Source organism: Oncorhynchus tshawytscha, linkage group LG08, assembly GCF_018296145.1.
Source record: "Oncorhynchus tshawytscha isolate Ot180627B linkage group LG08, Otsh_v2.0, whole genome shotgun sequence".
Lineage (NCBI taxonomy): Eukaryota > Metazoa > Chordata > Actinopteri > Salmoniformes > Salmonidae > Oncorhynchus > Oncorhynchus tshawytscha.
Window position 1 is genome coordinate 39598559 of NC_056436.1, and position 144179 is coordinate 39742737.

At 42.9% G+C, this 144179-nt stretch overlaps 4 protein-coding genes across 4 annotated transcripts; 1 reads left to right on the plus strand and 3 right to left on the minus strand.

Annotated features, from left to right (window-relative positions):
* Positions 1-12696: 12696 nt before the first annotated feature.
* rnf144aa (ring finger protein 144aa) lies at positions 12697-62066 on the minus strand. Its single transcript, XM_024429804.2, has 9 exons — positions 61656-62066; positions 61324-61515; positions 31122-31272; positions 25468-25572; positions 21822-21882; positions 19556-19775; positions 16426-16573; positions 15707-15796; positions 12697-13717 (listed from the first exon to the last, which is right to left on the minus strand). The coding sequence occupies exons 3-9, from the start codon at positions 31254-31256 to the stop codon at positions 13586-13588; spliced, it is 891 nt and encodes a 296-aa protein (XP_024285572.1). The 5' UTR covers positions 31257-31272; positions 61324-61515; positions 61656-62066; the 3' UTR covers positions 12697-13585.
* A 3758-nt stretch (positions 62067-65824) lies between these two features.
* Positions 65825-68454, minus strand: rsad2 (radical S-adenosyl methionine domain containing 2). The gene is made up of 6 exons (XM_024429803.2): positions 68148-68454; positions 67837-67998; positions 67176-67405; positions 66898-67047; positions 66563-66595; positions 65825-66071 (listed from the first exon to the last, which is right to left on the minus strand). The coding sequence occupies exons 1-6, from the start codon at positions 68452-68454 to the stop codon at positions 65907-65909; spliced, it is 1047 nt and encodes a 348-aa protein (XP_024285571.1). The 3' UTR covers positions 65825-65906.
* An 8639-nt stretch (positions 68455-77093) lies between these two features.
* Positions 77094-79079, minus strand: LOC112255730 (radical S-adenosyl methionine domain-containing protein 2-like). Its single transcript, XM_024428583.2, has 5 exons — positions 79060-79079; positions 78365-78617; positions 78099-78236; positions 77774-77806; positions 77094-77354 (listed from the first exon to the last, which is right to left on the minus strand). Exons 1-5 carry the CDS (start codon positions 79077-79079, stop codon positions 77190-77192), a joined length of 609 nt encoding a protein of 202 aa, XP_024284351.1. The 3' UTR covers positions 77094-77189.
* Positions 79080-80158: 1079 nt separating this feature from the next.
* On the plus strand, positions 80159-92546 carry cmpk2 (cytidine monophosphate (UMP-CMP) kinase 2, mitochondrial). The gene is made up of 5 exons (XM_024429802.2): positions 80159-80858; positions 88660-88774; positions 88960-89161; positions 89949-90182; positions 91774-92546. Exons 1-5 carry the CDS (start codon positions 80271-80273, stop codon positions 91892-91894), a joined length of 1260 nt encoding a protein of 419 aa, XP_024285570.1. The 5' UTR covers positions 80159-80270; the 3' UTR covers positions 91895-92546.
* Positions 92547-144179: the final 51633 nt, after the last annotated feature.

Genomic DNA, 144179 nt, shown 5'->3' on the forward strand with positions numbered 1-144179 from the left:
TATTGTGGAGTTTAGGGAAAGTGGAAGGCAGATAAATCCAATAATCTTTTTTGTGCCTATGAACCTCAATATGTAATTGAGCTCTAAACTGTCATTTGACACCTATAAAAGGAAAACTATGCAAAGAACGAGAACTTAAGTCACATAAAATTCTCATCATTTCAGTCATTTCCCTTATGACACATCCCGTCTCGTGTCCGTGTTCTTACATGATCAATCTTCCCAAGACAGAGATACGTGTGTTTGCAGATTGACTCGGTGATCTCCATGTCAAACATGTTTGTGCATCTGCATTTGCCTGCATTCACCAACAACAAATTCCTCTGGCATGCTCCGATCTGAGGGCACGTACAGAACAGACACAGAGAAAACAGGGCTTTTTGCCCGTGCGGCAGGGAACAACATTTCCATGGAAGCTGGCAGAAATGTCAAAAGAGAGAGAGAACGGCTGAGAAGTCTCAGGTGAATGACTGCAGGCGGCCTCAGAGGGAGGAGGAGGAGGGTGGAGCCCTGACGGAGAAGAGACATGTCAACACTATTGGCAGTTCTTACATAACAGCTTCTACTGTACTGTAGGTCCTACCTTTGGTATCATAACATTCACTGGAATGGTTCATCAATAAACACACCGTAGAACAATACCTACCTGTATGTTGATATGAGGTTATCTGGGTGATTCGCTGCAATACACTCTTAGCAAAAAGGGTTCCAAAAGGGTTATGCGGCTGAGAACCCTTTTCGGAGTCAGGTAGAACCCTTTCTGTTTCCAGCTCTTTTGGGTTCCCTCTGTGGATAGGGTTCTACATTGAACCCAAAAGAGTTCTTATGTGGAACCAAAAGGAGTTATTCAAAGGTTTCTCCTATGGGGACAGAGTATACATAAAGCAATGACTTGGAATGAAATGTATTCTGCCCTGGCATCCGAATGTTTATGGTCATCAATCAATCAAATGTATTTATAAAGCCCTTCTCACATCAGCTGATGTCACAAAGTGCTGTAAAAGAAACTCCGCCTAAAACCCCAAAACAGCAAGCAATGCAGGTGTAGAAGCACAGTGGCTAGGAAAATCTACCTAGAAAGGCCAGAACCTAGGAAGAAACCTAGAGAGGAACCAGGCTGTGAGGGGTGGCCAGTCCTCTTCTGGCTGTGCCGTCAGGAATATGGCGAGTTTAGAATTACTTCCATCTGTCAGAATTACTTCCATAGGAGTACGATGGTAATTTGCCTTATGCTATTCATTGATCTCAGAATGGATTTTATTGCCTCCCATATGTGTGACATCATGGGCAGAAAATCTTGTCAAAGGCACGAGAAGACCTTTGGAAAGCCACCAATAAGGCTATCCTTTGTTGGTTGGAGGCCAACAAGCCTTTTCTTCTTCTGCTAATGTCACACAGCGCGAGAGGACCAAGGCCACGCCGAACCACAGGAAGTTAATAGGTGTCATGGGTGACATGGACAAAGAGCAGCACTGTAGCATGCTGGGAGAAAACTGATCAACATGTCATCTGATGGCAGTCACATGGCCTCCGGTCACAGCTTGAGTCACATCACCCTGCTCATTATTAACCGTTGACCTTTCGGGGGCGTGCCCAATGGCAACCTGTGTTTACTCCATTCATCTGTGTGTGGGAAACAAACAACCCCTGTCAACAGATCATAGCAGGCATGTGTGCCTTCACTGACCTCACAACAATCAACACTGTCAGCTATGGATATGATGCAATATATGGGCTACATTCAGGAAGGTTGAAGCGTTACATAATGTTTAAGAAAAAAGAGGAATATGGAATAGAAAAGACAGCCCTCTGTCATGCAACCTATACGTTCCTGGTCCATATGCAACACTACATGTTGTTAAACTCTACTAAATAATTCACTTGAAGCACAACTTGTCATCATGCTGTGGCCAGAAGGTGACATACTCTAGGTTAGGTTAGCTCTATATTCAGGTTATCAGTCACATAATGTGTGTGTGCGTGTGTGTGTGGGGTGGGGGGGGGGCATGCCGTCTGTGTTGTAGATGTTAGCACTCTAGTTCCCTCTTCTGGCAAACTGATCTATAGCATTCACCTTGGCATTCTACATGGCATCCCTTACACTGCTCATATCCCTTGAATTAAGCCCCCCAAAGATCATAGAAGCAAAGACATTCGCAAACATAAAAAAAAAGTACAGTATTTACTGACTTAGTTAACATCCTCGCACATTTATGAGGACCAGTGAGTTAAAGGAAATAACAGGAGATTAATATCGCACATTTAAATCCAGGTAGATAAAAACAACCAGGTCACTGGGCCAGTAAAAATGTGAAATTCAACACCATACATTTTACAGATGATTGCGCGACACAGTTGATCAACAGGAAGTGATAATCATATTCTATTCATATTGTATGCATTCCTTACAAATCCCTGCTATGAATCTAATGTGTTGTAGGTGGTGGTAAAGAAGAACAGATACATGCTAACTGAAGCAAATTAGTTAGTGATAATGATACTATTCAAAGTTAAATACTTTAACTAAAAGGACTTTTAATTGCCACAGTGCTGCACTCCTTCCATGTTTTTAAGTGAAAGTAGGAAGGACCAAAATAACCGCTTGCTACGTGTTAATCATATTATCATCTCAATTCAACACACATTATTGACAATTAACAAAAACTAAGAGCCAAAAATGGAACACCACCGACACCTTAAAAAGTTTGAACTTTTCAATATTGGCTAATTCATCTAACCATATGTGCCGTGTATATGAGGTGTGTGAAATGATTAACTACTTACATTGCAAAAGGTTAAGTCGAGCTTTACTGACACTGAAACAGAAACCATTACATGAAGTTAAGGCATGAGTAAGTAATGAACCAATACACTGTGTTCTGTGTCACTCATCACTGAAATACATTGTGTGACACTGGGTTGAACTGGCATTTGTCGATATCAATGCCACACCCTTATCTCAAGTTCCAACACAACTCCACCACTGATGGACCAATAGGAGCTCTTCGCTTGCAGCATTATCAAAGCAAAGATGTGCATTAACACATAACGCGAATCAACGAAGCCCCGTTCATTTTCAATGGAGGGGGGCGAGAGAGCGTGAACAGAGCAGGACCAAACTTGGGAAAAGCTGAACTTTATGCAAGTACACAGCAATATCGCGACGCTACTGACCAGTCGAAGCTCACTATAGCTCACTGGATTAGCTGTTGATACCGAGCCCTCCCTAGACTGCTTGCTATCTCGCTAGCACCCACATGAGGGAAAAGGTGCGTGGCTATCCAAATTATTGTGTTATGTGGATAGGATCGGTCCAATACCGGCTGGGCCGCACCTGGGGCCTATTTTACAGTACCAAAATCGCTTTGAGACATTTTATGGGCTATCCATCAAGTTGCCACTTAGAGATGATGAGAAATTCCAACCACATACCATCACCAGTCCAGTCCAGCCCAGTCTCTCCACAGCCAAGTTTACAGCTGCCTCCTAGCTCCTAGCAGCTTGTTACAAACCACAGAGACAGGAAGAGGACCTCTGAAAGAACAGGCAGGGTCTGCAGATATAGAACAGAGCAGAGTCCTATCTAAGGTAATATATAATTGTGACATTTTATATCCAGTACCAGTCTAAAGTTTGGACACACCTACTCATTTCAGGGTTTTTCTTTATTTAAAAAAACAAACCATTTTTCTACATTGTAGAATAATACTGAAGACATCAAAACTATGAGATAACCCATGGTATCGTGTAACCAAAAAAGTGATCAACAAATTCAAATATATTTTATGTTCTTCAACGTAGCCACCCTTCGCCTTGATGACAGCGTTGCACACTGGCATTTCAATTAACAGGTGTGCCTTGATACTTTGTGGAATTTCTTTCCTTCTTAAAGCATTTGAGCCAATCAGTTGTGTTGTGACAAAGTAGGGTTGGTATACAGAAGATATCCCTATTTGGTAAGAGACCAACTCCATATTATGGCAAGAACAGCTCAAATAATCAAAGCGAAATGACAGTCCATTATTACTTTAAGACATGAAGGTCAGTCAATACGGAAAATGTCAAGCACTTTGAAAGTTTCTTCAAGTGCAGTCGCAAAAACCATCAAGCGCTATGATGAAACTGGCTCTCATGAGGACCGCCACAGGACAGGAAGATCCAGACCTCTGCTGCAGAGGATGCAGAGGATAAGTTCCTTATCCTCTGGACCTCAGATTGCAGCCCAAATAAATGCTTCACAGAGATCAAGTAACAGACACATCTCAACATCAACTGTTCAGAGGAGACAACGTGAAGCAGGCCTTCAGGGTCGAATTGCTGCAAAGAAACCACGACTAAAGGACACCAATAATAATAAGAGACTTGCTTGGGCCAAGAAACACGAGCAATTGACATTAGGCTGGTGGAAATCTGTCCTTTGGTCTAATGAGTCCAAATTTGAGATTTTTGGTTCCAACCGCCAACCGGTGAACGGATGATCTCTACATGTGTGGTTCCCACGTGAAGCATGGAGGAGGAGGTGTGATGGTGCTTTGCTGGTGACACTGATTTATTTAGAATTCAAGGCACACTTAACCAGCATGGTTACCACAGCATTCTGCAGTGATACTCCATCCCATCTGGTTTGCACTTAGTGAGACTATCATTTGTTTTTCAACAGGACAATGACCCCAAAACACACCTCCAGGCTGTGTAAGGGCTATTTGACCAAGAAGGAGAGTAATGGAGTGCTGTATCAGATGACCTGGCCTCCTCAATCAGTCAACCTCAACACAATTGAGACGGTTTGGGATGAGTTGGAACGTAGAGTGAAGGAAAAGCAGACAACAAATGCTCAGCATATATGGAAACTCCTTCAAGACTCTTGGAAAAGCATTCCTCATGAAGCTGGTTGAGAGAATGCCAAGAGTGTGCAAAGCTGTCACCAAGGCAAAGGGTGGCTACTTTGAAGAAACTCAAATATATTTTGATGTTTAACACTTTTTTGTTTAATACATGATTCCGTGTTATTTCATAGTTTTAATGTCTTCACTATTATTGTACATTGTAGAAAATAGTACAAAATAAGGAAAAACCCTTGAATGAGTAGGTGTGTCCAAACTTTTGACTGTATATCATGCGTATGAAGAGGGTGTGTTTGGGTAAGTACAGATAGAACTAAATCATGTGTGTACACGAAATATCAACCTAAAAGAAATGATCACCTACTCACGAACCTGTATATTTGCACAATCCAATTACTATGCAGGTCCACTCTAGAGACAGTACAGCAATTAGTGTGTGTAACATTTCACAAAAATACACCCTGGAAGACACAAGGAGAAAGAAGTAACCAAAGTATAAAGTACACTCTTTACCCCAATGGGTAAAGTACACGAGAGAGCAAAGGAAGGATTTGGCAGAGCAGTGAGTAAACCCAGCCCTGCGGCCGGGCACCCACACACGTGTGATTTCAGGACTTTGTGTACCCTACAGTGCAGGTGTGAGGGCCTGGTGCTGGCTTCCTATCCACTCTCCTTGCTTAATTCGCTCCAGATAACCCATCAGCCTCAGCACCCGCAACCCTGTCGCCATGGCGCCCACAGATGGCGCTTTCTGCGGCCGGGCCCTGCGATTGGTGGGGGCCTTCCAAACAGAGAACAGCTGCTGGGGGATGATATATCACGGAGTTGTTATTTGGCGTTAGCAATTGCATTTCAGGCTCGTCTGCTTGACACTTCCAGACCCACATCTGGCAGGAAATAGAAGCACAATGAAAGAAAGAGGGAGAGAAAAGAGAGCATGATTAACAAAGGGCTGAAGAGCAGGTGTTGGTTTGACAGGGCCACACAGGACTACAATGTATGAGGAGAAATGGAGGTTGCTCACAGAAGGCTTTTCAATAGCTTTAGTGAACATGTATTCTATAGCTTCTTGATACTCAAGAATTACTAGAGCTGCACCAGAGAGCACCCTGAACGGTTGCATCACCGCCTGGTATGGCAACTGCTCGGCATCTGACCAGAAGGCGCTACAGAGGGTGGTGCGTATGGCCCAGTACATCACTGGGGCCAAGCTTCCTACCATCCAGGACCTATATACTAGGCGGTGTCAGAGGAAGGCCCAAAACATTGTCAAAGACTCCAGTCACCCAAGTCAAAGACTGTTCTCTCTGCTACCACACGGGAAGCGGTACCAGAGCACCAAGTCTAGGACCAAAAGACTCCTTAACAGCTTCTACCTACAAGCCATAAAACTGCTGAACAATTAATCAAATGCCCCCTTTGTTTTTACACTGCTGCTACTCATTGTTTATTATCTACAGTGAGGGGGAAAAGTATTTGATTTTGTATGTTTGCCCACTGACAAAGAAATTAACAGTCTATAATTTTAAATGGTAGGTTTATTTGAACAGTGAGAGACAGAATAACAAAAAAATCCAGAAAAACGCATGTCAAAAATGTTATAAATTGATTTGCATTTTAATGAGGGAAATAAGTATTTGACCTCTCTGCAAAACATGACTTAGTGCTTGATGGCAAAACCCTTGTTGGCAATCACAGAGGTCAGACGTTTCTTGTAGTTGGCCACCAGGTTTGCACACATCTCAGGAGGGATTTTGTCCCACTCCTCTTTGCAGATCTTCTCCAAGTCATTAAGGTATCGAGGCTGACGTTTGGCAACTCGAACCTTCAGCTCCCTCCACAGATTTTATATGTGAATAAGGTCTGGAGACTGGCTAGGCCACTCCAGGACCTTAATGTGCTTCTTCTTGAGCTACTCCTTTGATGCCTTGGCTGTGTGTTTTGGGTCATTGTCATGCTGGAATACACATAACGACCCATTTTCAATGCCCTGGCTGAGGGAAGGAGGTTCTCACTCAAGATTTGACGGTACATGGCCCCGTCCATCGTCCCTTTGATGCGGTGAAGTTGTCCTGTCCCCTTAGCAGAAAAACACCCCCAAAGCATAATGTTTCCACCTCCATGTTTGACGGTGGGGATGGTGTTCATAGGCAGCATTCCTCCTCCTCCAAACACGGCGAGTTGAGTTGATGCCAAAGAGCTCCATTTTGGTCTCATCTGACCACAACACTTTCACCCAGTTGTCCTCTGAATCATTCAGATGTTCATTGGCAAACTTCAGACGGGCATGTATATGTGCTTTCTTGAGCAGGGGGAGCAGGATTTCAGTCCTTCAAGGCGTAGTGTGTTACCAATAGTTTTCTTGGTGACTATGGTCTCAGCTGCCTTGAGATCACTGACAAGATCCTCTCGTGTAGTTCTGGGCTGATTCCTCACCGTTCTCATGATCATTGCAACTCCACGAGGTGAGATCTTGCATGGAGCCCAGGCCGAGGGAGAGTGATGGTTCTTTTGTGTTTCTTTCATTTGCAAAAGACTCCTTAACAGCTTCTACCCCCAAGCCATAAAACTGCTGAACAATTAATCAAATGCCCCCCCCCCCCTTTGTTTTTACACTGCTGCTACTCCCTGTTTAAGAGTGTGCTCCTAATCTCAGCTCGTTACCTGCATAAAAAGACACCTGGGAGCCATACAAAGTATTAACTTAAGGGGCCTGAATAATTTTGCACGCCCAATTTTTCAGTTTTTGATTTGTTAAAAAAAGTTTGAAATATCCAATAAATGTCATTCCACTTCATGATTGTGTCCCACTTGTTGTTGATTCTTCACAAAAAAATACAGTTTTATATCTTTATGTTTGAAGCCTGAAATGTGGCAAAAGGTCGCAAAGTTCAAGGGGGCCGAATACTATCGCAAGGCACTGTATATATTGGCCTTTTAACGCTACATCGGTACCGGCCAATAACTCCACTGATAACCGATATTCCAAAAATAGGAGGGGAGAAAAAAAGGGAATTATTCTCATGGTGTCATTGTCACAATGTAGGAAATCAACATTTGAAGCAACTTATGAGAATTAAGTGTGGAAAAATGTCACTTTAGCGATTTCCCTTCTGTAAAACGTCAGACCCCCCCAAAAAACATATTGGTAGGCATGCCTTCAAATAAGACAAGTACATTGATGGCTCTTGCTCACCTACTCAAAACAAATCTATATTCAGTGGCCTTTACATGACCCGAGCGCTGACTGGAAAGACAATGTCCCATCAAGTGTTGGCTGAGATATGAACATACCATCTTCCAACACCAGAGGGCACACTTGAACACGAGACTGCCAATGTGTTTGGAACTGATGACGGGGACCAGTGAGACCTGTATTCCCTTATTCACGCCATACGGCCAAAACAGAGCCAAGCTGTACTGGTCTGGTTACACATCCACCATAGTTGCTGGGAAACGTGCCGTAGAGGACAAAGCGAAAAGAAAACCTGCGCCAGCACGGTACGATTCAGCTCGACCTATAGCGTGAACTAATGTCAATATGCTTGCAGCGTTTATGTCCAGAGGAGAGGCAAGTCACAAAAAAACAACCACATTTATTCCATTTCGCAGTGTCAGTGGAACAGTAGACACATGGGAGAAGCATAATGTGTTTATCCAATGCTGTCCACACATGCCCATTTACAAGGTTACATCTTTTGAAAAGTTGGAAATATGAATCCTTCCACAGTTAACACAAATACAAGTCATTACAGTTTGCTTTACGGCGTCAACGCCAACAGAACAAGTATAACACAAAGGCAAGTACGGTACGTGTGACAGTCAAACTTAAAATCCAGGATAAAGGGTACGTCATGACCGAAACCGTTGAACGTTCTGTGTACACAATGTTGTTTCGGACTCCCTAAAATTAAGAGGCAGAGTTTGACCTCTTTAAATATATATATATATATATATAGCAAATGGTAGAGAGCAGAACATGCAATGTTAAAAACAAGAGCAGTGTCATCATCTGATATAACAGGTTGAAATATAGTTTAGAAGCCCAAAAGTGTGAACGAAGAGCAAAATAGGTTTGAAGCCATAGAATATAATTGTGCAACAGGCTTTGGTCTCACCTCGAGGTGAATGTGATTTATTCAATGTTTTGTGTCCCTTTGCTGCATAATGCCGAAAGAAACCAGATGATAACACCAATGACTGTACGAGTCATCGGCGTTTGATTGGAATACTGGAAAAATCAGTTGAGTCAAAGGACTTTGTGACAAGCCTTCAAGATTCTCTCAGCTCAAAGCCCCCTCTAAACCAAATGGATGACGAGAACTTGTTTCCACTTCTCTTGAATGTACATTTCCCTATAGTTACGCAATGCCATCCTCCCAAGTCTCGGAGTTATGAGGAAGCCTGAAAATATAGAGGCTACATTTCTTAACATTACAATCCGCGAACGAACCCCTTTAATAAAAGGACAACAAAAAGTGTCTGTGACAGCTTTACACATTTCTAGAGAGAACGGCAATATTTAATGAACATACTGCATCTTGAAAACAAAAACAATAGTACACCGTCATACTGTACAGTATTCAAAAACTTCCAACATTAACATCTCCCTGCCATCGGCAGGGACGGCTCTAGCCTTTTGGGGCCCTAAACGAGATTTGGTTGAGGGACCAAATCCACCTATTGGAAAAAACAAACATTTTAGTGGCCCCTATCTTGACGATGGGGAATTTCCTGCAGTTCTATACATTTTTCCAAGGGGTGTAGAATTTCCCAGTGCAGTCCAAAAAAAAAATCCTCTCTGCATGCAGCTTTGAGCAACAATTGAAGGAAAACGTACAGAAAGTTGAACTATACACACATCCCCAGGCGTTTTTCTTTGAGATAACAGTTATTCTAGTTATGCTAATGTTAGCTAGCAAGCCGATTAATCACAATTCATTATTTTCATTGTTTGACAGACCTAATTTCCACACTATGGAGGTTAGAATAATACTGTGAAATTGTGAACATGATAATTCCCTTTTAGTGTTTAAGCTGTTTGAAAAGACTGACTGAAATTTCCTCCTGTTTTCATGGAATGTTGTTTTGGCCTTCCATGGTGACAACACCATGCGCTAAATGAGTTAATAGACCAACAAGAAAGAGAGTTCCAAACCTTTTTTTGCCAATAACAGCTACTTTTCAGTTTCCCCCTCCCCACTCAGACCACTCCCTAACAAAAGTGTTGCCTGAGAAATTGCTCTTAGCTAAGCCATCTTTGTTTATTTTTTACCATTTTAAATTTCAAACAAATCACAGAAATTATTTGATATCGAGATAAAAATGGCTGCATTGGACCTTTAAAGCATGTTATTTTCCTGCAATTCTACATACTTTGCCATGAGGTGGAGAGAAAACATTTCAGTTTTACAGCCAATTTACTGCAATTCTACACATTTTCTAATGACTTATGCCATGTTTATATGATATCGGAGTGAGAATGACCATCGAAATCAAAAACGGGGGCCCCCCGGAGGTCAGGGCCCCTGGGCACGTGCCATGCATGCCCGGTCGGTATGCGGCCATGAACACTACGAGTTCAGATAGATGGCTAGACTAACTACCACTCTGAAAATTGTTAACTGACATCGCTAATTGACTGTCAGTGAGTGACATAAAGAGGAAAACTGCACAACCAAATTCCAAAATGGCACCTTGGTGTACTCTACTATTCTTACTCTCAATAGTAAGTTGAGACGCTGATTGGATTATGCCTGCAACTGGCACTGGCCATACAGACATAAGATCTCCACTTTTACTTTTACAAACCTTAAAATGCTTGAAAAACTAGTCACTTACTCTCTAATCGCCACCCACAAGACTTGCTTGGCATGATTGTCACACAAAGACACGGTCAGCTCAGTGGTCCACATGTTCAGTTGGGACCTTCGTATTCCCTACTGCCAGAACATGAGGGTAAATTAAGCTCAACTTTTTTTTTTTTGGAACTCGAGTCTTTGACAACTTGCATGCATCAAGGGTTAGCAGAAAAGGATGAGGCTAAAAGGTACGAGGTACTTACAAGTTAAGGCTAATGTTTTTTTTGTGTGTGGTGGCTACCATGAGCTAGAGGTGAATGGCTAATGCTAGTTCCAGTAACTGCCATAACCACTCTTTGAATGCTACGTGGAGCCCAATATGGAAGAGCATCTCAGTATTCTGTATGTAGTCTACAGTAGTCCCGGTTTTGTTTGTGCTTTCCCCTAATCCATTGTCAAGACAGTTTTGCATGACAATTTCATACGGACTTGGCAAGAGTGCAGAAACAGACTGGCACCCAGGATTTCCTGTATGTGTTCCAAAGTGGCTTATTGATGGCGGAACGCCAATGACTGATCTCTTGAGTTTAAATGCGTTTCAGAGTGAGAAATGGTGTAGCTACAGTAAATGCCCCCTCACCACAAGTTCTGAGGGAACAACTTAAGGGAAAATAATGATAGATTAAATTATTATATTTTTTTTTAAATCACACAAAAAAAAAGAAACTATCAGTACGTCTGATGTAAGTCAACCACCCTTTTGTGAAATTCTACTGTGTGACGTGATAATGGCACATGGAATCTGGTATAACATACTGGACCACTTGATATGACCACACTGTTAGCAAGACTAAGATACTAAGATAGGAAATGTACAAACTTGCATAGATACAGTCATGTGTAGAGCAGTCTTCAGATGTGTCTAAAACAGTCCAGTGAAGTTCTTGACATTTTATATCCCTGCAAAGGTTGCAGTAGCTGCATGTAGTGAGAGCTCTCGACTTGCTCCCAACAAAAACGCTGACAACAATACTACTAACATTATGCAAAGTTTGCCACGGACTCACACCATTAAAAAAACAAACATTGTATAGGATTATTGTTCATTACAGAGGTTGGATATATGACCAACATCAGTGTAATATAGATCATATGAAGGGACATCTTTGTATCAGAGAGACAATTTCATTTCCTATGTTCCACCTGAAAATAGACAGGTTTTAATGAATGACTGACGCATTGAACAAATTCATTATTTAAGTGTGCTTTCACGAGGACGGAATTGGACAATGGCCATGTGTTTTTGTAAGACAGTTTTTTCCCCCCCTTCATCAGAATACTGGGAGGTGGCTTTTTTGGCTTTGTTTCTTATTCATTTAAGGCCATTTGTTGCTATGGGGCTAAATATGATTCTTATTTGAGTTGAGAGGAACTCAGAATGAACCCCATGACATCTATATTAAAGTATTCCATTCGACAACACAAGTCAGAACCAGTTCCAGACGGTTTGCTCACGTCTGTGTGGATGGGGAGACGAATGTTCAGGGCCCATGTTCACAAAGTGTCTTGAAGGAGGAGTACTGATATAGGATCAGTTTTGTCTTGCCTAGATGAGCACTCCTACTCTGAGACTCTTTGTAAACACAGGACCAGGAGTCCTCTTTTTGGGCTGTGAGAAGGAGTTTGGGACACCCTCTCAAAAAGACACGTAGACCTCCCGGGTGACACAGTGGTCTAAGGTCACCAGAGACTGTGGGTTCGAGCCCAGGCTCTGTCGCAGCAGGCCGCGACTGGGAGGTCCATCGGGTTAGGGAGTGTTTGGTCGGTAGGGATATCCTTGTCTCATCGTGCCGTAGCGACTCCTGTGGCGGGCCGGGCACAGTGCACACTGATCAGGTCGCTAGGTGTACGGTGTTTCCTCCGACACATTGGTGCGGCTGGCTTCCGGGTCGGATGCGCGCTGTGTTAAAGAAGCAGTGCGGCTTGGTTGAGTTGTGTTTCGGAGGACGCATGGCTCTCGACCTTCGTCTCTCCCGAGTCCGTACGGGAGTTGTAGCGATGAGACAAGACAGTAACTACTAACAATTGGATACTACGAAATTGGGGAGTAAAAGGGGGTAAGAATATATCTATATATATATTTTCTTTAAAGACACAAATAGGAGTTAAAATCCATTTTGTAAAAACAATAACTTCTTGCTGATAGTGGGAACAGAGCAAAAGATGACAGAAACACAGACATCACCAAGAGAACGTGCTGTACAGGGGAGTGAGAGACGGAAAACCTCCCGACTCCAGCCCCGGTTCTTAAAGCGACAAACGGAGTGTCTTAAATGTGCAAACAGAGTAAACACAAAACGTTTGTAAAAACGGAACTCCAGTGGTATTTCCTGTATGTTGAGAGATAAAAAGCGAGAGTAGAGGGGTGGGGGGAAAGCTTTGTGTTTGACAAACCAACAAAAACAAGAAACTCGACTGAAACGAGTTAAGGTGAAGGTCCTCCGATAGTAGCAGCTCCTGCATGAAACTGTCTCCAACAAGAGGATCCAGACATCACGTCTTTATCCCTCTTCTCTTGATAAAACATCCTCTTCGGTTCTGTACTACACCACTGCCTGTAGCTCACCTCAAGGCCTCAGCGTGGCCCTGCTACAGTAAACGGACACATGGCCCCCAAGCCCACAGAGAGGCGCGTCGTTGTCGTCCACAAAGTCTGACCTCTGTGAACCCATCTTCCACCAGGCCAGGGAGCACAGGGTCAACACAACTCCTCCTCTCCCACCATGACACTGCGAGCAAGATGGATCGTGACGCGGCTGGGCCGAGACGGTGCAGCTCGGCCCCAGACCCGTTAAATGAAGCACCGCCAGAAGCGTGGAGGGAGAAAACGGAAGAAAGGGACGAAAAATAAATATGGCCGCCTGCTTAGCGAGGCGGGGTTTAGGTGGGCAGGGGGTCGTCGTCCCCTTTGCTGCACTTGCACTTACAGCAGAGGACAAAGGGCGTGGCCAGGAGGAGAAAGGGAGAGGCCACCAGCAGGAGAAGGCCGAAGCCAGCGAAGATCCCCACCACCTTGGAGAAAGAGAGAGAGGAGAGAAAGTAAGAGACTGCAAACAAGGCAGAGGCACCAGCAAATAAGACACAGTTTGTTTAGCTACACTGCAAAAATATATCAGGAAGAACACAATTGGCACTATATAGAAAATACTTTAAAAAAAAAACAGGACTAGCGTATGAGAGATCCCTTAACAAGATAATACACACCAAATCATTTCCACTTCCCTTCTCAAAACTTGCTCTCTTGTTTGACGTGGTCATAACCCACCATGCAAGTTATTTTCAATCTTTGTAGTGCAAGTCTCCCATCTCACCACATGGGGGCATCAGATACGAGCAGAAACATCTCCTCAGCTACAAAACGGCCTTCGAAAGTAGCAATTACACGCAAACCTGCCTTCTTAGAATAACCTAATGGACTTCTGCCGGTGTCAGAGTAGGAGAGTCATTTTGAGGATCACCCAGGGCGGGCCAATGAAGGACAAGACAGCAGAGAGTGGCACCCTATGACAAAGAACTTTCGATAAAATAGCTCCATGCATGTATATACATTGCTGTTGCGATCCCTTCTCGTGTATTTCTGTCCACCTCCCTCTTTTCGGAGGTCTCCGTAATCACATTATTTACCCAGACGAGCACCCCATGAACCTTTAGTTGCAACGGCATACCGGTGTTAACATGATATCCTATTCGCTCAGATCAACCAAACCCTTGACAAAGCTACCGTATACAATAGACCATGTCTGGTCTGAGAACAGTAAGCGTCGAGAGAGGTGACCTTCATTCCTTCTATGGCGTCCCTAGCGGATGCAACACCCTCAGCTCAATTCTCAAAACGGATTTGAAAATCAGATACAGAGGCGAAAACAGAAAACAGAGAGGCTGAGCTTTCTTTATAAAAAGGCAGGATATATTAGGGCCTTAATTCGGAAAATGTCTGAGTAGGAGTGCTGATCTAGGATCTGTTTTTGCCATAATGAATAAGATGACATTGACAGGGAGGACCTCATCCTAGATCAGCACTTCTTTTGTGAATAAGGGCCCCGGGGTCCTTTCTGTATGTGTTACGCGTTCATGAGGAGCTAAAGGGAGAGACTGGGCTTGGGGAGCAGTGAGGTTGCATGGGCTGGGTAAAGGAGGTGCAGTACCACAAGCTGTAATCATGCTCAAATGACTCAGCCTGTCCTACTGGGCAACAGATGTCAGTGTGTGCGCTAGCGTTCACAACGCTCTGTTAAACCCGGGAAATGTGCTCGTCTATGACTAGATATGTGCTGGATGACAGCGAGAGCTGAACAACGACTGGGTGGACAGGAAAATACAGAAGGTCTACTCAATATTCTCATTCGATATTAGAATCAGAATTCTAAAAAGGATGTGCTGACTTTTATTTCATAATGTGTGGCAAGCATTATGTATGTTGTAACTGAACAGCTTAACAGTACCATCAAATAATATTGAGCAACCAGTGTTACATTTTACCAGGGGCGCATTCTTTATCCAGTCAACTCGGAGGCGTCCGCATGGTCCTAAAGCACACCGTTGCCTCGTTTTGGATCACATCCCAATGATAAAAGTGTGTGGGGGGGGGGATTAAATTTCAGAATGTGCAGTGAAAGTTGCGCCCCTGCTTTTTACTTTAGAGACTGTGCCAGAGTAAAAGCATTACTCTAACCCATAAGTGACGTGCAAATGTCCACATATTATACACAGAAAAAAGAATCTACTGTAAGAAAGCAATGCTGGAGACATGTTGACACAAACAACAACGGGCCAACACACAGAGCACAACGACCAAGCTGTGCTCTCCTACCAACTAGTGTTTTCACAGAGCACCATCCATGATTATTCACGTTAAACATGTGTGCGCATGGAAGTGTTTGTGTGAGGGGGAAAAGTGTGTTGCATGTGCCCTGCCACATGCTGCAGACATAGGGGAAGTCCAGTGTGTGTGCGAGACAGAGAGAGACAAAGGAGGAAAGTGGGCGCACTAACTTTACTCACCTGTGTTCTGTGCCAGATGACAGACGCCCTGGAGTGGCCCAGTTTGTTTCGACAGGGCCCTTTGTCATAGTGGATCAGGAGGAAGTCATCCTGTGTGTCACACACACACACACACACACACACACACACACACACACACACACACAGAGAGAAAGAGGAGAAAAGAATGATCTATCATTAGTACTGAGAGGTAGGGGCAGCTGCTTGGAGAAAATTGCTTTTAAATTACCAGTGTGGTGCAAAATCGCCTGTGGTCTGCAATTAGAATTGTCTTAAGCCACTGCCAGTAAAGCCTCCTACAAGCCCAGATAAAATCCCTCCATTTCAGTTCCATTGTCTTGTATCAAACGTCATAAAAACGGGTTTTGGATTTGGAAATCCATCCGCCTGCAGCCTTATCACACCTCCTGCAGTGCTGTTATTCCCTGATAACACATTGGATCACTGCTCACACCAGACATGCGAAATATACACAGAGTGAATTCTATGCACATTTCAGACTGCTGTATTGAAGTCAGGACCAACATGCTGAAAGGGGAAATTAAAACTCATTTGCAAAGATGCGTGTGTATTATTCTATACGAACATGTTGCAGCAGCACAGATGTGGGGAGGTGTTTTGGGGAAACATTGGGACAAGGTTCTACTCATATCCAGAGGCTCCAGAAAGTACCACTAGAAAGGGGTGTGTGTTTGCATGCGACAAGGTTCTCTACTCACGTCCAGTGACTCCAGGCAGTACCAGCAGAAGGCGTGTTTGCAGTTCTTGCACATCATCTGGGCACAGCCCTCGTCCCTCTCGATGTACACCTTACACTTGGGACAGCGCTTGATGGGACCATCGTCATCGTCACTCTTGTAGAAGGAGCTGAGGAGACGCGTTGAGAGCGCGCGCGCGCGAGAGAGAGAGCAATGTTCAGTGTGTTACGTTTCTTAAACAAATGTTGGTTGAAACAATTGTTTTTGCTGAATGACGCTAAAGAACAAAGACCATGATACATCAGAGATCCAGAATGCCACGAGAGATTACCCACTCATACAGTTTATCATGCCACAGATCTTGAACAGCCTTTGTTAATGTACAACAGATCTAAGCTTGCAATAAATAAACAGAATTTTCTCCTAACACCTGAAATGCAAACGAAATGAGAGAATGTAAAGTGTGCTCGTCTCAGCCTTTCTTTCTCCCACTCCTTTCAGGCTTTTCTTTCTTCTATTCATCTTAAAAGCAGGTCTTTTGTGTCCTTTTCCCACCTGAGTGCTGCTGACACACAGAAGGCAAGAAGGCCTTGAAGGCCAGAAAGGAGAGCAGGTGATGCTGTCGGCTGTCCTCTCAAGTGTCAGAGAGGCGGATAGGGAACAAGCACATTCATTTTTCTGAGCCAATTCTCCGGCTATTGATCGCATCTGGCCAGAGTGAATTAATGCACACCTTTCATGTCCTACCTCATTTGACACCCTGGCAGTCATTTTGTAACTAATCAGGACTTTCGGATTCTAGCTTTTACTCTGGAAGGAACGGGATTCCATTCCTGAATGTAAATGGAATACAGGCTAAAGATCGGAAGGTAAAATACCTGGATCAGTGTGAGGATTAAGGAGAGAGTGTCCTTCTCCTGAATGCTAGCTGTTATGTCAGAGGAATGTCATGGGAGAAATGTAAAAAAAAAAAAAAAATGTATCAGCAAAAGGCAGCAAGATCCAGGCAAAATGGGAAAGGTCCACAGAGTAATACATTTGCCCTTTGCGGTAATTGCTGCATATGTCAGCTGGGTGCAGATCGGGCTAATAGTGTACGTGGAGTCCATTTGAATTAGGACACTAATTTCCCACACTCTTGAAAGGCGAGAGAGGAGAAGAACGTACTCCAGAGCTCATTGTTTAGATAAGTGCAGTATGTACAGTAATCACAGTAAGAGCCATACAAGCCATACTTGGAGTCCTGACAGGGGGTAGAGAGAGAGAGAGGAGGCAGCAGAGTTTAAAGGGGAAGTTCAGGATTTTACAACTTGATGTTAGATGGTTCCGCAAGCTAAAAGTAGTCTATGGGCCTGGAAAAACTAATCCATGGCTCAAGTTAGATGAAGTTTGTTGGGGCTGTTTAGAGAAAACAACTATGGATTACAGTTTCTTCTGGCCCATAGACTTCTTTTTCAGGGTGAGGAACCATCTAACATTAAGTTGTAAAGTCCCAAACGTTCCCTTTAAACCACTGTGGCCTTTCGTGACATCTGAGGACAACTCCACAACCCTCTCTCTCGCTTTATTTTTAGATATACTATATATACACACGCAAAAATGTGTGTACACCCCTTCAAATTAGTGGATTCGGCTATTTCAGCCACACCCGTTGCTGACAGGTGTATACAATTGAGCACAAAGTCATGCAATCTCCATAGACAAACACTGACAGTAGAATGGCCTTATACTGAAGAGCTCAGGGACTTTCAACGTGGCACCGTCACAGGATGCCTCCTTTCCAACAAGTCAGTTTGTCAAACTTCTGCTGTTATTGTGAAGTGGAAACGTCTCGGAGCAACAACAGCTCAGCCACCAAGTGGTAGGCCATTCACAGAACACAGAACGGAACTGCGGAGTGCTAAAGCGCATGGCGCATAAAAACAGTCTGTCCTCGGTTGCAACACTCACTACCATTCCAAATTGCCTCTGGAAGCAACGTCAGCACAATAACTGTTCATCTGGAGCTTCATGAAATGGGTTTCCGTGGCCGAGCAGCCGCACACTAGCCTAAGATCGCCATGCGCAATGCCAAACGTCTGCTGGAGTGGTGTTAAAGCTCGGCGCCATTGGACTCTGGAGTCGACAGACAAATCTCGGTTTGACTCGTGGCTAAATGGAAGCCAGTCCCCGCAGCAATGTTTCAACATCTAGTGGAAAGTCTTCCCAGAAGAGTGGAGGCTGTTATAGCAGCAGAGCCCATGATTTATGAATGAGACGTTCAACGAGCAGATGTCCACATACTTTTGGTCATGTAGTGTAGCTTTGCCACTGGGCCACCACATTCTAGAGTTTTAAGTAGACGAATAGCCCAAATGCAGGTTGGCTAAGAGTTACGGCCTTGACTCCTTATATTGACACATTATGACTTCCTCTGTGACCTTGGTCAACCCCGGCTAGCCTTATCGGAGCCCATGGGTCCCAGCACTATCACCAGGCAACCTGCTCCAGCCAATACACTCAGTCATATTAAATATGCACTAGAAGGCACTAGATGACTAGCGCCTGGATGGTTATGCATGAGAGCAGCTGGCTTCATGGAGACATCAACACAGCGGTAGCTAGGCTGGTATCCAGGGTGGTAAATACAGGTTCCCACGGGGACCAGAGGCTGTGTCCTCACAGTGTCCTCAGTAGAGGGGTGAGAGCAGGTGAGGGCAGATCATCAACCACATTAGGAGAAAACAACTACGAGCCGTTTGTGTGTGTGTCGGCGCGCGAGCGTGTGAGTTTACGTGTGTGTGGATAATGGGACCAGGGTTTCCCGGGATAAGGACATTATTCCTGTCAAACGTACGACTTTACGGTCTCAACAACGCAGTGTTTACAGTGTGGCTCATTACGGAAAGCCAGTTACAATGACTGATAGGTTCTCATTCTATGCTTCTTGGGACGAAATGTCATTCAACGGTCACGGAGTCTAACCTCTGTCAACTAGCCCGAGGAGGTGATGGGGAGGAGAGTGCGATTGAGATGGTGAAGACAAGAGGAGGAAGAAGAGGAAAAACTCCAGCTCCATCTATACCTGGTCTCTACTGATATCAAAGAATTGATGAGGTGGAGAGGAAGTGATTGATATGATGAAGGAAGAGGAGACGGTTCAGTTCTATACCTGGTCTCTCCGGGTAGGAAAGCGGTGATGGGCAGGTTGTTCTCCTGGGGTGGGCAGACCTGCCCGGGGTGCCAGTTAGCCTTGCAGGCCGAGCAGAACTCCAGGGTGCACACGGCACACTTCACCAGCTGGGGCTGCGCCACCTCCATCTCCTTTAGCTGGCACACTGCCTGGCACGACGACGATGGGCACCACGTCCGGCACGGGTCCAGAAGCACCTCTGTGGTGGCACAAAACCAGGTGTCACCACCAACAGTACTGTATACAGTGACTGCTTCCAAAGAATGGTGGTGACAGGTCATGAGGAGACAGGAGGTCACGAGGTGATTGTCTCTGTGTTCACACACACACACTTTCAGATGGATATCCATCTGTAATCTGTGCAAAAAGCCATTGCAAATCAGAAAGTGTGTGTGTGTGTGTGTTAACACAGAGACATAGGTGCTATGTGCCAGACGTGGTTTACTACTTTACTGTTGATTGTTGTCTTGTTTCGTGTCTATGAATAAAACATATTTTTATTTCATGTTTTTGACCTATGCACAAGTACATAGTCCCGCAAGCACAAGTGTCATTTGACATATGCACACACAGATCAGTTGGTGCTCCCTTAACACAGCAGCTAAATCAACATCTATTTTTAGCATTTAAATGTGCTTCTACCAAACTAAAACAAAGTTGGCAGACGCTCAATATTTGGTCTGTGGCTACAAAACAAGTCCAACCATCCAGTCCCAATGACTAACACACACTGCTTGCCATCACATGGCTCTGTTCTGTTGACTCTCGCATGTTCCTCAGTCTGTTGCTTTTGAACCAAAATGGCAGCCCCCTGCCCTCCTGTCTGTGCGACTCTCCATCCCTGTGTGTTCACAATGTGTGTCTGTGTTTGTGCCTTTGGGTGGGTGGAGTACCTTCGAGGCATATGCCATATAGTGTGGGTGTGCAAGTCTGGCTGAGGTTAGCGTGGGAACCCCATGTCACAGATTAGCACATATAAACATTTTTGATGGTATTTGAGGTTTGTTCATAATAAAAGTTACAAATGTGCTTTATGAGTAGCGTACGTCCCTAGGGTGGCAACACATACATTCTAAGTGTTGTTGTTGTTTTTTTAAATGGGGCTTTGTCCATTCTGATTGTTTTATACTCTTCAATGAAACTTCAAACAAAAGTTGGAATATAATAGGCACTTTGAATAGTGAAAAAAAAACAAGGCTATTGGGACAGGGAAGGAACCGAAGTGTTGGTCAGTGTTTCCCAGTGGACCATAATGAATGCTACATAAAATAAATGGTATCTTACTGTTGCTTTGATGTAGCTAAAATGTCCATGCTTTGCCTATTCCTCTCTTATTTAGAATATACCATTGTGCAAACATGCTGATGTAGGCCTACAACAGCACTGGTATCATTGCTCTGACTAAGTATATTTAGCTAGCTGACTAGCCAGATCTGCAGCATTGACCATGTGACTCGTGGTAGCGCAAAAACTGCTCTCCTTGAATGACAGGGGGCGGGGAATGGTGTGTGTGGAAGGAAAGAGACGGCTCAAGTAGCAAACGGGGGAAACAACAAAAACGGACATTATTTCACCATCGAAGACCCGGGCGTTAACACATTTAACAAACCAAACATTGAAATATCGTTATACAAGGTAAAGTAAAAACACAAACCGGTTCGTGCATCAATACCGGTCTACAGTGCATTTAGGTATACCGCCCAGCCATACGCCATTCACAGCAGAAAGGCACCCCCTAACACTCCTCAGTGAGACTTTTACGACCTTATTAAATATACCGACAGACAACCACAGATGATGAATTCATAACCGAATACAGGGACTAAATATTAAAGGCTTTGAATTAGGACATTTAGACAGACATACTGTATAGATATACATTCCCCAGCCAGACACAGTGTAGGTCATGATATAGCACTACCTATCCAATTAACATCACTTTAAATGTACCTGAAAAGGCTTTCCCCTCATGCATGTTTGATGTTGGCCGTGTTAAACTTTGATACAGAATGTAGGCTAAATCAGAACACAATAAGAAAAGGTAGAGGGCTGTCATTGTCCTCCAGGTCAAATTGATATTGGACTCCAGGAAGAGTAGTTTCTGCCTTGGCAGCAGCTAATGGGGATCCCTAATAAATACTAAATGGTGTGGGGAGACAAGGGAGCCAGGTGGGAGCTCAATTACCTACACGCCCCACACGTCTATGAGCAGTGATGCAGTCAGTGCGGTTACTCTCCCACTTACCCCTCTCAAACTGCAGCTTCTTGTATCTCTGCATAATCGCTGTAGCCACTATGCACTCAATCTGCAGGAGAAAGAAGAGGGAGAGTTAGGAACATAAATGCCCTTGTGATAGCTTACCAAACGAATACAGGACATGATGCTTTCAGCCACACTACAGTCTGAAGATGATCAATTACAAAACCCCACTCAATTTCAGCATAATTAGGACTAGCCCACCGGTTTTATTCACATGTTCCGTGAGAGGTATATTTGCATACTGGCTACATATACTAAAAGGTTAAATGTAGTCATAATGCAATAATGAAAATAACATTCGGGGGGGGTGAGTGTGAGAACAGTCAATTATGAGTCAAAGACTTATCTGTCACAGCGGCTGGATGAGAGACGCCTCGTCTCTGACTGGTGTGACAAGCCGGGTCCCAGTAAAAGGCCAGTGACTTTGATTGATTGGAAACATACGGCCATGCCGCCGGCCTCCGAAACAGAGAGTGAGAGGTGAGGCGCAGTGACCTCGGATTGACCTCAAAATCGGGGAAGGACACAGACGAGCGGGGCCCATCCACTCTGTATAAAACACGCCGACACGTCTCGAAGGTGGGCCAGAGCTGAGACGGAGCTAAGCCAGACTGGTTTGTGCAGGTGGTTTTGGAAAAGACGGAGAGCGGTATTCACAGAGGGCTAATGTCTGCTCGGCAAGGGACCCCAATTAAAAACACGGTCCTTCTGCAGCCTCAGAGGCCTCTGGAATGGATGTGGAGGTCTTTGAGGCCGTGTTAGGAGATTTCTTTCATCTAAATAAAGCACATACATTACCTATATGTTCATAGTCATTGAACATGTTCAAAAGGTCTAAATATCAATAAAAAGTAAATAAGTATATTGGGCCAGGAAAGACACTAATCCCTGATATATTTTTTTATGTCTTTCAAATCCACGACGGCCACTTGAAATTCATTGGTTTTGGTCATCAATGCTAAGATTAGCAGTTGATAGCAGCGGCTTAGTAAATAAATCTGAAGAGTGAATTAATCTAAATTAATCTTGGTCCATACAAGTTTAAAGGTAAGGAGACTAACTATTTCTGTAACTATCCCTTTAAATTGGAACTTTCCACTTCCCCCGCATGTGTAAATAACTACCGTACTAACTGTAAATATGGAGGAAAAGAAAATACTTAAATATGTATTCTTTTTACTTAAAGTACATTCTGAGAGTATTCAGACCCCTTGACTTTTTCCCCCATTATATAACGTTACAGCTGTATTCTAAAACAAATCAAATGTAAAAACAATATATCAATCAACACACGATACCTCTTAATGACAGTGAAAAAAATTTTTTTTTTAGAAATGTTTGCAAATGTATTAATTTTTAAACAGAAATACCTTATTGACATAGGTATTCAAACTCTTTGCTATGAGACTGAAACTTGAGCTCCGGTGTATCCTGTTTCCATTGATCATCCTTGAGATGTTTCTACAACATGATTGGAGTCCACCTGTGGTAAATTCAATTGATGATTTGGAAAGGCACACACCTGCCTATACAATGTCCCATAGTTGACAGCGCATGTCAGGGAAAAAAACAAGGTCGAAGGAATTGTCTGTAGAGCTGGCTGCAGGTCCCCAAGAATACAGGGGCCTCCATCATTCTTAAATAGAAGAAGTATGCAACCACCAAGACTATTCCTAGAGCTGGCCGCCCAGCCAAACTGAGCAATCGGGGGAGAAGGGCATTGGTCAGGGAAGTGACCAAGAACCCAAATGGTCACTCAGACAGAGCTCCAGAGTTCCTCTGTTGAGATGGGAGAACCTTCCAGAAGAACCATCTCTGCAGCACCAATCAGGCCTTTATGGTAGAGTGGCCAGACGGAAGCCACTCCTCAGTAAAAGGCAAGACAGAGCTTGAGATGATCTGCAGAGAAGACTGGGAGAAATTCCCCAAACACAGGTGTGCCAAGCTTGTAACGTCATACCCAAGACGACTCAAGGCTGTAATCTCTGCCAAAGGTGCTTCAACAACGTAGTAGTAAAGGGTCTGAGTACATATGCAAATGTGATATTAAAATTGGACTTTTTCTAAAATAACAGTTTTTGCTTTGTCATTATGGGGTATTGTCTGTAGATTGAAGAGGATCATCTGTCTGTGCTGAACAAAGGGGGAGCCCCATACGCACTGAGCCTGGCCAACCATCTAAGGAGAGCAGTCTTATCAGTCTGCTGAGGCTTTCCTCAGTGAAAGCAAGAAGTACTACGGCGCCGAGTTGGAGGCCCAGTGCAGAGGCTGCAAAGGGGGGGATACGTATAAAGCTGGGTGGAGAAATAGAGTGTAAAATGAATTACCTGACAGGAGGGGACTTTCAACTATTTAACAAAACTAGAGTTGGTGACTGCAATCTACTTCAAGGGCAAGTGGAGAGAGGCATTTGAGGAGTCCATTGACAGAGAAGATCAGGTTCAAAGTGAGCAAGTTTTAGAAACTGCCATGTGGAAAATATGAAAATGACAATCAATGTCCACTTTCAGATTCTGGAGATGCCCTATGAAGGAACTAAGGTGAGCATGCTCATTATGCTCCCTGACGAGGGCTGGAGAAGCTGGACTTCACCACTGGGCTGGAGAAGCAGCTCACATGAGAGAACTTTGCGACGGGGCCAGTGAGGATCCAGTACATGGAGGCACGAGCGTAACATCCACAATGTAAGTTGGATGAGACCTACAACCTGAATGACATTTTGTCTAAGACGGGCATAGTTGACACCTTAGACTGGTCTAGCGACTTCTCAGGCACGTCGCCCGATGACGACCTGCAGTTGGCTGGAGTGGTGAAAAAGGCCTTTGTAGACATGAACGAGCAGTGCAGAAAGGCCGGCTGCCATCACCACTAGCTTGTTTGAATAATATGACTTATTGTTTTCTTTTTGGAAACCTAAAGTACACACCTTCAAAGCTGACCGCACCTTTTTGTTCTTCATCCGCCACAACGACACACAGAAAATCCTCTTCTGCGGCGACTAGTGTTCCCTTAAGGCTTTACCAAAGAATGGTGAAGTTGAGGGGCTTTGGTCACATGGTTTTCCTTGATGATCTGATGGTATACATGCAATGCATTGTGCCTCACTATGAAATAGTCAGAGCCAGGTCCCGGATCTGTTTGTTCTTGCCAGCTCCATTGCTCAATGTCAAGCCGATCAATGGCATGACAATGATTGACAAGAAGTTGATGTGATAGCACAAACCAGACTGGCCCTCAGGCTAGTTTCCCCATCCTCTATCATGACTGTTGTGTTGTGTCTGTGTAACCTCCCTGTTGTCGTCTTGATACGAACACATTTTATGAAAGAAACGTCTGTCAATTCTGCATGGATTCTGTTTTGTTGCTGTAAAATGCAAGCATCAAGTCCAGTAAAATCATATGCAATTATCCTCCAACTTGCCACAACTTTGTGTATTGTGATCATGAATTCACTCAAATGAATTATGAAGATGTGTATGTGCGTGTTCTGATGTAAGAAAGGTTTTACTACAATTAAGCAACTGTTCACTGGAAATAAGTGTGTTTCTCGTTCAATGTATCAATATCATAATTATATCTTCCCCTCAAATCAAAGGATTAACAGTAAAATAGAAATAGTTGGAAATAATACCTCATTTTCCAACAAGTGTCCTCGTTTTGGACAGGCAGAGTCTGGACAGCTAATTGCAGTTTCAAGGCCCTCTTTGATCAGGAGTTCCACATACTGCTTCAGGCACTGAAAGAAAAAGGGGGGAGCATAACATTGACCTCATTCTATGGCCACGCAGTCAATCAGAAAATGTGTAGGCATATTGTGTGGTGCGATGACAAACTCCACTGTGCCTCTCCCTCTCTGAAACCCGTAGTAGATGTTCTCTGCTTTTGGCATTGACTATTCATTCTGCTATCCATTTATTTATGTACAGTGTCTGCTTAGCTGAAGAGAAGCATGCTAACCACATAACATCCTAATGAAAGTATTTTTTTTAAATGAATGAGATAACGATAGAGGGACTTCTAAACTAAGGCTCCTCTCAGCTACAAGATGTACGCTTGCATTGTGGTACAAATCCTGTCCATTCCCTATAAGCAACTGCAGTGAACATTAGTTTACTCCCAAACTAAAAAGCCATTGCTCTTTTCATAGCTATGATTGAGCTCCAGTGAACAGGAACGGTATAATCAGAATGTGTTAATGGAGCGATGCATCACTGTTTCAAATAGGCCATTGTCGTAAAACAAGTACAGCACACCTGATATTTATCACTGAGTTATTGACTTTTTATGCCTCATTATTTTTATGGTTCGGGAAAACAAATGGTTTTTCATGTTTTGTATTTCTCCCACCCTCCAAACACTGAGTGGTGAGAAAAATAGCATGATTCATATTAAGGCGGAGGGATAAGAGGGGCTGAGTTTTCAATCATGTTTAGACATTTCCCATGCTGGCAGAGTCATGGCTGTGGTACCAGCTTGCTTGTCAGGTCAAATGTCCATTTGCCTCTCTGAATTCATGCAACCGGACATCAGTCCAGATTGACTGCAGGAGAAATGGTAGTTCAGTGTAGTTTAATGACATGTAAACACTGGAAGATACAAGTTATATTTCTGTCCATGCAATGCAAACAAAATAGCAAGATCAGGAAGTCGAGAAGGGATTTAAAGTTGCAGTGAGATTTCAGATTTACCCTGGTAGGCGGACCATGCACTTACGTGTGTAGGAGTTGCTCACTCCCAATAGGTCCTAGATCAAAGTATTAACTAAGTATGTGAGGTACAGTGGGGTCCGGAATGATTGGATCCCTTGATAAAGATGAGCAAAAAAAGACTGCATAAAATAAATAATACTAATACTGAGATGCATTGTATTGTATGCACATTATTTTATATTAATACAATTTCTCAGAGAAAGAGATTGTTTAAAAAGTATTATCAAAATTATTGGATTGCCTGTTTCTAATACTCCAGCAGCCTCACCCTGTGAGGATAAAGACTCTGAGCCTTGAATATATTTTATATGACACACATGATTTTTGTTAACTAGTAAATAGTAGCCTACAGCAAAGTGTGTTTAAATCATTTCTAACTTGTTAACAATGTCTGCTAATTATTTTTTGCTACCATGTGGGTTTTAGCTTGCTTGAGCCTGCTAACTGAGGAGTGTTAATTGGACCTGTTTCCATACATGTTTTTTTTCCTAACATGAAAATGCCACGGGCACCATCTGATGTGTGGAGACATTTCACTGCAGCTAATGTAGAAGGAAAAGCTTTGTACATTTGCAAATACTGTGCCAAATCATGTGAAGAATGGAACAAAGCTGCAGAATCATCTGGCCAAGTGCATAAAGTTGCCTCAGCGGTCACAACTCGCAACCTCTGACAAAAGTCCCTCCACTTCTATTCAAGGTAAAAAGGATGAATCAGAGACCTTATCGACAGCAACAGCTCAAGGTCCTCCTGGAATCAGAAGTTATTTTGACTCAATGGAGGAACGCAGTCAGAGAAATTCTGATGAATGTCTTACTCGAGCTGTGTATGCAACTGGTTCACCTCTGATGCTCACAGGCAATGTGTATTGGAAGAGATTTCTGAATGTTCTTCGCCCAGCATACACCCCTCCAGCCAGACATGCTTTATCTTCTCATTTGCTGGATGCAGAGTTCAAGTGAAGGTCAAGAAAATCATAGAGAAAGTAGACTATTGCAGTCATCTTTGATGGGTGGGCAAGGAATAATTAACTACATAATTTCCATCCCTCAACCAGTATTCTACAAGAGCACAGTCACAAGGGACAACAGACACACCAGTCTCTACATTGCAGATGAGCTGAAGGCAGTCATCAATGACCTTGGACCACAGAAGGTATTTGTACTGGTGACAGACAATGCTGCGAACATGAAGGCTGCTTGGTCTCAAGTGGAAGAGTCCTACCCTCACATCACACCCATTGGCTGTGCTGTTCATGCATTGAATCTGCTCCTCAGGGACAGTATGGCAATGAAAACAATGGCTACACTCTACAAGAGAGCCAAGGAAATGGTTAGGTATGTGAAGGGTCATCAAGTTATAGCAGCAATCTACCCCACCAAGCAAAGTGAGAAGAATAAGAGCACCACATTGAAGCTGCCCAGCAACACCTGTTGGGGTGGTGTTGTCATCATGTTTGACAGTCTCCTGGAGGGGAAGGAGTCTCTCGAAGAAATGACCATATCACAGTCTGCCGATATGGACAGCCCCATCAAGAGGGTCCTCCTGGATGATGTATTATGGGAGAGAGTGGTAAGCAGCCTTAAACTCCTGAAACCTATAGCAGTAGCCATTGCATGGAGACAATGCTATCCTGTCTGATGTTCAGACTCTGCTTGCAGATGTAAGAGAAGAAATCCATACTGCCCTGCCCACTTCACTGTTGCTCCAAGCAGAGTACACCGCAGTTCTGAAATACATCAAAAAGCGTGAAGACTTCTGCCTGAAGCCCATATAAGCCACAATGTACATGTTGGACCCCAAGTATGCAGGCAAGAGCATCCTGTCTGGTGCAGAGATCAACAAGGTCTATGGTGTCATCACTACCGTGTCTCGCCACCTTGGCCTGGATGAGGGCAAGGTTCTTGGCAGTCTGGCGAAGTACACTTCCAAGCAAGGGCTTTGGGATGGAGATGTAATATGGCAGTCGTGCCAAAATATCTCATCAGCCACCTGGTGGAAGGGACTTTGTGGATCTGAGGCTCTTTCCCCTGTTGCCTCCATCATTCTCCAAATCCCACCAACGTCAGCCACCTCAGAGCGCAACTGGTCCTTGTTTGGGAACACACACACCAAAGCACGCAACAGGTTGACAACAAGGTTTAAAAATTGGTGGCCATCCGGGCAAATTTTTGGCTTTTTGAGCCTGACAACGAGCCATCCTCAACTAGGTTGGAAAGTGACAGTGAAGATGAGGCCTCATAGTCTGATGTCCAAGAGGTGGACATTGAGGAGGTCCAGGGAGAAGACATGGAAGCCTGAGAGGAAGACAACCAAAGCTTTAATTTCTTGAGTATCATTTTACAGATGTATGTTGAAAACTTTTTGGGGAGATGCGACGGATCTTTGGGGATCATTCAATATACGCTTTCTTTTGTTTTTCAGTGAAATCATCTCATGAGAAGGGTCAACTAATTGAATTAAAGTTCAATTTGTAACTAAATCGTTAAAAAAATATATATTGGAAGATTTTAATCATTTGCAATTATGTCTACTTAAGATAAGGTAAAAGGTTTATGTCTCCATATGATATGGTAAACATATCTAATGCAAAAACATAATATTTACTAACTTAATATTAATTTGCATATATTTCCATAGAAAGTTTACACCTCTGAATATTCCCCCAAATATTCAACCTGAGCTGCATGTGGGACATAACTCCACCAGTCATATTTATGATATAAATTATGAAGATTAAACCTGTTTTTTTTTTCTTTCTTTTTTTGTTTTTCTTTCAATTAGTACATTTGAGTTTAACCACAATATTTATTGTATTATTTGTTCGGTCCTTTCTCGTGGATTAAATTGAAATCTCAACAAACTGTCTATGGCTTGTTTTAAAAATAGCGATATTTGGGAGATTATTTCCTTTTCAAATAACTGAAAGTGACAGGTTGTAATCTGAATAAAGGGGAAAAGGCCATTCTTGAACATGGGGTGAGACATTCTTACTAATTTGCTATACAGAATCTTTCCAGATCCTTGATATCCTTCATCTGTGTTAATGGAGTACCCTCTTCAACATTTTTTATTTTAAAAACAGGTTTTCAATGGGGTTCAAGTCCAGAGACTGATTTTGTGGTCAATTAACCATTTCTTTGTGGATTTTGATGTGTGCTTTGAGTTAATGTCTTGCGGCCAAGCTTCAGCCCACCCACCCACCCACACAGTGCATTGGGAAAGTATTCAGACCCCTTGATTTTTTCCACATTTCTTTTTACGTTACAGACTTATTCTAAAATATATAAAATTATGATTTTTTTTCCTTCAATCTACACACAATACCCCATAATGAAAAAAGCAAAAACAGGTTTTTAGAAATACCTAGTATTCAGACCCTTTGCTATGAGACTTGAAATTGAGCTCAGATGCATCCTGTTTCCATTGATTGGAGTCCACCTATGGTAAACTCAATTGATTGGACATGACTTGGAAAGACACACCTGTCTATGTAAGGTCCCACAGTTGACAGTGCATGTCAGAGAAAAAACCAAGCCATGAGGTTGATGGAATTGTCCGTTGAGCTCTGAGACAGGATTGTGTCAAGGCACAGATCTGCAGAAGGGTACCAAAAAATGTATGCAGCACTGAAGGTTCCCAAGAACAATGATTGTTCCCAAGAATAATCATTCTTAAATGGAAAAAGTTTAGAAACGCCAAAACTTGTCCTAAAGCTGGCTGCCCGGCCAAACTGAGCAATCGGGGGAGAAAGGCCTTGGTCAGGGAGGTGACCAAGAACCCAATGGTCACTCTGAATTCCTCTGTGGAGATGAGAACCTTCCAGAAGGACAACCATCTCTGCAGCACTCCACCAAATCAGGCCTTAGTAGAGTGGCCAGACAGAAGCCACTCCTCAGTAAAAGACAAATGACAGCCAGCTTGGAGTTTGCCAAAAGGCATGTAGAGGACTCTCAAACCATGGAAAACAAGATTCTCTGGTCTGATGAAACCAAGATTGAACTCTTTGGCCTGAATGCCAAGCGTCACATTTGGTGGAAACCTGGCACCAGCCCTATGGTGAAGCATGGTGGTGGCAGTATCATGCTGTGGGGATGTTTTTCAGCGGCAAATAAACTCCCCAAATATAGGTGCGCCAAGCATCAAGTAGCATCTTACCAAAGAAGATTTGAGGCTGTAATTGCTGCCAAAGGTGCTTCAACAAAGTACTGAGTAGAGGGTCTGAATACTTGTGTAAATGTGATCAGTTTTTATTTTTAATACATTTGCAAAATTTTCTAAAAACCTGTTTTTGCTTTGTGACTAGTTAACTGACTAGTTTTGCTACTCTGCATCCTTATTTGAGTTGATAGATGTAAACCAGGCTCACTTTATTTACTCCGTTTGTTGACTTGAATATGAATTTGATTAAAAACTTTATTACATTTTGTAATCCATAAAAACGGTTATGCCGATTATTTAATTTTGATGAAGGTCTTCATCCATAAATCGGCAGTTACACGATTACTGAGCCAGCCCTAATGCATACAGAGGACATTTTGACAAGATGGGTAAAAGACGATGAAAGGGCACTCACTAGTGTACAGAAGACACACTGGCACTGAGTAATGGTGGTCATCTGCTCCAGCGGGAACTCTCCAAGGCAGAGTTTGCAGGAGACCAGCGGGTCCAGTGCCAGGTCCCAGGTGGGCCGATACCTGGCTGTGGTCATCTTGCCTGGCACAGAGCTGACAGAGAGAGAGAATGAGGGGAGTTAAAGATGTAGGTTGGCTAATGTTTGTTGTTTCACAGACTACAAAAAGGACACAGACATGATATTCACGAGGTGTGAATGAAGCTAGCTCAATATGAGCATGTATACATGATCTGTCCCTAATCCAAGGCATGCACATATTTTGCTCTGATAATATGCATTGGCCAAAAAGGCTTACTGAGTTGTGTCCAAGTGAGGACACATTAGAGACACAGGCCAATGCAGAGTGACACCAGCTCTTTGCCTAAATGTCCCTGGTCAGTAACTATCATTTCCATTCTGTTCTGGTTGCTCACAGACAGAGAATCCATTTAGGGCCCTTTAAAATGTGTGATGCGGAGAATACGGACAGAATCACGGAATCCAGACATTAAAACGGAATTCAACAATAGCATTGAACTTAGTAGGGAATCAACTAAATGCATTGAAAATGTAGGGAAACGGGGATACCTAGTCAGTTGTACAACGGAACGCATTCAACTGAAATGTGTTTCCGCAAAAATGTATTACATTTGCCCAAGCTTATCATAAAATATGAACAGTGATTCAAATTTCCTGCAACTTTCTGAAGAGGCAACGAGAATCCCCCCGGGCTGTGTATGTAAGAGCGCACATCTACCACTTTGTGTAGCCGTTAGCGATGATGCTAATGAAAATTCTTCTGGTAGATGGAAAGGCTTTCCCAAAAAACCTTCTCAATTGACTGTTAACTATGAAGTAGCCTATGTCTACCTGGCAGAATAATACCATGATTATTTGCCTCAATCCAATGGGTATTTTGTTTTGAAAAGTCTACCATCACATACAAAACATCAAAACAACAGCCCCTTGCTAGGGAATTAAAGGGTAACTACACCCAAAACTCTACATTTCTCAGTTCTCCTAGACCTCAAAAGTGTTCTCCTGAAGTGGTTTAAGCTTGGTTGTAGACTTAGAACATCCAATTTAATCGATTTTCTATGAACAATTGTGATTTTCAGAAAACAGAAACCTGGGAAAACGAAACGGAGAAATTTGAATTTTGTGAAAAAACTAAACGGAATCAGTAAAAAAAAAAAAAAAAGCAGAATTTTACAGAGCCCTTTATAAATACATCTCAAAACAAACAGTCCTGCAGCAAGCGTCTTGTTCCACCATACGATAAAAGCATTCATATTAAAATAACACTTTCCCTTTCCAGTCATGTCTATTTGGAGAAAGGGGTTTATTTTGGGCCACCTCAACTCTGACTCCCACTGCCTTTCTTCCACCGTGGATGAGAGCGGAGGCGGCGAGATAGAGAGACACAGAAAGAGAGAGAGAGAGCGAGCACAGAGTGGCTTAATGTCTCTGAGTGTTTACAGGAAGTGCCCCCATGCAGGCAACGTCAACACTGTCAAACTCTCCCATTGCTGCTAGGCAACTGGGGGGGAGAGAGACGAGGGAGATTAGGAGGGGCCGACCAAATAAATAGTAGTTACTGCTTAGGCAAGTGAACGCTAACAGAATAGTGTCCCTCTCAGAAACCTAAAAGGGGAAGGAGGTGGAGGAGGAGGGAAAGGGGGAGGGGCTGCTGTGGGGGATAGGAATGAGTAAAGCCAGCCCAACGCTGTCTACATGTGCTGCGGGGAGATAACTTGTCCTGACCTGTGCTAGGGGCTGACTGACAACACACTGGCCAGTGGTGTGAGTTGCCCACAGGAACAGTGTGCTGGTATTGTAGGTGTGTGCCAACAAGGTCAACACGCTGCATGGGAAGTCACCAAAACCACCCTGTGTCTACTAGGCAAAAACATGGAGACAACACAGACAAGATGAAGAGTTGTGGGAATCATTATGTGATAAATTATCATTACTCATGATATAGCAAGCAACTGAAATGGGCACTTCCTAATTAAAAAGTGATTCCCCTTGATTTGTGGACTCTGGTCTTCCCTTCAGCTCAGTGGAGGCAACCAGGTTGTGTGTGTGTGTGTGAGAGAGAGTGTGAGTGTGTGAGAGAGTGCGAGTGTGTGAGAGGGAAAGAGAGCTTGAGGAGAGCCTCCCCTCTATCCATTAGTGTAGTACACTGGGCCTGCTTTCATCAGGACGGGCAGCGAGGCTAGCCAGGAGCTCTAAAAGCCAGTACTCTACACGGAATCAGACCGGCGGTGTCAAGAGAAGACCCACTGGCTGCTCAGTGAATACCTGCCAGGGCCAGCTGAGACGGCAGCAAGTGGGAGCGGAATCCCATTAGCACTATAGATAGCCATATCATTGCCGAAATGCTACGTGCATTATACGGCAGTCTTTACAGCAAAAGCCTCACTGAAGAGGTTGTGTGGGTCTGTTACGGTAATACCAGGTAGATGGACGGGCCATAATACAGTACCATAAAGCTTCCTCCTCCTTTGTTTCCACCACCGTCTCTGTATTGCTTAGGCTAAGGTTCACAATGAGAGTCAAGAAGGACAAAGGAGCGTTTCCTAAGGCGAGCCAGACGAGTGGGAAAAGAGCAGAATTGTCTTGACAAAAAGGTGGTGCAATGCGAAAGGGAGCACTCCCACCACTGCATTATTTATAAGGAGGTCCATTATCGCTCAGTGAGAAAAGAAAACACACACACACACACACACACCAAAATGCATGATCTCGGCTCCCTGCTTTATGAAACGCATGTCTGGCAGGTCACATGTCGGCACCAAATCAATACGCAGGGTGCCGTAAGTGAACATGGTGAACCACTGCTAGACGAGGAAGTTACCAGTCTTATCATATAGATGAACTAAACGGAGTGGGAGTGAAGAGTCTGGTGTAGCAGTCTAAGCTTCCAACCACATCTGCCCCCTGGCAACAGAGGTTAGCGCCTGCAAAAAAATAACACTAATATATAAGGGGGGGGAGGGTCAGAATTCTGACAACAGAGTGTGATTTTGTGCGTGTGTCTACATTTTGTAGTGTCCCAGGGGGGGTTTGAGGGAAGTTCTATCATTCTGTTACTATTACTGCACAGAATGTGTATCTCTGTCTCTGTCAGCGTTGAACTCTTCCATAACATATTACGTGAGCAGCCTAGATAGTGAATGTGTACAGTAGAGAGTAGGGCTGTATGGAAAGTGGAGCAGTGGGCCTTTCTGAGATGAGCGAGCCAAGTAGGCCATCTATAAGTGGACGTATCCTGTACAGTTTATAATGAGCTATAGTATCCCTACGGTCTCTACACAATTCACCTTCCGTCAGTGTAAAATGGGTCATCTTCAAAATGGATAGTCCATGACCCGAGTTATGATATGTAGAAACACATGACACTTCATCATATAGGCCTCGTCGAACCTCCCTTTCGTTCTCAACCCGTCTGTCACTGCCCTCTACCATTGAGACCACGGAATAGCCGAGCTTAGAATCGATGCGATACGGCGCTGCCATCGCTCGTTAATATCAATATTAAAACGCCTACTCGCCAACTCGGCCGCGATGCAGACGGAGACTGGTCAAGAACGGCTCTCATGTGAACCTAGCAGCTTTCTCTGTAATTACATAATGTCATATCAAACTGGGTTGCGTAAGGTCTATTTATACTCTACCTAGGCTAATGTGAGAGAATGCTTATGACTGCAGCCTCCCAGAGCGGATGCACTCTGTGCTCCACACTCCAAACGCAGGTTCCCTTTTGTGAAATGGCCAAGCCACAAGCCGTCGTCGTGCGTTTGTGCAAAATGCAGGGGCTTTGATGGTGGATAGGGGTACTTTCTCAGAGACCAAAGCGCTGTTAAACAACTGATGACCTGCCCCTGGTCAATTCAACATTTGAAGGACAAAACAAAAAAAAACTAAAATAGAAAAAAAACACATGTAGAAATTTCTTAGAGATGGAATCAAATTATTTGTCACATGCACTGAATACAACAGGTGTAGACCCTACCTGAAATGCTTACTTACCAACAATGCAGTTACGAAAAATAAGAGTTAGGAAAATATTTACTAAATAAAGTAAAAAAATATATATATTTTTTAAATCACAAATAAGTAACACAATAAAATAACAATGAGGCTATATACAGGGAGTACAGGTACTGAGTCAATGTGCAGGGGTACAGGTTAGTCTAATGTACATGTAGGTAGAGGTAAAGCAACAATGCATAGATGTTAAAATTCGAGTAGCAGTAGCATAAAAAAAAAAATCTATATAGTCTGGGTAGCCATTTGATTACCTGTTCAGTTCAGCAGGCTTATGGCTTGGTGGTAGAAGCTGTTAAGGAACCTTTTGGACCTAGACTTGACACTCTGGTACCGCTTGCCGTGTGGTAGCAGAGAGAACAGTCTATGACTAGGGTGGCTGAAGTCTTTGACCATATTTAGGGCCTTCCTCTGACACTGCTTGGCATAGAGGTCATGGATGGTCCAGGAAGCTTGGCCCCAGTGATGTACTGGACCGTACAACCTACCCTCTGTAGCACCTTTCGGCCGAGCAGTTGCCATACCAGGAGATGATGCAACCAGTCAGGATGCTCTCGATGGTGGAGTTGAAGAACTTTGAGGATCTGAGGACCCATGTCAAATATTTTCAGTCTCCTGAGGGGGAATAGGTGTTGTCGTGCCCTCTTCACAACTGTCTTGGTGTATGATAGTTTGATGGTGATGTGGACACCAAGGAACTTGAAGCTCTCAACCTACTCCACTATAGCCCCGTCAATGTGAATGGGGATGTGCTCGGCAATCCTTTTCCTGTAGTCCACGATCAGCTCTTTTCTCTTCATCATGTTGTGGGAGAGGATGCTGTCCTGGCAACACACTGCCAGCTCTCTGACCTCCTCCCCATAGGCGGTCTCATTGTTGTCAGTGATCAGGACTACCAACGTTGTCATCTGCAAACTTGATGGTGTTGGAGTCGTGCTTGGTCACACAGTTGTGGGAGAACAAGGAGTATAGGAGGGGACTAAGTACACACGCCTGAGAGGCCACCATGTTGAGGATCAGCCTGGCAGACGTGTTGTTGCCTACCCTTACCAGCTGGGGGCGGCCCGTCAGGAAGTTCAGGATCACGTTGCAGAGGGAGGTATTTAGTCCCAGGGTCCTTAGCTTAGTGATGAGCTTTGAGGGCACTATGGTGTTGAACGCTGAGCTTTAATCAAAGAACAGCATTCTCACGTAGGTGTTCCTTTTGTCCAGGTAGGAAAGGGCAGTGTGGAGTGCAATAAAGATTGCATAATCTGTGGATCTGTTGGGGCGGTATGCAAATTGGTGTACACGTCCTGGTAATCCGTCTGGTGAATGTTGACCTGTTTAAAGGTTCTTACTCACATAGGGTACGGAGAGTGTGATCACACAGTTGTCCGGAACAGCTGGTGCTCTGATGCATGCTTCAGTGTTGCATGCCTCGAAGCACGTATAGAAGTAATTTAGCTCGTTTAGTAGGCTCGTGTCACTGGGCAGCTTGCGTCTGGGCTTCCCTTTTTAGTCCATAATAGTTTGCAAGCCCTGCCACATCCGACGAGCATCAGAGCCGGTTTAGTAGGATTCAATCTTAGTCCTGTATTGATGCTTTGCCTGTTTGATGGTTCATCGGAGGGCATAGTGGAATTTCTTAAACGTCCGGGTTAGTGTCCCACTCCATGAACGCGGCAGCTCTACCCTTTAGCTCAATGCCGATTTTGCCTGTAATTCATGGCTTCTGGTTGGGGTATGCATGTGCGGACACTGTGTGGATGACGTCATCGATGCACTTATTGATGAAGCTGGTGACCGATGTGGTGTACTCCTCAATGCCATCAGATGAATCCAGGAACATATTCCAGTCTGTGCTAGCAAAACAGTCCTTAGCTTAGAATCTGCCCAGTTCCGTATTGAACGAGTCACTGGTACTTCCTTCTTTAGTTTTTGCCTGTAAGTAGGAATCAGGAGGATTATGGTCAGATTTGCCAAATGGAGGGCGAGGGAGAGCTTTGTACAGGTCTCAGTTTTTTCCTTTGGTTGCACGTGACATGCTGGTAGAAATGAGGTCAAACGGATGTAAGTTTTCCTGTATTAAAGTCCCTAGCCACTAGGAGTGCCACCTCTGGATGAGCATTTTCTAGTTTGCTTATGGCCTACAGCTCATTGAGTGCAGTCTTAGTGCCAACATCGGTTGGTTGTGGTAGACAGCTACAAAAAAATATAGATGTGATACAATTACTGCTGAAAGTGCTCGTTTCCTACTGAAGTGAACACTCTGGAGCAGTGCATAAAAGGAAAGCTGTCTGAGGAGAGTTATCCATTGTCTTCCACTGCGGAGGGAATGTGAAAAGAATCAACAAGGTTGGTGTGCATTCAGCCAGAGGGGGAATGAATGGCAGTTGAGATGGTTGGAACCATGCTTATGATGTAACCTTCAGGGAAATGGTTTCTGGGTTTATCACGCAGTGAAATGAAAAGTATTTTTTTGCTCTCGCAAATGGCCGTATCAATGAAGTGCAGATAGGAACATAGAGGCTGCCACTAAAAGCTGCCACTAATCTCATTGAACATTTAGCCTCTGTAAGCTCCCACTTACTGGAAGTTCCTCAACACCAAACACATATTAGGTCGTGATCATAGTGCGAGTCCAAAACTCGTTCGAGTCCAAACCACAAAACTAAAATGACAAACAGGCTAGGTTCATTCTTAAAAGTCTAAACTGACATATGGAATTGTTTTAAGATGGTCATACTATGGATCTTAGGACCCCTTTAGGTATCAAAAATGTTTCATCAGTCGCTATCGACAAAGGTCAGTGGGGAATAAGTTGTGATGGTGTCACGACTTCGACCGAAGGGGGCTCCCCTTCCCGTTCGGATGGCGCTCGGTGGTCGTCGTCTTCCGGCCTACTAGCTGCCACTGATTCTTTCCTCCCCCTCCTTATGTGTTTATTGGTTACACCTGTTTTGAGTTTGTTGTAATTAGTTGGGCTTTATTAGTCAGCCGGCCCACCTGTTTCTTTGTGTGGGATTAATTATTGTAACCTTTGTGTTTGGTGTAGACGAACGTGTTGGTTTATGTTCTTGGAGTTTGCTGGACAGTTTTCGTCCCCCGTGTCCGGGGCATTTATTTTGAGCACCCAGTGTCTCGTGGGGTGGCCGTTGTTCACCGTGTGTGCATTAAAAGAGCACTATATTGAACGCTCTGTTTCCTGCGCCTGACTTCCCACTCACCACACCCAGAACGTTACAGATGGACTACTTTCAGGAGGACGATCGTACCATGCTGACTCTCTGACTCTGAAAATGAGGAAATCCCTGATTTTGGTAAAAACATTTTAATTGAAGAAGGCATTGTAGAGTCTTCTGATGACAGTGATGGGGAAGAAACAGCGATCAACGGCATTGTCACAGAAGAAATTGATAGAGTTTGGAAATCAATGGAATGTCTGGTAGAAGCATAGTATGATATGGAGATGAATTCAATTCTGGCGTTTGACTGCAAATGCAGAGGGATTCGAAAAGGGAACACAGAAGGCTGTTGTATAAAACACCTGTCTCCGGATTACATCTTCAAACTATGGGCAACCATGGCATCCATGACAGAGAGGGAGAAATATTTTATGATTATTATGGCATTGCACACAATCAGTGTGACCCAGAGTGACTTGACACAATGGGCCAAGCAAGCTGTACAAACAAAATGGAACACAGGACATCTTATTTAATGAAAGGGGTTGCGGTTTGCCGTGAAGCATTCAGCCATGTCTACGGGTAAGAGTCCAGCTACAGTTTCAGATATTATAAAATTCAAATTTTGTCAGAAAGTTGTTTTCATTTCAAGTTAAATCTTACTGTTAGCTAGCTAGCTGATGTTGGGTGGCTGGCTCGCTAGCTAACATTAGCGTTAAGTGTATGATCTGTGTAGTAATATTGTCTCAGAAAGCCATTCGCATTGCTAGTAAAAGCCTAATGTTAGCTAGCTAACATTGAACCTATTTGGTTAACTTTAGCTAGCTATGACAATCCGTTTGTTTTGCTAGTACTCCATGGATTGGGATTATGGTTCATTGTTACATGTTCATTTCTTACTGTTCACGAGCTAGCTACATGTCTAAACAAAAAGACCAAGTTAAAGCACACTGTTAGCTAGCTAGCTGACATTAGATGGCTGGCTCGCTAGCTAACATTATGTGTATGATCTGTGTAGTTATATTATATCAGCAAGCCATTTGCATTGCTAATTATAGCCTAATGTTAGCTGGGGGAAGTTCACAGTCATCAGCACTATCTGCAGTGCCTCTATGCACATTCACATAACTCTCTCCTAACACACACGCCATACGTTGCCGCTACCATTAATTTGTATATCCTAATGTGGGTATAGACAAAAGAGCTCTCCAGTGGGTGTACCAAAACATTCAATGGTCATTTTCTCAAAGTGGTGTTACAAGTTTATCATCAACTTTCAAAGCAGAATTACTTTCCCATTGTTCCTCAAATGCAGTGCATGATATATCATTTTATCCAATGTAAAAACAGTCAAAAAGAAACCATAAGAAACAAGGTTTTAAAGTGTTTGTCCTTTATCTAGGAGATATAAGAAAAGGTCAGGAAATATTTAACCCCTTTTTTTGGGTAAGCACAAAACAACTTTCATACTTCCATTCATTTTTAAAAAACGGAAACATGTTACCTTCAGATGGGTCCCGTGACACTTTTGGGGGTCGTAAAGCAAAATGCATTTGTGAGAATCTCCCCTTTCCATATTTTCCACCATAATTTGCAAATACATTCATTAAAAATCCTACAATGTGATTTTCTGGATTTTTTTTCTCATTTTGTCTGTCATAGTTGAAGTGTACCTATGATGAAAATTACAGGCCTCTCTCATATTTTTAAGTGGGAGAACTTGCACAATTGGTGGCTGACTAAATACTTTTTTGCCCCACTGTATATAGGCCTAAAAGCCCAGACAATAAGACAGAGTGGCGGTATAAATTCAATCACATTCATCACAAAACCCGAGAGCATCCTCTGTCTGGTGAAGTCCACCAAGAATTTTGCATGTAACAACCAGTTACATGACCTACAGCATGGTCAAGCAGGTTAATGCCTCCGATATTTTCGGACCACTAAACAACCATTGATTTAGAACCACGGAGAGTTCAGAACCATGTATGCTCTCGATGCAAAGTGATTGGAGTTGGCGTCACTCCAAACTGGCTTCCCTTGACACTTTGTTTTGGGTGCACCAGGACCAATGACAGATGAGCTCACTCAGTTTAGCGCAATGCTGATGGGCTATTGCTTTATACTTTTTTTTGTTATCAAGGGAGGTCTAATGCTCGCTGGATCCCCTTGCATTCAATGCTACGGGTGGCAACAATGTCAATCTTTTTGAGCAGACAGCATCAGATAGATGGCCTACACATACAAAGACAGAGTGGCGGTATTTCTCTTGCTTGGATGCTGTCACCGGTGAGATATAACTTTCAATTCAATTCCCCCTTTGGGGGGAAAACTCTGTTGGGTATTTAAATACTGTTGAAGTGTTAGAATATACAAGATGCAATTTCAAAATTTGGTTTAGCAGTAGAGATATTACTCTTGTTATGTCAGTCAATCAACTAGCCAACGTCAGCTAAGTATTTTTAGATTGGTAAGTTAGCTGGCTAGACTCTAAAATTGTAGTAATCATGGTCGAATTTAAAACTTGGGGAGCCAGATTGATTTTGTTAGTCAGTCACTCTCACCAATACAATACATGGCCGGAAGTACGTGGACACCTGCTAGATGAATATCTCACCCCAAAATCATGAGCATTAATATGGAGATGGGTCCCACCTTTTCTGCTATAACAGCCTCCACTCTTCTGGAAAGGCTTTCCATGAGAGATGTTGGGAAATTGTTGCGGGTACTGATGTTGGGCAATTAGGCCAGGTCGCAGTCTGCGTTCCAATTCATCCAAAGGTGTTCCATGGGGTTGAGGTTAAGGCTCTGTGCAGGCCAGTCAAGTTCTTTCATACACCGATCTCGACAAACCATTTCTGTATGGACCTCGCTTTGTGCACAGGGGCATTGTCATGTTGAAACAGGAAAGGTTATTCTCCAAACTGTTGCCACAAAGTTGGAAACACAGAATCATCTAGAATGTCATTGTATACTGTAGCGTTATTAAGACTTCTCTTCACCGGAACTAAGGGGCCATAGCCCGAACCATGAGAACAGTCCCAGCCCGAACAGTCCCAGACCCTTATTCCTCCCCCACCAAATGTTATAATTGGAACTACGCAGGTAGCGTTCTCCTGGCAAACCCAGATTAGTCTGTCGGACTGCCAGCTGGTGGAACGTGATTCATCACTCCAGAGAAGGCATTTCCACTGCTCAAGTCCAACGGCGTCGAGCTTTACACCACTCCAGCCGACGCTTGGCGTTGCTCATGCTGAGCTTGTGTGGCCTACGACTTTTCTGCTCCTAGATGTTCACACGTCACAATAACAGCACTTTCAATTGCCCGGGGCAGCTCTAGCAGGGCAGACATTTGACGAACTGGCCATGTAGTGTATCATATAAAAAAACTGCAAACATTTGTCTGGGAAAATCTGCTGTAAAACTCAAGTATTTCTTTCTCCGTCCAATGGCAAAGTGAGTAGAATTGCAGTAAACTTGCTTTAAAACTGCAAAATGTTCTCTACGCTCCATGGCAAAATGTGTAGAATTGCAGGAAATGTACAATAAAATCAGTCCGCTTTCAAGGGGGGCCACTAAAAATGTTTGGCTCGCAAGGTATGGCCCCCACTTATGGCCCCAAAAGGACTAGGGCCGGCTCTGACTGCATGTGTGCTTATGGATGTGGGTATGCAAACCCACGAGCCACTGCAGCACATAACGATGAGTTCAGATTTTGTGGCCCCCATCAAAGTTGCCTATTCCTGCTCTAGACAGATAAGGAGAAACTTTGGTGGTCATGTGTGTCAAATTGTCCTCTAAAATCATCTTTGATTGACCTTGTTTTAAATCAACACTCCCACATCATTTTAATGCATCTGTTGCTTTTGCTAATTATACAAGTGATCACTATGTAGTTTCTTATGTAAGGGATGGTACAATTCCTAAACTACCTCCACGTACCATCATGAAGAGAAACTGGAGGCACTTTGATACTCATTTCCTTGAATAGAGTTGAATTAATCCCTGATGTTGAATTAGCATTTTCTTACTTCCGTAAAGCATTCCAGGATATATACAACAAGCATGCCCCTTTCAAACAACACAGAGTTAAGAGCAGCGACAACACTTAACATGCTGTCTAGACTGGACACGTGCATGTTGATTTTTGTACATCCCACACCAGAAGGCAATGCAAGACAGACCCGCAGGTTGAAATATCAAAACGAACTCTGAACCAACTATATTACATTTGGGGACAGGTCAAAACACATTAAACATTCATGGACATTTAGCTAGCTTGCTGTTGCTAGCTAATTTGTCCTGGGATATAAAACATTGGGTTGTTATTTTTAGCTGAACTGCACAAAGGTCATTTCTTTCTGGATCTTTGAGGAATTTTGTTCTCTACTCTGACATTTAATCCACAGATAACAGGGGGAACCTAGTTAGTTTCTAGTACTGTAATCTCTCCTTCAGTAGTCGTTGTCTTCTTCTGTAGACTTTATATGTCGGTTGGCAACCAATTTTAAGGTGCATTACCACTACGAACTGAACTGGAGTGTGGACCTCAGTTCATCTTTCAATCACCCACATGGGTATATGCTCATAAAAACCAATGAGATGGGAGAGTGTGATCAGCACGTCATTCTCAGATGAACTACCTGAAGTCATAAGGAAACAGAATGCTACGTGGGCTAAAGCAGGAAGGTCAGACTCAGCTGGTGATTGGATGGAATCATGGTGTGGCTATGACCCGAAAGCAGACCACTACCTCAAATCAAATTGTATGTATCACATGCGCCGAATACAACAGGTGTACACTTTACCAGTGAAACGCTTGCACACAAACCTTTCCCAACAATGCAGTTAAAAATAACACAAAATAGTAACTAACACAAGAGGAATACAATAAAATACACAAGAACGGAGCTTTAATACAGGGAGTACCAGTACCAGACCTCGAATCTTCTGCTGATAATCTGAATAATCCTTCAACATGTTGACAAGTAAACCCACATGTAGAGCCCAAGACATATGCACAGCTCCCTAAACAACTGTGGGTTGACGCCAGGTGGCAACTGAGAAACTTCTATTCTGAACATCTTTAACCTTATCATAGAATCGAATGAGATCCCCATGTGGTAGAAATCAGCATTTGCCTTACTGTACCCCTTTTGAAAGGAAGTGATCTCCCTCTACAGAATAACTAAAATCGGCCAAACTAAGTGGTCTATTCTGGCAAAGGCATTGGAGTCCCTAGTCAATAAGCAGGGCCTACCTCCAGGAAAACAATATTTTGAGTGGTATACAATTAGGTTTCAGGTCAGCACTGTCACAGCAACTTTAAAAGGATTTGAATGATGTTGACTGAGCCCTGGACAGGAAGCTGCATCGTGTATCTGTTTTCATGGGACACGTCAAAGGCGTTTGACACGGTCTTGGTGCAGAGATTGAAGTGTGTTGGGAATACTGGTCATGCTCTGGGGTGGTTTGTGTGAATTACCTGTCAAATCGAACATAGTGTGTTAAAGCAGGTGGGTGCCTCGAGGATACATTTTAGGCCCCCTGTTGATTATTATCTATATCAACAACATTGGGAGACAAGAGTGAGACAGCTGATGTACATTTTTATGTACATTTTAATGTAATTCAACAGAATCTGTATGATTTGAAGCCTGTTCAGAATTCCTCTAAAAACAAAATGCATGGTCTTTTCCAATATTAAAACACTCTGAAAACCATGTAATTACTACATTGGAAAACGTACAAATATATCTTGGAGTTTGGGTGGATGACAAGTTAAGCTTCACCACCCGTGTAGAGAACCTTATCAAGAAACGCAAGCCTGCGTATTGGGTTTTATTACCGGCACAAAGCTCGTTCTTTCTTTGCCGCCAGAAAATAGTTCATTCATTGTACTTATCTCTATTGGACTATAGTGATACTACATACAGCATGTGCAAGCGACAAGCTCTACATTGAAGGTTCTTGTCTCTATATCACGCAGCCCTTTGTTTTGTCACCAATCAGATGTGTAACCGACCATTTATCTCCACAGTGCTGTCGGGTAGATATCCCTAGCAACACGCAGGCTCAAACACTGGTACAGTGTTATTTATAAAGCCATTTTAGGAAAACTGGCATTTTATATCCATCTTCTCTTCTAGCTCAAAATGAAAACATATACACGCTCAGATCTCAAGGTTGTTTTATGCTACGAGTCCTGCAAATTAAAACCGAGCATGGAAAAAGGTCCTTTCATTTCTCAGCCCCCTGCTCTTGGCCTTTTGTCTCTTGCCGTCATTGTAAATACGAATTTGTTCTTAATTTATTTTTTCCTGGTTAAATAACATTTTAAGAATTCATCCTTAGCGTCCAGTTTTTATGTCTAGTCTTGGCCATCTGCCAATACCCTCAGTCTCCCGAGTCACCTGGTTTTCGGAAGCGCTGCCTGTTTTCCGGGACACCTTGCTGTGTAGCTCTCACTGGGCATACATTGTACAACACGAGCACAGACATACCTCTGTTTGTGGTCAAGCCCTTCAAGCAAGGCGAGGGGGTCTATCTAGTTATGAAGTCAGACAGTGTATCTATGTACAAATTAATTAAACCAACAGAGGATTTGAAGCCTGCATGTACTTCAACGTGTGGCTGTGAACATTTCCTGTGAGTTTTCCTGTTGTTTAGAAAACTGAAATTGCAATAAATTACATATTGTATTGTATAGAGGTATTGGAATAGGGAAAGGATACAACAAGTCACTGCAATCTCTTGGAATCATAAAAGAGAACAAGATGACAACAGCGTTGACATGGTTGAAGTGGAACGGCGCCGTCTCTGAGAGGCAGTCGGAGTACGACATCCTTGATGTTGCAAGCCAGACAAAGGACAAGTCGATGCTATTTCATTGTCTTTGCCAAGGGTTGTATTATATGCAGAGATCGGGATTTAAAGCATAATCCCAACAGAACATGAGAAACATGTCTCTTCATTTCAAGCCTGATTGTACTCCAAAAGAAAATATGGAATCTTCACTCCACTACATCAACCGCAATACATTTTGACAGGAACCACAAGTTGCACCACAAACAAAAGAAAGGACACAGTATATTTCCAGGTGGTGATCTGGTGCATCCCACTTGTGCTTACCGTGCTCCATGCTATCTTAACTCGTTCATCAGTACAAGCAGATAAAGATGAACTCAAATCCGGAGAGCATTCAATCAAATGCACAACAACATAGAGGCCTTATTCCCAATCCAGCCTGCATGTTTGGCTGTGTGTGTGTGTGTGTGTGTGTGTCAGGCTGGTCTGAGGGCCGCCGATATGGTGGACTCGGTGTGGAGTCAACCTGCTCCTAATTTGTCCGTCTCTGTAAAAAGGTCACCCCTGGCCCTGTGCCAAGAACACGACGACTCATTAACTTCTGGTTGCCATGGAAGTCATGCTTTCACCGTTTCAGAAGGAGTGGAAGACTGTGGGTAGGAGCAGGTGCACGTTGCAATGTGCGACAGTAACACCGCTGTGACAGTTTCGGTTCTAAATGCAGCTGGGCTTTAGATAGACGTTCTCATTATTCCTGAAGCGGTCATTGATTTGCGAATTGAGGAAAAGAGGTGCTGTGGTTGTAAGTCAATCCCTCGACCCATCTCACCCTCCCCTAAACATAGGCTCAAGGCACACACAAATGGCACACATTATTCAACACAGAACATTATGAAAACAATAAGAGAATTCAAAGAATAGAACACTGTTTTTGCTATAGCGATATATGAATTCAGCATAATACATTTGAATGTGCTGTGCCTGGCCATTATCGTAAGAAAATGCTGTGACTGAAATGTTTCAAGCCGCATACTTAATGTCTCTCACACACACACACACACACACACACACACACACACACACTTCGCCCCTTTCCACCGCCCTCCAGCCCCAGCCAACTGACCCAAATGTATTACCCAGAGGGATCCAGGGGTCCTTTATTTTTGCTTCTCTCTTTTTTCCCTTAATGAGGATCTCTGAGTTGACATGACATGCATGCAGAGTGTAGTATAGTACCGGGCGGGCCCAGACATTGAACAATTGGCTTTCTGTCCTTGATGAGGTGGGGGGACTGAACCAGACACTTAGTTGAGTGTGACAGTAGAGGTCTATTTATTCCATAGCTGGAGGAGTTAGGTACACATCAGACCACCGTCCAAATGTAGAGTTGTAGATTTTGATGGAAGGGTATATACAGTGTTGTGCTGTTTGGGATTGAGGTAATCATTCAGACAGGCCAATGGACAGACAGTGGCCATGCCCGGGTAACTAGGACACAACCATTCTCATGCCTATTGGGCACGTCACCATCCCAGTGCCGGCCTTGTGCTGCTTTCTCTAATTCTGAGAGGAGGGAGGGATGGCAGGAGGAAAAGGGTGGCGGTAATGAATGCTGCCGTAGGCCCCAGTCCACTTTCTACACCTTGATAAGTCTCCTAATGTGCCATTAGCCAAACGACCCAGGGTTTAGGTAGAGCTTAATGAATCAGCGTAAATATTCATGAGATTTTGTGCTGCTTTAAGATTTTGTGCTACCCCCATACCCTGTGGCTTACTAAGCACACACACTCAAACTAGAAGGCACTGTTACCATCAGTGCTAGTCTTGAACTCATCCATACTACTATGTCAACAACAGTCAGCTTGACAAGTGTTGTTGCCACAGAGGCATTTTGAATGCTGTACACATACAGCATTGGACATAAAGAATTCTAAATGGCTTCACACAGCCCGAAAGAGAATGACAACCACAGACTAAACAAAAGCCTGGGTTGTTTTGATTTTGAGTAGGACGAGGTCACCCTAAGACGAGATGACTCATTTCAAAGCAACGTTTGAAGAGCCACAATGACGAATTGGCTTGAAAGAAAAAAAAGTGATCTGGCTCACTACAGTTTCTTCATTGTGTCGACCCAAACACAGTAACACACTGACATTGGTCCACACTGAGTAGCAATGGTCATGAAAATGGATTAACAAAAAAAAAAGTACAAAATAGAGTTCAGATAAATGTAACAGCTGGATAATGGCGGAATATACTCAACTCTTTTAGAATTTTGTTTTTAATCCACCAAATATACTGTATAGCACAAACCATGAGACAGAAAAACAACAGAATCCAGACATTTTGGAAGAACTTCTGGTATTCAATGGAATGTCCAATTTGTTCTTCTTTGAAAATACATATGCCAAGCTTTTTAATCCACATATGCCCTTGTTAGATTTTTTGTTATTATGTTGCAGAACAAATAACATTAATTAGCATTTAAATACGGGCATAATTTAATACATTTACATTCAATTATTCTATCCAACCAGCTCTTTCTAAGGTACCGCCAAGTGCTGAGGGAAAACATCAATAGTTACATATCGAGATATTATTTTTGACGATACATCGTATTGACAATATCGCAGTAGTATTTTTGCGCTAGTTGGCTGTACCTGCAACAAAACTCCAGCGTTCTTCTTTTAAATAGGGAGCCAATTTGTTTACAGCACTTTTATTTCCATGATTGATCAAAATGTGTTCTCACAATTGCCCCCTCACAATCTCCAGTCAACTTTCACCATGGCTTTTACTCAAACACGTGCGGCATTACTTATTCATGATTGATGTCATCTGGAATATAAAACGAGGTGGAAATGTTCCGTACCAAATTAGCATAGACCTGTTGTGAACATCGATATACACTGCTCAAAAAAATAAAAGGGAACACTAAAATAACACATCCTAGATCTGAATGAATGAAATATTCTTATTAAATACCTTTTTCTTTACATAGTTGAATGTGCTGACAACAAAATCACACAAAAAAATGATCAATGGAAATCAAATGTATCAACCCATGGAGGTCTGGATTTGGAGTCACACTCAAAATTAGTGGAAAACCACACTACAGGCTGATCCAACTTTGATGTAATGTCCTTAAAACAAGTCAAAATGAGGCTCAGCAGTGTGTGTGGCCTCCACGTGCCTGTATGACCTCCCTACAATGCCTGGGCATGCTACTGATGAGGTGGCGGATGGTCTCCTGAGGGATCTCCTCCCAGACCTGGACTAAAGCATCCGCCAACTCCTGGAGAGTCTGTGGTGCAACGTGGCATTGGTGGATGGAGCGAGACATGATGTCCCAGATGTGCTCAATTGGATTCAGGTCTGGGGAACGAGCGGGCCAGTCCATAGCATCAATGCCTTCCTCTTGCAGGAACTGCTGACACACTCCAGCCACATGTCTAGCATTGTCTTGCATTAGGAGGAACCCAGGGCCAACTGCACCAGCATATGGTCTCACAAGGGGTCTGAGGATCTCATCTCGGTACCTAATGGCAGTCAGGCTACCTCTGGCGAGCACATGGAGTGCTGTGCGGCCCCCCAAAGAAATGCCACCCCACACCATGACTGACCCACCGCCAAACCGGTCATGCTGGAGGATGTTGCAGGCAGCAGAACATTCTCCACGGCGTCTCCAGACTGTCACATGTGCTCAGTGTGAACCTGCTTTCATCTGTGAAGAGCACAGGGCGCCAGTGGCGAATTTGCCAATCTTGGTGTTCTCTGGCAAATGCCAAACGTCCTGCACGGTGTTGAGCTGTAAGCACAACCCCCACCTGTGGACGTCGGGCCCTCATACCACCCTCATGGAGTCTTTTTCTGACCATTTGAGCAGACACATGCACATTTGTGGCCTGCTGGGGGTCATTTTGCAGGGCTCTGGCAGTGCTCCTCCTGCTCCTCCTTGTACAAAGGCAGAGGTAGCGGTCCTGCTGCTGGGTTGTTGCCCTCCTACGGCCTCCTCCACGTCTCCTGATGTACTGGCCTGTCTCCTGGTAGCGCCTCCATGCTCTGGACACTACTCTGACAGACACAGCAAACCTTCTTGCCACTGCATTGATGTACCATCCTGGATGAGCTGCACTACCTGAGCCACTTGTGTGGGTTGCTAGCTAGCATTAAACTTATCTTATAAAAAACAATCAATCAATCATAATCACTACTTATAACTACTGATCCAGTTTAGCAGGCAATATTAACCAGGTGAAATTGTGTCATTTATTTTGCACACAGAGTCAGGGTATATGCAACAGTTTGGGATGCCTGGCTCATTGCGAACTAATTTGCCAGAATTTTATGTAATTATGACATACATTCAAGGTTGTGCAATGTAACAAGAATATTTAGACTTAGGGATGCCACCCGTTAGATAAAATACCGAACGGTTCCGTATTTCACTGAAATAATAAACGTTTTGTTTTCGAAATTATATTTTCCGGATTCGATCATATTAATGACCAAAGGCTCGTATTTCTGTGTGTTATCATGTTATAATTAAGTCCGATTTGATAGAGCAGTCTGACTGAGCAGCAGCAGGCCCGTAATCATTCATTCAAACAGCACCTTCGTGCGTTTTGCCAGCAGCTCTTTGCAAGCACAGCGCTGTTTATGACTTCAAGCCTATCAGCCTAATGGCTGGTGTAACCAATGTGAAATGGCTAGCTAGTTAGCTGGGTGTGCGCTATTACTGTTTCAAACGTCATTCACTTTTAGATTTGGAGTAGTTATTCCCCTTGCGCTGCAAGGGCCGCGACTTATGTGGAGCGATGGGTAACGATGCTTCGAGTGTGGCTGTTGTCTATGTGTTCCTGGTTCGAGCCCAGGTAGGGGCAAGGAGGGGGACGGAATATATACTGTTACACTGGCAATACTATAGTGCCTATAAGAACATCCAATAGTCAAAGGTATATGAAATACAAATGGTATAGAGAGAAATAGTCCTATAAATAATATATTAACTACAACCTAAAACCTCTTACCTTGGAATATTGAAGTCTCATGTTAAAAGGAACCACCAACTTTCATATGTTCTGATGTTCTGAGCAAGGAACTTAAAAGTTAGCTTTTTTACATGGCACATATTTTACATGGCACATATTACTTTCTTCTCCAACACTTTGTTTTTGCATTATTTAAACCAAATTGAACATGTTTATTTATTTGAGGCTAAATTGATTTTATTGATGTTTTATATTAAGTTAAAATAAGTGTTAATTCAGTATTGTTGTAATTGTCAGTATTACAAATATATATGGTTTTTTATTTATTTTTAAAATGGCCGATTAAATCGGTATCGGCTTTATTGGTCCTCCAATAATCGGTATCAGTATCGGCGTTGAAAAATCATAGCCGGTCGACCTCTACTATGGTGTAATGGAATGTTTTGCCTTGTGTAGTAGGTTTTGTGGGTTTTAACACTTATGTACAGTAGGTGACAACCAGCCATAAAGTAATGCAACAGGTGTAAATATACTGTATGTGTCATGATAGTGTTATGACAATATTATAACAGATTATGTCAGCTGTGATGACATACATGGTCATGACCATGTCATAACATGTTGTGGAGCTGGGTGTCAAGTAAAGTGTTACCGTTTAATCCCCATCGATATATCAATTTTGATAAACACGTGGGTCAAAACTGTTTGTCCCATGTCTACAATTTCCGACGAAACTCCAATCCTTATGAGACTGTTCCCCAATAGCAAAAGTCCAGGAGAAAAGCTGGTTTGCACAGTTAACCGTATGAACATTGTCAGTTTCTGTTTTGAAAGCAAATCGGTGACATGACAATTAGTAGACAAATAGATTATCCACTTCTCAAACACAGCCAAATGACAACTGAACAGAGGTGTAATCTCAAGGGGGCATGACTTGAGCCTTGCACACACATACAGAGAGAGAGAGAGAGACAGACAGAGAGAGAGCGCGAGAGAGAAGAAAGCATTTGCTGTGCCGTCTTTCCACAGAGGACAAACTGCCACAGTGAATAATGAGAGCTTAGAAACAAACAAGAGAAGGCAACATTTGTGTCTTGGTAAACTGCATCAGGATAAATAAAATCACAATCTTAAAAAACAGAGCGCAGAGCAGCTAGAGGAGATGTCCTCTCCCCCCAAAAAAGCCTCTTGGCAAATATGAATGTCTGAAAAGCTAAGAGGAGACGACGTGTGCGCTCCAACGTGCATATCCTTATTGACAGACGCAGAGAGCAAAGGCCCAGGGTTGAATGTGTCCACAATCTGTTGTCTCTCACGCCTCTCTGTGCTCGACTTCTTATAACGGCTCAAGTCACATCACAATATATTCACAGTCATCATCAGACAGAGAAAGTGCTTTATAGTGTAATTCCGGTTCAAAATATTATAGGTAGGTAGATAGGTAGAACACAGTTGACGTTTACATACACCTTAGCCAAATACATTTAGACTCAGTTTTCACAATTCCTGACATTTCATCCAAGTAAAAATTCCCTGTCTTTGGGCAGTTAGGATCACCACTTTATTTTAAGAATGTGAAATGGCAGAATAATAGTAGAGAGAATGATTTATTTCAGCTTTTATTTCTTTCATCACATTCCCAGTGGGTCAGAAGTTTACATACACTCAATGAGTATTTGGTAGCATTGCCTTTAAATTGTGTAACTTGGGTAAAACGTGTCAGGTAGCCTTCCACCAGCTTCTGACAATAAGTTGGGTGAATTTTGGCCCATTCCTCCTGACAGAGCTGGTGTAACTGAGTCAGGTTTGTAGGCCTCCTTGCTTGCACACGCTTTTTCAGTTCTGCCCACAAATTATCTATAGGATTGAGGTCAGGACTTTGTGATGGCCATTTGGAAGACCAATTTGCGACCAGGCTTTAACTTCCTGAATGATGTCTTAAGATGTTGCTTCACTATATCCACAATTTCCCTCCCTCATGATGCCATCTATTTTGTGAAGAGCACCAGTCCCCCCAGGAGCAAAGCACCCCCACAACTTGATGCTGCTACTCCCATGCTTCATGGTTGGGATGGTGTTCTTCGGCTTGCAAGCCTCCCCCTTTTCCTCCAAACATAACGATGGTCATTATGGCCAAACAGTTATATTTTTGTTTCATCAGACCAGAGGACATTTCTCTAAAAAGTACGATCTTTGTCACCATCTGCAGTTGCCAACCGTCATCTGGCTTTTTTATGGCGGTTTTGGAACAGTGGCTTCTTCCTTGCCGAGAGGCCTTTCAGGTTAAGTCGATATGGGACTCGTTTTACTGTGGATATAGATACTTTTGTAACTGTTTACTCCCATCATCTTCACAAGGTCCTTTGCTGTTGTTCTGGGATTGATTTGCACTTTTTGCACCAAAGTACGTTAATCTCTAGGAGGCAGAAGGAGTCTCCTTCCTGAGCAGTATGATGGCTGCGTGGTCCTATGGTGTTTATACTTGCACACTGTTGTATGTACAGATGAACGTGGTACCTTCAGGCATTTGGAAATTGCTCCCAAGGATGAACCAGACTTGTGGAGGTCAACAATTTTTTTTCTGAGGTCTTGGCTGATTTCTTTTGATTTTCCCATGATGTCAAGCAAAGAGGCACTGAGTTTGAAGGTAGGCCTTGAAATACATCCACGGGTACACCTCCAATTGACTCAAATGATGTCAATTGGCCTGTCAGAAGCTTCTAAAGCCATGACATTTTCTGGAATTGTCCAAGCTGTTTAAAGGCACAGTCAACTTAGTGTATGTAAACTTCTGACCCACTGGAATTGTGATACAGTGAATTATAAGTGAAATGATCTGTCTGTAAACAATTGTTGGAAAAAATGACTATTGTCATGCACAAAGTCGATGTCCAAACCAACTTGCCAAAACTATAGTTCGTTGACAAGAAATTTGTGGAGTGGTTGAAAAACGAGTTTTAATGACTCCAACCTAAGTGTATGTAAACTTCAGACTACAATGGTGTATAACTTCACTGTAATGTCAGGAGACATTCTAAGTACATGTATACAAAATAGGTTCACTTCCTTTCTTTTGGGGGGCCTTTTGTAACCAGATGTTGTTTTCCATTACATGACTCAATCAGAGAGCCTGCCATAACTGTTAACTCGTTCTTAATGCACATTTAACCCTGTGGGCACAGTCACAATGCTTCTGCCCCGAGTGCCTACTTACCCCTGTTGTGTTGACTTGTGCGTGCCTTGTCGGTCATCACGCACACCGGCTAGCACATAGTATGTTCCCACACAGCGCTCGATGCTCTCACACACAGAAGCTCACTCACAGTACTGCACACAGTCCACAGACCAGAGCATCCAGCGTGTGACTGGCCTTGCTTCCCCTTTGCCTCCAGACTCCGTGTCCTCAACGCCCTCACAGATGTCAGCCGATTCACACTCTCCTAGAGCCCTGGGACGGACGCACGCACGCACACACACAGAGGCTGGAAGAGCCAATACACCACAGCTACGCTAGGCCACATGTTGACAGCTAGGGACAAGAGCTGGATGAGACCGGATCTACAAGGGTAAAAATACATAAAAACATCATTCAAGATAACATACCATATATGTGTGAAGACAAAATGTACTGAAATATAGAATGGAAATGGAAAACCTAAGCATACTTGGTCCAGCTAATCAGAACCTCCACATTTGAGATGAAAGTGGAGGTCAAATCTAACTCATTCTAACACCAATGTCAACACTAAAGCCGATTGTGTGCATTCTCTCCCATTGCACCAAAAAACCCAGGGCATAAATGGTGCAGCAGATTGTCACACCCTTACTGTTTTGCCAGACATGACACCATTATTCTTTTCACTTTAAAATGTATTTCAAACAAAAAGCAAATGATTGCCAAGTAAAACAAACCATACACATCTATGCACAATAACTACTATTAACAATTTCCACTGAACATTTGACAGAAACACATTTACTTGAAGAACAGTGCAGATGCAAAGTTGGGTAACAGAATGACAGTTAATGCTGTTTGTGCCGTCATTCTGTAAAACTCGTCATACCGGAACCATTTCTGCCTGCTTGAACGGTGAATAGCTCAGATACACATGAAAATATGAAAAACATGAATCTCTGAGCGATAGACAAGATAAAACAAACCAATATAACATTCAAAATGGTTGAATATTTCCTTTCAGGGGCTCCCAAGAGGGAGGCTCTCATCCTAACTGGGCTCAGAGACCGAGACAGTTACATCATCATCACCTGCAATCCACAAGTGCCTGGCCAGGCGGGACACCATGCCATTTTACCACAGAGAGAGATATATAGGGGGGAGACAGAGAGAGAGCCAGAGAGAGAGACAGAGAGACACAGAGAGAGAGAGAGAGGTGCAGATAAAGTGGGAATAAGAGAGAGAGAGAGAGAGATATATATATATATATATATATATATATATATATATACACAGAGACAAAAACAGAGACAAAGAGAAACAGAGAGAGAGAAACAGAGAGAATGACAGATATATAGTGAGAGAAAGACAAGGAGAAACAGAGACAAAGAGAGAGAGAGTGTGAGTGTGTGTGAGAGAGACAGACACACACAGCAAGAGAGAGAGAGAGAGAGAGAGAGAAAAAGAGAGAAAAAGAGAGAAACAGAGGGAGAGAGAGGAAAAAGAGACAGAAACAGAGAGTGAGAGACACAGATATAGAGAGAGAAACAGAGAGAGATTATTGTGTTAATTATCTACTTCACTTGCTTTGGCAATGTTAACATATGTTTCCCATGCCAATAAAGCCCTTAAATTGAATGACACACAGAGGGGGAGAGACAGGGGGAGGGGAGAGAGAGAGTTTAATCCAAAGGACATGGCACAGGGTTATTTTCTCATGCGTAATGCAGTTTGGTAAATTGACAGGAATTTCAAAACTTCTAACTGTAAAAAAAAAAAAAAATGCAGTGACAGTGAAAGCTCTCTCCAACAAAAGGACAAAGTCACAGATAAAAGACGTCCTTTGTGTCATCCCGGCAGCCATACCACGGGACTGACACGTTTACGGCACTTTCTGATTCTCCCAACACAGCACTTCACAGATAATCAAGTGGAAAGACTGACTGAGTGGGCACTGAGTCTCACTGAGCCGCCACCCCCCAATCCATCCGGCTATAACCCTTCCACGTGGCTTGAATGAGCTCCAGCAAGGCCACACTGGGCCATCCCAACAACCTAGCAGTTCACCACACAGTAAACGCAACAGCAGAGTAAAAGGTCTTTCAGGTGGAATGCAATCTCTATTTGCATACTATTGTCCATTAAAACGGATGCTCGCTCTATTGATAATCTTGTACATACTGAAAGGCCTTACTGGTAAATACAATGCTGCTAAACATGCTCCCCTAGTCTGTGGAAACACATTTGCTGTTGTCTGACATTGATAAAAAATGTACTTCTCCTTAACTCTCTCCCTATGGGGCTAGATAGCCTTACGCAGCATTTTGGCTCACATCTCCCCACACCCGATTTCAGAATCCAAGTCCGGGAAAAAATGATGAACCAGCACATTGTACTTCTCATCTCCCCCTTTGCCCAGACTAGTTCTGCGGGGCCCTCTCTGGTGTCGACCTCAGACTGACTTAACGGCCTGGGTCATAATCATTCGGCACCAAACGGAAGAAAAAAAACTGACTGAAACACGGAGGGCTAGAGAAGGGAGAGGAAGTGAAAAGTACCTAAGGAAACACAATTGAGCCTGTAGATAGACAGAACACACGCGCTTCAAGTAAGGAACACTCAAAAGAGCAAGGTCTCCGACTTACCATATCAAAAAAAGGGGAGAGACAAAACACCATGGTGACTGACTTAATAGGGAGGGAGTGTGGGCTCTTAAGCGCGGTTACGACTACCGCATTCATTTACCTGATCAAAGCATTCCCCATTTATCTCCAGTGGAATTACATAAGCGTACGATATATACTGCTCACTCTAACGGTCCTTTATCGTAGCCTACCGAGCAAGCCTATTGCCTTTTCCTTTAAACATCGCACACGAATCAAAGCCCAGGCATATGGGCATCATGTTCGAAAGGTTCAGGTTTGTAGTTCTCCTGAAAATGTGTGAAGTGTGTATCCATTGTAAGGGTGTACTACTACTTTAAACTCCACCGCAGCACCCAGTATTTTGGATTTGAGATCCAATGTGTCAAATGAGGTGACAGTACAGAATGTCACCTTTTATTTTAAGGTATTTTCATACATATCTGTCATCTAGCATGTGACTGACTACATCTAGCTTGTGACTGACTACATCTAGCTTGTGACTGACTACATCTAGCTGGTGACTGACTACATCTAGCTGGTGACTGACTACATCTAGCTGGTGACTGACTACATCTAGCTGGTGACTGACTACATCTAGCTGGTGACTGACTACATCTAGCTGGTGACTGACTACATCTAGCTGGTGACTGACTACATCTAGCTGGTGACTGACTACATCTAGCTGGTGACTGACTACATCTAGCTGGTGACTGACTACATCTAGCTGGTGACTGACTACATCTAGCTGGTGACTGACTACATCTAGCTTGTGACTGACTACATCTAGCTTGTGACTCTACAAACGTGTTGGATATATTTGTGGTTTGTTTTGGTTGTGTTTCAGATTATGTTGTGCCCAATAGAAATTAATGGTAAATAATGTAGGGTCATTTTGGAGTAACTTTCATTGTAGATAAGAACAGAATATGATTAACACTTCCACATTAAATGTGGATCCTACAATGATTATGAATAATCATGAATGAATTGTGAATAGTGATGAGTGAGAAAGATACAGAGGCAAAGATAATACCCCCAAAACATGCTAACCTCTCACCATTACCAATACCAATAACAAAAATGCTAATAAGGTTAGCATTTTTGGGGGGGTATGATAGTTATGCCTCTAACTTTCTATCCCAGCCGGCCTAAAAGCATTTACAAGATAATGGCCTAAAATTAGGCCCTGCTCAAAAAATGCTAACCTCCTGTTATTGGTAATGGTGAGAGGTTAGCATGAATGTAAGAATGTCTAATTCACCAGCCATGTTGCAGGGTTGTCAGTCAGTCAGGCTCTACAGTGCAAACATTTCTTTCTTTTTTTTTAACTGTCAAAAGTCAAGTATATGCAGTCACGTGCAAGTTGTGATTATTAGCAAAATAATTGCTGCAGTAGCAATGTCTTCCATTTTGTTTCATGTCTGGTATTGCATAAAGAAATACACATCCTAACATTATATCCCACCTTGTGTAGCAACACAACACACAAAAACTCAGTTTTAGGCCCTGGTAATGAACAACGGAAGGTAATTAGGCATTTATTAGCCGGTAAATGCTTCCGTTTAAACTGAACGTGTGTTACATTTCAAGCAAATACTTTTAACAATTGCCACTTGAGGAACAGTGCAGATAAAGTTCGGTAACAGAAAGACAGAAAAATCTCGGGCAGTTTTTTAGGCGACCGCGTTTTCCAAAAACTCCAATACACATACCGCCCCAACAGATCTACAAACGACGCAATCTCTATTCAACTCCATACAGCCCTCTCTCCCACCTGGACAAGAGGAACACCTACGTGAGAATGCTGTTCATTGACTATAGCTCAGTGTTCAACTGACTCAATCAGGACCCCTGGGACTGAACACCTACATCTGCAACTAGATCCTGGACAACCCCAGGTGGTGAGAGTAGGAAAACAACCCATTCGCCACACTAACCCTCAACACGGGGGCCACCCATGACTGCATGGCCGCGCACGACTGTAACACCTTCATTAAGTTTGCCGACGACACGACGGTGGTTGGCCTGACCACCGATGACGATGAGACAGCCTACAGAGAGGAGGTCAGTGACCTGGCAGTGTGGTGCTAACCTCTCCCTCAATGTCAGCAAGACAAAGGAGCTGATCGTGGACTACAGGAAACAGAGGGCTGAGCACGCCTCCATCCACGCCGACGGGCCTGTAGTGGATTGGGACGAGAGCCTCAAGTTCTTCGGTGTCCACATCACTAAGGAATTATCATGGTACTCACACACACCAGAGTCATGAAGAAGGAATGACAACGCCTCTTCCCCCACAGGTGGCAGAAAATAATATTGCTATTGGCCCTCGGGTCCTAAAAAAGGTCTACAGCTGCACCATTGAGAGCATCTTGATGTGCTGCACCACTGCTTGGTATGGCAACAGCTTGGCATCCGACCGCAAGGCGCTACAGAGGGTAGTGCGTACGGCCCAGTACATCACTGAGGCCGAGCTCCCTGCCATCCAGGAGCTCTATACCAGGCGGTGTCCGAGGAAGGCCCTAAATACTATTAGACTCCAGCCACCAAAGCCATAGACCGTTCTCTCTGCTACCCTACGGCAAGCGGTAACAATGGAGCAAGTCTGGAACCAACAGGACTCTGAACAGCTTCTACGCCCAAGCCACAAGACTACTAAACAGTTAGTGACATATTTGTTACATTTACAGAAGGCAAATCATTTCTGCAAAACTAAATATAACATGTTGATATTAGTTGGCAGGGGGCTTTACTTAAACATGACTGATTGCGTTTTGATTTCCTACACCTTTTTAGACGTTTTCTAGTAGATGTTTTTTTTTTTAAAGACCCCTTTTTCGTCTGTGTGACAAGAAATCAAAGCTGCTTATTCAAAATGTTTAGGATGACAATTGGTTGAAAAACGGATCTACGTCTTAATTTCACAAACAGATAGACTCTTAGCTTTCATTTGACACTAACTGTGATATCTTCCTTTAAACTTCATGTTGGTGCTCATGGGTCCTTTCACATGGAAATTTACGTCATCATTCACAAGTCTTCGAAAAACGACAGCTGTTCACGTTACATGCCAAGCCAAGGTCAACGGCCATGAAATGCTTGGACGCACATTGCGAAATGCCCATGTACTTTACTACTGAAAAGGAGGCTTGTGCTGTTTGAAGCCAACATAACACACACCCCCACACCCAGGTACACATGCAGTGCCTGTTTAAATTAAAAGGAATACACAAGGCTGCAGTCAGTCAGGTTCATTCACCTGGGCTTTCTGCTGGTAAAGGTGGATGCTCGAGGCAGGACTCACAGTTCTGAGGGATTGGGGAGTGCAATGTTGACTGTGTTCCCAAGAGTCTGGCAGGTACAGTGGGTTCTCAGCCTGCCTCTCATAACCAGCATATCGCATCCATTGAAAAACACATCCATCTTCCTCTCATGCAAATCCAGGTCCACCCCCCCCCCCACCCCCACCCCGAGAGTGGCTTGTCACTCAGTGAATGCATTTCAATACAACCATTCTTCTCAGAACAATCATTTTTCTTAATGAGAAAAACCTTTGGCCTTGGAGTTGGATGTGTTTTGTTCCCTAATGGGAATGCCTGCCTCATTCGACTAGGAATAAGAAAAATGGAAACTCCATCACCTTGCACGCCTGTCTGCGAGGCTGTATTTACTTAGCCTTTGAAGTGTTTGATACAACACAGAATCATTTAAGGGAAACAGAATCAATTGTAGAGCATTGGGCCAGATAAGAGCAGTGACGGTGAGAGAGAAATGGGCATGCATGTACAGTATAACAATGTGTTCTCAGTCTCGACTGTGACTGTGCAGACATGCTATTTGTTCAGTAGCAGGATTTCTAGGCCTGATCTTGACCACTGAGGTTATCTAGCTGATTTAAAGATGCACTATGCATAAATCACACCACTATTTCCCGGTTGCTAAAATTCTAATAGTTCGCCTAATTTCAGTTTATGTGACAAAACAAGCAGTCATTGCGTACCATTGTACCATCTAAACTAAACCACTGTAAAATATACTTTCCATAAACAAAAATAATGTATATTCAGCTGCTTGAAGTTGGTGTACAAAACCGAAAGAAAAAGATGCAAAAATGAAACTTCTAAACAGGAAGCATAGAAATGACACACAAAACAGATCTACCTCTTCTTAGACTTGCTTTCAACAGGAATGAAAGATCTATAAGTCATATTTCTATGTGAATTTGGTCAGGTAGTCCAAAAGGTTAGCTATTGTACATTTAAATGGAAATGCCATGGCAAGGCACAATATGACATTTTGGTGCCCACAAAGAGCAGTCAACCAGTCTAAACAACACAGGTTGAGATGAATATTGAAATGAACCTCAGCGGTGTTACTGTGTCATCAATGATATTTTGTGTTTCAACATGTTTACCTTGAAGAATATCACGGATTAACTTTATCTAGAATCTTTGATATTCATTTTTATAGTATCACTATTTAGCATTTAATGTTACCTTCTTCTGGGTGATGACACTCACTAGAACAATAACTCAGCAGCCTATCGGATATCAGCACTGTATCGGTCTCATGGTTGCTGAGGAGCGCTGTGCTTGGATAATGATAATGTGGCTACAGTGTCAACAACAGAGAGCAGCAGCTCATAAAATCATAACAGTTGTCACCACCTGAGTGGATCAACAAATAGAGTCTTGGCTAAATGAATTGGAGAGCTCAGAGTATAGACAAGACAAGCAAATGCCAAATGCAAAAGAGCTTCCTAAACAACAGGTCATTGCAGAACAAAAGCCAATCCTAATGTTGGCACCCTCTCAGTTCATTTTCAATAGGCCTAATTTTATAACAAAAAGGCCTACAATAGGCTGCAACACTATTTTACTGCACCAAGAGTATCCCACTGGGCACAGATGTCAATTCAACGTCTAGTTTTGTTGTCAACTAGTGTGAATTCAACAACAACAAAAATGTACCAGGTCATTGAAGTTGTTGATGACTTTTTGTAAATCCAATCAGTTTTCCACGTTGATTCAACGTCATCAATGAAATGACCTGGAAACAACGTTGATTCAAGCAGTTTTTGCCCAGTGGGATGCTACTGTAATCTACCTGTACAGTGTAAAAGGTGAGGGATATTTCAGCTGGAATTGCGATGACAATGTAAGCCTATATTTGCTAAGCAAATTCGTTCAAAATTGTCCCTCGGCTTATTACAAGATAATGTTACAAAAACAGTGTAGCCTCGCCTGTACGAGAAAAACCGCGCAGGCAGAACTGTCGTGTGAACATTACATCTCGGTGCACATGTTGTAATTAAACCAATATTACCTGGCCTTTTGTGACAGCGCAGTCTTCTTGGTCAGGAAATTACTTCAGGAGCGATGAAAGCAGAACTTCAATGGTTATCTCCTGGAAAGATGTCGGTGGCTTGAAAGGCAGGTTATAGAGTATCGTTTTTGGTGGTGACTGACATTCTAAATAAATCCATGAATGTATCTGAAAGGTTCGACCGTGTATCACCTGGAAAGAAACGAATATGATATTCAATGCAACCAACGAGTACCGTTATGTGGGTAACGAAAGCGGCACCACAGCTGACAAGCTCTATCGACTGACAGCTACAGTATAGTAGCTGCATGGGGAAAATACTGAGGACTCACTTGCAACGTCCAGTACGTCCTCTTTACCCGCCTCGAAACCGTTTGCTCACATAACACAAACCGAGCCTATCTCTGCACATAATATTGTGAATGTCACAAGGTGATGTGCCTACCTTGAAAATGCCCTGCAGCACTACACAAATCGTTACCAAAGCCATAAACCCCGCCCAATTCTACAATTTATATTCTAAAAATGTGATTTTGAACCTAACCATAACCACACTGCTAACCTCATACCTATCACTAAACTGTATTAGATTATGGCCAAAAAGCTCATTGTTGTCTTCGTGATTTTCGCGGCCGAAGCACTGGAATGACTGTAAATGTCTGTGAATGTGAATGTGACGGTTCTGTTGACTTCTTCTTCTTCTTCTTCTTCTTCTTCTTCTTCTTCTTCGTGTGTCTTTCCGGCAGACAAGACGCTGTGTTGCGTATTGCTTGCAGCCTTTCAGAAACAACACATATGGAATCATATAGTAACCAAAAAAGTGATAAACAAATCAAAATATATTTTATATTTGAGATTCTTCAATGTAGCCACCCTTTGACTTGATGACCCCTTTGTACACTCTTGGCATTCTCTCAACCAGCTTTCCCTGGAATGCTTTTTCAACAGTCTTGGTGGCCTACAAACCTGACTCAGTTACACCAGCTCTGTCAGGAGGAATGGGCCAAAATTCACCCAACTTATTGTGGGACGCTTGTCGAAGTCTACCCGAAATGTTTGACCCAAGGTAAAAAATAAAATGTAAAGGCAATGCTACCAAATACTAATTGAGTGTATGTAAACTTCTGACCCATTGGGAATGTGATGAAATACATTAAAGCTGAAATAAATCATTCTCTCTACTATTATTCTGACATTTCACATTCTTAAAATAAAGTGATGATCCTAACTGACCTAAAACAAGGAATTTTTACTGGGATTAAATGTAAGGAATTGTGAAAAATCTAAGTTGAAATGTATTTGGCTAAGGTGTATGTAAACTTCCCACTTCAACTGTATAGAATGACATTTCAATAGAAAACTGGTCAAACAAAATGCCAATAGTTTGCAGCCTTTCCAGCTTCAGTTTGAAGCTATTGTGTTAGCTGTATTAATGGCTAGCTTCTCTGAAAAACAGTGAGCAGAATTTCTATGCCAGGCAAAAAAAATGTGCATCGTTAGCGCATTGTTATGGATGTATCCAAATAAATGTCACTAGAAAACAGCTTAACCAAATGCAAATGCAGCAGCTTTGATGTTATTCTGGCTGCACTGTTTGACGTAACTGTAAGTTGGCTAGCTAGCAAGGAGGGGATAAGAACGTTCCCAGCCAATTTGGCAATGGAACATTTAGAACGAACAACTGGGTCGCGGTCATGCATACTGTGTAGAACAAAAAAGACTTAATGACTGGGTTGCTTCTCGATAGAACGTACGACCAGTCGGCTTGCGTAGCAACCTTAGATTTGTGTCGGGACTATATCTCGTGAAAGGATGAAATAGTATGAATAAATTCATTTTTATGAAAATAATGTCAATCATCATTTAAACATGTTGGTAACCCATTGTATAAATGTGATAATGCACTTGAAGCCGGTGTTTGGAGGAAGTATTCGCACAGTTTTGTCTCGGGCCTAACATAACCCGTACCAATATATCCTCAAAACACCAGCTTCTAGGGCAATATCACTTAAATAAACTGGTTATCAACGCAATTAAAACAGTAAACAAGTCATTTTGCATCATACCCGTGGTATATTGTCTGATATACCACAGCTTTCAGCCAACCAGCATCCAGGACCCAAACGCCCTGGTTAATCAATAGCTACTGTGTTTAACTTTTTTTTAAATGACGAATGGCATTTTGCTTTCAGTGTCGATGGCGCATTATGAATACGCAGGATTACCCAACTGAGTACATTTCACTATCAAATGTTCACTCATCAACAGCCTGGTTGGAGATTAAATAATTTTATTTAGCAATTTCTGAATTACAGTTCATATTGATTGGCCTATTATAAAATTGAATCAGTGACTGTGTCAAATTCCATACTGGTCAGGCGATTTATTTCAGAATTGTAGGCCTAATTTTATTTTGTTTTGCTATATTATGGACCAATGTCAATAAATGGAAAAAAAATGTGTTTATTGTAGGAGAGCACTAACATTGATCAGCATAGCACTAGTAGGGAAGGAAATATCTAATGTTTTAGAACAGAAAGAAGAATATGAAGAAAGGAAAACAAGGAAAGAAAATTAAGCTTTACTTGATGCAGGTATTCAGCTTCAGTAGCAACAGAGGTAAGCCTATAGGTCTGCTTAATATAATAGGTTTTTATCAAGGGACTAACTATTGTCCCATTAAGAGTCTCCAGATCTGATGAGACAAAAATCAATAAATGATTGCAACATACTGTAGTAAACAGAGACATCATGTCAGTCCCAAGGGAACCCATCCTCATAGTGATCCAGTGAGCAATCTTATCAGGGGTGGGGATTTGAGTTATCCCAATACACATTTACTGCACATTTAGGCTACAGTAGGCCTACAACACACTGGGGCAGCAGGTAGCCTAGTGGTTAGAGCATTGGGCCAGTAACCGAAAGGTTGCTAGAGTGAATCCCTGAGCTGACAAGGTAAAATTCTGTAATTCTGAACAAGGCAGTTAACCCACTGTTTCTAGGGCGTCATTGTAAATAAGAATTTGTTCTTAACTGACTTGCCTAGTTAAATAAAGGTAAAACCCTTCAAAAATAACATTTACAGCAAACTGAAATGCATGGAGAACAATAGCATATAACTTTAAGCTACAGTAGTTGCCTCTTAAAATTGGAATGGTTGTATGGCAACAAACCTGATCCAGATACTGAATAAATGTGCTTCCTGTAAATAGATTGTGATTAACAAACATCATTCTGTATCATGCAAAGTCATCATTTTGTATTTATTTGAGATACATTACAAACACAGAAAGATCATCCTACCAATCCTCGACTTTGGCGATGTCATTTACAAAATAGCCTCCAATACCCTACTCAACAAATTGGATGCAGTCTATCACAGTGCAATCGGTTTTGTCACCAAAGCCCCATATACTATCCACCATTGCGACCTGTACACTCTCGTTGGCTGGCCCTCGCTTCATACTCGTCGCCAAACCCACTGGCTCCATGTCATCTACAAGACCCTGCTAGGTAAAGTCCCCCCTTATCTCAGCTCGCTGGTCACCATAGCATCTCCCACCTGTAGCACACGCTCCAGCAGGTATATCTCTCTAGTCACCCCCAAAACCAATTCTTTCTTTGGCCGCCTCTCCTTCCAGTTCTCTGCTGCCAATGACTGGAACGAACTACAAAAATCTCTGAAACTGGAAACACTTATCTCCCTCACTAGCTTTAAGCACCAACTCTCAGAGCAGCTCACAGATTACTGCACCTGTACATAGCCCACCTATAATTTAGCCCAAACAACTACCTCTTTCCCTACTGTATTTAATTAATTAATTAATTGTGCTCCTTTGCACCCCATTATTTTTATTTCTACTTTGCACATTCTTCCATTGCAAATCTACCATTCCAGTGTTTTACTTGCTACATTGTATTTACTTTGCCACCATGGCCTTTTTTGCCTTTACCTCCCTTCTCACCTCATTTGCTCACATCGTATATATAGACTTGTTTATACTGTATTATTGACTGTATGTTTGTTTTACTCCATGTGTAACTCTGTGTCGTTGTATGTGTCGAACTGCTTTGCTTTATCTTGGCCAGGTCGCAATTGTAAATGAGAACTTGTTCTCAACTTGCCTACCTGGTTAAATAAAGGTGAAATAAATAAAAAGATGTAACACACTGCAATTCATACATTTCCTACACTTCAATCAAAGTGCTAAATTCCAAATGCTACATGAAAGTGCAAATAAGCCTCTTGGTTGGTGAATAGAAAATAGAAACAAATTTGGATAACAGGGTATATAAGAAAATTCAAACAAAACAGGGCACACAAAAAGTTATTATCTTGTGGGATAGTGAGTGATTAAATAGTTGTCTGTGTAGAGTAGCTGTGTTGTGTAATTGTACTACTAATTAAAGGTACAGTACATAAACGCCTCAAGGTATAGCAGTAAAAGATTCCAACATAACTTTTAGAATATCATAAATATTTAAGTGTAAAGTGCAGTTATACAGGCGGAAACTATTTTTTATAAAAAAACATACAGAAAAAACATACAGAAGTGTAGCAATAACTGATTATAATGTGTGGATCACCAATCGAGCCGCATGTCAGCTTTGCTCCACACATATTTCCCTCCTCTCTTTAGGAACATCTTCTCGTCAAAGCCACTGAACTGAATGGCCTCTTCCACGCCAACATCAAGGATGGACTTGGATGGATCTTTCCTCCCCTCTCGGCAATCCAGGAAACGCATCTAAAAAAGCATTTTAAAAAAATGTCTAATTCATAAGCATTTAGAACATGAAGAATCATTTATAAAGAATTGTATAAGCATTTATAAAGGCTTAATCGTGAAAGTTGTTATAAAGTGTTAACAACTGTTCATAGAAGAGCCTTTTGACAATCTAGTCCATTATCGAAATATCAATGCTATGAAACCTCATACCTAATACTAATAAATATAAAATATCGACAAAACAGCATCTCATTTCATCCTTCTCAAAGCCTGTAAATCCCCTCTGATCAAGATTGAAGGCACACATTACTCTGGGACTTACTATGTGAAGGTACATGTCTATAAATCTCAATCGATGAGAAGCATTTAGACAGCTGTTCAATAGTTCTGATGGACGAGGACTGTCTCCTTTAAAGGGCATGCTAAGACTTGGAATGTAGAGTGAGTATCGTGTAAAATAACGTAATGTAAATTAATGTAAATTAACGGATTGAAAAAAAAGGACTTACATATTCATCCAGAATGAGGTAGGAATCTCTCATCTGACAAGAGAAGACAACAAGGAAACATGTGAAAACTATTTTGTATTACAATGTTGTCCACAGAGGGTTCTACATACAACCCAAAAGAAGGTTCTACCTGGAACCAAAAATGGTTTTCCTATAGGGACAGCAGAAGAACCCTTTTGGAACCCTTTTTTCTAATGGTGTACTTTAAACCTTAGTAGCATTTGGAAACAACTTAAATAGAGTAGTAGTTGTTGAATCATCATAATATACTGTATATAACAGACAATAAAAAAATATAATATTGTGTTCTCTTTGTCTTAAGTCCAGCCCCATACCTTCTGATTGGACTCTGGTACCAGGCAGCTGATGCTGCTGTGCCTTTCCAGGAAGTCCTGAAACTGCTGATCACTGATGAGAAACCTCTCTGCCTCCCTCAGACTGTTCTCCCCAGCGTTCTCGCCATCGATCAGCAGACACTGGAACACCTATACAGCACACACAGTGAAGTCAAGGCCATACAACTCATTTGTTACATCTATGGTATGAGAAGACACCTCTGTTCACAGATACAGCATTACTGGTGTGTAATGTTAATGCATTGGAACACCCTAACCTTCCAGCGTACAGGGTTGAGTTCTGTGATGTTTTCTCTCATGTCTTCATTCACATTGAAGGTGTTGATCACAGAGTTGATTTTGAACGCCACTTTGTACTTCCGGCACCAGTCACGGACCTTGAAGAGGTTGTCCAGGTGGCTCTTCCTGCCCTGGGCTCTGCCAATAGTCTGGTTGGTGTCCTCGTCAAAGCTGTCACAGGAAATGGCCAGAATGTCCAGGTATTCGCCTGTGAGGACAAGGAGAGTTTTGGACATCATCTCAAACAATTGTATTTTGAAACCCCAATGTATTGTAAATGTATAAATATCCACACATTCATGTGACAGTTTAGATTTATTGAGATAAAATATCAACAAGTCTTTTTTTAAACACTTTGATGATCAAAGTATGCCTTTTATGATGAGTCCTACATTTTGTAAGGAGTCAACTGTGAAGCTTTTCAAATAAAACGTGTGAAATGCTTCTCTGAGTTTACATTTTGTGACCTTGTATCAAAAACTAACCCGGTGCTGACATCTAGTGTCAATCAAATGACCTTTTTTTTTCCTGACCGCATGAGAATAATGAGGATTGTTTGTTTATGATGGGTGCTTTATGATGTTGGTTGGCCTACCATATTTTATTTTAACACAGAAATGAAAATGAAAACCATCTTACCATATGTTTGGAACCACTTTTCTCTGATCATGCTGCCATTGCTGACAATACTGACACTTGGGAGCTGGAGGTCATGTTTGCAGTATTGGACTAATTTCCCCAAGAAATCACCTCTGTCGTGTATGAAAGGCTCTCCGCCAGAAAAGTTTATTTTTTCCAGTCCTTTAAAAAATATTGAAATTCTGAATTGTAAACACTGAATATAACATTAAATGACATAGCAATAGGCTATAATAATACTGTCAAAACATATCATGTGAATTTAAATATGGATTTGAAATAGCATAAATATAATATTTGGACAAACTTACCCGATTCCTTCAGAAGCTTTAAACCTCTCTTTGCTTCCTCAATAGGTAGGACAAAAGACGTTTTAGCAGTGTGGAAACAAAAACCACACTTATAATTGCACTGTCGGGTAAAATGATAATTGACACTGCTTGGAGTTGCCGCAGCTTGAGAAATAACATTGTTCACCACCTTGATTGTAGCTGGATTGACTTTTTCTGTAGAAGAGAAATGTGATGCGCCGTGCACCTGCTGTCCTCGCACACCGATCCAGGCCAGGACAGTTGCAAAGATGCACTGGAGGAAACGTATGCAGAGCTGTAGGAACATCTTCACAAACACGATTTGGGTAAAGAACAATATTACTAGTCTTCACCTGGCCTGTCCAGTTGAAACGTCTGATGCAGGGCTCACTTGACTCTATGTATATGTATACCGCGATACACAACGCGTCGCCTGGCGTTGTAAAGTAACGTTCGTTTCATCAAAACATCATCTGGGTTTCTATTTGCTAATAAGGAAACCGAAATGTCCACATTTGAATAGGCCTCCCACAGGCCGAAAACAGGTTGAATCAACGTTTCAACCCCCCAAAATGTAACGTGATTATGTTGAATCCACGTGGATAACTGATTGGATTTGTAAAACGTTTTTTTGTTGTTGTCGATTTCACATTTAATTCACGTTTGTTGACAACTCAACCAAATGTAGGCTAAACCAAACTAAACATTGAACTGACATCTGTGCCCAATGGCTACCAACTGTATGAGTAGTGGTGCAATTAGGCATAATGACCATCACTGCAGTGCTCTAAAAACGTGAAAATAAATGTATGCCTTGATTCAAATTCAGTCCTATTACACGCATACATGCTTAAGCGCTTTGAATAGGCCGTCATACCCTAATAGTGCCATGCAAATTAGCTGACTCATTAGCGTAATGTAGGTGAGGACATGGGACAGGAGGTAACAGCCATATTATGATAGGCCCACCTTCTGCATTCCAAACGCTTAAAAGACACCCTATTCCCGCAGCCCTCAAATTAAGTGAACACTTCTGATGACGTATCATGACGTCTGACGAGAATACAGTACACTAGCAGGGCGAGGGAGGAAGGAAGTAAATATTGTGAAATGGACCGCCCTTCGTCACTTATTCACTTATTCATACCGCGATGATTGTGTTTTCAGCCACAGGTAGCTTGTGCGTGCTTTATATGCGCTACAGTCAATTATGATTGCATGTCTACTTATATTAACTATATAATTATTAATATACGCCTACTGTGTGATAGCTAGCAAATTAATTAGCTACCTAACGTTAGCCTGTCTGGCTGGAACTTCTGAAGAAGGAACATTTTTTATTTCTACAATTTCCAAAAGCTAACCAAACAAAAACATAATTACTTTTACAAGACTGTTTGGGGCATCGTTTGCATTAGTAGCACAATTTCTAAACTTTTTACGTTCGTTATTTTTACTTACACTTGTATATTGACTTACACATATTGATGTTAAGGTTTTATGTTTCGGCTGACTTTTCTTAGTAGATGTACAATCATCATGAATTGAATTATGGGCTGTTTCAGGCCCGAAGTTAACATAATTGTACACTCGCAAACTCAATCAAAAACGAGGGCTGAGGAGCTTACATTGCGAACTTCCCTTGTTTGGCTAATCGTTTGGACCGATGTCCAAGATAGTGACAGGGATTCCCCCAAGGGCATAAGGCGAGGGTAAGTGGACGAGGGTGTGTCTTTTAAGAGATTGAAACGCAGCCCTTATCTCAGACAGTCAGGTGCACATTGCATCACTTTCGTTTTTGGTAATATGGCTCAAGTTTTGGTTTGCTTGTCAAGTGCGCCATACGTTTCGTTTTCTCCTCAGTTTCCCAAATCAGGCGTGCTATTTTGTGATTTTAAACCTACATTGAACCACACTGCTAACCTTATGCCTATTTCATTTAAATTCTGACCAAAAAGCTCATTGTTATAAATTGTATTTTAATGTTTAAGGACTCTTGGAAGATTAGTCCAAATGAGGACTAAAAGCGATCCTAATAAAATACGAAGTGACACACTGGAATGACGTAATTTGTAGGCGAATTGCACATTTTAAGACCCACCAAAAAAAGGGACAAGGGGAATGTGAAAAACTTAAATTGCACCATCTAACCCTGCACCTATACATTATTTCCCAAAACCCACCACCTCATCCCACTACTTTTAGGGTGTAGGCTCCCTAATATATATATATATATATATATATATATATATATATATATATATATATATATATATATATATATATATATACATATATATATATATATATATATATATACATATATATATATACATATATATATATATATATATACATATATATATACATATATATATATATATATATACATATATATATATATATATATATATATATATATACATATATATATATATATATATATATATATACATATATATATATATATACATATATATATATATTCAGTGACAGTTAAAAGTTTGGACACCAAGTGTATAGGTCTAACTTAATTTGATTATATTTAAGCAATAAGGCCCAAGGAGTTGTGGTATATCGCCAGTATACCAAGGCTAAGGGTTGTCCTTATGCACAACGCAACATGAAGTGCCTGGACACAGCCCTTAGCAGTGGTATATTGGCTATATACAACAAACCCCAGAGGTGCCTAATTGCTATTTAATATAATGGTTGGGTCTAATCCTGGATGCTGATTGGTTAAAACTGCATTCCAGCCAGTCTCTATTCCACAAACTATGACATTGACATGCCTATTTACTCTGTTCCATCTAACTGCTCAATCCAATGTATGAACTTGATCTCCACTATAAAAAGCATCTAGACATTATTTCCCATTTCCTTTTTACTTGCATTTGGTTTTCAACAGCGGAGATTTGTATTTAACCTTGCTGCCTGTCTCTCCGATATTTGCGACATTGTTTCAATATGGAAATTCGATCTCCAGCTGTCCCATAGTAATGATGAACGTGTCGGGACAATACAGGCAGGCAGACAACTTTTCTCAGCCAGTCGAAATCATGAATCAGCTGGCATCATTTTTATGGATATACATAAAGAAATGTCAATAGAAAACAGCTTAAACAAACGCAAATGCAGCTAATTTGCTGTTATTCTGGCTGCACTGTTTGACATAACTGTATGTTAGCTGTAGTTGGTTAGTTAGCAAGCAAGGGATAAGAACGTTGCCAGCCAGTATGGGCAATGGAACATTTAGAATGAAAAGCTGATACTGAACAAAAATACTTAATGACTAGGTTGCGTCTCTGGCAATCAAACTGATAGAACCAACGACCAGCCAGTTTGGGTAGCACCCTTAGATTTGTGTTGGGTCTATATCTCATGAAAGGATGAAATAGTATGAATAAATTCAACAAAATAATGTTTTTTTTAATGAAAATGTGTCAATCCGTTATTTGAATATGTTGGTGACCCGTTGTATAAAAGTGATAATGCCCTCGAAGCCGATGTTTGGAGGATATATTGGAACGGTTTGCCAGTCCTCAAACACCCGTGCCAATATATCCTCCAAACACTGACTTCGCGGGCATTTTCACTTGAAGAAAACTGGTTATCAATGCAATTGAAACAGTAAAAAGTAATGTTGCATCATATCCGTGGTATATTGTCTGATATACCACAACGTTCAGCCAACCAGCATCCAGGACCCAAACTACCCAGTTTATCAATAGCTACTGTGTTTAACTTTATCTAAATGACGAAAGGCGTCACTGGCATTTTGCTTTCAATGTCGATGGTGCATTATGGAGAGGATTACCCAACTAAGCAAATTTCACTATCAAATGTTCACTCGTCATCGGCCTGGTCGGAAATTAACTTATTGTATAATGCAATTCCTGAATTACATTTCCTATTGATTGGCCTATTACATTTTGAAGCAAATTACATTTTGATATCTAATTCCATTGTGGTCAGGCGATTCATTTCAGAATTGTTTCTTCTTTCTTTTTTTTTCAGCGATTCGTTGCACTCACCTGGACTTCAACACCTGTGTCATTACCTCCCCTATATTTGTCTGTTCCCCAGCTCTGTTCCGCACTTCCGCATTGATTGTCGTATGTCGTTTTGTTCCCCCGGTTCTGGAACTATTCCTGTCCTGTGCAAGATTAAAATGTTCACTCTCCGTACTTGCTTCTCATCATCAGTGTAGGTTCTTACAGAATGCGGAAGCCACCAAATGAAGCATCGGGGAGTGTTGGCTTTTCGGTGCCTTAGTTGGCTCGGCAGGCACCCATCCCATGTCAGGCCTCCGCCGGATCGTCAGGGTTTTACGCCTCAGCCGGATCATCAGGCTCCCACGTCCCAGCGGGATCATCAGGCTGTCACACCTCAACCAGATCGTCAGGCTGCCACGCCTCAGCTGGTTCGTCGGGCTTCTATGCTCTCAGCCAGCTGGTCCAGCGCCCTGCCTCGGCCGGCCCGTCAGGCTCGTCCAAGTGGGATGCCAGGTGGCACCCCTAGAGGGGGGGGACTGTCATTCCTGCTCCCACTCACCCTCCCTGGCTGCCCAGTACTACGCACTCCTGCCACCATCATTATGCACACCTGCCTCCCTCGTCACGCGCATCTGTGAGTCATTGCACTCACCTGGACTTAATCACCTGTGTCATTACTTCCCCTATATCTGTCTGTTCCCCAGCTCTGTTCCCCGCTTCCGCATTGGTTGTCGTATCTCGTTTTGTTCCCCCGGTTCTGACGCTTTTCCTGTCCTGCTCCATGTCTGTGCAAGATTAAATGTTCACTCTCCTTACCTGCTTCTCATCATCAGCGTTGGTTCTTACAGGAAGGAAATATCTCAGGGTTAGAACAGACAGAAGAACATGAAGGAAAACAAGGAAAGAAAATGAAGCTTTACTTGATGCATGTATTCAGCTTCAGTAGCAATAGATGAAGGCTTATAGGCCTGCTTATTAATATAAGGGGGACTGACTATTGTCCCATTAAGAATCTCCAGATATGATGAGACAAAGATCAAGACCTGATTACAACATACTGTAGATGTTGTAGAGACATTATGTCAGTCCCAAGGGAACCCATCCTCATAGTGATCCAGTGAGCAATCTTATCAGGGGTGGGGATTTGAGTTATCCCAATAGACATGTACTGCACATTTAGGCTACAGTAGAACTACAACCACTGAAATGGATGGAGAACAATAGAATATAACTTTAAGCTACAGTAGTTGCCTCTTAAAATTGGAATGGTTGTATGGCAACAAACCTGATCCAGATACTGAATAAATGTGCTTCCTGTAAATTGATTGTGATTAACAAACATCATTCTTTATCATGCAATGTCATCTTTATTTTTATTTTTTTTTGCGATACATTACATACAGAGACAGATGTAACACACTGCAAATAGTAGCAACTGTATTCATAAATTCCCCACATTTCACTCAAAGTGCTAAATTCCAAATACTACACGAAAGTGAAAATAAGCCTCTTGGCTGGTGAATAGAACATGTAAAAAATTGGATAACAGGACATATAAGGAAAAACCAACAAATCTGGACATACAAAAAGCAAGTTATTATTATCCAGTGAGTGATTAAATAGTTGTCTGTGTAGAGTAGCTGTGTTGTGTAATTGTACTACTAATTAAAGGTACAGTACACAAACGCCTCAAGGTATACAGTGGGGCAAAAAAGTATTTAGTCAGCCACGAATTGTGAAAGTTCCCCCACAATGTGATTTTCTGGATTATTTTCCACATTTTGTCTGTCATAGTTGAAGTGTACCTATGATGAAAATTACAGGCCTCTCTCATCTTTTTAAGTGGGAGAACTTGCACAATTGGTGGCTGACTAAATACTTTTTTGCCCCACTGTAGCAGTAAAAGATTCCAATATAACTTTTAGAATATCATAAATATTTAAGTGTAAAGTGCAGTTATACAGGCGGAAACTATTTTTTTAATAAAAAAACATACAGAAAATACATACAGAAGTGTAGCAATTGTAACGGCTCTCTTCTATCTCCTCCTCTGACGAAGAGGTAGAACAAGGATCGGACCAAAATGCAGCGTGATGATGATTCATGATATATTTTAATGAAGGAAAACCTATACATACAGAAACTACAAAACTAACGAAATGAAATAATGAAAACCGAAACAGCCCTATCTGGTGCAAACACAAAGACAGGAACATTCACCCACAAACACACAGTGAAACCCAGGCTACCTAATTATGGTTCCCAATCAGAGACAACGAGAATCACCTGACTCTGATTGAGAACCTCAGGCAGCCATAGACTATGCTAGACACCCCTACTCAGCCACAATCCCAATACCTACTAAAACCCCCAATACCACAACACAACACAAAATAACCCCATGTCACACCCTGGCCTGACCAAATAAATATATAAACACAAAATACTAAGACCAGGGCGTGACAGAACACCCCCCCCCCAAGGTGCGGACTCCCGGCCGCACACTAAAACCCATAGGGGAGGGTCTGGGTGGGCGTCTGTCCACGGTGGCGGCTCGGGACGTGGACCCCACTCCATCCAAGTCTTAGTCCCCCTGTAACGCATCCTTTGATTGGCGACCCTCGCCGCCGACCTAGGCCTAATAACCCTCACCAAGGACCCCACTGGACTGAGGGGCAGCTCGGGACTGAGGTAGAAGCTCGGGACTGAGGGGAAGCTCGGGACTGAGGGGAAGCTCGGGACTGAGGGGAAGCCCGGGACTGAGGGAAAGCTCAGCACTGAGGGAAAGCCCAGCACTGAGGGAAAGCCCAGCACTGAGTGGAAGCCCAGCACTGAGAGGAAGCTCAGCACTGAGAGGAAGCTCAGGCAGGTAGTTTGCTCCGGCAGATCCTGGCTGGCTGGCGGATCTGGAAGAGTCTGGTTGACTGGCAGATCTGGAAGAGTCTGGTTGACTGGCAGAACTGGAAGAGTCTGGCTGACTGGCAGATCTGGAAGAGTCTGGCTGACTGGCAGATCTGGAAGAGTCTGGCTGACTGGCAGATCTGGAAGAGTCTGGCTGACTGGCAGATCTGGCTGCTCCATGCAGACTGACAGCTCTGGCTGCTCTATGCAGACTGGCAGCTCTGGCTGCTTGCAGGCTGACAGCTCTGGCTGCTCCATGCAGGCTGGCAGCTCTGGCTGCTCCATGCAGACTGACAGCTCTGGCTGCTCCATGCAGACTGACAGCTCTGGCTGCTCCATGCAGACTGGCAGCTCTGGGTGCTCCATGCAGACTGGCAGCTCTGGCTGCTCCATGCAGACTGGCAGCTCTGGCTGCACCATGCAGACTGGCAGCTCTGGCTGCTCCATGTAGCCTGGCAGCTCTGGCTGCTCCATGCAGACTGGCAGCTCAGGCTGCTCCATGCAGGCTGGCAGCTCTGGCTGCACTGAACAGGCAGGAGACTCCAGCAGCGCTGTAGAGGAGGAAGGCTCTGGCAGCGCTGAACAGGCGGGAGGCTCCGGCAGCGCTGTAGAGGAGGAAGGCTCTGGCTGCGCTGAACAGGCGGGAGGCTCCGGCAGCGCTGTAGAGGAGGAAGGCTCTGGCTGCGCTGAACAGGCGGGAGGCTCCGGCAGCGCTGTAGAGGAGGAAGGCTCTGGCTGCGCTGAACAGGCGGGAGGCTCCGGAGGCGCTAAACAGGCGAGGCGCACAGATGGCCTGGTGCGTGGTGCTGGCACTGGGTAGAGGACATGCACAGGAAGCCTGGTGCGGGGAGCTGCCACCGGAGGACTGGTGTGTGGAGGTGGCACTGGATGGACCGGACCGTGAAGGTGTACTGGAGAGTCTGAGAGCAGGACTGGCACAGGACGTGCAAGGCTAGGTAGGTACACAGGAGGCCTAGTGCGTGAGGCTGGCACAATTTTCACCAGCCGACTAACACGCACCTCAGGACGAGTATGGAGCGCTGACCCAGGTGCCATCAAATCCCCGACTCGCTCCGTCGGACGAATATCGTAACTAAAGCACCAAACTAGCAACTCCCTCATTACTCTCTCCTCCAATTTCCCCATTAATAACTCCTTCACAGTCTCTGCTTCGCTCACCTCTAACACCGGCTCTGGTTCTAGTCTCCTCCTTGGCTCCTCACGATAAACAGGGAGAGTTGGCACAGGTCTGACTCCTGACTCTGCCACTCTCTCCCTGAGCCCCCCCCCAATACATTTTTGGGGCTGACTTTCGGGTTTCCCTCTGCGCCGCCGTGCTTCTCTCTTCAACTCCATTCTCCTATAGCCTGCTTCGCACTGCTCCAGCGAATCCCAGGCGGGCTCCGGCACTTTCTCTGGGTCGACAGCCCACCTGTCTATTTCCTCCCAAGTAGTGTAGTCCCGATATTGTTGCTCCTGCTGCCGCTGTTGCTTCTCCTCATACCAGCGCCTCTCGGCTCTCGCCGCCTCCAGTTCTTCCTTGGGGCGGCGATATTCTCCAGGCTGATCCCAGGGTCCTTCACCGTCCAGTTCGTCTTCCCATGTCCAGTCCTCCTTTCGCTGTTTCTGCTGTCGCTGCCTGTCACCACGCTGCTTGGTCCGTGTGTGGTGGGTGATTCTGTAACGGCTCTCTTCTATCTCCTCCTCTGACGAAGAGGTAGAACAAGGATCGGACCAAAATGCAGCGTGATGATGATTCATGATATATTTTAATGAAGGAAAACCTATACATACAGAAACTACAAAACTAACGAAATGAAATAATGAAAACCGAAACAGCCCTATCTGGTGCAAACACAAAGACAGGAACATTCACCCACAAACACACAGTGAAACCCAGGCTACCTAATTATGGTTCCCAATCAGAGACAACGAGAATCACCTGACTCTGATTGAGAACCTCAGGCAGCCATAGACTATGCTAGACACCCCTACTCAGCCACAATCCCAATACCTACTAAAACCCCCAATACCACAACACAACACAAAATAACCCCATGTCACACCCTGGCCTGACCAAATAAATATATAAACACAAAATACTAAGACCAGGGCGTGACAGCAATAACTGATTATAATGTGTGGATCACCACTCGAGCCGCATGTCAGCTTTGCTCCACACATATTTCCCTCCTCTCTTTAGGAACATCTTCTCGTCAAAGCCACTGAACTGAATGGCCTCTTCCACGCCAACATCAAGGATGGACTTGGATGGATCTTTCCTCCCCTCTCGGCAATCCAGGAAACGCATCTAAAAAAGCATTTTAAAAAAAAAGTCTAATTCATAAGCATTTAGAACATGAAGAATCATTTATAAAGAATTGTATAAGCATTTATAAAGGCTTAATCATGAAAGTTGTTATAAAGTGTTAACAGCTGTTCATAGAAGAGCTTCTTGACAATCTAGTCCATTATCAAAATATCACTGCTATAAAACCTCATACCTAATACTTATAAATATAAAATATATGCAAAACGGCATCTTATTTCACCCTTCTTAGAACCTGTAAATCCACTCTGATCAAGGTACATGCCTGTACAACTCAAAGCATTTAGACAGCTGTTCAGTAGTTCTGATGGATGAGGACTGTCTCCTTTAAAGGGCATGCTAAGACTTGGAATGTAGAGTGAGTATCGTGTAAAATAACGGATTGAAAAAAAAGGACTTACATATTCATCCAGAATGAGGTAGGAATCTCTCATCTGACAAGAGAAGACAACAAGGAAACATGTGAATGTCAAAACTATTTTGTATTACAATGTTGTCCACAGAGGGTTCTACATACAACCCAAAAGAAGGTTCTACCTGGAACCAAAAATGGTTTTCCTATAGGGACAGCAGAAGAACCCTTTTGGAACCCTTTTTTCTAATGGTGTACTTTAAACCTTAGTAGCATTTGGAAACAATTTTAATGGAGTAGTAGTCGTTGAACCATCATAATATCAATAACGGACAATAAAAAAATATAATATTGTCTTAAGTCCAGTCCCATACCTTCTGATTGGCCTCTGGTACCAGGCAGCTAATGCTGCTGTGCCTTTCCAGGAAGACCTGAAAATACTGGTCGCTGATGAGAAACCTCTCTGCCTCCCTCAGACTGTTCTCGCCATCGATCAGCAGACACTGGAACACCTATACAGCACACACAGTGAAGTCAAGGCCATACAACTCATTTGTTACATCTATGGTATGAGAAGACACCTCTGTTCACAGATACAGCATTACTGGTGTGTAATGTTAATGCATTGGAACACCCTAACCTTCCAGCGTACAGGGTTGAGTTCTGTGATGTTTTCTCTCATGTCTTCATTCACATTGAAGGTGTTGATCACAGAGTTGATTTTGAACGCCACTTTGTACTTCCGGCACCAGTCACGGACCTTGAAGAGGTTGTCCAGGTGGCTCTTCCTGCCATGGGCTCTGCCAATAGTCTGGTTGGTGTCCTCGTCAAAGCTGTCACAGGAAATGGCCAGAATGTCCTGGTATTCTCCAAGGAGAGTTTTGGTGATAAAACTGACATCATCTCTCAAAGAATGTTATTTTGAAACACCAATGAATTCAAAATATATTCATATCCAGACATCCATGTGATAGTTTATATTTATAGAAGTGAAAATATCAACAAGTCGTTTTTAAAAACATTTTGATGATCAAAGTCAACTGCGAGGCCTTTCAAATAATAAGTGTGAAATGCTTCTCTGAGTTCGCTTTTTGTGACCTCATATCAAAACTAACCCGGTGCTGACATCTAGTGTAAATAACATTAACTTGTTTTTTTCCTGGGGATAATGTGGTTTGTTTGTTTATGATGGGTGCTTTATGATATAATGAAAATCGCCAGGGTAACGTTGGTTGGCCTACCATGTTTTATTTTAACACCTAAAATGAAAACCATCTTATCATATGTTTGGAACCACTTCTTTGTGATCATGCTGCCATTGCTGACAATACTGACACTTGGGAGCTGGAGTTCATGTTTGCACTATTGGAATAATTTCCCCAAGAAATCATCTCTATCGTGTATGACATTAATAAACACTGAATATAATATTAAATTAGATAGAAATAGGCTGTAATACTAATCTAATAACATATCATGTGAATTGAAATAGGGAATTTTAAAATGCATAAATATAATCTTGGGGCAAATTTATCAGATTCATTGAGAAGCTGTAAAACTCTCTTTGCTTCCTCAATGAGTAGGACCTATATATAATTGACACTTGGGTTGATTTTTCCTGTAGAAGAGAACTGTGATGCGACGTGCACCTGCTGTCCTCGCACATTGATCCATGCCAGGCCAGGACAGTTGCAAAGATGCACTGGAGGAAACTCATGCAGAACTGTAGGAACATCTTCACAAACACGACTTGAGTAGAGAACAATATTACTAGTCTTCAGCTGTCCTGTTGAAACTTCTGATGCAGGGCTAACTCGACTCCGCAATAAATGAAGCGTCTCCTGGCGTTGTAATGTAACTGATCTTCATAACGTCACATGAGCAGTTTCTATTCCAAAGTTGAATAGGCCTCCCACAAAAACGGGTTGAATCCACGCCATTTCAACCAAACAATTAAATGTGATCATGTTGAATCAACGTGGATAACTGGTTGGATTTTCAAAAATTGCTTTGAACCTAAATCCAATGTCATGGTCATTTTTTGTTGTCGATTTCACTTTTAATTCACCTTTGTTGACGACTCAACCAAATGTAGGCTAAATCAAAACTAGACGTTGACTGACGTCTGTGCCCAGTGTATGAGTAGTGGTGCACTCGGCTAAATGACCATCACTGCAGCGCTCTAAAAACTTGAAAATAAAATGAACAATAATGTATTTATTCAAATGCAGTCCTATTACATGCCTACATACGTTAGTGCTTATAATAAAAAGCCTGCGCTTTGAATAGGCCTTCATACCGTAATAGTGCTAAGCAAATTTGCTGACTCATTTGTGTCATTTAGGTGAGGCCATGGGACAGTAAGTAACAGCCATATTATGATAGGCACACCTTATCACTTTCGTTTTTGGTTTTATCAAGTGTCTCGAGTTTCGGTTTGTCTGTCAAGCGCCATAAGTTTCGTTCCCCCCCCAGTTTCCCAAATCAGGCGTGCCTGTCAGTTGTGATTCAGCTGAAAGTGCATTTCGTTCGTGGTTTGATTCAAGATGGCAAGACGCATGATGTCCCGCTTGGGCCAGTGGTCTTCTTATGTTTTTGCAGTGGACTTCGATACGAACTCTGACCCAATCTACTTCGCCCTAGCAAGCAAGCAGAGCGAGCGGCCACAAGTGTTCAGAAATGTCCTCGCTGATGAAATGTGCTACTCGCTCCATGTGCAGAGCGATGACAAAATTGAAAGAGCAAAGTTTTATGGAGGACTGAAAAAAAAACTTTCAAAAGAGTTACCTCCGGAATGTACGATTTTGGAAATGTCCATATTTCAGCCCAATGTCAAAGATTCTGTCATCAAAGGATATTTTCTAAAAGACGCATCTAAGTCCTCAGCGACTGAACGAGTATTAGGCGAGTTGCTTCGCAATGATCCAGTCTATGTATGCTCCTACTTGTGCGGGGGAGAGGACAGACAGTGGTCGCAACACCTGTGGTCCAATACAGAAGACGGTTGGGTGGAGGTGTTGGAGAAATACTGCGTGGTACCTGCTGAAAAGCCAGTGCATCATCCTTCAACTCTCAACATTATCAACTATGACGTATTCTATAGTTTTGAGGATGCCTACAAAGTTCTGCAACAGGTTTGAATAGTGACACTTTTATGTTTCAAATCAGTTGACACATGTTGCCGTGTATTTGTGCAGTTGTCATTATGTGTATAGAGCTGGCCGGTTTGTAATCCTAAAACCCTCGAAATTAGTTACATCTGGTTTGCGTAGGATTTTGGGTGGTGATGCACCAATTTGACATTTTTGGCCAATACTGTTATCCGTTATTTTCCTTGTATAAAAAAAGACACCAATAACCGATATTTACAATTTTAGCGGCTTTTTAAGCATTCTAGTACAGTTAAATAGTTAACACACACACATGGACGCAGCAGTCTAAGGCACTGCATCTCAGTGCAAGAGGCGTCACTACAGTCCCTGGTTCGAATCCAGGCTGTATCACATCCGGCCGTGATTGGGAGTCCCATAGGGCGGCACACAATTGGCCCAGCGTCGTCCGGGGTAGGCCGTCATTGTAAATAAAAATGTGTTCTTAACTGACTTGCCTAGTTAAATAAAGGTTACACACACACCACACTGACCAAAAATATATTTTGTTGGCATTTACATATGTCCCCATTACCAGTAAAACATAATCAAAACCTATTTCTTTCACCTACTTGCTGTGCTGCTTTGTTGTTCATTTATTCAGTCTTTTTTTTTCTCAACGAGGATTTTTATGGGATGCCGTTTTGGTCTTTGCTAAGGAACTCTGTTTGGGTCTTTGCGTGTCAAAAATAAAACAATGACCAGGCGTTAACACTATTTGACGTGTCAAATAAGCTTGTTGACCAATCAGGACCTGAATATGACTGCACGTCACATAATAATTTAACGCATAATACATTTTTTACATAGTTATTACACATTGATTACACTACGATTCATCAATACGAATGCTATGATGCTGGTAAAGTTGTCTTGCTCACCTACAGTGCTGTTTCAGTAGCTATAGTTAGCTAGCTAACTATATAGCTAGGTGTCATCTAAAATAACCCTAATTTATAAAACAGTTTGTATTTGAATGATGGGGGTCGGACCCATCTATGTGAAGCTAGCCACAATAAGGATTAGCCACAATAGTGGATTTAACGGTTAGTCTTTTTTTTTTTTAAAGTATGGCATAATTATACTAATTGTATTCAATTGCATCGCTGTCAATGACACTTTTATTTTGAAGGCAAACCCCAAATTCCACTATTGTGCCTAATCTTTATTGTGGCTAGCTTCACAACACATAACCAACTCCGGTCGAGCCTCATTAGCCAGATGACGCTAGCTGGCTGTTCATAACGCTAGCTTTGGGCAACAGGGTTAAGTAGCTGGCTAGCTATTTATTTTCATGAACTGAAGCTCAGTTTCAATAGGCGAACAACAAGTGGCAACCTAGCTAATACTTACTCACAAGGATTCCTAAGAATAATGACTGCAGTTTCTAATGGTCTTTGTTTACAGGCTGGTTGTATTGGTTCTAGCTAGGTACCAAGCTAAAGCTAGCTACCCCAGAAGTTGCTGTTGAGCAAATTATGCTTTATTACCAATGCAGTATTGTAAACACATCGTTCGTGGCCGGTGTTTGCTTGTTTGCACACTTTTTGTACAGCTTTGACAGTGCTACTGTATCTTTTTTGACATGCGAAGACCCAAATGGCGTTCCATAGTATGTATGTCTTGAAGCTAATAGCAGTGACGCTATTACTGTGTAACTTCGGTAGGGTAACATCTGAAAAATTGCACATTTGGTAGTATGTACCGGTGCCGACCAGTTGGACAAAGCCAACATCACCCATGACAGTGAAGGGTTGGGCAGTGAATCCCATTATCTCTGCTTTAATGGATTTTGTATTTTGAGATGTCGCTGAAATTTTCTTACTCTTTCAAATGACTGCTCGACTTGTTGACTGCTTGATCCACACAGCAGACATTGTGGGCTGGGCTATGAATGCTGTGTTGCACGTGTAGCTCAAAATTATACGTGGCGTCATTACGGCATGTACCTACGTTATATAGGTACGCCCGTCAGCTTTGACATCGGTTTTGCACATCTGCATTAACCTAGACATACCGATGGTGGCATTTTTAGCTAATATCGTCCAATTCCGATATGTTCACTGATATATCGTGCATCCCTAGTTTTGGGATAAATGCCGAAAATATGTGCTTTCGTAAATTCTCTCTGGGTATCTACTCCGATTTCAGAGCACTCTCGACTGAGTGTGCCAGAGCGCATAATAACTGATGACTATACGAACGCACAACGAACTGTGTCAGTAAACATCTCCAAAAAAACACCAGAGTGAATTTACAAAAGTAAATTCAGTTTGGCTATGTACCAGTTTCAGAGCAGTCTCTCGTTTGAGTGTGCCAGAGCTCAGAAGAACTGATTAATGAATGAATGCGCAACACCCGTTGAATATGACAGGTGTCAGCAAAGGTTGACAACAAAATAAAATAATTCAGTTGTTGCTAGTGTAACCGGTGTGAAATGGCTAGCTAGTTAGTGGGGTGCGCACTAATAGCGTTTCAATCGGCGACGTTACTCGCACTGAGACCTTGAAGTAGTTGTTTCTCTTGCTCTGCAAGGGCCGTGGTTTTTGTGCAGCAATGGGTAACGGTGCTTCGAGGGTGACTGTTGTCGATGTATGCAGAGGGTCCCTGGTTTGAGCCCGGGTAGAGGTGAGGAGAGAGATTGAAGCAACACTGTTACATTGGTGCCGTGACCCGGATCACTGGTTGCTGCAGAAAAGGAGGTCAAAAGGGGGTTGAGTTACATGCATAACCCTTGTGAAATGGCTAGCTAGTTAGCGGGGTGTGTGCTAATAGCATTTCAATCGGTGACGTCACTCGCTCTGAGACCTTGAAGTAGTTGTTTCCCTAGCTCTGCAAGGCCGCTTCTTTTGTGGAGCGGTGGATAATGGTGCTTCGAGGGTGACTGTTGTCGATGTGTGCAGAGGGTCCCTGGTTCGAGCCCGGGAAGGGGCGAGAAGAGGGACGGAAGCAACACTGTTACACTTATATATCCGTGAACATATCGGATGTCTAGTTTAAAGCCGATGTCAAAAACCGATGTCAAAGCTACTGTGCATACCTATATAACGTAGGTACATGACATAATAACGCCATGTAAAATGTTGCGCTAGACGTGCAACACAGCATTTCTAACCTAGCCCACACAATGTCTGCTGTGTGGATCGAGCAGTCAACAGGTCGAGCAGTCATTTGAAAGAGTAAGACAATTTCAGAGAGACAACTTAAAGGCAAAATCAATCAAAGCGAAGATAGTGGAATTCATTGCCCTTGACAATCAATCATTCTCTGTTGTTGGTGATGTTGGCTTTCGCAGACTGGTCGAGCACCGGTTAACACTACCAAGTCCGCTATTTTTCAGATGTTGCCCTACTGGAGTTACTACTGGAGTTACACAGTAATACCATCACTGCAATTAGCTTCAAGACATACGTACTATGGAACGCCAATTGGGTCTTTGCATGTCAAAAAAGATACAGTAGCACTGTCAAAGCTGTACAAAAACGTCTGCAAACACCGGCCACGAACGATGTGTTTACAATACTGCATTGGTAATAAAGCATAATTTGTTTGACCGCAACTTCTGGGGTAGCTAGCTTTAGCTTGTTACCTAGCTATCACCAATACAACCAGCCTGAAAACAATAACCAGTTGAAACTGTAGTCATTTTCCTTATTCTTAGCAATGTATTTCACTGAAAGAATAAACGTTTTGTTTTCAAAATGATATTTTCCAGATTTGACCATTTTAATGACCTAAGGCTCGTATTTATGTGTGTTTATTATACTATAATTAAGTCTTTGATTTCATATTTGATAGAGCAGTCTGACTGAGCGGTGGTAGGCAGTAGCAGGCTGGTAAGCATTCATTCAAACAGCACTTTCCTGCCTTTGCCAGCAGCTCTTTGCTGTGCTTCAAGCATTGCGCTGTTTATGACTTCAAGCCTATCAACTCCTGAGATTAGGCTGGCAATACTATAGTGCCTATAAGAACATCCAATAGTCAAAGGTATATGAAATACAAATGATGTAGAGAGTAATAGTCCTATAATTCCTATAATAACTACAACCGAAAACGTCTTAACTGGGAATATTGAAGACTCATGTTAAAAGGAACCACCAGCTTTCATATGTTCTCATGTTCTGAGCAAGGAACTTAAACGTTAGCTTTTTTACATGGCACGTATTGCAGTTTTACTTTCTTCTCCAACACTGTGTTTTTACATTATTTAAACCAAATTGACCATGTTCATTATTTATTTGCGACTAAATTGATTTTATTTATGTTTTATATTAAGTTAAAATAAAAGTGTTCATTCAGTATTGTTGTAATTGTAATTATTACAAATATATGTATAAAAATCGGCCGATTAATCGGTATCGGCTTTTTTCTTGTGTGGTACTCCAATAATCGGTATCAGTATCGGCATTGAAAAATCATAATCGGTCGACCTCTAATAGAAATCCTGGTTGAGAAGGAAACGACTAAAATGAACAATGAAACAGCACAGCAAGTAAGTGAAAGAAATAGGTTTTGATTATGTTTTACTGGTAATGGGGACATACGTAAATGCCAACAAAATAACTTTTTGATCAGTGTGTGTGTGTGTAACCTTTATTTAACTAAGTAAGTCAGTTAAGAACAAATTCTTATTTACAATGACGGCCCGGACGACGCTGGGCCAATTGTGCTGATACAGCCTGGATTCGAACCAGGGACTAGTGACGTCTCTTGCACTGAGATGCAGTGCCTTAAACTGCTGCATCCATGTGTGCATGTTAACTATTTAACTGTACACGAATGCTAAAAAGGCAGCATGTTAAAGCAATGTTAAATATCAGATATCAGTATTGGCCAAAAGTTTAATGCCGGTGCATCACTAGTTACACTAGCAGCACAGTTACAGTCACTACCACGCTACTATGAAAACAGTCTTAACCAGCTCTGCTAGTTTGAGTAAAATAGTCAGAGTGAGTAAAATAGTCAGAGTGAGGTTTTCTCTCATTTGTGTCTGGAAGTAACTTGCAAGCTAGCCAACTTTAGCCAGTTAGCTTTGGTGCTTGACTGCTGTTGTGAGGTCAGAACGCTCGGATCAACCCTACTCCTCGACCAGAGTCCAGTGTGTACTCTGAAGGCTCCAAGAGAGAAATGCTCTGAATTTATGAACTGACAATCTGACAACGCTCTGAATTTACAGACAGGGCCAGCACTGGACGTTCTGCCACACTAGGCGAGACAAAAAAACTGCAGCCCCCCCTCCTATCCCAGCTAAACTGTGTTCAGCAAGGGGTCGGCAATAGGTTTTGCTTTGGCCCAATTATCTTCTCAGCTGAAAGTCTCGGGAACTGAACATAATAGCGGCCCAATTCATAGGCTCATGCTGCAAATTAAACAACATTTTTAACACATCTGGTTAATAGGTTATGTAACCAGTTAAATGTCAATGACATAGCCTAATATAGATTACGTTGATGAAATCACCAATGACTCTATTAAATTCATTTTTTATATTTCTTTGTGTGTTGATTAGGGAAAAAACAGCTTGCAATCAAGAGAAAATGCTGCGCTGAAAAAGTCTCAAAAAAAGGTGGATAGTGAAAATGGGGAAGAATGGACAGAGAAATAGGCATTCTTACCATATTTTTCCCATGTCAAACCAGAGTGTCTTGTTTGCAATGCTGTTTTTCAAATAATGAATTCTTAGACATCCTTATGAATCTAAGCATGGCACTTTCAAAAGTTACCTTTCCACCCAGACAGAGGCTCTATCGATGCAGAAAAATGTAAGCTTCCACTGCTGGCTACTTGTCTATTGCATAACCCAGCAACAGAAGTGCTTCCCTAAAAGCTTCCTGGGTTTAAGCAAACATCTTCTCTTTTCAGAAAGCGAAAAGCTCAATTAATAGGGACAGAATAGCAAAGTCATTTAAAAAAAAAAATCTCCTCGAATATTATAAGCTGCAGCTAAGCCTCAGAATGTCATAGAGAGTAATCAATATATCCCTTTTTTACATCGGAGTCATGTCCTTCGCGGGCATTTTAAAACTAGTTTCTACCATAAGGCATCGAGTTAAACATTGTTTTATAACGCTTTATTTAATCTGGATACTTTTTATGTATTTATTTCAAAATATAAAGCAAACAATAGATATCCTTTTTGCTCTTTTCCTTAACAAAGTGTATGGGATACCCTCACTCAATTCGAGCCCTGGTTTTTAAGGATTGCATGTGACGGTATTGGAGGATTTGGCTATACCAACACCTATGGATACCATAACTGTGTCTGTTAAAAAGGTAGGCCCACCACATATTTTTTTTAATAGAAAGATATAGGCTCCAATTATCTATGTAATTCTATGATTAGCCTGGTAGAAAATGTTGGTGCGCGCGTCCACATATAGGAGGTCCCTTACCGGGGCCGAAGGGAATTTTACTTTAACATCTGCAGTGGAGCGTTACAATGTTGCAATCACTATGCAGCCAGCTGCCTGTAGTAGGAAACAGAGTTTCTTACTAATAATATGCCACCTGTTATCTATCACACATGGTACCATCCCACAATTGTTACAATTACAATACAAAGAACACTTTCATTGGAGCAGTGTTAAATAAGGCCTGTGTTATTGGCCCAGGCTTAACTCATTTAGTTTATTTACATCTCGAATTTGATTGTCCGACATTAGTTTCAGCATTTCTTTATTTCGTGGCCCGCCTAGAGTGGCCTTTTTTCTATGCAATGGTGCTGCATTGGGGTCAGCAATGTTTTCTCTCTGTTTATTCATGTATTAAATTCTACATTTAGTAATTGCCTAGTTAAATAAAGGTTCCATTTTTGTGATGTGACGTGAAGCTTCAGCTAGACATTTGTAGTTCTGTATGATAGCCACATTAGCAGCTAATTAGCATTTCATGATTGGGTGGTAAATACAGGCGAATTAATTGATAAAAGTCACCTTGTCTGAGGCTTCCAGAGTGGCGCAGCGGTCTAAGGCACTGCACCGCATTATTGCTGTGTCACTACAGCCTGGAATCGAACCAAGGCAGTGTCACAACCAGCCATGACTGGGAGTCCCATAGGGCGGCGCACAATTGGCCCAGTGCCGTCCGGGTTAGGGGAGGGTTTGGCCGGGGGGCTTTACCTGGCTCATTGTGCTCTATCAACTTCTTGTGGCGGGCCCGGGAGCCTGCAGGCTGACATCGGTTGTTAGTTAAACGGTGTATCCTCCGACACATTGGTGCGGCAAGGCTTCCAGGTTAAGCGAGCGGGTGTTAAGGAGCGTGGCTTGGCGGGTCATGTTTCGGAGGAGGCATGACTCGACCTTCTCCTCTCGGCAGCCTGTTGTGGAGTTCCAGCGACGAGACAAGATCATAATCACAAAAAAGGGGGTAAAAATGTCACCTTGTCCGAGAGGTATTTACACGGTTATCAAAATGTCACCTTGTCCGAGAGGGATTTACACGGTTATCAAAATGTCACCTTGTCCGAGAGGGATTTACACGGTTATCAAAATGTCGCGCCAGGGTAAACCTACACGAAACACAGAGCTTATTTGAGGTGTTTCTAAAATCCACAATGGATAAAATGAATGGTGGAAAAACTATTGAAACCATTTCCGTGTTTGAGTATGGATATTATGACTCATACTGTGGTAAACTATATAAGCCTGTGTAATACTGGGTGCAGTCAGGGACAAAATAAAAACCTAGCAATGTCACACTCCAATGGTGGAGAAAGGAATAACATGATATTCACACAGGCCAACTACAACCTTATCTCATCTCCATCTACTTTGCTCCTCATCTGTAGTGTGTTGACATCATCCCGGAGTCCAAGGCAGTGCTGGAGCTTGTGGACCAGCGACTCGAGTCTAAGGAGAAAACGGACTTTCCTGTTATTGTCATAGAGGGATTGGATGCTACAGGTTAACACCATCACTACTTCACTATTGTCCTTGCCAATACAATGTAGCCGATTGTATACGGCCAGGAGTTTTCCTTTCCTTTCGATCAGGAAAAACTCAGGTCATACAAAACTGAATGCTCTTTCAGTCAGTTACAATGCTTTTTTTCCCTTCTCTAATTTCTCTCTATTCCCACTACTGCTCAGGCAAAACCACTCTGACTGAGTCCCTGACGGAGGCACTGGGGGCCACTCTCCTTAAGTCCCCTCCGCAGTGTCTGTCCCCATGGAGGGCCCGCTTCGACACTGAGCCCCCCCTCATCCGCAGGGCCTTCTACGCCCTTGGGAATTACCTGACAGCAGGACAGATAGGCCAGGAGGCCAGACAAGCACCTGTCATTGTAGACAGGTAAGGGCAGGATGAAATAGCTTTGGTGTTGTAGCAAGTTTGATGAGTTGGGATATGTCATCCCTTCTGAATGTATGGCTGTTTCTGAAATCTGTTTTGCCTACTTCTTACTAAAACTACACACCGTGTACTAACCCTCAGTGGCTGTCGGTGCCGTTTAAGATGAGGGAGGACAATCTTCTTTTTTTTAGGAGCATGAACTTGTTTTTATTACAGCATATTGGATGATTCATATTCCATTCACCCAGCTCACTGTAACATCCATAGGTTTAGGCTGCTACATGATACTCAACTTCTCCCTATACCAATCATGAGGGGACTGCAACCTAGCCTACGAATGAAAGTTCATAATTGTTCTTTTTTCATTTTTATGAGCGTTTACAGTATGCTTACACCAGAGATCTGTATATAATGATGAGATGCACGTCTCCGCCCTAACAATGGGAGTCGGTGTTCCAAAGACGGGAAGGCAGGCGACAAGCTTAGGTCCAAAATAAATATCCCATACTATAAAACGTTCTATTTTCACATACCCAATCAGCCTACTGTTTAGAAAGCAAGTAGGGGTATTCGGACACGGCCATTGTATGGTGAAAATGTATATGTGTAACTGCCTTAGTAGGCTATGCCACTTTAATGTCATAAAAGTGGAAAAGCACAGCAAAGGTTCCAATTTTCAACATAGCTGTGAATGAACCACCAAACAACACCAGTAGGCCAGACATAGTCTCTGGTCTTTGAGGCTCACAACAACCCACTATCCCCCTATACTCTCCATTCCTCCCAGGTACTGGCACAGCACAGCAGCCTACGCCATTGCCACGGCGGTGGGTGGTAAGCTGGGTAACCTTCCCCAGGCTGGCAGTGAGGTGTATGGCTGGCCAGGGGACCTCCTGAGGCCCAGCCTGGTGCTGATGCTCAGCCTCAGCTCACAGGAGAGGATGAGGAGACTACAGGTCAGAGGTCAGGACAAGACCATGGAGGAGGAGGAGCTGGAGGCCAATCACCTGTTCAGACAGAAGTAAGATTTCTTGTGCAGAGCCTGTGGTCTATAGTGGGAACACACCTGTCTCAAGCGCACATGTCGACCGCAGAGGCCGAGGTTTGATCTCTGTGTCCAACCTTCCTACAGTGTCTCCCCTTCATCTATCCCCCCTCTACTTTGACCAAAAAAGTAAGATGACTGAAATTCAGACGAAACTATACTTCAAGTTTACCACTGTATTAGAATGTGATACAGCTCACAATACTGAAGTGAGTAGATATATAGTAGTACATATTACATGTTCTACTCCAACATATTGACAGCACCTACTGTTTCGGTGTATGTATAAAGACGTGGTGAACGCACACACTTTGCAGCGGTTTATTAACAGACCTTACACACTGCTGAATTGAAGTGGTCAGATGAGCATCACTAACTGTGATCTGCACGCGCACAGACACACACACACACACACACACACAGTCTTGTTTAACCAACCTTGGGGGCACATACAATTGATTCCCATTGAAAATCCTACTTTCCTGAACCTAACTTCTAATTCTAACCATAAACCCCCTAGAATGAACCATTTTCCTTGTGGGGACTGACAAAATGTCCCCAGTTGGTTAAATTTTGGTTTGTTTACTATTCTGGTTCCCACAAGTTTAGTTAAACATGTCCACACCCTATACACACACACACACACACAGACACACACACACACACACACACACACACACACACACACACACACACACACACACACACACACACACACACACACACACACACACACACACACACACACACACACTACTGTACCTAATTGAGTGGACATCAGGTCCTACTCCGTCTTAGTCTGACCCATCAAACACTTAACAATCAGTTCCCATCCCGAGGGGAACCATCTGATGACGAAAGAACAAGTGATTTGTTGCTGAGTTGGTCTGCTCCATTACGCACTGCTAGTAGTCAGACTGGTCGATGGCAACTTTCATTCATTCTACCCGCTGACATCCTGGGCTTTGTCCTAAATGGCACCCTATTCCCTACATGGTGCACTACCGTTCACCTGGGCCCATTGGGCTCTGGTCAAAAGTAGTGCCCCATATAGGGAATAGGGTGCCATTTGGGATGAATGCTTTTCACATGGGCTCACCAGATATTCAACGAGCAGTCATTATCCTCAAGGAAGACAGCTGTTGATCACTGTTGACAGTCTGGACTCTGGCTCTCAGTCCATCACCTGTCCAAACCTCTGGCATGATGATTGTGTGCTGTCAGTTGTTGTTTTTTAATCTTCTAGACCATTGTTCTTACTATTGCTCAATGTCCACTATGGCCGTATGTTTTGGTACTTATTATGTGAAATATATTACGGTATATGGATGAACCAGGCAAAGGCATAGCAATTTGCAGTCTAAAATTGACATACAACTATCAAAAACCATTGTGATCATTATTTTATAGCTTTACTCATCCTTATGGCCCTTAGCATTTTCCTGGTTAGTTCATGTGATCAGGAAAAGCAATTAATTTGGTATACCATCTCAAAGGTACTGCTGACCCAGATTTGAAGTGCTTTGTTAATTTGTGGGACATAATTACTTATTCTCTTTGTCTGCAGAGTGGAGGAGGCTTACCAGCGGATTGAGGGCCCGGCCTGCGTCACTGTGGATGCCAGTCCTTCTCCAGACCAAGTGCTCCAACAAGTGCTACTTTTAATTAGGGAAAAATGCCACTTGTAAACAGCTCCTCTCCTCCTCTCCCAGTCTTGCCCCAGATGGCTAATATTCTGTTGTGGTCCACTAGGTGGTAGTAGAGTGCCATTGATTTGACAGAGGCAGGGCTAGTGAGAAGAGGGCAGGGTGTAGTAGAGGATCTGGACTGTGGATAAGCCTCATATGGCAAAGGGCCAGTACTACACACTCACACACACACACAATCATGCATGCACACAGTAGCACACAGTCTCTCTCCTTCACACACACACACATACACAGATAGAACCAAGACCCCGACCAGTGCATGTCACAACATGTCCTATTCTGTATGACTGCCATCAGTGAGATGAGGAGAAACGTTATTATGAATGCCATTGTGTTCTGTCAGTAGTGATACTTAGGGATATGCAGCCAGACAGCCCACGGTGACAACCATTTTTATTAGGCCTGAGATTCAGGAAATGAAAGGGAGGGTTTGTATAGTCATCAGTCACATCTATTTCATTGAAACGTATGGGCCAGCAGCTAACTCTACATTTTCCTTTTGAAGTAGCTATATGGACCCAGGGATTAAAACGCACACACAGAGCAATATGATACATTTCACATTACAATAACACTGCTCATTTGTTTGAGTACTATTTCAAATTAAAGGAAACATATTGAATATACCAGGCGTCTGGCTCTGAGCTGTTCTTGTCCGAGTGTCTTATATAAGGAGTATTATACAGTGCAATGTCAGTGTTTTCTTTATTCACAGGTACTCTGATGCTTTGAAGCAGGTCGTTGTCAACTACAGTGGAAGTGAGTGAGCTGGGCATTTGAAAAGCACACCTCACCTCTGTGACAGATGCCATGTATTGCGCCACTGAGAATGACTGCATATGAGGCAGTGAAAGCAGTGTACATTATGTGCTTATGAAAATGCAAACTGTGCACTCATGCACATACACACACGTGCACACACACACACACACAATGTACACAAAAACATATGCACACAAACACTCTTTCTCTCCTCTCCCTCTTCGCTCTCTGTATCTCTCCCTTCCCTCTATCACCAATGCACACACACACACCCACACTTGAACATATACAGTAACTCATTTATGTTGTAGGAAGCTGTATTTGGTCAGTGATGGGAAGATTAATTAGAGGTTTTAGTTCATATGATCTTGGCAAGACTGTGGGCCGGATCTCTTTTACAGTGATGCATCAGCAGAGGCAACCTCTTCTTCCAATTACCGCGCTCAGTGTTTTCAATGGCCGGAGAGATGCTATCATTTTGAATACTAACATCCAAAATTATTTTTGTAACATATATTCCTGGGAATTATATTATGTTTGTTGAAATTATTCAGGTAGGGCAAGTCTGTGCAGTATAGTCCAAAACAATTGGTGTTACAAGGAGTGAAAATTGCGTTGCTTTGGGTTAAAAAAAACCTGAGGTGCTGAAATGTATCAGCCTCCAGACATTTTATACGTTACCAGGGCGTTAGTCCGGGGCCGTTTCCAATTGTTTACTGCAAGTCTGACTAAAAATGTATTGGATTTCAGCAGTTACTCAGAGAAAAAGCTCTGCTCATGTTTATAGATATTCCTTTCAAATCTAAAATGTAAAACTGAGTAGCACAGCTTCTGTCTCAAGAGTACACTAAAGTTCTGCGGTGAGAGAGCAGAACGACTAGAGCCAGAAGTGCCACAGGCCAATCGACTTTGGCGTCGTGTGTCATAGGCTCAAGGCAGAACTGTATAGTTATGTGGTAGTAGCATGATGTCTAACACATTTCGTAGATGTTGTTCATTTCTCGTCATTCTTGGCTGCAGAACACTCAAGAGTGATGTTACTGAATGTTCTACCCCAAGGCTTAATGTAGTCCTGAGCAATGTACGTTACATCCAAACAAGATGGCGCTATCACACAAAGATCCAACTTTTGTTTTCGGGAGAAAAAAAAAGTGAATAACTAAATTCAAGGGAACATTTCAGTCCATAAACGTACACTTTCGGAAATATAGGTTTAGTTTTGTTCTACACTGTAAGGTCCTTCTTTTTTACTTTTAGTTAAAGGTACATAATTGTACCCCAGTTATAGGTACATAATTATACCCCAGTTCATACCTCAGATAGTACCTTTCTCCACAGGTACAAAAGCATCATTTTTGCTTTTATATAGTACCACCACAGTAACAAAGCCATTTGTTCCTTGTAAGTGGCAAACATTTACCGTGGACCACTTAAACTGGTACAACACTGCTTACCCCTCCCGTTTCCAGGAATTTCCCAACTAGGATTTTGCAACCCTTACTGCTTAGGCTTGCAAGACAACCCTAACAACCCTAACCCTAACCAGGTCTGTGCTGCCAATGACTGGAACGAAATGCAAAAATCACTGAAGTTGCAGACTTATATCTCCCCGACTAACTTCAAGCATCAGAGCAGTTTACCGATCGCTGCAGCTGTACACAGCCCATCTGTAAATAGCCCATCCAACCAACTACCTACCTCATCCCCATATTTGTTTTTCTGCTCTTTTGCATACCAGTATTTCTACTTGCACATCCTCATCTGCACATCTATCACTCCAGTGGTAATTGCTAAATTGTAATTACTTCGCCACTATGGCCTATTTTATTGCCTTACCTCCTTACTTCATTTGCACACACTGTATATAGATTTTTCTATTGTGTTATTGACTGTACGTTTGTTTATTCCATGTGTAACTCTGTGCTGTTGTTTGTGTCGCACTGCTATGCTTTATCTTGACCAGGTCGCAGTTGTAAATGAGCACTTGTTCTCAACTGGCCTACCTGGTTAAATAAAGATGGGAGAAAAAAAACCTAACTGCAAGTCACATTATGCTGGCTTGCTAAGTGATTTGTAATTCCTATTGGAATACAGCCAGAGTTAGCATATCCAACAGTCTGAATGTTATTCAACCGCAACCTGCATTCATAATGACTGTCAGGGCTAGAAACATTGTGTGGAGACTACCTAAGCCATTTAAAGTGGAACAACCATTTCCATAATGGGTACAAAAAAAATCTAACTAACCAATTGGATTTGTTTAGAAAAACGTATGTTATTTATCTTTGTGTAGTATAAGATAAATCAATCAATCAATGTAGGTGTCACACCCTGACCTTAGTATTCTTTGTTTTCCTTGTTATTTTGGTTAGGTCAGGGTGTGACATGGGTGATGTATGTGTTTTTGTCTTATCTAGGGGTTTTGTATGTTTATGGGGCTGGCCCCTTTCTAGGTTAACTGTATGTCTACAGTTGCCTAGATTGGTTCTCAATTAGAGGCAGCTGTCTCTCGTTGTCTCTGATTGGGAACCATATTTAGGCAGCCATATTCTGTGGGTACTTGGTGGGTGATTATCTATGTCTATGTTAGTTGCGTGTGTCAGCACAGTTCTTATAGCTTCACGGTCGTTTTATTGTTTTGTATTCAGTGTTCAGTGCTTTCTTTAATTAAAATATCATCATGAACACATACCGCGCTGCATTTTGGTCCGCTTCTTACGACGATCGTGACAGTAGGTCTACATGCAAGAAACACATATATTAACAACTCAACAAAAAAAAATCTACCTGTTAGAGGATACTGGGAAATATGATGATGATAATAATTATGGTACAAATTTGGCTTTTTTAGGGTACCGCCCCAGTGATGAAGCCATTCGTTTTAGGTGACAAATATGAATAATTGTTGAAATTAAGGATATTGAGGATACACTAAATGCATTGGTACCCTGGGAAACAGAAATATACCTTCACATTGTACCCCTTTTCTTGAGAGTGAGAGTGTGATGATTGTACCTACGGACGTGGATGTCGATTAAGGCAGGCCCCCCTGCACCTCTCTGACTCAGACGGGTTAAATGCGCAAGACTCATATCAGTTGAACGCATTCAGTTGGACAACTGACTAGGTGTCCACCTTCCCTTTCCTTTCCCTTACAGTATACATTCAAAATATGGAGTGCAAAAATGTAGGATCATTCTCTTTCATTCATTCTCTTTATCCACACATGTACCCTAAAAGATCGTGCCATGTGAGAGTATTACGTTGTACCTCTGAGTGTACTTTGTGCATTGTGATTATATTGTACCCCAGGGGACGACACCGTACCCTTACTTCCAAGAGTGTAGCACACTGAAGGTTCAGGGGGAAAAAGGCAACCCCAGTGCCCTGCTGGATAAAGGAAGGAGTGGTCTGTCTGAGAAGAACAGGTATAATCCAGCAATGGGGACCCTTTCCACTACACTACTCCCGTCAACATCTCATCAGCACAACAGAGACCCAGCCGTATGAAAAAAACTCCATTCAAATAACGAAAGATCCAGGCGGGACGCAGCAGCAACCCCGGTCCGGTTCTAAGTTATAGATCTAATGAAAGCTGTCCCTCGGGACATGAATAATGAGCGTGGAGAGGAGGGATGGGGACCGTGATGTGAGGGGAGTGGGGAGGGCATGGGGGATGGTAGTAGGGGAGGGAGAGGGGGGAGTCTGGTGCCCTGGCATGGACCCTTCCACCGGGCTTGGCTGCCAGATATAGCAGTATGGGGACTGACTCATTTGGTGGTGGTGGTGGGGCCGAGTTGGCCCCGTGCAGACAGGCAGGGATGGGTTCTGTCTGTCTGGGTAAGGGGAGGCTGGGACAAGGAGGGGGAGATTCCTTGGGCCCCATCATGGCCCTTCAGTGGCTGCACAATCCTTCAGCCCTCCTCAGAATCCTCTAGCTGGCAGGTAGGCCCTGCCTCCCCCTTCCTCCTCTGCTCTGCCCTCTAGACACAGTGGGAGGGTGGCAGCAGCCCCCACTGGCCCAGCACCATCATCATCTCGGTGGAGGATTAGTGGGGGAGAAACTTTCAGTTTTCGATCTGGAGAAGACAACAGTGAGGAACGGGTTTAATTTGATCAAGGGACAGTGTTTTGACATTGATGTATACAGGGGATAGAAGGATTAAAATAAGTGCGTCTTGATATTGTACGGTAAATGACAGAATTATCTTGATTTTCTAGATTCTGGTCATACTTTAGATTCATAGACTCTTTATGACATTGTACTAACACTGTAGATAGTCAATATTTAGGGTAATATTCAGTGAACGGTCCTTTTCAAATCAAATCCAATTGTATTTGTCACATGCACCGAATACAACAGGTGTAGGTAGACCTTACAGTGAAATGCTTACTTACAAGCCCTTAACCAACAATACAGTTTTAAGAAAAATAAGTGTTAGGAAAGTATTTACTAAAATTAACAGAAATAAAATAATTACAAAATAAAATAGAAAAGAAGAAAATAGAAAAATGACATAACTAAAGAGCAACAATAAAATAACTGTAGCGAGGCTACAGTATATACAGAGTCAATGTGGCTAGTTAAGGCACAGGCTAGTTAAGGTAATTGAGGTAATATGTACATATAGGTAGAGAGAGGTAAAGTGACTATGCATAGATAATAAACAGAGAGTAGCAGCAGCATAAAAATGTTTGTGCATGGGGGGAGGGGGGGGGGTAGTTATTTGATTAGCTGTTCAGGATTCTTACGGCTTGGGCGTAGAAACTGTGAAGAAGCCTTTTGGACCTAGACTTGGCGCTCCGTTACTGCTTGCCTTGCGGTTGCAGAGAGAACAGTCTATGACTTGGGTGGTTGGAGTCTTTGGCAATTTTTGGGGCCTTCCTCTGACACCGCCTGGTATAGAGTTCCTGGATGGCAGGAGGCTTGACCACAGTGATGTACTGGGCCGTACGCACTACCCTCTGTAGTGCCTTGAGGTTGGAGGCTGAGCAGTTGCCATACAATGCAGTGATGCAACCAGTCAGGACGTTCTCAATGTTGCAGCTGTAGCACGTTTTGAGGATCTGAGGACCCATGCCAAATCTTTACAGTCTACTAAGGGGGAATATTCAGTGAACTGTCCTTTTTTAGGGTAATATTCAGTGGACTTTACAATACAGACTCTTTATGACACTGTAGATAGTTTTTAGGGACATATTCTGTGAAGAGTAGGCCATTAAGTAGGCCACTAAACATGCATTGTAAATGTTTATCAGCACAGCATTATGACAGCATTTTCTAAACTGCAGAGGGGGTTCTTGCTATTATTTTGTAGGTTTCCTATACCATTATCTTCTGTAGAATGCATTTATTAAACCCCTCTTCATCAACATTTGAATACCTTTCAATTTAAAAAGCTAATTTGATATTTCTGAATGCATAATTCATCACTTTACTTAAAGCTCTGTGTACATATCATTTCTCAGGTAGAGGGTTGGTGCATATGATAAATACCAATCTCATTTCCAGACGTAGTCTAGTCTAGCTTTGATATTTCGGGGGGGATGGATGATGCGGGGTGATGGAATGAAACCTCCCCGGTTGGCTTCCCTGGCGGCTGTCAGAGAGGCTACACTAGGCATTGTTAAATATTTAAACACGCTGTGAGATCTCATTAAAAGCGGCACAACGGCCCACGTTAAGGCCGACACACACAGCGTTCCCTCACACACACACACATATACATGCATCCTAGTGCCTAGTTCAATAAAGGTTCAATAAAAATATATAAAATAAATATAGACATGCACACACGGCTCACACACATACACACACACACACACAAACGCTTGCACACGGATAGACAGGAAGACATAAACACACAAACACACAGACATAGACACACACACACACACACACACAAACACACACTGAAACCCAGTCATAACTCAGTGGAGTGTGACAAAACACTTATTGCCTATTGCCGTCTCTTGCTCGTGATAAATCCTCATTTCCTGTCAAATAAGGCCGTCTTCAACTGTTCGTCATCATATCTGCGAGATGATTGAGCTTCAGCGGAGCTCTGACAGTGGCAGACAATGAGAAAAACACAAGCCCAAAACATGACAGGCCGACTAGACTAATATTTCCATAACACCGACACAAGAACAAGACGGTAGAACAAACTTTGGCTCTCTGGAGTCTTCTCCGTCTTCTCTCACTCTCTCTACAAAATCTGGGCAATTAATTCCGTGTATAGTTAGGGACTCCCTATTTTTATTCCGGGCTGCCCTCTCAAATAAATTGATTTCCTGTGGCGAGCTTAGAATGTTCCTTGTGTGCTGTGGACTTTTTTTTCTTCTCCTTTCCACACATGCTGCCTGTCCCTGAGGGATAAATCAAAGACAACGCTGCTGACTTCTTTCCTCCGCAGCTGTGTGTGTGTGTGTGTGTCTCGATTTATACTTGGAGATGGTTTATTTTTGTTTCAGTGCCATTAATGCTTAGGCAACTTCATCAGTGTCACCCGTCACCAGGAAGCAGAGGAGCTCGCTACTTGTTTGGATAGTGTTCATCCTTTTCATTCTCTTTTCATTCTCTCTCTCTCTCTCTCTCTCTCTCTCTCTCTCTCTGTGTGTGTGTCTGTGAGACAAGCCACGCTGTTTTGAGTTTCGTGCTCCCTGTCACAGAACTGATGGCGAGGTCAAAACAAACGAAGCTCTCAGATAGCGAAAATATTTAAACATCCATAGCTACACAAATAAAAGTTGAGCAACTTCATCCCATATTCGTGTAACAGTGTCAGGGGAGAGACTCGTCTTTGATGAACACTACCAAAGAGAGACGCTGATACTACCACAGTGGTTGGGGGGCCAGACTCTGATTTCAGGAAGAGAGGAGAAGAAATTAGAATGCACAGTGTGTCAAAGCTCCAGAGAATAGTGCAGAATATGAATCATTGACTAGAGCTAATGTTTGCTCGACTTCACGAAGACCACACAGCAAAACTTCACTACATAATCAAACTCATCTTAATTATTACACTATTACTTCCATACGGTGAGGCAGCATGTTTACTGGCTGCCGAGGTGCTGAGCTGCATGTCAATGTTTTATGAGTACAATTTCTCATTCCAAATGACCTGGGATTGTGCGTATAGATCACATTTCCATCTCGCTCTCTCACCGCCTTTTTTGTGGAATGTGGAAACTGCGAGAGAGAGAGCAAGAGCGAGAGAGAGAGAGAGAGAGGGAGAGAGTGAGAGGGAGAGAGTGGGAGAGAGAGAGAGAGAGAGAGGGAGAGAGTGAGAGAGAGTGAGCGCGAGAGTCTCAAATAGAAAACTGAAGAAAATGAACAACAATGACAAATGGTTTGATGAAGAATGCAAAAATCTAAGAAAGAAATTGAGAAACCTGTCCAACCAAAAACATAGAGACAGAGTCTACGCCTTCACTATGGTGTATCACTAAAACAATACAGAAATACACTACGGAAAAAGAAGGAACAGCACGTCAGAAATCAGCTCAATGTAATTGAAGAATCCATAGACTCTAACCACTTCTGGGAAAAATGAAAAACACTAAACAAACAACAACACAAATAATTATCTATCCAAAATGGAGATGTATGGGTAAACCACTTTTCCAATCTTTTGGCTCTATAACAAAGAATAAAGAGCAAAAACATAGGCATGATCAAATACAAATCTTAGAATCAACTATTAAAGACTACCAAAACCCACTGGATTCTCCAATTACCTTGAATGAGTTACAGGACAAAATAAAAACCCTCCAACCCAAAAAGGCCTATGGTGTTGATGGTATCCTTAATGAAATGATCAAATATACAGACAACAAATTCCAATTGGCTATGCTAAAACTCTTTAACATCATCCTTAGCTCTGGCATCTTCCCCAATATTTGGAACCAAGGACTGATCACCCCAATCCACAAAAGTGGAGACACATTTGACCCCAATAACTACCGTGGAATATGTGTCAACAGTAACCTTGGGAAAATCCTCTGCATTATCATTAACCTCAGACTCGTACATTTCCTCAATGAAAACAATGTACTGAGCAAATGTCAAATTGGCTTTTTACCAAATTACCGTACAACAGCCAATGTATTCACCCTACACACCCTAATTGACAACCAAACAAACCAAAACAAAGGCAAAGTCTTCTCATGCTTTGTTGATTTCAAAAAAGCCTTTGACTCAATTTGGCATGAGGGTCTGCTATACAAATGGATGGAAAGTGGTGTCGGGGGAAAAACATACGACATTATAAAATTAATGTACACAAACAACAAGTGTGCGGTTAAAATTGGCAAAAAACACACACATTTCTTCACACAGGATCGTGGGGTGAGACATGGATGCAGCTTAAGCCCCACCCTCTTCAACATATACTGTATATCAACGAATTGGCACGGGCACTAGAAAAGTCTGCAGCACCCGGCCTCACCCTACTAGAATCCGAAGTCAAATGTCTACTGTTTGCTGATGATCTGGAGCTTCTGTCACCAACCAAGGAGGGCCTACAGCAGCACCTAGATATTCTGCACAGATTCTGTCTGACCTGGGCCCTGACAGTAAATCTCAGTAAGACCAAAATAATGGTTTTCCAAAAAAGGTCCAGTCGCCAGGACCACAAATATAAATTCCATCTAGACACTGTTGCCATAGAGCACACAAAAAAACTATACATACCTTGGCCTAAACATCAGTGCCACAGATAACTTCCACAAAGCTGTGAACGATCTGAGAGACAAGGCAAGAAGGGCATTCTATGCCATCAAAAGGAACATACATTTCAACATACCAATTAGGATCTGGCTAAAAATACTTGAATCAGTCATAGAGCCCATTGCCCTTTATGGTTGTGAGGTCTGAGGTCCACTCACCAACCAAGACTTCACAAAATGGGAAAAACACCAAAAAATATCCTCCGTGTACAACATAGAACACCAAATAATGCATGCACAGCAGAATTAGGCCGATACCCACTAATTATCAAAATCCAGAAAAGAGCCTTTAAATTCTACAACCACCTAAAAGGAAGCGATTCCCAAACCTTCCATAACAAAGCCATCACCTACAGAGAGATGAACCTGGAAAAGAGTCCCCTAAGCAAGCTGGTCCTGGGGCTCTGTTCACAAACACAAACACACCCCACAGAGCCCCAGGACAACAGCACAATTAGACCCAACCAAATCATGAGAAAACAAAAAGATTATTACTTGACACATTGGAAAGAATTAACAAAAAAACAGAGCAAACTAGAATGCTATTTGGCCTTAAACAGAGAGTACCTGACCACTGTGACTGACCCAAACTTAAGGAAAGCTTTGACTATGTACAGACTCAGTGAGCATAGCCTTGCTATTGAGAAAGTCCGCCTTAGGCAGACATGGCTCTCAAGAGACGACAGGCTATGTGCTCACTGCCCACAACATGAGGTGGAAACTGAGCTGCACTTCCTAACCTCCTGCCCCAATGTATGACCAAATTAGAGAGACATATTTCCCTCAGATTACACAGATCCACAAAGAATTCGAAAACAAATCCAATTTTGATAAACTCCCATATCTACTGGGTGAAATTCCACAGTGTGCCATCACAGCAGCAAGATTTGTGACCTGTTGCCACAAGAAAAGGGCAACCAGTGAAGAACAAACACCATTGTAAATACAACCCATATGCTTATGCTTATTTATTTTCCCTTGTGTACTTTAACCATTTGTACATTGTTACAACACTGTATATATATATATATACAAAAGTGAAATAAAAAGTTAAATAAGTGAATTCAATTCAAGGGGCTTTATTGGCATGGGAAACATGTGTGAACATTGCCAAAGCAAGTGAGGTAGATAATATATATTAATATATATTAATTTTTATTGGTTATTCCACTTTTGTAGAGAGAGAGAGAGAGAGAGAGAGAGAACAAGAGAGAGAGAACGAGAGAGAAGCCCCAGGGTTGTGGAGTGAAGAAAAACTTGACTGCTAGATCCTAGTTCCTAAAACTAACTAACCCATATGAATCCACTACACCCATTTGACTGGCTCGCTCTGTGGCAGTGGTGGAAAAAGTATTCAAAAGGGGATTACCTTAGCAGAAAATGACAAGTAAAAGTGAAAGTCACCCAATAGAATATTACTTGAAAAGTCTAAAAGTATCTGGTTTGAAAGGTACTTAAGTACCGCCTGGTATAGAGTGAAAAAAGTACTTAATTGTCATACTAGAGTAAAAGAAAAAAGTAAAAGTAAATGCTATACATCACATTCCTTAAATAACAGATTCACTAGGCAGAAATCCCTCTGCCATTTCCTAATTTCAGATTATGTGACAAAACAAGCAAGTACAATGTAGAGAATAATTGTACCATCTAAACTGCTATGAAATATATTTTCTATCAACAAAATATTGTATTTTCAGCTGTTTGAAGCTGGTGTACAAAACCAAAAGTTAAAGATACGAAGATGACACTTAAGAACGGGAAGCTCATAAATAGCACACATAGAACAGATCTACTGGATCTTAGACTTGCTTTCAATGAGAATGACAGATCTATAACACACATTTCTATGTGAATTTGGTCGTGTCACCCCAAAAGTTATATATTGCTGTTTTAAGCAAACCAGACGCCACGATTTATATTTCTTTCTTTTTTAAAATTACGGACAGACAGGGACACACTCCCACACTCAGACATAATTTACAAACACAGTATTTTTGATTAGTGAGTCTGCCAGATCAGAGGCAGTAGGAATGACTAAGCGTTGTATTGATAGGTACACAATATAAGTTATATTTTTCACAACTCCGCTACATTCCGAAATAAAATAATGTACTTTTTATTCCATACATTTCCCCTGACACCCAAAAGTACTCGTTACATTTTAAATGCTCAGGCGTAACAGGAAATGTTCCAATACACGCACCTATCAATGTAACACGAGTATTGGAACATTTCCAACAAATGTACTTTACACCACTTCTCTGTGGCTCTCCTGCGCAAGAAAGCAGCTGTTTTCCTACTTCACAGTCCTCTCACCTTTGTTATAAAAATATTGAGTTGATAGTGGTTCATCTCAATAATCAACAGCTCTATGTACCCTCTAGCCTTTACATCTGGGAGCTTCGTCAAAATAATCCGTTTCCCCCTACTCTTCCTGACGCACAAGTCATCGGATTTTCAGAAGCAACAGTCAAAGAAGTGAACAGCTCATGGAGGTGTTCTTAGGTGTTCTCGAAAAATATACCTCCCCGACTCTAACTCCCTCTGTGCATTGCGATGAGTCCTGTCAATCCATTAATTTCTCAGATAAGCCTGTAGCCAAAAAGAACCTAGAATAACAAAAAAGAGCTATCAACCTGGTATTACACTGTAAATCTCATAGACACAGTAGCTTTTCATGCAACAGCCAACCCATGGACTTCAATAACACCTGCTACAGTGTGTTCACCTGTAAAAAACAACAACAAAAACTCCCCAACTTGCCTTCCAAACATCCTCTAACATCAGTGATAGAGCGTTTATCCACATCGCCTCGCCAGTGCACTGTCAGAGTTACAGAGATACTGCACGCGCCCGTGGCAGGTGTAATCAATATGGATTCCGGTGGGAGATTGTGTACCAGAGGCAAGTCGTTTCCTCTATCACCGGCTGGCTCTCCAGGGTATAATGCCAGTCAGGCAGGCAGGGTTTGTCTGATGTCTCCTGGCAGAGCTATCCCATGCCAAGCCCACTGATTAATCTTACTGTGAAATAATGCATAATGCAGCATCATGTTTATATTATAGGAGCTGTACTACTATATCAGGCTGGGATGGTTCATTGTTGTGTTAGAGAAAGAGAAAGGGGAATCAGATTGGTGTGTGGGTGTGTACAATTACCTGAGAAGGAAAAGCAGAGCCCAAGGTTTTTAGAAGTTGGTGAAGTTATTAGCCACTTATGTGTTACTGCACTGAAAAAAAGATGATTCTTAAATGGTTCTTCCTCAGCTCTGAAGGTTCCTTGAAGAACTCTTCCCCGTTAAAGAACCTTTGAGTGTGGGTTTCGTGACGTGGCATCTACGGTTCTTCAGAATTCTAAAAGTTTATTGAAATGTATGGAACCCTGCAAATGTGTCCCTTTCATAACATACAGCAAATTGGCCAGTGTTAACAAGTGTTGATTTTTCACTATAAAACTTCTAGTGTTGATTCAAGACTTAAATGAATTCTTAGGCGCTAGCATGCAAATACCCATAGACTTCCAGTCATTGCACTAATCCTTGTTAGCATTGGCTCACAAAACGACCTCTAACTTCCTTCACACTCGACACAGAGACAGACAAATTCACAGTTCTTTTGTGTTTTCTTTGTTTTAGTGTTGGTCAGGACATGAGCTGAGTGGGCATTCTATGTTGTGTGACTAGTTTTCCCGTTTCTATGTTTGGCCTGATATGATTCTCAATCAGAAGCAGGTGTAAGTCATTGTCTCTGATTGGGAACCGTTTTTAGGTAGCCTGTTTTGTGTTGGGTTTTGTGGGTGGTTGTTTCCTGTCTTCTGTCTTTGTGTCTATGCACCAGATAGGACTGTTTCGGTTTTTCACATTTGTTGTTTTGTATTTTGTAGTGTTCACGTTTATCGTCTTTATTAAACATGTTGAACACTAACCACGCTGCGCTTTGGTCCGATCCTTCGTCCACAGAAGAAAGCCGTTACAGCGGGGGTGTATGCCTTATGATTAACGACTCATGGTGTAATCATAACAACATACAGGAACTCAAGTCCTTTTGTTCACCTGACCTAGATTTCCTTACAATCAAATGCCGACAGCATTATCTTCCTAGAGAACTCTCTTCGATTATAGTCACAGCTATCCACCCCAAGCAGATACTGCGACAGCCCTGAAAGAACTTCACTGGACTCTATGGAAACTGGAAACAATATAAGCTGAGGCTGCATTTATTGTAGCTGGGGATTTTAGCAAAGCTAATCTGAGAACAATTCTTCCTAAATTCTATCAGCATATCGAATGCGCAACACGATTTGGTAGCACTCTGGATCACTGCTACTCTAACTTCCGCGATGCATACAAAGCCGTCCACCATCCTCCATTTCGCAAATCTGATCATGACTCAATTTATTTCTCCCCTGCTATAAGCAAAAGCTAAAAGAGGAAACGCCTGTGCTCAGGTCCATCCAACGCTGGTCTGACCAAATGGATTCCACGCTATACCAGTCATGTGGACTGGTATATGTTCTGCATAGCCTTGGAAAATAATATTGATGTGTATGCTGACTCGGTGAGCGAGTTTATTAGCAAGTGCATCAGAGATGTGGTACTCTACTCACCCCCGTGGGTGTACACTGGGTGTACACTTCCTCATGTAATTTAAAAGAACCTGCGAGCATAGAAATAGAAGAACAAATAAACAGCCAATGGAAGATAATCTCCTATTTTAATGACTTGTTGTTTTGGAATGTTTTAAGGGTATTTGTGGAGGGGGTAGTTCAAATGCTGAGATAACGTTTGCCTCCGAACTGAGAATGACATGCATTTGCATGGTGCACAGTAATAGCAGTATAATGGCGATTTGATAAGCTTGAAAAAGTTGGAATTTGTTTTTATGATTTGATTCAAACCAGTTTGTCTCGCAATTGCTTTTTGACTTTGATTTACCTTTCTGTTCGGAAGCATGACATGAGAATATATTGTCTGAACAACGTGGGCACAATCTTGAACATTCCATATCATTTACATCCTGTTGAGATAACTATAATCAACTGATAACCATTAATTCACAGTATTTCTCAACTGATGCGTTCACAGCCACTCTCCCCCCAAAAAGAGACACCCCAACTGGCAAATCTCAAAAACACCTGACAAACTGTGACCCATAGATCCCCTCCTTAAGAAGAGTAGGAGACAAAAGCTGCAAATGTAATTACAAGGTTATCCTACACAGCACTTATGAGTCAGTGGGAGCCCCACACAAACCATGACATCAATAACATTCTTGAGACTGAGTGAGGAGGTAAAGAAGTACAAAGACAATATAAGAGCTGAGCTCCCCAAACACAAGCGCCACTTGAGTGGAATAGTTGGCTGACTTGTGTGATGAATATGTGCAGTGTAACATTGTAATGTGAAAAGTCAACTCGGCTCTACCTACGGCACGCTGTTCTGTTGGCCTATCTCTGTTACACTGACTGACTTTTCCCAGGACAACACTGCTCTCAGAGAATCTGACACTGCATCTCTGGCCAAGACACGCTGTGTCTCTCTCTCTCTTCAATCTCTCTTCTCTCTTTTCCCTTTTTTTTCAAAACTCTGTCTCTTCTCTCTTTTTCACCTTTTCTCTATTCTCTCTCTTTTTTCTCTCTCTGTCTTTAATTGTCTCCTATTCCCCTCCCTCTCCTCTTTTCTCTCCTCTCTCTCTCCGCTGTGCGAGCTCGTGAAGGTGTCAGCAGGAACACCCAGCCAAAAGAAAGTGGATTTACTGCCTGCCCTGGCTTGGCCAAAGCGCTGAGAGAGAAACGAGAGACGAGAAGACGAGTGTGGCCACACAGACAGGGAGGACAGGTTGGCTGAGACCACCCCTCTGTCTCTTTTTTCTTTATTTTCCCTCTCTCTCTCTCTCTCTCCCTATGTCTTGTCCCTACACCATGTCATGCGCTGACCACTTCAGCCACTCTTCCTCTCACGGAGTTCTTCTAACTAGAGTGACAGCTCAGGAAATCACCTAGGAAATGAGAAAGAGTGGATGGACATCCAAAGTGGATGGATGGAATGGGAGACTGTAGCCTGCCCCCTGTCACCCACCAAGGATTCATGGCAGCACTTCCTACAAATACCATCTTCATAATGGGATATAAGCACATTATAACACCCTACGAGCTGTGACATAGGCGAACTATGACATAGGCGAATTGTGGATACATTTTAAATGGTCTTACAGGTCACTTGGATGCATCAGGTGATATTCAAGTTGTTATGATAATGTAGGGTAATGTAGACCACAAGTTGGTAAAATACTGTAGGGCCGCAGCAGAAGCAAACAAACAAAAAAATGTCGGTGACTCTTTCATCCGCTGGAGTTCAGGCTGGTGGGGGAGGACTTTGAGGCGGGCGCGTGTCTAAAAACCTTAGATTGGTCACTTACACTTGAGTGATGGATGAACTAACAAATGCTTTCCCTTGGCCAGTCCAGTGTTGTGTGATTGGTTGAGCCTTCTTGGGTGCCCGACATCAAACAGATGTTCTTCAGAGCCGTCTGTTTAGCTTGCTACCCGGCTTGAACAGGAAGCATACATACATAAGCATATACCTTGAGTTGAGTGGAATCTACTTGCTAAAGTTAGCTAGCTAATTACATGTTAGCCAGCAACATTTGTTCGTCTGTAAGATGACAAGCAGACAGTCAGCTATAGCTAAGTAACACCACAGACCACCACTAGCTATTTGTTTTTCTTCACCTTTCCACAAAGTGTCTGGTATGCCTTTGCTTGATTATGAGGGAGTTGACCCCAATGTATCAAACAATAGGTGGATTGTGGACATAATGTGGTTGTGATCTAACAAGTTCATTCATCATACACTAGGTACTGTACATCATTTAATATAGCGAAATATAATGACTCCATTGTGGGAATAACATATGGGCACACACATATCAATGGCATATTTGACAATAGCATTGAAAGAAAGGAAGGACCAGTGGGCCAGTTAAGAGAACGCGCAAGAATTCAGATGAAGGCAGGATCCAATATTTAGGATATTTATTAAGTTCAAGGGCATACACACACAGCATTATGGGTAATTTGAATTATATGGAGAAACTGAAGGGGAGAACCTAATGTAAACTGACATTAATATGATTAACCAGCTAAATTCAGGTTAACGTGTCATCATGGTATACACGCATTCAAAGAAGGACTAAGGACAAAGCAATGGCATGCATTCAACAAACATTTAACTGAGAAAAACAGATTTGTTTCTATCGTAATTTATCAAGGCACAAGACGAGACCCAGATGCAGACACAGGAGGGGGACGGTTGGAGGCTTACAATGTTTATTCATCCAAAAAGGGGTAAGCAAGACAATGGTTGTGTGCAGGCAAAAAGGTCAAAACCAGTTCAGAGTCCAATAGGTACCGAAGGGCAGGCAGATTCAAGGTCAGGGCAGGCAGGATGATCAGGCAGGCGGGAAAGTAGTCCAGAGTCAGGCAGTGGTCAAAACCGGGAAGACTCTCAAAATGAGAATAGCAAAAGGAGTACAGGGAAAAACACGCTGGTTGACTTGACTAAACGTACAAGACTAACTGGCACAGAGAGACAGGAAACACAGGGATAAATACACTGTGGAAAATAAGCTACACCTGGAGGGGGTGGAGACAATAACAGGAACAGGTGAAACAAATCAGGGCGTGACAGTAATTGTCTGATTGGGAAATACCATTGTTTATGAAATAACAGTGCCAATTTATTTCAATTTGGCATTGGACATTTTTTTGAGGTCAGGCAGTAATAAAGTCGTATAGGGAGTCTCATCAGATCAGATGTTATGAGCAAGCCAGTGCCATCTGTGGAAAGAGCACGAGTAGAACAAAGATATACAGTACCAGTTAAAAGTTTGGACACAACTTCTCATTTAAGGGTTTTTCTTTAACCTCCACAATCGCCCAGCCTCAACCCGATTGAGATGAGTTGGACCGCAGAGTGAAGGAAAAGCAGCAAACAAGTGCTCAGCATATGTGGGAACTCCTTCAAGACCGTTGGAAAAGCATTCCAGGTGACGCTGGTTGAGAGAATGCTAAGAGTGTGCGTAGCTGTCCTCAAGGCAAAGGGTGGCTAAAATATATCTAAAATATATAAAAATATCTAAAATATATTTTGATTTGTTTAAGACTTTTTGGGTTATTTCATAGTTTTGATGTACTCACTATTATTCCACAATGTAGAAAATAGTACAAATAATGAAAAATCCTTGAATGAGGAGGTGAGTCCAAACTTTTGACTGGTGATGTATGTGCAAACAGATTAAATGTATCAATCAACAACATCAGACTCCACCTAAAACAATGACATGAGCTCTGTCCCAGTTAATCTCAGCTGAGCTTCTCACTTCCCTTCTACTCGCATCCTTCTCAAAGCCCATTGGAGGTCTAAGGGGAGGAACCTTGGGCCATCCACTCTGATAGGGTTTTAGAAGGAGGCACAGATAAAGGATGCAAGGAATCGAGGAAAGGTAAAAGGGCACGGAGCTGTTGCATGTTTGCCTCAATATGAAATGGGTCTGAGCAGAGGTATACAAATCCACACCGTTCGTATTATTGAGCCATAAGAAACCTTCCTTAGACCTTTAGTTAAGAAACACATACATGAGCATACAGTATGTTGAAAGATGTTAAGCAGTCATACATGACTTCTGGGAGTGCTGTTGAATCAGAACTGACAAGCTAAAGATGAAGTTACAGCAGTTGTCTGTGGAAACGATCTGGCTGTTCTCCAAACAGCTGTAATGCTGGAACATTTCCCAGGCACTGTTGGTGGCCACGTCACCTCCCTCAGAACCAGCAAAGATCTCCAGGTTCTTACAGTGGGGCATCAGCACAATCTATAGACAGGACAGAAAGATACAGAGGATGGAACTAGATTGAGTAGAGTAGAATGCTGAATCCCGACTTAAAATCCTTGTAGCTCCAATTTTTATGCAGGTGACATCAATGCACGATTTGCGCAAACGACCCAGTTGTGTCTCGGTGTAAAACAGTGTGTGTGGGCGGGAACTAACTGACTTGATGAGTGTGTATGGGGACTGGACATCACGGAGTGCAGTGGAGGGGCAATCTCAGATGAACAGTGTAGTCCATCCTGCCTCAAAACACTGGTCTGGGGAGCACCACATATCTAAGGAGACGAGCGAGAGAGGGATGTCACAAAACACACAGCAAAATCACACACAAGAAAAGTGTGTGAAAAGAAAATGCAGGCATGTAATAGAGGGTGTATCCGGACTGCACAAAACGTATATATGCACAAAACGGATATCCTACACTATACACACACTTGCATACACAGACCCATTATCTCACTTGCTCACGTGCAGAAAACATACACAGAGAGAGAGGCTGGGTGTGTGTTTACAGTGATCCAGGGTGAAGGAATATTATCTGGTTGTCATCGTCAGGCATGGTGTTGGCACAGCGGCTGTTTGTCGAGATCACACCGGGACGCATCACTGTCATCAACAACTCCTCCCACTGGTACGGTAACTACGCCAACAGAACAGGTACATCCTGTACACATTGGAGTTTGATACCCCTGGTCAGGACTCCGCTGAGGAAGGTGGAGTGATACATATTGTAAATGTAGAAGTGTTAACCAGATAGACGACTCATCTTTATGCGTGTGACAGCATGGGCAGCGCCGTTGAGGCTACAGCCCATAGGAATTCCCGCCCAGTTGACTATCAGCGAGAAGTCATTTTCAAAAAACAAAAGGTGATATTGATACACTCTTTCATAGGGTTAGGGTTAGTGTTCCCACATGGCCATATCTTCATATTCCAGTTTACGGGAAAAAGACAGAAGACAGAGGCAAACACCTGTGTGTTATCGGAAGGGTAAGGAAGTGTAACGGAAGTAAAGTGTAGTTTCATCTGATGTATGGACCTGTGCAAAACTGCCAAGGTAAGCATTATTTTTTTATTTATTTTAAAGATTCATTCTATCTGATGAAAGATAAGGGTTTCGAAAGCCGTAGTGCAAGCGATGATTATTGACTTTCGTAAATGTTACAATAGAGCATTGGAATTGTAGTTCAGATGAGCCAGTAGTGGGCGAAGCTGACTGCTGAAAACAGTAGCGAGTATGCAAAACGCCAACTAGAGTTTTCGAGAGCTAGGATAGCCTAGGCTATTGCACAAACACCCAATGATATTTTTATTATTCAAGACACAGCGTAGCACCTTGACTAAGAGTTAAGCTAAACAAAAATACACTTCAGCCTGTAGGGCAGAGAAGACCATCACTAGTTGTTATGATACTGTAGGGTAGAGAAGACCATCACTAGTTGTTATGATAATGTAGGGTAGAGAAGACCATCACTAGTTGTTATGACACTGTCAGGTAGAGAAGACCATCACTAGTTGTTATGATACTGTAGGGTAGAGAAGACCATCACTAGTTGTTATGATACTGTAGGGTAGAGTAGACCATCACTAGTTGTTATGATACTGTATGGTAGAGTAGACCATCACTAGTTGTTATGATACTGTAGGGTAGATAGACCATCACTAGTTGTTATGATACTGTAGGTTAGAGTAGACCATCACTAGTTGTTATGATACTGTAGGGTAGGAGAAGACCATCACTAGTTGTTATGATACTGTAAGGTAGAGTAGACCATCACTAGTTGTTATGACACTGAAGGGTAGAGAAGACCATCACAAGTTGTTATGATACTGTAGGGTAGAGAAGACCATCACTAGTTGTTATGATAATGTAGGGTAGAGTAGACCATCACTAGTTGTTATCATAATGTAGGGTAGAGTCGACCATCACTAGTTGTTATGATAATGTAGGGTAGAGTAGACCATCACTAGTTGTTATGATACTGTAGGGTAGTGTAGACCATCACTAGTTGTTATGATACTGTAGGGTAGAGTAGACCATCACTAGTTGTTATGATACTGTAGGGTAGACTAGACCATCACTGTTGTTATGATACTGTAGGGTAGGTAGATAATCACTAGTTGCTATGATACTGTAGGGTAGAGTAGACCAGCACTAGTTGATATGATACTGTAGGGTACACTAGACCATCACAGGGTGTTATGATACTGTAGGGTAATCTAGACCATCACTGTTGTAATGATATTGTAGGGTAGACTAGACCATCACTAGTTGTTATGATACTGTTGGGTAGACTAGACCATCACTAGGTGTTATGATACTGTAGGGTAGACTAGACCATCACTAGTTGTTATGATACTGTAGGGTAGGTAGATTATCACTAGTTGTTATGATACTGTAGGGTAGAGTAGACCATCACTAGTTGTTATGATACTGTAGGGTAGTGTAGACCATCACTAGTTGTTATGATACTGTAGGGTAGAGTAGACCATCACTAGTTGTTATGATACTGTAGGGTAGACTAGACCATCACCAGTTGTTATGATACTGTAGGGTAGACTAGACCATCACTGTTGTTATGATACTGTAGGGTAGGTAGATAATCACTAGTTGCTATGATACTGTAGGGTAGAGTAGACCAGCACTAGTTGATATGATACTGTAGGGTACACTAGACCATCACAGGGTGTTATGATACTGTAGGGTAATCTAGACCATCACTGTTGTAATGATATTGTAGGGTAGACTAGACCATCACTAGTTGTTATGATACTGTTGGGTAGACTAGACCATCACTAGGTGTTATGATACTGTAGGGTAGACTAGACCATCACTAGTTGTTATGATACTGTTGGGTAGACTAGACCATCACTAGTGTTATGATACTGTAGGGTAGGTTGTTATGATACTGTAGGGTAGACTAGACCATCACTAGTTGTTATGATACTGTAGGGTAGGTAGACCATCACTAGTTGTTATGATACTGTAGGGTAGAGTAGACCATCACTAGTTGTTATGATACTGTAGGGTAGACTAGACCATCACTAGTTGTTATGATACTGTAGGGTAGAGGGTTAGAGGAGACCATCACTAGTTGTTATGATACTGTAGGGTAGACCATCACTAGTTGTTATGATACTGTAGGGTAGAGGAGACCATCACTAGTTGTTATGATACTGTAGGGTAGAGTAGACCATCACTAGTTGTTATGATACTGTAGGGTAGAGTAGACCATCACTAGTTGTTATGATACTGTAGGGTAGAGTAGACCATCACGAGTTGTTATGATACTGTAGGGTAGTGTAGACCATCACTAGTTGTTATGATACTGTAGGGTAGATTAGACCATCACTAGTTGTTATGATACTGTTGGGTAGATAGACCAGAGGTTCCCAAACTTTTTCACTCAGGTCCCCGTTCCAGCACTGGGGAACATTCCGCCATCGCAATGGGCACAAGCACTGTTCATGACATAAACCTGTTTTTGGAGATGTTTAAAGCTTATTTCCTGCAATTCTATACATTTGGTCATGTCTAATGTGTCGTCATGGGATATTTGAGTGACTCAATCACTCAAAGAAATCCTAGCTAGAAAATGTTAGCTGACATGGGCTAGATAATCTGGACATACCTGACAAGGTATAAATATCTTTCTAAGGTTTATAATTATTTTATTTTATTTTTATGAAATGTTTTTTGGGGGGCCCCCGCGCCCCCTGCTGACCATCACCAGTTATTGTAGATCATCACCGATTATTATACTGTAGTGTAGAATAGACCATTTCCTGCATCATTTTGATGCACTATGAAGAGCATATGTTTCTCTGCCCTACATGTGAATTCTAAACTCACTGGTTCTTATTATCTAGCCATTGTTAGTGAGCACATCAACTGAGATGGCACCTGTTAATACAGCATTAAAACCTTCTTGGAGGGTAATTGGAGCTTGATAATCATGAACTACCTGCATTGTATAGGGAATAGGGTGCATTTGAGACACAACCCCACCATTGAGTGTATGAGAATAGGAACCTAGGTGCAATTACATAGGCGGAGTACCTTAACATTGCTGGAAAAGAAATCCGTCCGCTGAAAAGGCAGAGATACCGTAGCATTGAAAACCTAAAAGAAATCATTCATCAGAAACCCAATCTAAATTGTATCTCCCTTTGCTGATTTCATCTGTGGTCCGCGGAATGACCAACAACGGTGAGTCCTTGTGAGTTACTGCATGATTATGGGTCATAGCCACAACACTGATACGCCTGTCTGTCTGGACCCCAGCACTTGAATACAGAGCTGAACAATGAAACTGTCAGGCAGGTCTGATATTACCCGCTGTATGATATGCGGTGGTGGTATATCTCATGTAGCAAACCACAAGTCATATGGATGCATGTTATTTTACACTGCACTGTCTCCAGCTAGTCTGCATGGGCCAGCTTACAGTAATCAGATAAGATAATGCAGTGTGGAGCACTTTGGGGTTGACTGGGTGTACCATTCTGGGTGATGGGAGAGAGGGTTGGAGTCGGGGTGTGTGTTTCTACACGCGTTTCTTGTTTCTCTGTATGTGTGTGTGTGTGGCGGTATGCGGGTGTGTATGCCTAACCGTACACGTGTGTGTGTGTGTTTAAGAACCTGACCCACTCACTGTGCATGATCTAACTCACAGTGTAGAGCAGCAGAGCCTGGTGTCTGATCTGGAGACACGGCGGATGTTTATAAAGCTGCCAGACGCAGTGCATCATTCAGGGTTTATTATCGGAACTATTTAATTGGCTAGGAGGTGGGCCTCAGAGGAGGTTCACTGAGAGGCTAGCAGTCTCCAGTATTGTACCAGCTTCTATTTCACTGCAGTCTGATGAGGGGGGCAGTCTACAGTACCTCCCTGCTGCCTGTCACTCTATAAGACACACACACACGCACACGCATAAATGCAAGCATGCACACAAGCGTAATCACATGCCGGTACACACAATTGCATAAACGTGCATGCAAAAGCATGCGCACGAACTGACACTCGAGCACACACACACACACACACACACACACACACACACACACACACACACACACACACACACACACACACACACACACACACACACACACACACACACACACACACACACACACACACACACACACACACACACACACACACACGTGGACTGGCTCAACACACACACACACACACACACAGCTTTTCTATCCTTCCAGAGCATTGTCTTTTATTACTTAGTAACCACATGCTGGTGCTGCGTTTTCCCATGCTGTCATGCTTCACTCCCTAATTACTTTATCTGGTTACGCAACACGCTTCATAATGTTTGTAAGTTTCATTCATCTGCGATCTTGGCTTAGCTACTGTATATGTTACTATGGAGACCAATGCTAATTGTTACAGTAATTCATATAACTGCATTGGATAAAACAGGAAAGGAAACAATTACAATCTGAGTCATACTTATGACCTACAGATTTATTCAATATAATTATCTATCATACAGTCTCTTCCAACATTTCAAAAAGCAACCTCAGAGGACATAAGGTACTACAGAGGACATACGATTGGTGAAAACTCTAAATCATCTCTCATCTTTTGTAGGTTGTGATTCCTGGGGCCTAAGGAGGGGCGAACCAAACCCCATGCTATCCCAGAGGTAGAGGAATATTTTGGGGCACACGTCTCCCAGCTGCAGGCAAGAACCATGTCCAGTCCTCCCCTCCCTTCCGCTCCACTCCAAACAACAGTCTTAGGGACACCAGCACCCGAAGGAGCCCGAGCCGTCTATATGTTCACACATACATCCCCTTCACCTCCTCCACTCTACTACCGCCTTCCTCTCTCCCCCTTTCAACTTTCAACCAATGTGTTTCATTTCTGATGTCAGATATCCCTCCTTGCCTGGTCCTCTATGTAACTACTAGCCAGCTACCTGATCTCTCCGCCTTCTCTGTCCCAGTAAGAGGGACTAGAGGGACACACTGTGTGATTAAGCAAGCCATGTTTTCTACAAGAGAAGCGGGGCAGCAGATGTTCTCATAAAAAAATGCAGCAGCGTTTGCAGCGAGACTCGTTTTCAGCCAGAGCCACGAGAGCCGGGGCCTACTCTTTAAAGCTTTTCATTTTCGAGAGAGTGGAGAGTTGAGTCACCCCCACGAGCCAAGCAAAGTTGCAATGGTTACCACTTCTGAAAGAAAGACCAAGAAAATGAATTACTGAGACAACATTTCCTCTAATCTTGACATATTCCGTTTTTTCCATGGCAAAAGCAGTGACAAAGATCTCCCTAACCTCGGTGTTAAGAATTTTGCAGTATAAACTTGTGAATTGCTAGTTTTTCAGTGTTTGGTAATTACTTTGAAAAAGTATCCACGGGACGATAGAGCTAGAATATCACAGTTTGTTAGGGACCTCATGGAATATGAGTTTATAGCATGGATCCTCAACTAGATTCACCCGCGGGACGATTCTTTCTTGAGCGAAAGGTCAGGGGGCCGGAACATAATTACAAAAACAAATTTATACTGCAAATTGACAGCAAGAATCCCAAACAGATATAGCTTGCTCACGATCACATATATATCTCTATTATGTGTGGGAATACTTAGGAACAGATTTCCAAAATGAAAATCACTTGGAGCTGATTTTCGGGTGTTTTTTCTGTCTTTTACGTCCACCAATAAAATTACAGGAAAAACTTGGGGCGCCAAATGAAATCACCAGCGGGCCAGTTGGGCGAACCCTGGCTTATAGGAGCAGTATTAAAGAGCACACGCCTGCCTTGGAGCATTCTGCCCTTTTCTGATAAAATATACAGTGCCAGTCAAAAGTGTGGACACAGCTACTCATTCCAGGGTTTTTCTTAATTTTGTACTATCTTCTGTAAAAAAAAAAAGTGTCGTAATAGTGAAATCATCGAAACTATGAAATAACACACATGGAATCATGTAGTACCCCAAAAAATATATTTTATATTTAAGATTCTTCAAAGTAGCCACCCTTTGCCTTGATGACAGCTTTGCAAACTCTTGGAATTCTCTCATCCAGGTTCATGAGGTAGTCACCTGGAATGCATTTCAATTAAGTCCATATTATGGCGAGAACAGCTCAAATAAGCAAAGAGACAAAAGTCCACCATTACTTTAAGACATGAAGGTCAGTCAATCCGGAACATTTCAAGAACTTTGAACGTTTCTTAAAGTTCAGTCACTAAAACTATCAACGGCTATGATGAAACTGGCTCTCAGGGGGATCGCCACAGGAAAGGAAGACCCAGAGTTACCTCTGCTGCAGAGTTCATTAGATTTACCAGCCTCAGAAATTGCAGCCCAAATAAATGTTTCACAGAGTTCAAGCAACAGATACATCTCAACATCAACTATTCAGAGGAGACTGTGTGAATCAGGCCTTCATGGCCGAATTGCTGCAAGAAACTACTACAAAAGGACACCAAGAAACATGGGCTTGGGCCAAGAAACACGTTAGCAATGGACATTAGAGCAATGGACATTAGACCAGTGAAATCTGTTATTAGTCCAAATTTGCGATTTTTGGCTCCAACCACCATGTCTTTGTGAGACGCAGAGTGTTGTTCTCCGCATGTGTAGTTCCCACCATGAAGCACAGAGGAGGACGTGTGATGGTGTGCAAGCCCCCCGAACCTAGCATTGAGGAGCCCATGCAGCTGGGATACACACGTCTGAGCCCACAGGTGCGTGACAGACGCATTCACGAACGCTGCTGCCTCTGCTGCGGAGATATCGGCCATCTCTGTGCTACATGCCCAGAGCTGACAGGAAATGCCAGGGCTCGCCAGGACAAGGTGAGACCCTGACGAGCTGTGCAGTTACCTCCCAGCTACCCAGTCACCATCTGTCACTACCCACAACCCTACCCTGGGACAACTGTCATCACCAGATTCAAGCCTTCGTGGACTCTGAGGCCGCAGATAATTTAATTGGTCAGGAACAACAGAGAATTCCATTGGTGGAATATCAGACCAAGCCCCTTCTACTGCAGGTTAGGGTGAACCACTCAGAGACTTTTAGTTTCTTTTGATCACTGCTCCCCCCAAAAAATTATCCTAGGGTACCCCTGGTTAGCGCTACATAACCCACTATTCTCCTGGTCCATGGACACCTATTAGACTGGAGTAAGGACTGCCAGACTAAATGTCTAAGACCCCCACCAAGAGCCTCACCGTGTTCTCCTGCATCCATTGAAGACCAAGACTTCTCTGCTCTCCTTCTCGAATACTTCGCCCTCTGGGAGACTTTCAGTAAGGCGCAAGCTGCCACCCTTCACCCCATCATCAATACAACTGTGCCATAGAACTCCTACCCGGCTCCACAACTCCCTGGGGCCATCTGTACTCCTTCTAGACCCCTGAAGAAGCGGTCATGGATAACTACATCTGGGAGTTGCTGGAGGCGGGTTTAATTTCAGCCTTCTACATCCCCAGCTGGTGCAGGCTTCTTCTTCATGGGTAAGAAGGATGGAGGCCTGCGTCCTTGCATCGATTACAGAGGGCTGAACTGGATCACGATCAAGAATCGTTATCCCCTATCCCTGATGTCCGCCGCCGTGGAGATGGCCCAAGGGGCCCAATTCTTCACCAAACTGGACCTCAGCAACGCTTACAATCTGTTGAGAATCAGGGAGGGAGATGAGTGGAAAACTGCCTTTAACACCCCTGTGGTCACTATGAGTATTTAGTCATGCCCTTCGGATTATTGAACTCACTGGCAGTCTTTCAAGCATTGGTCATTGACACTCTTAGGCATATGTTGAATCGGTTCATCTTTGTTTACCCCGACGACATACTGATCTTCTCAGAAAGCAGACACCCTGTCCCGCCAACACGATGTCTCTAACGAGGATAGGCACTCCGAGCCCATCATCTCCAGCTCTGGCATTGTGGCCCCTGTGATATGGAGTATTGCGACCATGGTCCGACAAGCTCAGATCCGAGAACCTGACCCCAGCTGGGGACCTACTAAGAGACTTTACGTTCCGCGATCAGCCTGTTCCCAAATACTACAATGGGGTAACTCCTCTAAGTTAACTGGGCATCCAGGGGTTAATCGGTCACCGGAGTTCCTGAGGCGGAGATTCTGGTTGCAAAACATGATTGAGGATGTGAGATCATTTGTTGCGGCCTGTTCCACCTGTGCCCAAAGCAAGTCCTCACGATAGCGACCGGCTGGGTTGCTCCAACCTCTGCCCATCCCCAGCCGGCTCTGGTCCCACCTGTCCGTAAACTTTATCACAGGGTTACCTCCATCCCAGCCCATTTCTCCAATGCAGCCCAATTCATTGCCTTACCCAAGATGCCCTCTGTGAGGGGGCCGCTGACATCATGATTATCCATGTCTTTCGACTACACGGACTGCCCCAGGACATTGTCTCGGATCGTGGGCCCCAGTTCGTCGCACGCTATTGGAAAGCCTTGTGCTCCCTGTTGGGGGCGTCAGTGAGTCTCTCCTTGGGATTCCACCCACAGTCGAATGGGCAAACGGAGCTGTTACGTCTCCACCCAGGCCAGCAAATGGAGCAAGTACTCACAACACACTGCTGAACTCGTCCCCCCTTGTTTACTGAACGAGTGCCGAAGCGGGGGTGCCATCAGCTGAGGCTTTCATTCAACAATGCCTCCGCACTTGGATCAGAGCCTGATCTTCCTTGCTCTACTTCTCTGCCCGACACCAACACCAGGCAAACCGACACAGACGTCTTCGGTTTCTCAGTTAGGTATTATGTTTATCCTTAACCTCTGATTCCTTGTCTGGTATCTTCTCTGCACTTTGGTCCAACCTTACCATGTCACAATCTGGTTTGCGCTTAGTGGGACAATGACCTCCAGGTAGTGTAAGGGCTATTTGACCAAGAAGGATAGTGATGGAGTGCTATATCAGATGACCTGGCCTCCATGATCACCTGACCTCAACCCAATTGAGATGGTTTGGGAGGGGTTAGACACTAGGGTGAAGGGAAAGCAGCCAACAAGTGCCCAGCATATGTGGGAACTCCTTCAAGACTGTTGGAAAAGCATTCCTCATGAAGCTGGTTGAGAGAATGCCAAGAGTGTGCAAAGCTGTCATCAAGGCAAAGGGTGGCTACTTTAAAGAATCTAAAATCAAAAATGTATTTTGATTTGTTTAACACTTTTTTTGGTTACATCATGATTCCATATGTGCTATTTCATAGTTTTGATGTCTTCACTATTATTCTACAGTGTAGAAAATAGCAAAAATAAAGGAAAACCCTTGAATGAGAGGGTCCAAACTTCTGACTGGTACTGTATATTTAGAAATGTATACAGATATGAATACTTTCCTTTTTCTAGGATAGCCTCGTCACAACATGAAATGTCCTAGGCTAGCTTTTTCTGCTGAATTCTCAAGTCCCCCAATTGAGCACCTTTCCATCCTTTTATTCAAACTAAGCTGAAGTGCCTTTGAATTCCTATCTAACATGTACATAATAAGGCAGAATAGAAGTCATGTGTAGCCCGATGCACGAATTGGTGCATCTGACGACAGATGCACCAATGAACCGCTCTGGAGGACAACTGGCTAATAGAACTGGATGTATCCATCACAGACTAGTCTAAACGCTTACTGGACTAAAACCTTGGCTAAACCAGGGGAGCTGCAGGGGTATAAGCACAGGCATTACATATTGTCAACAAAAGATACAGTTTTGATCATAATACCTTAGTGTCTTCCATGTCTTAGCGGGATTTGAAGGGGGATTTGGAGGGCTGAACACTCTCTGTCTTTCCTCAAGCGGAGGCTGGACTGGGGGTGTGGGAGGGTGTTTTTGGGGGGGACTGATAGATTGCAGTCCTCACCTCTGGAGTTGACCCCCCCCCTCCCCAACACACTACTCTTCCAACGAGGAAGTGAAACCTGCCATAACCAGTATCGCCCCACTCTGTCTCTCTGTCTACCACACACACATAACATGAAGGCAGACATGTACAAGCACATACACACACGTACGCACACGCACACACACACGCAAGCGCACACAGGCCCACACACACAAACACACACACCCCCCACAAACACAGGCACACACGAACACCCCCCCACACACACAGAGGTGATTTAACATGACAAATGTGCATAACAGGGTTCTCTTCTCATAACAGTGTTCCCTTCTCCTCTCTGGTGGCCGTACACCAGAGAGGGTCAGAAATGTTATTTTATTTTATTTGTGTCAGAACATTTCCTGAGATGTTCGAGCAGGGAAAACAAACCGTGCATGCCAATGTCTCGCCCTTACACATACTGTAGTTGGCAGATAATGAGAGGGACTGACTGTGCTGGGACACCATGCTAAAGTTCCAAACACTTCATTCTTGGCAACTCAAACTGTTCAGATAGGAGCTTCCTGTTGTTCTAATGAAAAATGCCATGATTATAGAGAAGCCTATGTCATTTCTATGCATTTGTTATTAGTTTTCTTTTCATATCTTTCTTTTTTTCTTTTTTTTTGTCTCTGTGGCAGATTTGAGCACTTGCCTAAAAAAGGACACAGTTATCTTCATAAAGCCATGCTCATTTCACACTAATAGCAAAAAATTGCTGGTTACTGTTGCGAAACGCCCGATAACTCATCAACTTTTGGAGTAAACAAAAAGCGTAACACAGATGTGTTAATGAGTTGGTGTGCGACTTTCCCGCACACGATGAAGATGCATCAGTGTCATTACCACATGAGTCTCGGGGAGCAGGCCACACCGAGATCTCCCCTAACGATCACTTCTTATCAGGAAGAGTGTGTACCATGCACACACACACACAAACACACACACTGAGATGTATGAAATATCCCACACACAAGCACATTTCCCATGATGCTCTCTAATGATTTACTACAGCAATATGTGGCGGGAAATATTGCCAGGCGTTTTACATAATTGACTCTATTGCTCTTAAAAATGGGTGTTGATGTCACCAGGTAGATTATTGGAGAGGAGGTAGTTAATTAGGCTTAACCTTCGCTCTGTTGCTCTCGATCTCTGAAACGTATATAGTCTATAAAACAAATGGCTGTTGTTAAGAACAGATTGCATTGGTAAACCAAACGTTGTTTGTAACACTCGGAGGCAAGCAGAATTCCGACATAAAAAGAGCAATAACCCGCATGTTACAGAGATTTATGCATCCTTGCTGTTTCGGCTTTGTACATTCTGGATATTGCCAGGTAGTAAATTAAAGGAATGCCATTTGGCAAAGATTGTGCCTCCTTCTGCCATATGCACATACACACACAGAGAAATGCATGTGTGCATGGCCTCTCGCTCTCCCTCTCACTTTGCACACACGCACGCACGCACGCACGCCACAAAAAAATACAGAAACTCTCACACCCACACCCACCACTCTCTTCTACCCCTTACCACAATATTCTTATTTTGTTATGGGCAAAACCTGTGAATCCAGTTTGGGACTCTTCTTTTTCACAATCCAGAGTTCAGTCTCTTTAATAATGACATCACAAAGATTGGTTTCACTTTCACACAACCTGGAAAACTGTTCATCGCTCACGCAAGCCTGGGAGAGAAACAATGAATGAATGACAGTCTTCTGACTAGGTTTTAGGGGGTTAGGGTAATGCTCTGACTAGGTTTCAGGGGGTCAACATAATGAGAGAAGTGTTGTCTCTTCCGCCCCCCCTCAGGTGACTGTGCTTTACTGATGGAGTGATACGCCTGAATAACTAATGGCAGGAGAGAGTGAGTTAGAGTGAAGTGCAGGCACACTGTGATCCATTTATATGCATGTTAATAATGGATCCTCGTCAGGTTTCAGGACGGGCGGGAAGAACTCTCTTTCTCCTCCATCCATCATTAAGATGTGACTTTCCTGTCCTGCTCATCACTGCATCATTACTCTTTATGCACTTTTGTGGAGGCCCAAAATACTATCTCCAATCATTTAAAATCAAGTCAAATAATTGATTTTCTTTTATCCGTTTTTTCCCCCCGTACCCTTCTTCATATTCTGGACCTATATCAACCGGAACAAAGTGGGACTTGTGTTTTGAAAGTCAGCAAACTTTATCGACAGTATAACTCAGATCAGGAATGGCTTTGAGAATGACTTTTCTTCCACAGTAATGAGACTTGAAACGCCACAACAGAGTATGAGATCACTGATGTTGCTCTGGGCTCCCACTGTACAGTAAAGGTCAGGCACGTGTTTCGCCGAGGTTGGCCCCTCCTTAGAGTAGTTCGGTGGTTGTGGAGTTGGGGTTGAGGTTAAGGTTGCAGGTCTCCAGTGGCTCTCAAGGCCGTGTCAAAACCTCAGACCTTGGCTACAGAACACTGTGGAAAGGGGTCTGGCCTCTGACCAATGAGTGAGTGCACTGAGGCCCCTTTACTTTATAGAATGCCACATTTCAAACCGACACAGCATAACCACACCAGAACCTCTCCAATTGAAGAAAGTAAAGCTTGACCCCTCTGGATGGAATGGGCATAGTTTGCGGGTGACTTCACTTTGTATGTTTGATACCCAATATGGAGCGTCTATATTGTTTTATAAACCTGGGCTATGGGCATATACATTATACTGTACATGCATGTGCATGCACGCACACACACTCACCTATACACTCCTCACACACATGCCCACACACCAACACATGCACAAAGTAGACTGTGCGAGGGCTGGCTGGGCAGCTGGCCGGTATTAAATTGGATCCCTGGGTTCCCCACTGTTCAATGGGAGTTAAAGCCATATTAAAGGGATCTCTTGCAGTCCCACAGCAGTGGGAGAGCATGGACAGAGGCCAAGGTAAGCAGTAATGTGCCAGCCACACCCCTGGAGGGCCGCATCTGCTCATGCTCTTCACCATGGTTCCTTTATGTTAACATGACATATACGGACCCGGTACATTCTGTACCGTACGCACACGCCCATGCCCAGGTTATATGCGCCAATACCCACATAGCAATAGCGCTCTAGCGTTTCTACCTCAGTAGGATCATTAACGTTAACTAAGTACATGTCCTATTACCTGCATCAGTGGGCAGAGAGAGGCCCTTCTTTGAGTTATTAGTCTGCAGATAAACGTTTGGGTTGCATTGTTTGTTTCGATTTGATTCCAGTTTGGAGTTGTCCTCCTATCTCCTTGAATTTATGTTGGACGTTACTCTCTCTGCGCGTGTGTGTGTGTGCCGTATGAAAGAGAAAAAACACATGTCAAATGTGCATTTTCACATGTGAAATAGCTGTGTTCACATGTTGAGCTTAAATTTCACATTTGAAACCATAGAGTTCACGTGTTAAACACCACTTTTGCACATGTGAGGAGAAAAACATGCTTTCCACTCACGCCAATTGCAGTTTCACATGTGCTGTATGAATCGGATACGCCGTTTCACATGTGAAAAACACAGCATCCTGAATCCCACTGCTGGTTTGCCTTTGAAGCTAAGCATGGTCGGTCCCTGGATGGGAGACCAGATGTAGCAGGAAGTGGTAAAAAAAAAAATCATTTGTGAAGAAAAAAAAATTGCGTGGCAAAAAAAAATTCTGAAGGAAAAACACGTGAAAAATTATGTGATACTTCACACGTTTCGGATAACCATGTGTTATGTTTTTACATATGATTTTTGTATGTTTTTTTTGTAAGGGTGTGTGTGTGTGTGTGTGTGTGTGTGTGTGTGTGTGTGTGCGTGTGAATGTATGGGAATGTGTGTGTGTGTGTGTGTGTGTATGTGAATGTATGGGAATGTGTGTGTGTGTGTGTGTGTGTGTGTGTGAATGTATGGGAATGTGTGTGTGTGTGTGTGTGTGTGTGTGTGTGTGTGTGTGTGTGTATGTATGGGAATGTGTGTGTGTGTGTGTGTGTGTGTGTGTGTGTGTGTGTGTGTGTGTGCATGTGAATATATGGGAATGTGTGTGTGTGTGTGTGTGTGTGTGTGTGTGTGTGTGTGTGTGTGTACTGGAAATCCAGGGTGGTGAGGACTGCGTGGGCAGCTGCTGTTTTATGTGCCTCTCATTTTTATCATCAGCAGCTTGTACTTCCTCCAATCACATCAAGCTACCAGAGCAGTCATGCCTGCAGAGAGAGAGAAGGAGGGAGGATGTTTGCCAAACCATCTCGCCATATCTGCCACATCAAAGCACCACCGTTGAACTCTGTCAAAACAAATATGGCAGCCATGATTTCTGAGGTAGCTGATAAAAATCAAATAAAAAAATCAAATAAAAGAACAGACTGTCTCTTCATAGACTTCAAGAAAGAGGAAAAAACGCCTAAATGAACGATCATTTCTTCCATGAGCAGACTAACCCGATTAGTGTGAGAAGGTGTGAGGCGACTGGAGGAGGGGCCTGGAAGAAGTCGAAGGATTTAGGTTTGCCATGTTAGTCTGATTATTTTCCTCACAAAGCTAATTAACTGCCATAGCCTTAAGTACCCTCTTTATTTCCTAGACCCCCCCCTCTCTCCCCGCCCCCCACACACGCCAACATCCCTCCCATCCCCACTTCCTTTCTCTCCCTCCCTTCACACCAGCAGCAGCACTCGTTCCTGTCATGTGGAAATTGATGGAGGGCCCACTGATTGTCTGTTTGGTCCCAAGGTGCCTTTCCTCACTACACAGACATCCCTTACGAATTCCTCCTGGCTTCCAGTTGATTACAATAAATCAATCAGGCCAGGTCAGACATCCTCCGGCTTGGGGGTAAGCGACGCAGGGGGAGCAGAGCGAGGGGGCGGGGCGTTCCTGGGACCCCCTTGACCCTCCTGGACCACTCTCATTTCCACGATGAGACCTTCATTAAGGGCCAGATCGGTGCTAGGAGCAAAATAGAGTAAAATAGGGAACTGCGGCGCTCTGCTTTCCTCAATTCCCACTTCTCGTGGCCTTATTGGACTCTCTTCTTAGGACTAAACCAGACAGGCAGGCTGGGGTCAGAGCAATAGCAGCAAAATGCAATAATGCTATTCCTTTTCCCTGTCCAGGAGAGATAATGCTGGAAATGTGATCAGTGTAATCAGGGAAAAGCAGGAGCCAAATCAATAGGAGCCTAGATTATTTGCTCCACATGCTTTGAAGGTGAATCCTTCATAAATTGGACTAATTGAAGAGCATGCTCGAGAAACAAGCCCTTTAAAAAGCATGTCAATGTCAGCGTGATCCTTGAATATCATCCAACAACACCAACAGAGAAGGATAATAAGTTGCCATGAAACTGAATTGGAAAATGGTATGGAAGCAAAATATTTGGGATTAAGGTGGATTGGATCCTAGAAAATCCCTTCATTCAGATATATCAACATTTAATATCCATAAACTACACTGTACCACAACATCGTCATGCATGGCGCACAAATGATTGCGGACTATGCATCTACAGCAGGGTTCTCCAACCTTTTCTAGCATGAGAGACACTTTTAAATTGTGAAACATGTTACTCCTACATGGGCTGAAAATGTTAGAAGATACAAGCTTTTAAATGACGTATGACACTTGTATTTTCATGAATGTTTAATATTACGATTTTTGTATTTTGAATTTCACGCTCAGCAATTTCACTGGATGTTGTTGAGATGGGGCGCTAGTGTCCAACCTAGCCCAAAGAGGTTATTAAATCACATCAGAAGAGCATTTGTGAGGGCTGAAGAGTTAGCAGATACTGTGTTACATTTGGCTTTTTATGCCAATTGTGGCTAATTAGGGGTGAGATTTATTTTATTTATTTTTTATTTCACCTTTATTTAACCAGGTAGGTAAATTGGGTGGGCTATTTACCGATAGACTATGTACAGCTGCAGCGATCGGTTAGCTGCTCAGATAGCAGATGTTTGAAATTGGTGAGGGAGATAAAAGTCTCTAACTTCAGCGATTTTTGCAATTCGTTCCAGTCACAGGCAGCAGAGAACTGGAACGAAAGGCGGCCAAATGAGGTGTTGGCTTTAGGGATGATCAGTGAGATACACCTGCTGGAGCGCCTGCTACGGGTGGGTGTTGCCATCGTGACCAGTGAACTGAGATAAGGCGGAGCTTTACCTAGAATGGACTTGTAGATGACCTGGAGCCAGTGGGTCTGGCGACGAATATGTAGCGAGGGCCAGCCGACTAGAGCATACAGGTCGCAGTGGTGGGTGGTATAAGGTGCTTTAGTAACAAAACGGATGGCACTGTGATAAACTGCATCCAGTTTGCTGAGTAGAGTATTGGAAGCTATTTTGTAGATGACATCGCCGAAGTCAAGGATCAGTAGGATAGTCAGTTTTACTAGGGTAAGTTTGGCGGCATGAGTGAAGGAGGCTTTGCTGCGGAATAGATAGCCGACTCTAGATTTGATTTTAGATTGGAGATGTTTGATATGAGTATGGAAGGAGAGTTTACAGTCTAGCCAGACACCTAGGTATTTATAGATGTCCACATATTCTAGGTCGGAACCATCCAGGGTGGTGATGGTAGTCGGGCGTGCTCTGTATGCTCTCGTCGGCTGGCCCTCGCTACATAACGTCAATGTGGATTTGATTGTTTAGTAACCGGGAACTTGAGGTGTCTGATACTGTTGAGATGTGTTTTTTTAAACATTTTGCGGTGGAACACGTGAACAAATGCACTTTCAGAATTGTTTGAGAAGCCTCCCATAGGTGGGCTGCGAGCTACTGGCACCGTAGCTCGTGATCGACCTGTTGGAGACCCTTGATCTACAGTGTGTGTACATATCTTTTTGTGTACTGAAGAAGCTTATCCAGTGACAGTGATACATTTCATCGACACCGACAACAAATTAAAAACACACCCATGAGACTCCCACCGTTCAAGAATTAGCCGTATTATCCAAGAAATGGGGCCTGCTCAACACAAAACAATCTATCAAAGTAAATGAGCCCGCTATTCACAAATATGGCACGATAGCCGCCCCGTACAACACCATGGTATTATCCAGCAGTCCAATCAGTTTGAGGGAGATCCTACTAAAGAGGCTCATCCAATCTCCAGTCTCAGGGGAAGGAGAGAGAAAGCCCCCAAGAGCAACCGAGTCTTAGTCTTCTTGCTCTGGGCTTATTAATACATTTGGTAGTAATGGCCAGAACAACAGTAGGTTTTAACCCTGTTAGTAGAGTGGCATGTCTGCAGCTCGACGTGTTAGAGGTCTGTGATGGGGAGTGGTGTCTGAGGAATTAAAAGATCTGGGCTGGGGGATTGCCTCCCTTCAGCCATGCACCAGGAAGAAGATTTGAGCCCAAATTAAATGGATTGTATCAGAACAAAATCGATACCAATCCATGGCTTCCTTAATCCCGCTGTAGCTCCCAGATCACTCCCTGATGTAGGCAATCTCTCAGCCATCATTACGACAGGCAGATCAATTCACCCACCCGCACTGTTGGCCAGAGAGCTGTGGTCCGCTCCTCTTCTCCTTTTCCCCTGTGCTGAGAAGAGAGGGATGAGAAGAAGAGGGGAGGTGAGAGGTGAGTGAGGTGAGAGGCCTACGTGGTTAGTGGGGCTCAGAGAGCCTGACAAGGTACAATGATGCTGTTGTTAGTGGTAATTAACAAGAAGCAGACAACAGAGGGTAGTGAACATGGGCCTAAAAACGTCAAATCGAACGGCCAAATTAAAAGTGCTGTTTGTGCCCTGACAAAAAAAACATGTCTCATGTCCAGTTTCATGTCACATTTTGTTTTTGTAAGGGCGCATAATGGTACAGCACTTTTAGTTTGGCCATTCAATTGGAATTTGTTTGGCCCATATTTGCTACCACCGGGGGGGGGGGGGGGGTTAAATGTTATACATTAAACCATATTTTCAAATGTATTACATTTTGCGTTTTCAAATGTTAAAAACAATGTGGTTTTGCAATCACATGTGAAAATCCAATTTGCAGTTTCACATGTAAGAAAACTCCAAATGTGAAAATGTCATTTTCATATGTGGAACTGCAGCTTCACATCTTGGGCTGAAATAATGTAATTCTCCTCACATGTGAAAAGAGGGTGTTAACATGTTGCAGGAGCAATGTTTCCACAGGTGGAATTAGGGTGACTACATCTAAAAAGCACAAATGGAGGACAAGGAAGCGATTTTGCAGGACATTCGCAGAACAGTGGACAGAATACATTTTTGGGGGGGCAGGTTAATGGATCATGTTCAAATGGTGACACACACTCAGTGGCCAGTTTATTATGTACAACATCACGTTCATGAAAATGGTTCGATCCTACAGACAGTGAGTCATGTGGCCGTGGCTTGCTACATTCAGTTACATTCAGTTATTCAGTTACTGTTCGATTGAATGTTAGAATGGGCAAAACTAGTGACCTAAGCGACTTTGAGTGTGGTCTGATTGTTTAGAACTTACCGTGAAATACTTCCTGTCACGCCCTGACTGTATAGATACTTGTATTCTCTATGTTTGTTTGGTCAGGGTGGGAAAGTCTATGCTTTCTGGTTCTTTGATTTTGGCCGGGTATGATTCTCAATCAGGGACAGCTGTCTATCGTTGTCTCTGATTGAGAATCATACTTAGGCAGCCTTTTTTCCTTTTCTCATTTGTGGGTTGTGTCTTCGGAGCTTCACATTCGTTTTTGTTGTTTATTGTTTTGTTGGCAAAATGTGCACTCACCACGCTGCACCTTGGTCCGGTCATTTTCATGACGATGTTTGTCACACTTACTTACAAGCCCCTAACCAGCAGTAGAGTTTTAAGAAAAATAAGAGTTAAAAAAAGATTAAACTAAATAAACCAAAGAAAAAAAATAAAAGTAACAATAAATAACAATAACGAGGGGGTACCGGGGGGTACCGGTACCGCGTCAATGTGCGGGGTACAGGTTAGTTGAGGTAATTGAGGTAATGTGTACATGTAGGTAGGGGTGACGTCACTATGCATAGATAATAAACAGCGAGTAGCAGCAGTGTAAAAAAATAAACAAACAAAAACAATTAGAAAAAAAGGGCGGGGGGAGGTGTTAATGCAAATAGTCCGTGTAGCAATTCGATTAGCTGCTCAGCAGTCTTGGGGGAACTTGCCATGCGGTAGAAGAGAGAACAGTCGATGACTAGTGTGGCTGGAGTCATTGGCAATTTGTAGGGCTTTCCTCTGACACCACCTTGTATAGAAGTCCTGGATGGCAGGAAGCTTGGCCCCAGTGATGTACTGGTCCATACACACTACCCTCTGTAACATCTTGCGGTCAGAGGCAGAGCAGCTGCTATAGCAGGCAGTGATGCAACCAGTTAGGATGCTCTCGATGGTGCAACTGTAGATGTTTTTGAGGATCTGAGGATCCATGCCAAATCTTTTCAGTCTCCTGAGGGGGAATAGACATTGTCGTGCCCTATTCATGACTGTCTTGGTGTGTTTGGACCATGACAGTTTGTTGGTGATGTGGACATCAAGGAACTTGAAACTCTCAACCTGCTCCACTACAGCCCCGTCGCTGAGAATTTGGGCGTGCTCTGCCCTCCTTTTCCTGAAGTCCACATTCATCACCTTTGTCTTGACCATGTTGAGGGAGAGATTGTTTTCCTGGCACCACACTGCCAGGTCTCTAAACTTGTCCCTATAGGCTATTTAATCTTTGTCTGTTATCAGGCTGTTGTGTTGTCAGCAAACTTAATGATGGTGTTGGAGTTGTGCTTGGCCACACAGTTTTGGGAGTACAGGAGGGAACTAAGCACGCACCAATGAGGGGCCGCTGTGTTGAGGATCAGCGTGGAATATGTGTTGTTACATACCCTTACCATGGGGTGTGGCCCGTCAGGAAGTCCAGGATCCAGTTGCAGAGGGATGTGTTTAGTCCCAGGGTCCTTAGCTTAGTGATGAACTTTGAGGGCACTATGGTGTTGAACGCTGAGCTGAGCTGTATTAACAGCATTTTCACATAGGTGTTCCTTTTTTTCCAGGTGGGAAAGTGCAGTGTGGAGTGCAATAGAGACTGTGTCATCTTTGGATTTGTTGAGGTGGTATGCGAATTGGAGTGGGTCAAGGGTTTCTGGGATGATGGTGTTGATGTGAGCCATGACCAACTTTTCAAAGAACTTCATGGCTACAGACATGAGTGCTACAGGTCGGTAGTCATTTTAGGCAGGTTATCTTGGTGGAATATATTCCTGTCTGAGTTTGCAAAACAGTCCTGTAGTTTAGCATCTGTGTCATACTGACCACTTCCATTTTGAGGGAGTCACTGAGACTTCCTGCTTTAGTTTTTGCTTATAGGCAGGAATCAGGATGGTCAGATTTGCCCAATCAAGGGCGAGGGAGAGCTTTGTACACGTCTCTGTGTGTGGCGTAAAGGTGGTCTAGAGTTTATTTCCCTCTTGTTTCACATGTGACATGCTGGTAGAAATTAGGTAAAACAGTTTCCCTTTAAGTTTCCCTTCATAAAATCCACGGCTACTAAGAGCGCTGCCTCTGGATGACCATTTTCTTGTTTGCTTTTGGCCTTATACAGCTCGTTGAGTTTGGTCTAATTGCCAGCATCACTTTGTGGTGGTAAATAGACAGCTATGAAAAATATAGATGAAAACAACCTTGGTAAATGGTGTAGTTTACAGCTTATCATGAGATACTTTACCTCAAGCAACCAAAACCTTGAGACTTCCTTAATATTAGATTTTGCGCAACAGTTGTTATTGACAAATAGACACAGACCACCACCCCTTGTCTTACCGGTCTTAGCAGTTCTGTCTTGCCAATGAGCGGAAAACACAGCCAACTATATATTATCCATGTCGTCGTTTAGCCACGACTCTGTGAAAGATTTTAAGATTTTACAGTTTTTTTATGTCCCGTTGATAGGATAGTGTAAGGGGTGCGTAACTGGTGGCAGTGAAGTAAGACGCAGGAGAGCAGAACTCGGTAATAGCTGGAGCAGTTTAATATCAAAACCAACGTATAAACGGCATAAAGTATAAACCAACATGGGTACAAAACCCGACGCGCACCAGTAACCATGTGCACAAGCACTTACAAACAAACAACACCGCACAAAGACATGGGGGGGGAAACAGAGGGTTAAATACACAACACTAAATGAGCAAAATGAGAACAAGACAAAAGGAAAGTAGGAAAACAAGACAAAACAAATGGAAAATGAAAAGTGGATCGACGAGGGCTAGAATACTGGCGACGCCGCCCGCCGAAATGCCGCCCGAACAAGGAGAGGCACCAACTTCGGTGGAAGTTGTGACAGATAGTCTTTAACATATCATTTAAATATCTTATATCTGAGAGAGGTAAGATCAGGAAAGTATTTATATTTTCTTTGACCCATTATAAAAAAAATATACAATTGGGCACTAAACTATACTTTCCGGGATGTCTCATTGTCTAACAAACACCGCTGTAGCTCGGCCACCTTCCACCACAGACATAGGCGGATGCGGTGGATAGAGACTCAGCCCATGCAAAAAAAAACAGATATCCCCTGCTTAACCAGAATTTTGATGGGGATGATTTTATTATGCTAATTCCATTTTCGAAGGGGGTGCTGACATCGATTCTAGGGATTTTTAATGTCCAGCAAAACTTCTGAAGTCAAGAAGAATATTGTTAGTATTGCACACAAAAATAATGATATTGAAAGCAAAACATAAACCCAAAAGTATTGATAGGAAGACAAAATATTGCAAGGACATAATTTTGAAATGCGAGCACAAATTATTTGTAAATGGATGCAATTTCTTTATTTTAACATGATTTAAAAAATGCTTCCCTCTTTTCTGGAATTGTCCCTATATTTGGTTTTGGTACACTGGCCTTTGCTTTTGCTGCCCTTTTTCCAGTTGCAAGTTTTGGCACATTCATTGCAGCAACATAGCACCCTGCATCCTACTGCTGGACTTCCTCTGACGCTAAACAACATCAGTCCTGGTTGGTCCCTGGATGGAAGACCAGATGTAAAAAATATATATGTGAAAATAATGTAAATGTGTGAGGAAAAAAAATCTTGAAGGAAAGAAAAACCCAAAATGTACATGTGAAACTTCATGTACTGTATCTGACTTGTTAAAAATGTCACCCTAAAACAAATCACGTGATTTGTTCACATGTTCAACCACATGTCCAAAAACCACATGAATTCTTTAATAGTTTTTCGGGGAGTACGTCTCGAGAGATATCGGCTATTGTGCTATACGAGAGCTTTTTATGTTTTCAGAGATAGAAGATGAAACTGTAAGCTCAGTGGGATAGGTACAATCAGAACAGGTGCACATCATCAGTGCAATGAAATTATGCAAATGCTTTGTGTTTCCTTTGTACTGATACTCTCGTTCTGTCAGTGTCACTACTCACTAAAACATTTCCCTCCGTTCACATCATTGCAACATGTGGTATGTTTTCACACCCTTACCATATGTTGTAACTACATGATTCGTAATTATTGAGAAAGCATAGATCATTGAGAGCAAGAACCTTTTAGTGTGCACTGGGAAACCTACCCGTATGATTTAAACAAGTAGCTGCATTAAATAAATCCACTTGAAGTCAGATCAACAGTGCTTTGCAAGTCTTGCTTTCACACAGGCGGACCACTGTGAATAAAACCGGCAATTAAAATCACTCAGTGCAGTGGCACCTTAACAGTAACTAGGTATTTTAATCACAACCTTTCCCAGGTCCTGCAGTGGCCCAAAGCACACATCAACTTATCTCTTAAACCTGCTTTCTAATTTCCCACATCTGTCAAAGTCTGCCCGGCTCCCAGTGCAGTCTCCCTCCACTCCTCGCTCTTCCTCCACATAGCCCACTGTTAGGATCTACGGAAAACAACTAATTCATTTCCATCATCAATATTCTCCTCATGAGTGGCTGGTGGGGAATGCAGGGAGGGAGAGGAGCGCCTGGTAAAGGAAATCAGAGTGGTGGAGGCATAAAGCATGGGAGAGGAGAGAGAGAGAGAGAGAGAAGGAGAAGGAGAGAGAGAGCTCCATGGGTACAGAAAATCTGATTGATGAAAGCATGGGAGAAAAGGAAGAGAGGGACAGAGAGAGAGAGAGCGAGAGAGAGAGAGAGAGAGAGAGAGAGAGAGCTGTTGCTCCTGAGAAGCTACAACACAGGCTCTGCTGTTGTTGTTTTCTCCCAGTCCTCTTCCTTGAAAAAAACTGCTGGCGTAAAGGAACTTCTTCTGCCAGCAATTAGAGGGCAGCAGAGGTGTAATTACCTACACTACGCACTTCCCCCGCCACTGCTGAAACAAGAAATAACTTGGCTCTGGTCATAAAGGAGGAATGCGCTGAAGAATATTTATAAACACATTATTCAAAGTGATTGCTCGCTCCCAATCATTCATGCAGGCCTGTGAAGGAGCTTTGCATTGACATGCTGTAAATATTATGGATCTTACTAAATGACAAAACTCTTGCCCTGGCAATTCTTCAAATGACGTTTCAAATGTGCACGGCCATGTTGTAGCTTTTCATGTCTTGAATGGTTCGCAATGAATGTGCATCAGCTGTTGTGAATCAAACCCAATGCTGCTTTACAATGCTTTTCTCATTCCCAAAATGCCAACAGTCAGGCACATTTGCAAAATCCTGTTGACGCTGATGGTTCGACGCTGTGACAACATTGCCAAAAGCTTTACTCTGATTCTCTCCCTGTTCCAGTAATGTATCAGAGGCTACTTCTACTTCTATTGTTGTTGCCTTTAAAGTGTGTGTGTGTGTGTGTGTGTGTGTGTGTGTGTGTGTGTGTGTGTGTGTGTGTGTGTGTGTGTGTGTGTGTGTGTGTGTGTGTGTGTGTGTGCGCGCGTGCGTGCGTGTGTTTCAATGCTTCAAGTGTGTGTGGAGGCTTTTAAGTGTGTGTGGAGGTTGGCCTTAGGAGCGGTATTACTGTAAGGCTGAAAGAGGAGGCCAGCCTGCAGCAGAATATCTGTCCCTTTACAATAGCAGGACTTCCAGCATCTGGCATTCTCAGTAAACTGATTATCTATTCTCTCCTGTGCACGCTGCCTCTTTTGTTAGAGAATGAATAGAGGCACGCTTTTAGTCCTTGACACACTGTCATGCTTTAGGGCTGGAGTGCTCCGGTATGCTTAATTAGTATTGGTTCCCACTGTAAGGAAAGCAGAAAAATCAATCCTACCCCCAATGAGCCTATTCTAACACACACATATAAACACATGGAGGAAGTATTGTGTGTAATCATGCAATGTAGTTAAATCTCTATTGAGCTTTGCATTGATGGCGCAGATGTTGCAAGACACTGCTCTCTCTCGATCTATCCCTCCCCCTCTCCCAAAGCTCTGCCTCCCTGGCCACAGAGTGATGTGCTTTAATCCCACGCTGGCTAGATTACATTAGGAATATCCCCTCATTAATTACAGTGGCTATTGGCAGTACCTGAGTTAAAGCAGATTATAAGAGCAAGGAGTGAAAACAGGCCCCAGAAAGGCTCAGGCAGCACTTTGTCTTCTTCTTTGTTCAACACACCAGCCTGGACTAAGAGCCATACGAAACACACATATTTCTGAGCACGAAAGTAGGGAGGTTGGTCAGGGAGGATGCTACCACCTAGCAATCGAAATGTTGCATGTTCAAGTCGTGTCGGGGACAACTGTAGCATACATAATAAGGGTGACGCGGAGAAAATTGAACCCAATGAAATTAAAATGGAGGGCCCATCCTTCAGCAAAATATGTTTAACCTAAACCATCATTGAATGCTTGAAAAAAAAAAACAAGTGGCCCTCCCCTACACCCAAAACAATAATTAAAACAGTGGATAGCAAAGAACATGTCCACCTTCACTTCTTGGACAGACCAGAGCCTTACATATGCAGTTTTAGAAACTGTTCTTCGTCCTGTAAGCATTACATGGCAACACAGGAATTTTTATAGTGCACAGGGCTGCGGGCCAGAAGGTTGTGCGTTCACAGACCACCATGGACAGGAGTAGGGGTGGAAAGAACTCCTTTATCGTAAAATCATTGCATGAATCTATCATTGTATTTGCAGGTCCATGAAAAAAAATGCATTTTGTAAACATTTCATGTAATTCTACATCATTTGACATATTAGCAGAATCTTTTTCAATATCACACATATCACCGGAATTACAGACTAGGAACGGACAGAGAGGTATGCCTATGTGTTCATCTTATCATATTTCTCCAATGCCAAATCAGTGTGTCTTGTATCTCTCGAAACTGTCCCTGTTTGCAAATAATTACTATCTGAGACATCATTAGGAATCTGAACATGGTACATTCAAAGGTTAGGTCTACCGATGCAGAAACATCACAATTTTAACTGTTGGCTACTCTTTTTTTCTTGGCTTCACCCAAATGAAAGAACGTCACAAGTGTATCCCTAAAAGCTGTCTGGGTTTAAACATCTTCTATTGCACAGGAAGTGAATATCTTAATCAATTGATAGTGACAGAATTAGACGACTTCCAAGCAACGTAGAAATGTTCTCTTTGGCTATATTTGGTTGTAGCTCAGCATCTGAATGTCAAATAAAGGAAACAATGATATCCCCATATGCCTCAGAGTCACGTCTTTCCCTGGTATTTCACAGCTTTTTCTAACATAAAGCATCACGGACAAAAGCGCAGTTATAGATCACTTCATATAATCGGATCCGTTTTACTTCCTTCAAAATCTTAAGCTAACAAGGGGTAAGCGTTTTTTTTTTTTTTGCTATTTTCTTTCATTAAAAAGTAGAGGCTTGGATTTAATTTAACTTAACATCCCTTAATTGACACGGGAGTAGGCTATTTAAGGAGTGCGTGGTTGGTGAAGGAATTGACTGTCAAACAGGTATTGCAGGCCTACACTTTATTTCTTAAGTAGGAAGAAATAGACTCCTCGTTGTTAGTAAAGTCTAATTAAAAGGAAGATAGAGTAAATGGATGATGTTTACTCCAATTTGCCTACTTTCAGCACCATGAGCTGTCCATTTCTGATTGTTTGTGCCGTGGCTGCTGCTTCAAGTTTCAGCACCACAATGTAAGTTACTCGAATCTGACTTCTTGTGAAGTCAATAACTCTGATAAATAGGCCTACATCATGGGAAGAAATATATTATTTTTAAGAAAATCAATAATAATCTTTCTCCTCTTCGAGCTCGCCTTCTCAAACCGAACAGAACATAGGCTATAGGCTAGTTCGCACGCAAGATAGGGAATATTTTGGACTAGACCTAATCAAGATAAAAATCTGAAAAAGCCTTTGACTCTCCTCCTGAACTGCCACCGTAGGCCTACACAGCACAGCCATTGGATAGGCTGCACACAAAACAGTTTTTGATCAGCAAGAGCAGAGCAGGCCGGGGCTCAGGGTTGGAATATCCATTGCAGTGTGTGATGCAGCGATGTTTTCTTTATACCGTCCCAGCAGCTATCTTAGATATAGAACTTTTCTCTGTACTTCTCCGGGCATCCACTTCGTAGCATATAACATATAGGCTATGGATCATTGTTTAAGACCACACTAAATAGTCTATAGGTGCACTTGATGGTGCGCTCCCAGTGGGGGGAAGGGGGGGGGGGATAAGAGATGAGGGGCGGCATCGGGTACACATCGATATAAAGCCTAATAAGCAACTAATTCCACACTGAGAAATATTACATTTCATCAATTACAAATGACATGACCCTCCCCTGGACTAGATTTAAAAAAATACTAAATCCTCACCTTGAATGAAATTGAAAAAGCATGAACCTCCCCTATTTCCCTCCAGGTACCCATTATGTACATTTAGATCCATCCCTAATGTAAGGCAATATATCATACTAAATGGAGTGTCACAGATTGACGTACAGTAGAATACGAATTGTCCTGAGACCTTGTTGAGCACACCGAGTCTGACAGCAGTGTGTCTGTGAACAGCAGGGCCTGTCGGTACAGAACTGGCCACAGGGGGCACTGCAGTATAGACGCAGCTTTAAAACTTCACTTTGCTCTTACTGTGATTAAGAAAGTCTTTATCCTTTAAGAGCTGGTTTATCAGTAACAGGATTAGCTAGTGAGGGTTAATGGATGTGGCTCCCAAACTGGAGTTTAATGCATCTGACATGCAGTATACATAGAGAGTGTAGCAACATCACTCCTACGACCACAACACAGCTAAACCATTAGTAACAATGTTGGCGAATGGATCGCCCTCCTCAGCAGCCGTAATAGCTCCTGAAAGGTAAAACTAATCCTTTTTAAATCTTAATTTTCTTCTAAAGCGGCGATTTGATCTTTCAACCACATTAAGAACACATTTGCCAGCTCTCCCTTGGACATTATTAGACCCAGACACAGGGGATTGATTGCTTCTTTACAAGGCCCAGGTAGAATGACTATAAAGCTGGAATCCATGGGAGAAAAATCAAAGCCGAAGCCCATTAGAATGTATCAGAGACACTCTTTCAAACCAAATTAATCATGTTCAAAATCCACATTAAACATACTCCTCTGCAAGCTGTCAAACCTGATTCATGCAAAGGCAGGGGAAAAAGGAAAAAAAAAGAAAAGGTGTGTAAATATCAAATGAGTCCGAGTGGAAATGCTCGTTGCCATTTGTATGCGTTGCGTGTAAACCCATTGTGGAGTTCACAGGTCCTTTACAAATGAGTAAATCACTGCCTTCGGACAAATGAATCAAAGTGTCCAGCTTTTGCTGTGCATGGCTAAGTCTTGACAGCTTTGCCTCGCTGACCGCCACATCAGAGGGACGTAGTGCTACGTCCCACCTGACTTTTTATCACACGATCAGATGCTCTGATGCTATTCCATAACACCGCAGCAAAGAAGGCCGATCCTTTTCCGACGTCTCAGCACGGCTAATGTGCTTACCTTCACTCTACTTTTTCAGGCAACAGAAATATCATTGGGCTTCATATACTAGCAATTGTTTGGTCAGATTATGATAAATCAAGTTCTTCCAAGAACCCCGTAAAAAAAAACATCCAAACTTCTCCATTACTGTAGGCCTGTCGTCATAAGTTACCCAACAAATCAATATTATTGATGATCAAAATATAACTATTCTCAGAGGAATAAAATTAAAGAATAACAGTGAAATGAATCAATTGAGAGGATACAATTTGCTTTACAGTCTGGGTTCAGATTGAGTTACGCAATCTACAGTGTGTCTATACAGTGTGCCTACAGTGTGTCTATACAAGATCAGAACGGCCTACAGAAGCAGTTTGTAAGCCTATGAAATAGCTAAAACATTAGTGAAAAGGAGGGATCTTTAATATCCTTTCTACCCCTTCTACCCCTCCTGTCCTCAAAGTAATCCCAAATTTGTGGGTCAAGGTGTAGGCGGCTGTGTCAAATTAAATCAAATTTATTTTGTCACATGCGCCAAAGACAACAGGTGTAGGTAGACCTTACAGTGAAATGCTTACTTACAAGCCCTTAAACAACAATGCGGTTTTACGAAAAATAAGTGCTAAGTATTTTTTAAATAGTTAATAAAAAATAAAAAATAAATAGAAAAGAAGAAAATAGAAAAATAACAAATAACTAAAGAGCAACAATAAAATAAAAGTAGCGAGGCTATATACAGGGGGTACCAGTACAGAGTCAAAGTGTGGGGGGCACAGCTTATGCAGCAGTGTAAAAGAGGGGGGGGGGGGACAATGCAAATAGTCTGGGTAGCCATTTGATTAGCTGTTCAGGAGTCTTATGGCTTGGGGGTAGAAACTGTTAAGCCTTTTGGACCTAGACTTGGCGCTCCGGTACCGCTTCCCGTACGGCAGCAGAGAGAACTGTCTATGACTAGGGTGGCTGGAGCATTTGAAAAATTGTAGGGCCTTCCTCTGACACCGCCTGGTATAGAAGTCCTGGATGGCAGGAAGCTTGGCCCCGGTGATGTACCGGGCCGTACACACTACCCTCTGTAGTGCTCTGACCTCTAGTGCTCTGACCTCATAGGCTGTCTCATCGTTGTCGGAGATCAGGCCTACCACTGTTGTGTCATCAGCAAACTTAATGATGGTGTTGGAGTTGTGCCTGGCCATGCAGTCATGAGTGAACAGGGAGTACAGGAGGGGATGAGCACGTACCCCTGAGGGGCTCCCGGGTTCAGGGTCAGCGTGGCGGATGTGTTGTTACCTACCCTTACCACCTGGGGGCGGCCCATCAGGAAGTCCAGGATCCAGTAGCAGAGAGAGGTATTTAGTCCCAGTGTCCTTAGCTTAGTGATAAGCTTTTAGGGCCCTATGGTGTTGAATGCTGAGCTGTAGTCAAATTGGTTTGCAAATTGGCATGGGTCTAGAGTTTCTGGGATAATGGTGTTGATGTGAGCCATGACCAGCCTTCCAAATCACTTCATGGCTACAAACGTGAGTGCTACGTGTCGGTAGTCAACATCATGACCTTCACACATGTGACATACCCGTCACCTGAAGCCCCCAGATATGCCACCACTCCAGGTACTGGGGATACACCTTGGCAAGAGATTGGACCTCTGCTAATAATATTTCCTCAAACACTCAATCACCCCCATCCTTTCTCTCTTTCTATCGCTCCAACCTCTCTCTCTCAATCTCACTCTCTTTCCTTCCCATATCTTCCCCTTTTTTCATTCCTCTGGCTTTCCTTACTAATCAGATTTCACTCTCCTCTGCCCCCCTTCCCCATGATGCAGGCTCTCGCTATACAATCACATAAACTTCTCCTCCGAGACAGGCCCGGCTGATAAAACAGCTGACGTTCAAAGTTGCTCACGGCTCTTTCCTATACGTATGCTTGTGAGTTCCTACAGGAACGCATATTTGGATCCTTTATTACATGTGCTGTCCCAAAGTCTGAAGGGCAGGTTTAATATGTGGGTTCTCGGTGTGGGGAAGAGAAGGCATGAGGCACTCTGGAAAATGTTTGGTTTATGAGAGCCTATTTTTAACTCACACCCCTTATGTACCTCAGAACAGCCTTAATTCGTCAGGGCATGGACGTTCCACAGGAATGCTGGCCAATATTGACTCCAATGCTTTCCACAGTTGTGTTAAGTTGGCTGGATGCCATTTGGGTGGGGGACCATTCTTGATACACACAGTAAACTGTTGAGCAAAAAAACAACAACAACAATGGTGCAGTTCTTGACACAAACTGGTGCGCCTGGCACCTACTACCATACCCCGTTCATAGGCACCCTCTGAATGGTACACATACACAATCCATGTATCAATTGTCTCACTGCTTTAAAAACCTTATTTAACCTGTCTCCTCCCCTTCATCTACACTGATTTAAGGTGATTTAACAAGTTACATCAACAAGGGTTCATATCTTTTACCTGGATTCACCTGATCAGTCTATGTCATGGAAAGAGCAGTTGTTCTTAATGTTTTGTATACTCAGGGTATACAGGATCAGTGCCAATACCAAATTTACAATGTGCAGGGATACTAGAGTTTTTCAGGTAGGTGGGGTGAGGAGAAAGTGAATGGTAGTAGGATAAATAGTAATAATAATATACTTTCAAAGGTATTACAGTTCATATAAGGAAATCAATCAATTGAAATAGATCCATTATGCCCTAGTCTATGGATTTCACATGTCTGGGCAGGGGAGCAGCCATGGGTGGGCTTGGGAGGGCACCGGCAAACCCACTTGTGAGCCAGGCCTACGCACCGGGGAGTAAAAAACGGAAATATCGTGTTTACAAAAGTGTTCAGACCCTTTACGCAGAACTTTGTTGAAGCACCTTTGGCAGTGATTACAGCCTTGTCTTCTTGGGTATGACGCTACAAGCTTGGCACACCTGTATTTGGGGAATTTCTCAACTTATTCTCTGCAGATCCTCTCAAGCTCTGTCAGATTGGATAGGGAGCATTGCTGCACAGCTATTTTCAGGTCTCCCCAGAGATGTTCGATTGGGTTCAAGTCCGGGCCCTGGCTGGGCCACTCAAGGACATTCAGAGCATTGTCTTGGCTGTCTGCTTAGGGTCCTTGTCCTGTTGGAAGGTGAACCTTCGCTACAGTCTGAGGTCCTGAGCACTCTGGAGCAGGTTTTCATCAAGGATCTCTCTGTACTTTGCTCCGTTAATCTTTGCCTTAATCTGGACTAGTTTCCTTGTCCCTGCTGCTGAAAACATCCCCACAGCATGATATTGCCACCATCATGCTTCACCGTAGGGATGGTGCCAGGTTTCCTCCAAACCTGACACTTGGCATTCAGGCCAAAGAGTTCAATCTTGGTTTCATCAGACCAGAGAATCTTGAGTCCTTTATGTGCTTTTGACAAACTCCAAACGGGCTGTGATGTGCCTTTTGCTGAGGAGTGGTTTTGGTCTGGCCACTCTACCGGAAAGCCCTGATTGGTGGAGTGCTGCAGAGGTGGTTGTCCTTATGGCTCTCCCATCTCCACAGAGGAACTCTGGAGCTCTGTCAGAGTGACCATCAGGTTCTTGGTCACCTCCCGGACCAATGCCCTTTTTTCCCTGATTGCTAAGTTTGCTGGGAGGAAAGCTCTAGAAATAGGTGGTTCCAAAACGTCTTCCATGTAAGAATGATGGAGGCCATTGTGTTCTTGGGGACCTTCAATGCTGCAGAAATGATTTGGCACCCTTCCCCAGATCTGTGCATTGACACAATCCTTTCTTGGAGCTATATGGACCATTCCTTCAACCTCGGTTTTTGCTCTCTCTGACATGCACTGTCAACTGTGGGACCTTATATAAACTAAAAAGCAGCATTCCCCAAGAGAGGATGGCTTTCACTTCAGCAGTAATAAATTCATGAACTTCTTTGAGGAAAAGATCATGATTATTAGAAAGCAAATTATGGACTCCTCTTTAAATCTGCATATTCCTTCAAATCTCAGTTGTCCTGAGTCTGCACAACTCTGCCAGGACCTAGGATCAAGAGAGACACTCAAGTGTTTTAGTACTATATCTCTTGATACAATGATGAAAATAATCTGTTGAAATCTGTTGAATCTGTCAATTAATCTCAATGGTTGTACAGTCGTCTCAAATAAAACTGTGAAGGACCTTGGCGTTACTCTGGACCCTGATCTCTCTTTTGACGAACATATCAAGACTGTTTCAAGGACAGCTTTTTTCCATCTACGTAACACTGCAAAAATCAGAAACTTTCTGTCCAAAAATGATGCAGAAAAATGTATCCATGATTTTGTTACTTCTAGGTTAGACTACTGCAATGCTCTACTTTCCGGCTACCCGGATAAAGCACTAAATACAACTTCAGTTAGTGCTAAATACGGCTGCTAGAATCCTGACTAGAACCAAAAAATGTGATCATATTATTCCAGTGCTAGCCTCCCTACACTGGCTTCCTGTCAAGGCAAGGGCTGATTTCAAGGTTTTACTGCTAACCTACAAAGCATTACATGGGCTTGCTCCTACCTATCTCTCTGATTTGGTCCTGCCGTACATACCTATACGTACGCTACGGTCACAAGACGCAGGCCTCCTAATTGTCCCTAGAATTTCCAGCAAACAGCTGGAGGCAGGGCTTTCTCCTATAGAGTTCCATTTTTATGGAATGGTCTGCCTACCCATGTGAGAGACGCAAACTCGGTCTCAACCTTTAAGTCTTCACTGAAGACTCATCTCTTCAGTGGGTCATATGATTGAGTGTAGTCTGGCCCAGGAATGTGAAGGTGAACGGAAAGGCTCCTGAGCAACGAACCGCCCTTGCTGTCTCTGCCTGGCCGGTTCCCCTCTTTCCACTGGGATTCTCTGCCTCTAACCCTATTATAGGGGCTGAGTCACTGGCTTACTGGTGCTCTTTCATGCCGTCCCAAGGAGGGGTGCGTCACTTGAGTGGGTTGAGTCACTGATGTGATCTTCCTGTCTGGGTTGGTGCCCCCCCCTTGGGTTGTGCCATGGTGGAGATCTTTGTGGGCTATATTCGGCCTTGTCTCAGGATGTTAAGTTGGTGGTTGAAAAATATCCCTCTAGTGGTGTGGGG

Bases quoted from the DNA above. Each gene is read 5' to 3' on its own strand.
- rnf144aa (XM_024429804.2), bottom strand. From the start codon at position 31,256: ATGACCACAGCCAGGTATCGGCCCACCTGGGACCTGGCACTGGACCCG. The intron at 21,883-25,467 runs GTATTATTTCCA...TTTCTCCTGCAG, and splicing joins GACACTTGTTGGAAAATGAG to ATTGAGTGCATAGTGGCTAC. The intron at 16,574-19,555 runs GTATAGAACTGA...GCGTCTCCTCAG, and splicing joins TTCCTACCCGGAGAGACCAG to CTCCTTCTACAAGAGTGACG.
- rsad2 (XM_024429803.2), bottom strand. From the start codon at position 68,454: ATGTTCCTACAGCTCTGCATACGTTTCCTCCAGTGCATCTTTGCAACT. The intron at 67,406-67,836 runs GTAAGATGGTTT...TTGTCCTCACAG, and splicing joins AAAGTGGTTCCAAACATATG to GCGAATACCTGGACATTCTG. The intron at 66,072-66,562 runs GTAAGTCCTTTT...ATGCTTTTTTAG, and splicing joins ACCTCATTCTGGATGAATAT to ATGCGTTTCCTGGATTGCCG.
- LOC112255730 (XM_024428583.2), bottom strand. From the start codon at position 79,079: ATGAACTCCAGCTCCCAAGT. The intron at 78,618-79,059 runs GTCAGTATTGTC...AGATGATGTCAG, and splicing joins ATGAACTCCAGCTCCCAAGT to TTTTATCACCAAAACTCTCC. The intron at 78,237-78,364 runs GTTAGGGTGTTC...TGTGCTGTATAG, and splicing joins TCAACCCTGTACGCTGGAAG to GTGTTCCAGTGTCTGCTGAT.
- cmpk2 (XM_024429802.2), top strand. From the start codon at position 80,271: ATGGCAAGACGCATGATGTCCCGCTTGGGCCAGTGGTCTTCTTATGTT. The intron at 89,162-89,948 runs GTAAGGGCAGGA...CATTCCTCCCAG, and splicing joins GCACCTGTCATTGTAGACAG to GTACTGGCACAGCACAGCAG. The intron at 90,183-91,773 runs GTAAGATTTCTT...CTTTGTCTGCAG, and splicing joins AATCACCTGTTCAGACAGAA to AGTGGAGGAGGCTTACCAGC.